This window comes from Lacerta agilis, chromosome 13, assembly GCF_009819535.1.
Source record: "Lacerta agilis isolate rLacAgi1 chromosome 13, rLacAgi1.pri, whole genome shotgun sequence".
Classification (NCBI taxonomy): domain Eukaryota; kingdom Metazoa; phylum Chordata; class Lepidosauria; order Squamata; family Lacertidae; genus Lacerta; species Lacerta agilis.
In genome coordinates, this window is record NC_046324.1 from 15,960,054 (window position 1) to 16,082,596 (window position 122,543).

At 44.8% G+C, this 122,543-nt stretch overlaps 2 protein-coding genes across 8 annotated transcripts; one reads left to right on the top strand and one right to left on the bottom strand.

The window, feature by feature from the left end:
* Positions 1-420: 420 nt before the first annotated feature.
* ZFAND6 (zinc finger AN1-type containing 6) lies at positions 421-83,851 on the bottom strand. Of its 7 annotated transcripts, none has more exons than XM_033166702.1 (7): positions 83,561-83,851; positions 22,803-22,973; positions 18,819-18,930; positions 17,649-17,755; positions 12,000-12,221; positions 2,920-3,033; positions 421-1,678 (listed from the first exon to the last, which is right to left on the bottom strand). In XM_033166702.1, exons 2-7 carry the CDS (start codon positions 22,954-22,956, stop codon positions 1,530-1,532), a joined length of 858 nt encoding a protein of 285 aa, XP_033022593.1. In that variant the 5' UTR covers positions 22,957-22,973; positions 83,561-83,851; the 3' UTR covers positions 421-1,529. The 7 variants fall into 7 exon arrangements, with proteins under 7 accessions (XP_033022593.1, XP_033022595.1, XP_033022589.1 ...); XM_033166704.1 differs by lacking the exon at positions 83,561-83,851 and adding an exon at positions 70,148-70,256 and having other exon boundaries at positions 12,004-12,221; XM_033166698.1 differs by lacking the exon at positions 83,561-83,851 and adding an exon at positions 70,148-70,256.
* A 24,753-nt stretch (positions 83,852-108,604) lies between these two features.
* Positions 108,605-113,448, top strand: BCL2A1 (BCL2 related protein A1). The gene is made up of 2 exons (XM_033167220.1): positions 108,605-109,155; positions 113,192-113,448. The coding sequence occupies exons 1-2, from the start codon at positions 108,631-108,633 to the stop codon at positions 113,297-113,299; spliced, it is 633 nt and encodes a 210-aa protein (XP_033023111.1). The 5' UTR covers positions 108,605-108,630; the 3' UTR covers positions 113,300-113,448.
* The last annotated feature ends 9,095 nt before the right edge of the window (positions 113,449-122,543 follow it).

Consider the following 122,543-nt stretch of genomic DNA (forward strand, 5'->3'; position numbering starts at 1 on the left):
AGCATCCCTAACAAACTGCTGTTCCCAGAATTCTGGGGGGGGCACACACTTTAAATGAGTTTGGCGTGGTGCTGACGAGGGTGGACAGATTCTGTATGGGTGACTGCAGCAAACTGAGCCATAGCTCAGTGTGGGGAGACCATGCTCTGTATGCCGATTCCAGACCCTCTCCGTCCTACCTGGAGGTGCTGGGGATTAAACCTGGGACCTCCTGGTGCAAACCCCGATACTCTACCACTCCATCCATAGAATTGTGGAGTGGGAAGGGTCCCCGAGAGTCATCTTGTCCAGCTCTCTGCAATGCAGGAATCTCACCTGCAGCATTCATGGCCATCCAACCTCTGCTTAAAAATCTCCAAAGGAGAGTCCACCCCCTTCCGAAGGTGTCCTTCCGGGTACAAAGCAACTCGTACCATCGCCTCCAAATCCCAATTTTTTAAAATTTTATTTTAATCAAAGTTAAAGACGTGGATGAACATAAATACAATACAGTTAAAACTTCATCATTCTTCATATTGGTGTACATAAAGGACCCAATAACATAAACCCCAAGAAAACCTGCAGTCGGCAAGGAAGTGCAGACAACCCCCCGCCCTCCCCCCGTCCCAGAACACACACACACACACACACACACAGGGGAGAAGGGTGTGGGAAGAAATATCCTAGAAGTTATCTCTGTAAAGGAAAAACAAAAATCCCACACACAAATCTCAGAATTCTCTCTCTCTCTTTCTCTCTCTCTCTCTCTCTCTCACACACACACACGCTCAGACTCACGCATTACACATGATTCATACATAAATAGGTAGTGGGGGTGCAAACAAGCTATTATGCTAACGTATGTATAAACCTTTGTTAATGGGGGAGGAGAACGGAAAACAAAACTAAAACAAAAACCCAAGCAGCCGCAATGATTAAAATACATTCAGTTACTGATCGCTAGTTGTGCCGTACGAGGCGTTATGGAGGGGGGGGGAGGGAAATCGTGCTGCAGAGAAAAGGAAAGGAAAGCTATATACAAACAAAAGAGGAAAATTCCCCGAAAAACAAAAACGGCCAGGTTAATGCATGCATGTTTGAGTACAACAACAGAAGAGAGAGGAAATACAAACAAAAGCGCTGCTGCCTTCCGATATATCTCTGTGTCGGTATTATAAAAAGCCCTCTGCACTCGACTAAAATTAAAAATTATTTCCAAAGGATAATACTTGAATAGCCATCTATTTATTCAGGGGGCCCCACAGGGACTCCTATAGTGAATCTCACAAGTGTAAAGGTTGCTTAACTCTTCAGCTGTTGTGTTGGTGGTGGGGGCATTGCAATAAAGTTTAGTCAGGTTCTAAAAGGGAGAGGGGGGCTATGCTTTCGGATGACATGCATGATTCGGCATGACTAAAGCAGGAGGGGAGGAAGAATGGGAAGGGGGTGGGCGAGGGGAAGAAGCTCAAGTCAATTTCATCTGCAGATGGTCATAATTTTTTTTTGTTTTTTTGTTTTTTTGTTTAATATTCCAGCTAGAGTGTAGCAGTTCAAATCTTCTGGATCTTTTCCCCGACGACTACAGGATTCTCTTTTCTGATCTTCTCGGCTGCGTCCGCTTTGTAATTGTAAGAGCAACTGTGGACGTCTGAGTAGCGGTGGACGCCGCAGTAAACATGGCCGCATCTGCATTCAAATCCTGCGGAGGAGAGAAGACAGGGAGGCTGTAAGAGGCCTGGGGGTCAGGAGGAAGGCGGGGTGTACTTCCTTTGCTCGAAGCTCCTAGCGGGGCAGGAGAGCTGAATTTAATGTCTATGCATTTCACATCTGGCAATGCAGGGATCTCAACTGCAGCATCCATGGCAGATGGCCACCTATCCAATTTAAAAATCTCCAAGGAAGGAGAGTCAACCCCCTTCCGAGGGAGTCCTTTCAGCCACACACCCATGTACAAAGCAACGCGTACCCCTTTGGTTTCAGATAGTACATGGGTAGCCGAGTCTAAAAAGCCCAGGGCACAAATTTTCACGGACCTCTAGCGGCTATGGTGGCTCATTTGCAAGAAGTAATGTGTTTAGCGTCCGTTCTGGAAGTGTAGACTCGATTCGGGCCAAACCAAGCCTTCTGGGTGTGTATTGTGCTGCAGGGACCCACAAAGTAATTTGCTGCACAAAATTTCAGATCAGACTGGTTGAAAGGCTGCTTGGCAGCTCATCACAAGTTGAAGGGCACAGCGACTTGTGACACCAGTGATGTTAATAATAAATACACCATTTCATTATTACTTATGCTCAGAACCTTCACAACTTGCCCTTCAGCTTGGTGGATTGCCAAGTTACAACTTACATAAAGAAAACACAGGTCTTATAAAACTAGCATTAAAAAAAACACAAGTCTTATAAAAACCCAATTTAACAATTAAGAGCAGTGAAAGCCACAGAGCAGGTTACCTACCGTAATTAGCAGTAACAATAAGATGCATCAAATAGCAGCTGCTATAAAGATACAGTGGTACCTTGGTTTAAGAACAGCTTAGTTTATGAGCAACTTGGATTAAGAATACTGCAAACCCGGAAGTAGGTGTTTTGGCTTGTGAACTTTGCCTTGGAAGCAGAACATATTCAGTGTGTTCCATTTATAAATTGAGTCCTCTGCTGCTATAGGAAAGCACGCCATGGTTTAAGAACGCTTTGCCTTAAGAATGGACTTCCAGAACGGATTACCGGTAAGTTCGTAAACCAAGGTACCACTGTAGTTTAAGAGACACACACAAAATCACCAAATTTTGCACCACCTCCTCTAAACGGGGGAGCAAAAGGCAGGGGCTGGTTTGAGCTCAATGTTAGAGGATCAAGACGTGTCTATTTCAAAGGCAGAAGTAAGCTCTTACTGTTGATCTACAGCTCGCATTTCCAGTTACTGAAATGAAAAGGAACTTACCGGTAAGCCCAACCTTCTTCCGGCACATGAAGCAGCGAGTTTTTTTCTGTTTTGGTTTGTCGAGTGATTTCTCTTGTTCTTCAGAGGATGGCTCTGCGCTATCTGATGCTGAAGCTGCGGGGAAAGAGAGCAAAAAGATGTGAGAGAGATAAAGACAAGGCAAAAATCTGAACTTTGCAGTTTCGGGTCCTGCGCCCTCGGGGTTTAAATTCCTCCCTCGAAGACCCAAATCTGGCCACGTCCAGAACTTTAACCAGATTCCTCCATCGTTTAAATATTCCAGAAGGCTCCATCGTACACTCACCACCTTGTTTAATCTCTCTGCAGGTCACGAGAGGCGGAAATCAAGCTGAAGACTGAGATTTAGCTTCGTATTCAGAGGCAGTTGGAAATTTATTTGCAAAGGGAAATGATGGCTGTATGCTGCTCACATGAAAATCTCCCACACCAAAGGGGTTACTCGACAGGAAGCCTGCACCCCGCTTGCTCCCCTGGATGCACACAGAGCACTTCATGCGCTGGAAACCCAGCAGAGAGGCTCAATACACAGCCTTGTTTGGGGAGTATAAGGGGATGTGTGCAACACTGCCTTGGCCAAGCACAACAGACTTCTGCTCACCCAACAAGCCTTCCTCTTCCTCTCCCTCCCCTGTTCAGCCCCCAGAGGCTCTGCTCTAGAGGGTTTAGGGCTCCTCTGGAGCAGTGGTGTACTGGGCGGGGGTCTGAGGGGTGGTGGCCTCCGGTGCAAAATTATGAGAGGTGCACAACCAGACAACCAACAGTATGGCTGAGCTCCTGCCACCTTCCGGAGCTGCAGGGAGGCAAGATGCACCTGGTCTGAGCCTTCAGGGCTGGGACAGCGCCTCCTCCATGCGGCTGATGCCCCAATGAGGTTGGACCAGCTCGCCCTTTCCTCCCCCAATGCCCACACCCCAGTCCACCAGAGGGATGCAACACTTGCCCTGCCCTGGGCACCAGCAACCCACGCTAAGCCACTGCTTCAGAGCAGATCTTTTTAAAAATAAAATAATAACAATAATCAACAATTCATACACTGATTTAACACCAGGGTGTTTGTTTGTATGTGTGTGTGTTTAACTACGTAAGTTTTATCTTCTCCCAATAACATAAGAAGATCCCTGGTGGATCAGGCCAATGGCTCAACTAGTCCAGCATCCTGTTCTCACAGAGAACAACCAGATGCCCATGGAAAGCCCCAAAGCAGTACCCGAGAGCACAACAGCACTCTCTCCCTCCTGCAGTTTCCAGTAACTGGTATTCAGAAGCATTACTGCCTCTGACCATGGAAGTAGAACGTAGCCTCTCCCTCCTCTGCCATGAATTTGTCCAATCCTCTTTTCAAGCCATCTAGATCAATGGTGGCCATTGCTGAATCCTGTAGGAGGGAGTTCCATCATTTAACTCCTCGCTTACCCTCAATCCAATGTACATTAACATCATGTTTTTCTTTTATTTCTCATACAGAAGAGGAAACAATACAGGTATTGTTTTCCATAGCAAAGAAGCTGGACATTCTAAGGGCAAACAACTTACGTTGTTGTTGTTGTTTTTAAAGAAAAAGGGAAACGAAAAGAGGAACGCCAATTGTTGAAGAATGGATTGTGCAAAGATGGGAAATTGTAATATGGTTAAATAAATGAATATAGCAAGGGTTAGGGGAGGGAAGACAACAGAACAATATTTTTTTTAATGGCAAAATGGGGTATGTTTCTTATGCAGTGGAGCAACAGAGCTCCAGAAAATGTTCAGCCTTATGTATGGTTGTGGGTTTCTTGCAACACAATTCATTTTACGTTGAAATCTTTGATATACAGGGTATGTATTGATAATAACAAAATTAAAAAGCACTATAGTTTCTAAGCAGTATACAATGAGGTACAAAACAGACACAAAAGATAAAGTCAAATTATCCATAAAATCTTGGGGGGGGGGGGGAGGAACCTTACTTAAAAAGCCTGCTGAACTAAAAAGGTCTTCACAAAGCACCCAAAGTTCAAAAGGGAGGGGATCTGTCTGATCTCAGCCAGGAGAGATGTCCACAGAGTCGGCCCCACATTACTGACTGCATGGCTCCTGGTGGATGCAAGCTGTGCATCTACCGGTAAGTCACAAGAGACCAATAGCAGTGACACTCCCCTAAACACCTGTGATCAGCTAAGGATCTGAGGAATAAGGTATCCTGGGCCCAAGCTGTTAAGGGTCTTGTTTTGGGAGCACACTGCAGAGAAGGAGGGGGGAAGTTGGAAGCCCCCTGGAACAGAATTTGGGAGTGTGCAGGGAGCTGCAAAGGAGAGGGTGAGGAAAGGGAGCACCCCAACAGGAATCACAACTAAAGAATCCCCACCGAGCCACAGTTAACTCACAATATACAAAACATTTTCATTTTTTGGGCAAGCCTCACAAAGTGGCTGGCATAAATAATAATTACCATGCCAGTAATTTATGTCTACGCCGCAACTTATCACTGTGCTCCGCAAGAGAGGGACTCCTGCGGACGCAACCTCATTAGGAGATCTGCTCCATGCCATAAAAGCAGAATAATAATCCTGAAATCATCACACACCTTTAAAACAGGGAGAGAAATGTGAACTTCAGTTCAATAAGGCTGGAAGTGTGCACCTTTAGTTTTAGTTGTCTTCATGAATTGGCTTAAATACCACTCCTAGTCTGAAATAAGACTGAAATAATGACATCTGAAGTGGGCCACTAACTGCTGACATAGGGAGTTATATAACACTGAAAACATGTCTTTGCAGACAGCCTTAAAAGTCATTGAAACACAGAACCCTAACACAACTCCTCAATATAATCTTTGAAGATTGCCTAGGTCTTCCAATTGGTGGGTGAGGACTCACTGGTGGTCTGTGGTCTGATCCAAGGTGGGTTGCAACAGGCATATTACCACCATGCAAATGTATGGTGAAAGATTGAGAAATGGGTCCCCAAATGCATGTTTGGGTCTTGGGTCTCTGAAAAGGCTTGAGTTGCCTTGTGTAGAACAAGTTAAGCAGTTGCAGCTCCCAGAGCCAGCAAAGAAGGCAATGCATTTTACTTACAGCCAGTGCTTCCCCCCCCCCCCCCAAGAAAAAATAGGTGCCAGAACTCACCATTAAGTTGTTACAGCAAGTCACCAGGCGACTTGGGGCAGCCCTGAACGGGTGCCGGTTTGACAACAGCTGCATTCAGTGTCCGAGGAGGTGCTAAAAACTATGACAAGCTGTCTCCCTAGCTGGTTTGGGGGTTACCCCTGGTCCTGGTGCAGGTCAAATAATCGCACCTCCGCCGCCCTTGAATAAACACGTGTGCAATGGTAGAGGCCTAGCTTAAAAGCTTAAGGCCCACTGCAACTACATGGGAGATGGATTGAAGAAAAGGAAATCTGAATTGGCTCCGTCCCATAGCTTGAGCAATTGCACCTAGGAGCAGCTAGGAGCTTGGTGGAGTCATAGATCTAAAAGAAAGTGTGGACTCGCACACACTGGCCACCATCCATTTTGACTTGAAATGTTCATTTTCATACTTTCTCAGAAGTATGTAGAGGCAAGAAGCAGGCAGGGGAATTGCCGGTCCTCAATGGCACTCGCCTGAGTAGTGCCAGAAACCAGAGTCTAAAATTACCTAAGCACATCACTATTAAAGCGAGATAAATTCACGTTGCAAGCCATTGGTTGGAACAAGGCAGAGATTAGGTAAAAGGTTTTACAATCATAACCCTGCCCTCCCAACATCTGATGCGTAACAGTAGTTCATGCAATGGTGACTTTGAGATTAGACTACTGCAATGTGCTCTACGTGGGGCTTTCCTTGAGCTTGATCTGGAAGCTGCAGGGAGTGCAGAATGCTGCAGCGTAACTGCTGCCAGGAACGAGACTTTGTCAGCTTATAACACTTTTGCTCAGAGGCCTGTGCTGGTTGCCAATTCGCTAGTGGGACAAGTTCAAGGTAACAACCCTTCACAGTTTGGGACCAGTTGACTCGCATACCCCATATATACCCACTTGACCACTTGCATAAAATGTTTTTATCCGGTGCCGAAAAGTACAGTGAAGGCTCCTGCCTGATATCAAGAGGCAGGGAGTTCCGATGTATAGGTGCGGCAACGCTAAAAAATTTGATTCCTTACAAATGCGGAATGAGTATTATGTGGTCCCTGCAACAAAGCGGTCGAGGGAGAATAAATGGGGTGAACTTAAGAGTAAATAAAGGAGAAAAATCAAACAGAACTCTCAGCCTCTTGCATTGAGGAGCTTACAGCCTTAAATACATTTAATTGCATTGCTATATCCTGCATCACTGGGGATCCCCAAGAGCCAGACCTTGGTTTGCTTGGCTTCAGAAAGGTGGCTACATCGTGTGCCTTTGGACCAAAGCTCCAGGAACATACCATCAATTGTGGGGTGAGACAACAAATGGAGACGTATGGGAAGTGTGTGTGGGGTGTATATCAGCAACAATTAAAATGTCTGCTTAGTTTTGGAACAGGGTGAGGGACCAAGAGATAAAGTCAACACCTTCATGGAAGAGGTGGGTTTTGAGGGGGAGAGTGACCCGGCTCCAAGCAGTACTGTGACTTTTTATGCCCTATTACTCTGCACTCCCCAAAAGATTGGCTTGTCCCTGTGTTGCTCTGAACTTAAAAGATGCTAACGTATCCAGCAACAGCTAGAGGGGGCACTTGTGCAACACCCCAAAAATAAGAGAAAGTTCACTGCCAAAACAACAAAAAGGCACATATTTGCATACACTAATTTAGATGCAAATTTAAAATCAATTAGCTTTTTTTTTTTAAAAAAAGGAGGTAAGAAACACCTCACCCTAGTGGGGGAAGAGTGTGGCCATGTGATCTGCATGCTTGCAGGTGATCATTGTGGATGGGCAACTAACATTTCTGAGAAGTAGTTTCATTTGTGCAGCACCAGCGGCTGGATGTTTTTACCCTTATGTTTTTAATAATCTAAGTTGATTACTGTATTTTATTCTTGTTGCAGACCACTTGTGAGATTTTGTTGTTATGGGAAGCCATTCAAAAATTCAACACACCTCTCCTAAGAGGCAGGAAACTGCTAGGCAGCTTAGTTCATAAAGTACTTTTTTTAGAATTCCCTGCTCTGACCTTTGGACGTCACGAAACAAACTGATTGTCCCCGGCAGAATACGGCCGGAGGACGAATGTACATAAAAGTCAGCTCCAGGACAGACAGACAAATACAGAAAGGGGAGGGGGGAGTGTTGAAAACCTAACTGCAAAGTTAGATGAAATATGGCAACTGGTTGGAGTTACAAGGCTTTGATCGAGGAGTTTTATTATACCAGAGCCCACTAGGAGGAACAGGGAACAGAGTAGCAATTTGGGCAGGACTCAGTTTCCAGAACAGCCAAAAAAAAATTCAAAGACCAAACTCTGTGCCAGGATGCAACAGCGGAGCAAAAGCATCGAACATTAAGGTAACCTGTTGAATGAACAAGGAGCAATATCATACTGGCGGAGGGGAAGTCCATGCATAGCACTGACCTCCCCTCTCTCTGCCAATAATACGGACAAGACTGAGATACAATCCAGCAGGAGGGAATAAGGATGTGTCATTTCCCTGATGCGGCCTTTTGCTAATAGAGGAGGGGAATCCCATGGCTAGACCGTGCCAACCTGTACCTGAGTTACAGACAACTGCACAATGCACAGGGCGAAAGACAGCAGACAGTATCAATGGAGATCCCAAGCCTGCTCAAGGTATCTGGCGAACGATGTGCATCCAGTTTCAACTCAGGGAGGAAATAGTAATTTAAATGTGCTCCAAGTACTAGAAGTTTGGAGCGCATTGCTCAAACAGCAAAGGAGAGATTATTTACAGCAGCCATTGCCAAACAGGTGCCCTCTGGAGATGTTTTTGTCTCACAATTCCCACCACTGTGGTTTCCTCCTGATGGTCTTGGCTAATAAAACTGCACCTGCTCCCCAGTTCCAAAGAGAGCACAGAGGTTCTCTCTGGGTGCTGCTGGACCACAATTCCTCTCACTCCTGGCTATTGACCATGCTGGCAGAAGCTGATGGGAGCTGGAGTCCTTCAACATCTAGAGGGCCACAAGCTACCCACCCCTGCCTTATGCCAGACTTTCACTGTCTACAGACTATATTCTTGAATCAAGCTGCTCTTGGAGGAGGTGACAGATGAAGTCACACAAGAACATTTTACGCACTGGCCAGGATCCAAGGAACCGTGCAATGAGTTCTGTACAGCTGAAAGGAGAATTTAGATGTTCTTTCTTCCCAAATGAGGAGGAAGCAGTGCTCAGTGGAAGAGCATATGTTCTGCATGCAGAAAATCCCAAAGCTCTATCCTTTGCACAGTGGAACCTCGGTTGTCAAACGCTTCGGAAGTTGAACAATTCAAAACCCGAACGCTGACAACCCGGAAGAAGAAGAAGAGGAGTTTGGATTTGATATCCCGCTTTTCACTACCCGAAGGAGTCTCAAAGCGGCTAACATTCTCCTTTCCCTTTCTCCCCCACAACAAACACTCTGTGAGGTGAGTGAGGCTGAGAGACTTCAGAGAAGTGTGACTAGCCCAAGGTCACCCAACAGCTGCATTTGGAGGAGCGGAGACGTGAACCCGGTTCACCAGATTACGAGTCCACCGCTCTTAACCACTACACCACACTGGCTGAACAGCTTAGGGAGGAGTTACCCAGTTTTGAGATCATGACAAGAGAACAAGAAGGGAGGGAGCAGCTAGTGGAGACGTCACTTGAGAGTGTGGGGGACCCCCCCCCTCACCATGGACTGAGACATGAACCCGGTTCCCCAGATTACAAGTCTACCACTCTTAACCACTACACCACACTGGCTCTGAAGTGAACACTTCCTTTTTTGATGACACCTCGAATGGCTTCCGCGGCACGTTTCTCCATTTCCCCCCTCCATTTTTTCAATGGATTTTGCCAACCGGCAATTGCGCCTGGGTTATCAAACGTTTTCGGAAGTCGAATGGTCTTCCGGTATGGATTACATTCGACAACTGAGGTTAATAATAATAATAATAATAATATTTATTATTTGTACCCCGCCCATCTGGCTGGATTTCCCCAGCCACTCTGGGCGGCTTCCAACAAAAATCACTGTACCTCCAGTTAAATCTTCAGTTTAAAGGGAGGAGGTTATATGCTGGGAGCAGTAAAACTTAGGTTAGATGGAGAAGCTGCCTGACCTGGCATACAGCAGCAACTTACACTTCTCTGCTGCACATCAGACTACATCTGGAATGGGGGGGGATTTGAAGCATTCTGAGATATGGCACTGGGTGTGTGGGGTTCCCCTTAGCCACAGAAGGAAAGTCAAAAAGATCTAATACAAGCCACTGGGTGCACATTTCTTTTGGAGCTGGCCACTGATCTCATTGTTCCTTATATGAACAGAAAACAACCTTTTACAAGGAAAGGGGAGGCTGGTGCTTGAATGTGCTGATAGCAAGAGGGGAGGGAGGAATCGTACACACAAACACACAGAGCCACCAGCAAGCACATCAGAGGCAAATGAAAAGCCTGGACATCAGGAAGGGTGCACTTAATGGTTAAAGCTTTTGTTTTTCCAGCTACACCCTTGTTCTTTACAGAACAGCATGAAGTTGAAAGATCTGGAGCTGCAAATGGAAGTATGAATTTAAAAGAGAGAAAGAAAAAGAGAGGTTATTAGAGCAGGATTAGGACACAGAATAAAGATATACAGACATCTGAATGCAGAAACATGCAGAAAAAGGTGGGAAACTGCTAAGGTAAGCCTACTCTTTCTCAAAGGTAGCTTTAAAAGAAGAGCATTTTAAATTAGCAACTATGCCATGCATATAACAAAGTTAGTAGCAGAATCATGTTAAAAGACATTAGCAAATAGAGGACAATGTCTAGACCCAAGATTGGGGGGGAAGGATGGGATAAAAAGTGTTTGAGGTCTGGCTCACTGCCAAGTGCTAAGACTGGGCACAATCTAGAAAGCTTAGCACTTTTGAATTCCCATGCATCCCAGCAGGAGAATTACACACAGGGTCAGATCTCCGCCTTTGAAATGAACAGGTTTAAAAAGAGTACTAGATCGGGCCCATCTACATACTATCAGAACTAGATGCTTATTTCTCTCTATGCTCCATTTTACCTAATCCAGCGTTTCCAAAACTTTTAGAATCTGGGGCACAGTTCCCTCGGACCATTTTTGAGAGTGGAATGGAGAGATGTCTCATTCTTTCGCTGCTTCCTTTTCTCATGCAGCTTTTAGACCAAGTGTGGTCTAAGATGCTGCTGAACTACACCTCCCATCATCCCTGGCTAGGGCTGATTGGAGTTGCAGTTCAGTAACATCTGGAGGGCCAGGGGTTCATCCCACACCTGTTTTAGACGAACAGCGCGGGCCTCCTTTTCGTGGCTGCCAGAGAGCACATCTAAAATTGCACCCAGCGCCCCCTTTCACCCCGGATGCAGGGTTGGGACATTTCTATGATTCACCTGTTGCCTTCTCTGCTGCATTGCAAGGTGCTGTCAGGGAAATTTTGGTGTTTCCTTATACCCTTTCATTCGGATGATATCGCTGCCAATAAGAGTGGCAGAAACAGTGTGTGGGTGTAGATCAGGGGTGAGGAACCTTCTGGGAGTCGCACGCTGACAGTGGGTGAGGCCAGAGGCAAAAGTGGACAGAGCAATGGATGTGATCTTAGTGCAGTAGTGCAGATCCCAGCCATGCAAAAGCAAGGGGTTCCCCTGACACCACCTCTTCTCCATCTAGACAAGCAGAGACACCATCACAGTTCCGGAACACATATCGGCCGGGCAAAAGAACTCAAGGAGGGCAGCGGGCAAGGGGTGCAACCTGGGGCAAGGGCAAAGGTGAGGTTCCCCACCCCTGGTGGAGGTCATTGCTGGGGAAGAGTGCATCCCTACAGAGCGAATGCGCCTGGTTTGGGCACTCGTTTTAACCAAGGTTCATTTTCCAGCCCCTCTCATGGCACACACTTGCTTCCTGGCCCAGCCCAGTTTGGGAATCACTGCTATAACCTACATTAACAAGGAAACTCACTTACCTACTGTGTTTAGTGTTAAATCTGTATCGCGCCTCTTCGTTTTCACTCTCGAGTTCTCATCCGGGAAATCGGGATCATCTATATTAGTTTCTATGCTTGCATCATAATCACACTCTGTTTCTGAGCCCCTGGTAGTGTCAGGTAAATCTGAGTTATCCATCGACAATTCCTCTCCGGTACTGTCTATTGAAATTGTTTCGGCAAGGTCCACTGATGTTGGTTCTATTTATTCAACGGGACATGTATTTTAGGTATGTATTTTTATTCTTTAGAAAACACACACACGCACACAAACATGCTGCGTAGTCAAGTTTGAAAGTGGTTTTCCTTCGTTTATTGTTCAAAACGGACCCACCCACTCCTACAGTTCCTTGCACCCGAGGGCTACAGCAGCGCAGGGCTGATCGACTCTGCGCGCATAGCCATCAAGGGTGATGGTGGCGAGCGAGGACTGCTTAGCAAGGGATGCGATTTTGATCTGCTTGGGAACAGAGGAAAAGTGTTGGGAGTGTAGATGGGAGAAAGTTAAGCAAAGATATGAATGAAGTTTTCCCACCCTGTAGGAAGTGGTCCCCCCTTCCCCCTTTTCTTAGCTACAATAGGACCAATTCCTTTGTGCAAGGATTCAGAAGGACAATTCTTCTAGCAAAGAGGTAATTGCAACTGAGTGAGCACTGGAAAGTGGGGAGAATATCAGAAATGCAATATACATGAATGTCATGAAGCAACATGGGTACCCTCAGGCAAACAGCTCTTGTGGTCTGGAGGTATGCAAAAAGTCCTGCCTACTCTGCTTCATGCATTCAACCCCCTTGATAAATTGCGGCATACAAATATTTTAAATGACACAAAAATTATTTCTCTTCGTCCCCACTACACAGAAAGCTATTTTACATGGCTAAATCTACACGTGGCTTTCAGATTTTCAGCATAAGTGCTGACACACACTGGAAAGTTAGTACAGTGGTACCTCGGAAGTCAAACATAACCTGTTCTGGAAGTCTGTACAAATTCCAAAACGTTCGGAAACCAAGGTGCGGCTTCCGATTGGCTGCAGGAAGTTCCTGCTGACAATCAGAAGCTGCGGAAGCCCCGTCAGATGTTCAGGTTCCAAAGAACGTTCGCAAACCGGAACACTCACTTCCGGGTTTGCGGCATTTGGGAGCCAAAATGTTCGAATTGCAAGTTGTTCGCCAACCAAGGTACGGCTGTAATGGCTTCCCAGTGTATTTATCCAAAGCAAAATGCCCAATATGTGCAGCTCGAAGGTGGGCTGCATGTGAGAAATTGCTTTGTGCCAAATGGGATGGGTGGGGGGGGGGAGGAGACAATAAATTTCCCTTTCTGAAAATCCACATTGGGGCCATAGCCAAGGATATCAATTCACACATATTAAGGATGAGGATTCCTAAGTGCCCACCTTCAGGGATTTTGGGTGGGAGGGGCAGTTGATAAGAGGATGCGTAAGCCCAAGTTCTGATCCTTTCCAACTCCTGCTAAAGGAATTCCAGGTAGGAAGGCAGGCAAATATCTCTGTCTGAGACCTTGGAGAGTGATTACTCACCAGTCATTCAGCACTGGGCTAGAGGGTCCAACTGTGTGAAGGAAGCTGCCTTTTACCAGGTCCAACCATGGTCAACCTAGGCTAGTATTATCTACTTCAATTGCCAGTGGCATGTGGCTAACCATGGTTTAGCAGATATGTGCAGGTTCTCGGAGGGGAGACTGAGGTTGCTTTGCTCCTCCCCCTGGTGGTTCCGCTGCCGCACTAAGTCATGATTTGGCTTAGCATTCTGTCCCCACCAGGTTCATGGTTTAATTCTCCTGGAATTCTCCATGAGCCGTAAGCCACAGGACAAACCCTGATGACGGCTTGTTAGTCTGGAGAGAACTGAACTAACTATGAGCAAAGGCTCAGCTGAGTCACCAAGCCACAGTTTAGCAAGGCACATCAGAACAGAACTGGAAAAGAGCAAAGCAGTCACAACCTCCAAGAGTCCACACATTCATGCTAAACTGTGGTTTGGCTTAGTAGAACATTTTAGCCAGGCCAAGGGTTATTCAGGGTCTCAGGCAGAGAAAGAGATCTTTCTTCCTTGACCCCCTGTTTTTACTGGAGATGCCAGGGATTGAAATTATGACCTTCTGCATGCAAAACATGTGCTCTACCACTGAGCTATGGTTAGGAGGAGGAGCCTTGTACTATCCCAAACTGCAACCGCAGAAAGCTCATAGCAGTAAGTATGGATGGAACCGCAGTCCAAGGTATTTCCCGCATGTTGAATTTTACACAGACTCACACAATCCACATTTCACCGGACCAAACTATGTAGCTTTAGATCCACAGATATATTCAAGCATTATAGGCAAAAAAAATATGTTTTTAAGACTCTGACCTCTCTTTTCTACTTCATAAAAGAGTTGCTCAAATATATGACTCCAACTCATGTGAGCATTTGCTCCCCAAGTGAAATGCATTATCAATACTTTCAGTTCTTGATGCTACGCACAAGTTGTATCTTTAAAATATAATAGGAGAAACCAGCCACTGGGGCAATATATTGTAATGGGAATACACAGATTCATACCCTGTAGTGTCCTTTTGTAGATTGTGGAGAGAACTCCTGGCATACCAAAATTTCATACAGGCGAGCTTTCCACCAACTAAAGAGTTCAGCAGAATTTTGGAATCGCATTACATCTTCAAATCATCTATTTGAGATACAGACCATTTTATGGTTTCTCTGTTCACCAACAGAGACTTGACTAGTCATGACTTGGATTAACACAGGCACCCCCAAACTCGGCCCTCCAGATGTTTTGGGACTAAAATTCCCATCATCCCTGAGCACTGGTCCTGTTAGCTAGGAACGATGGGAGCTGTAGTCCCAAAACATCTGGAGGGCCGAGTTTGGGGATGCCTGGATTAACATATAACCAGGGGTCAGCAACCTAAGGCCAATGGACCGGAAGCGGCCCACGGAGGTTGTTTGACCGGCCCACAAGCCGCCCCCAAACCGAGGTGCCCACTTGCGTGCTGCGCTAAAGCGGTGCAGCGCAGCGCAGGGATTGCTTCTGTGGCGCTGGAAATCACATCTGTGCATGCGTAGATGCTGAAAATCGCAGGCGTGCGCGCGTGATCTGACCCATGGAGAGATCTCCGCGGGACAGATCCAGCCCAGGCAAGATAAACCTTACCAACCCCTGATATAAACAAAGTATATATATATATATATATATGGCACTGCATTTTGGCAACTTCGTTCTATTCTGTTTAGGCTTTGTGCCCCCTTCATTTATATTTCGCATCAGAGTTTATATCCCACCTTCACTCCACAAGAAACTGCGAAGCACACATGAGAGGGTTTGTTGCAGCATCCCTCAATGTGGTGCTTTCCAGATGTAGTCAGACTACAACTTCCATCACCCTTGGCCAGTGGTCATGCTCACAGTGCACCATCCACGGCTAGGAGACCCGGTTCACATTTCTTTTACAGGTGTGGTATCACACAATACAACACCCTAAGAATCAGATGGCTCCAAACAGAAAAGGGGGTTATGCCACGTTCACAGAGACAAATACAGCTGGTTTTAGCAAGGAAGAAAGCTTAGCTGCAGCTAAGGCTCTTTCCCTTCCCCACCCAGAAGTGGCTCAAGCCATTGAGTGGCCACATTTCCATACAGGCAAGAGACCACTGCTCAGTAGTGGAGTACATGCTTTGCATCAAGAAGCTCCCAAGTTCAATCCATGGACTCTTCAGTCAAAAATGAGCAGGTGGTGAGAAAATCCCTGCTTGGGATCCTGGAGTCACTGCCAGTCGGAACAGACAATGGCAGGCTCTTGGGGACAAATCATTAGACCTGGTAGAAGGCCCCTTCCTCTGACCTCAGTGTAGTGTTTTCTTTTAAAACCCCACACCAGTGCTTTGTTTTGAATATGCAGCAAATCAGAGCCCAGGCCACAAAACTAAAAGGCAGGTATTGCTTAGCTAAAAGAACGACAACGAAACAAACAAAAAACCCCCACCAAAGGCAGAAGATGTGATCAGTAGTCCAATGAGCACAAGGGGAGGGGGGGAAGCCCACAAGGGCTTCTCTTAAGAAAGGAAGAAACCCTGCTATGTTATACTGGGAGGGGACCAAAGGAAAATACAGATAAAGCTTTTCCTTACTCTAGTACACACGGCACTCGTCTAATACCCCTTTTCTTATCTCAAGGCCCTAGCTGTCAAGTGTGTGAACAAGACCCAGCTTAACTTGCAAGCCATCTGCAACAGCTCCCCCATGGCAGAAATGAGTACACAGAGATGGGTGTATGAGCTGAGTAAGGCTGCGCTTATGTCATTTCACTGCATCTTTCCAGAATGCGTGAGAGAGACAAAGAGCACTGCTGCTTGTGTTCCTGAATTTTAGGAATACTCAAATAATCTTAAGCACGCTTCACGTGGGGGTAAGTCTCACTGAACACAGTGAGACTCACTTCTGAGTAGGAAGGATCACATTGTTAACTGTATTAATGACATGGTTTAGAGTCACTGTGCAAAAAAAAAAAAACCCTAAAAGATGAAATTGGGCACAATCTGTTTTTAGAAGCACACCTGGAATGCTCAAAGGCAGGTTTGGGGGGCCCAGACTCTCCACTTTTATCTGTGCCCAAAGGACACAAGGATGTCCCAACATCCATCAAGGAAAGCTCAGTTCCACAAACAAAACATATAGCAATTTTAAAGGGGAATCTCCCTGAATGTCACTTTAAAAAACCCACACACATGCAAAGGAGTTCTGTGTTACCATGCTGATTTTAAAAAAATCTATTGTGGCAAGATTTTTATTTTTTTCCTGCATAAGCTCATGTCATAATAAGTCCCAGGACTCTCTTTCAGCAAAAGACTAACACAGGTACTTTTGCATAATTGCATTACTTGCAACACAACTGACAAGAAACTTTAAAGTCTGTTAGGCTTGTTGAAGTGAAATTCAGCTTTACATGTATAGGTGATTATTTTTTGTTTTGGCAAAGCCACAGGGTGCATTCAAATTAAGAGAGGTAAGCAAAGTTTGGATTCTCTTGAAATAAACTGGATGGCTGAAACATTCATGTCCATGGCATTAATCTGGATATTCAGTATATGACTGAATATAGCAAGATAAACAAACACACTCAAGCTTTGGAATGAAAAGGGGATTCAAAAGATGGGATTTACTGGAGTCCGAAACCAGTAAGATTAAATTTCTGGTCATGCAGAGCTGCTCACTCAACTATTTTATTTACCTCTTTCCAAAACGCTTAAACAGTAGTAATTTTTGGGGGGTGGAGAAGGCGAGAAATCCTGGCACATTCATGTGACAAAAATTATTAAGTGCTTAAAGATTCTCTCCACTCTTAAGGAGATGCAATTGTCAGCAAGCTCACTGGGAAATGCCATAAAACAAATCTGTGCAGGCCTGCAATCAAGGTGTACAATTCAAGTCTCCACTTTTCAGCTCTGGCCTCTGCAGTTTTTGACAACTGGCATTGTGGAGTTATTGATAACCAGCAGTAGATCAAGTAGGACAACAATATATGTTTTCTCTTCGTGTTTCAAGGCATTCCAAAAAAAACAAAAAAAACAAAGACAGTGAAGGCATCCAACTGGTTCATATACTAACCTTGGACATCTTCTCTTTCAGGTCCTGCCTTGTCCACTATGTCTGAACTTTCCACTTCACATGTTGCTACAGATTCTGCTAAGAGTGATGATGGGCTTGACACAGGGCTAGAAGCAGGGTGGCGGGGAGAGAATTTCTTTAGAAAGTAGTACAGTCTTTGCCATAACTAACACATGAAATATTCGCTTATAGAAGGCAACTGTTTCAACTGCTTATAAAGGCAACTTGATATTATAGACACCAGGGTTCGAGGCGCTACTGGGCCATGAGGCTTGCTAAGTGACCTGGAGTCAGTTCGTCTCTCTCTCTCTGCTGAGCCTACCTCACAAGATTGGCGTGAGGATAAACAGGGAACGGGAGCCACGGTCGTCGCCTTAAGCTCCTCGAAGGAAAGGCAGGACAGAAACAAAATTACAAAACGAATAAAATAACCCATCAGAAGCAAAGTATTTGTCCAAAGATAAGTACTGCCACCCATTGGACTGGCTGTAATTAAAGATGAGTGGATGAGGGCAGTGTCACATTTACCCCCACGGACTAGCCTCCACTGTGCTTATCTTGTATATTTAGCACAGAGCTCTGAAAATAATATACTTGTCTTTGAAAGACTGTTCAGAAGCTGGGGCCAGGCACTGGGACCAGTGTTGCCAGCACTGAAGCAGATTCACTGGCATGCTTCCAATTCAAAGTGCAAAATGGTTATCTTACAAGCGTTTAGGTCATACTTTGAGGTGAATATTTTGCTGTGCCATTGCCCATACCAACAAGTTTTAAGTGGAGATCTTCCCCAGTCAACATCTGTATGGGACCATCTTCGGGGAGTATCCCCGCAAATCAGGGTACTTTTACAAACCTCAAAGCACATCTGAGTATGGCAATGCCTCCCTCATATTTTCCTCTTCTGTCTAAGTAACCATCAGCACTCAGCACCTGAGTTTTGCTATTCTAGGGAACAGTGTAGAAAGACGGGGTCCTGCTCTGTCCCCAGATACATTAACAAAACTATCACAGACAGCTATAGTGCAGCACTCTCGATCCATAAAAAGGGAGAATGCTCTCATCCATGCAGTTACCATTCTGTCCCCAAAATAGAAAATGCCACAATTAACATTATGGTAACAATTCCACATAGACCTTTGACACACACAAAGACAGGATGGCAACGTTTACCTTGGCTGCATAGGTGGTACAGGTGTAGAATCTAGTGTTGATGAAGTTTCCTGGATGCTGCCTTCAGTGCATTGAACTGGTAAAGACTCAGTTAGGCTACTAACAGAAGTTGCTGAAAGAAGAGGCACTCGTGTTAAGAAAGCAATTGGCCATGCTAGAAGCCAACTGGTCACCATAGGCTTGATGCTGCAATCTTAGGGTTGGGGGAGACTTTGGGCTGTGATTATTTCAGGGCAGCATGATATCTACACCTAAGTTATTAACCACACCTCGGTTGCTTAGAGCAGTGTTTTTCAACCTTTTTTGGGCAAAGGCACACTTGTTTCATGAAAAAAATCACGAGGCACACCACCATTAGAAAATGTTAAAAAAATTAACTCTGTGCCTATATTGACTATATATAAAGTAATTCTCTTTAATAGGAATCAAATAAACACAAAGAAAGTATTTTATAATTCTTGGACTTAAGAGCAGGGGTCCCCAAACTAAGACCCAGGGGCCGGATGTGGCCCAATCACCTTCTAAATGCTGCCCACGGATGGTCCAGGAATCAGCGTGTTTTTACAGAATTGGAACCTGTCCTTTTATTTAAAATGCATCTCTGGGTTATTTGTGGGGCATAGGAATTTGTTCATATTTTTTTCAAAATATAGTCCAGCCCCAAGTAAGGTCTGAGGGACTCTAGTCTTGTACCTGAGTGACTTTTTGTGACAAAGACATGAGTGGAGAAGCTCCTGAGACACCCTGACATGATATAATTAACTGCCATGCCACACTTGAGAGCCCAGCCAATGTGGTGTTTCCCTTTCTTGTGAGGATCTTGTGCTTTGGGAAGTTCAAAGAGGTTGAACCAGCAAGTGCGAAATAAATGCAAAAGGAAACCTACACATCCTAATTATTCATCATTTATTAGCAAAGTGCTCTCACCCAGCTGAAAGGAGCCAGGCTTGTTATTTCCTCCAAACAGCAAAAGAATTCTTAATTAATTTATGTAGGTTGGAGTTGACTGCACTTTGGGAAACATTTCCCTTGAGAGGTTATAGATGCGGTTTTGCATCCGATTTGGTACTGAATCCTCTCTCTCTCTCCCCCCCCCCCGCCTCCACCTCACGCGCGCCATTTCCAAGCCCCCACCCACGTCCACCGCCGGCTCCCTCCTCCTCATCTCCGGCCCGCTCTTTCCACCCCCCTCCCGCTTCTAAGATGCGCGCGCCTACATTGGCCTCGGAACCCCACTCGCGACAAGGCGCGCGTGGCGCGCAGGATCCCTTCAGGACCACGCCGACGGCCGAGGAGGCGGGGAACTCCGGCAGGCCGGAGGGCACTGACGATTGGCCGGCGGGAGGGCGAAGGAGGGAGGGAGGCGCTTTTGAGGCGTCTGGCCCGGCTGCCGCGTTCAGGGCCGTGCAATGCAGTGCAGTGTAGTCTCGGCGCTGCTGGGGCAAGGCGGGCGTCTCTTTTCGGCTCTGTGTACAAACGTGCGGGCTGACCCTGATTGGCTGAAGGAAGGCAACAACAACGGCCGGGACGTTTTTCCCACGGCACACCAGGCAACATCTCGCGGCACACTAGTGTGCCGCGGAACAGTGGTTGAAAAACACTGGCTTAGAGCACGGTGCTGATAATGCCAACGTTGCAGGTTCGATCCCCCTATGCGAGAGCTGCATATTCCTGCATTACAGGGGTTGGACTACAAATTCAATTATATATGCCCAACTACAAGAGATGGGAATTGTGCCTTTGAATTTAATGTGCAGGTTTGTTTGTTTTTAAAATTCAAATAAGATAAAATTTGATATTTTAAAAAACACAAAGAATACCTCTTCGGGGGACGATAATCAATTCACACCACACATAGCTAAACAACGGAATTTACTGCAGCTTTAAAAGAGGATCAGACAAATTCATGGAGGATTGGCTTTACGATACTGCTTTAAGTGAATAGTGCAGATAAGGCCATACTTTTAGGGTTGCTGTTTTAAATAATTCTGACATGGCTTTGCACTAACAAATCATAGCGCTTTAAACAGGTGGTGTGGATGTGGCCTAAGTTAAGAAAGTATTCATGGTCGCTTCCTGGAAAAGTTGCACTACCTTAAATGATGTGCAACATGCAGGAAGGTCAATAGTGTAATGGGAGGTTCTGCAAGTCGCACGTTGCTGTTTTAATTTGGCAGCAGCTGTTTCCAGATCACCTGTTTCCCCCCCCCCTCTCTCCTCAACTTAGCTATCCCTTCCTACATTGGCTGGTTTTGGCTCACAAACAAACCAGTCCCTCAATATGGCAGGGATGGGGAACCTTGGAACCAGAGGCCAAATGCGGCCCCTTAGACCACTGTACCTGGCCCTCAAGACCTCTCTCACCAGCCCCACCTTGCAACCTTCCTGCCAGTCTGGAATGTGTACTTAATACTCTAATAATGCAGTTGGCCTGGATGGAGAACAGAGTGAGAGACTGGTGCAGAAACTAGTTACTTAGGGGTGCCAACTTGAATAAAATATTGGGGGGGGGGAGGTAAGCTCCACATAATCGATCACCAAGACACAGTGCATACACACCAGTTGAATGGCAATGACCGTCAACTGGGGGGGGGGTGGCTGGCTGACCCCCTCAAAAAAAATTTGTGGGGGCTGAAGAAACCTTGGTCCCTAGGAGTTGGTTCCTATGAGCCTACTGTACAAAGGTAAGATTCACACTCAGGTCACTTTTGCCTCTGACTCTGCCCACTACTGGCATGTGGCCCTGGAAGACTGCACAGAAGGGAAAGCGGCCCTCGGGCTGAACGTTCCTGCTCTACAGCTATTTACGGCAGTGTTGGGCAGACTAAGCTTGCAATACTATACCACAAGTAAAATACGAGCTGCAAGAATGACCCCTAGACTGTACTGACAAAAAAAAACCTGTTAAAACTGCGTAGGCCTAATGTTCCATTTGAAGCTGAATCATAATCTGTTTGGTGATACTACAGGCCACACACAATTAGTCACAGTTCTTCTCCTTTTCCTTCTCTCTTTCTCTCTCCCGTTCTACAATTAGCAACTACCTGATGCAAGACAAAGGAAGGCAGTCTGCTTAGCATGGCCCATTCGACATACACAGGCCAAGCAAAAACCCCAGCTGTCTTGGACAGGTCACGAGATCTTTGCAGGAGTGCGGAATCATTTGAGCCTTGGTGGGCCACATCCTGTGGGCCAACTCTGACAAGTTGGTAGGGATCACCCACCTGTCAATTATCTGACCCCTTGGTAAAGGACCCCTGGACGATTAAGTCCAGTCAAAGGCGACTGTGAGGTTGCGGCGCTCATCTCGCTTTCAGGTCGAGGGAGCCAGCGTTTGTCCACAGACAGCGTCTCCACCCCCATTGTTCTGCCTGGACACTGAGGTCCAGTGCCAAGGGCCTTCTGGTAGTTCCCTCCCTGCAAGAAGTGAAGTTACAGGGAGCCAGGCAGAGGGACTTCTCGGTAGTGGCACCCACCCTGTGGAACGCCCTCCCATCAGATGTCAAGGAAATAAACAACTATCTGACTTTTAGAAGACATATGAAGGCAGCCCTGTTTAGGGAAGTTTTTAATGTTTAATTGGGCTTTTAATTCTGTTGGGAGCTGCCCAGAGTGACTGCGGAAACCCAGATGGATGGGATATAAATATATTATTATTATTATTATTATTATTATTATTATTAGGCCAGCATGACCAAACCCCTTCTGGTGCAACAGAACACTGTGATGGAAACCTGAGCGCACAGAAACGCCATCATGTGGCTGAAGTTTTCCTATGTTACCTGCAGCACCTGGCAGGAGTAAACCCCACAACCTGCCCATCACCTGATGTCACCCAGTGACGCCAGCTGATTAGTTTGGGGGAGGGGGGGCAGATGGCTTTATGGGCCAAACTGACCAGCAAACTGGAGGTTCCCTACTGCAGCCACATGGGCTTGTGCATCTAGAAGTCAACCCCGACGCCTTTTGGAGATCTGCACTCACCTGGTGGGCTAATTCTACCATTACTACCATTCTGCCGTTGAAGATGTTCTTTATAGCATACCGAACACATGCCATTTGTACGAGGGTTTCCGTAAAATCCACACCCAGTAGAACAAAGCATAGGCACTTGGCTATGGTTGGTTTCTTGAGCCATACTCTTCTTCTAGTGACCTGGGGAAACAAGAGAGTCGGTTAGTCAAGGAGTTCAGACCTGCCCTTAAGTTCTTGCATCCGAGACATTCCACAAAGACATCATAAAGCCCCTACCAACCTGAGACCAGCATGACCTTTAAGTTCAAGTATACCATCGGGATCTGTACACAGAGTCATAAGAAGTTTGCAGAAAGAGGTGGTCAGTGGCTGCCCCTCTCCATTGAAATTCTCTTCTCTGGAGATTTGCCAAAGCTGCAGCCTATGCATCTTTCACCGGTAAGACATTTTTATTCAAGCTGGCTTACAATAGCAATGCAGAGGATGGTATAATTGCAATATTGTGACATATATTACTCTGGACAAACTATGAGCTGTAGCTAAATTCTTTGACCAGGACTAGCCACTGTAGTGCCTCTCATCACCACAACAATCATTTTATTTGCATGGCCCACTTTCCACAGTTAAAACAATGTTCAAAGCAGCTTACCTGGGGGGGGGGGAGAGATAAAGGTAAAGGTAAAGGTAAAGGGACCCCTAACAATTAGGTCCAGTTGTGGATGACTCTGGGGTTGCGGCGCTCATCTCGTTTTATTGGCCAAGGGAGCCAGTGTACAGCTTCCGGGTCATGTGGCCAGCATGACAAAGCCACTTCTGGCGAACCAGAGCAGCGCACGGAAACGGCGTTTACCTTCCCGCCGGAGCGGTACATATTTATTTACTTGCACTTTTGCCGTGCTTTTGAACTGCTAGGTTGGCAGGAGCTGGGACCGAGCAACGGGAGCTCACCCCGTCGCGGGGATTCGAACCGCTGACCTTCTGATCAGCAAGCCCTAGGCTCTGTGGTTTAACCCACAGCGCCACCCGCGTCCCTGGGGGAGGGAGACACATAATTGCAAAAGCAGCTATAAACAATAAATATAAAAGTAGACAAAACTGAACAATTGCCACATAAATCAAAATAAGAGCTGAAAATATACAAAAAATAATATCACCAGCAGCAGCAACAACAAAAAGAAACCCAACAGCACTCCTCTAAACAATACTGCAGTTTAAGCGTCTGTTCGGCTTTTGCAGTTGGAGTCAGTCAGGGCTCTGCCTTTCTAGGCCAGGAGGGGAAAAGCCAGCAAGGCAGGGGGCAGATCTTCCAGGTCTTAAAACCAAGATGGTCTCTGGCCTCCTCAGTAGCCTCAGCTTTTGTAGCTGGAATCTGTATTTTTACATTTTTACCTAATCATTTGACAATTCTTAACAATTATAAGCAAAACTGCTCCAGAGAAAAATACTTCAGAAATAACTCTACAAGGAAATATTACTTAACATAAAATTACCATTAACAAAAACGAAGCAAAACTCAAAGCCTACTTGAATTTGCATTGCGGGAGGTAATTATTTTCTTGACAAAATTGTACGAGAGGAAACCAGTTTTCCCATAATTTATTTCCATATCACTTGGAATTCTTATACTTAGATAATTTGTTTTTCGGCGTTATAGCCAAATCCCAAACTTTATTAAGCCAATCTTTCTGAGAAGTGAGTAATGAAACTTTACAGTTTTGAGTCATTAATATTTTTGCAGCTGTTAACAAATGAGGTGTGTAAGGTCTGTGGGGTGGTTGCTCGCGAGTAGCCAGGCAAGACTCCAAACCGTCTTTTAACAGGTTTATTGCGCATGCTATTTACAGCGCAGAGCTACAAGTTCATGTCTGTATCAGTCACTTGCAGAATCCGGGAGTGGCCCCTTCTGGCTGTGACTCCAACATAAGAGTTTCGGTATCTCAAATCCCCGCCTCCCCTCCTTACGTTTCATCCCTCTGCGCACTTGGGGCGCCTGGAAATGGCGTGTCTCCCTCGTCGCCTGCTGAGTGAGGGGAGTGCAGGGTCTCTCCAACATCCCCAGAGCCTCTGCTCTCAAGACCCGAAGCTGCCTGCCCCTCCCTGCTGGAGACCTCGCTGCTCCCTCCGCTGGAAGAGGAGGTGCTGCTGGTCAGGTGGGGCCGGGGCTCTCTGTAACATCCCGAGAGCCCTTCCACCACCCTGAGCTGAGCCAGGGACAGTTCCCTGACAGGGTGCAAGTATCAATTTTCAGAGTGGTTTAACACTCAAGTCCTCTTCCCAGGGAACTCTGGGAATTGTAGTTCTGCGAGGGGAATTGTGGTCTCCTAGCAACCTCCAACACCATTAACAAAACTACAGTTCCCAGAGTTCTTTGTGGGAAGTCATGATTATTTAAAGTGGTTAGAGACTAATTTAAATGTATAGAGCAAATGGGGCCTGTGCTTGGACTAGAACAGGGGTCTGCAACCTTTAAGACAAAAAGAGCCACTTGGACCCGTTTCTGAAGAAAAAAAAAGAAACTGGGAGCCGCAAAACCACTGCGACATTTAAAACAAATATAACACTGCATTTTATTTTAAAAAATCTGATTTAAATTTAAAAAATCCAATTTAAATAAAAAAAAATCTGATTTAAATAAAAAAAATCCAATTTTTTTTATTTATTTATTTTAATCATTCATTTTTATCCAACCTGGGGACCACTACCAGGTCACAGCCTGATCCAAGGTGGGTTGCAACAGCATACAAATATTTGATTTGTTGTTTTGTTTTTTTTGTTTTTTAAAAAATGAGTCCTCAACTGCACACTTGTGTTAAATGTTTGTCCCATGTCTAATTGAAGACTGCTGGCTTTTACAATAATCTTAGTGTCTTTTACCCTTAATATTCCAGACCAGAGGCTATGCTCACCTCTTCCAACCTCCTCTCTTGCTAAATAAAGCACAGAATTGCACCAGAGAAGCCTGTGATGTTTGTGCTGACTTGCATACAGGTGGCTGTAGTAGTTCATAGTGTTCAAACCTTTTTAGGGGAGTTCCCTGCCCCCTTAATGACAATGGCGATAGATTTTGCACATGAACACAGATCCAAGTTAGGACTCCTCTCTTCCACGCCAACAAGTACTTTGTCAAGGCTCCCCTAACACACACTCAGGACAGAGGAAAAACTGCAACCTTTTGGGGCGTCATTCTCCTACCCATGTCTCTGTGAGAACCAGCCCTTTATTCTGCCTCCCGTAGTACATCCTCCCCCTTCAAGAAATCATTTCCTTTGGACTTTCGGCCCATCTCCACCCCTATTACTCCTTGCCCTCGCGAAGGAAGCATTTTCACAAGTTTTCTTTTTGGTGGGCTGTCCGTGCTTCCAAACACCTGGAAGTCACGACAGGGGCTTCTCCCCCCACCTAGTAAATTCTGCCTCTGCATAAGTTACTCAGATTTGGTTTTCTTTACCAGCCCACCCACCCACCCACCCCGGCCGAAGCAGAGCAATAAGTCATTTACCTCAGCAGGGGACAAGCTCAGCTCCAATAATGAAACCCTTCCAAGGAGTGGGGGGGGGGTCCAAAACTTGTGACAAGCAGGTAGGTGGTTGGAGAGCAGCATCGGAGGGGGAGGGGGGAAGGAAATGAGAGGGGGAGGGGGGAAGCGAGAGAAAGCTTTCCCAGTTTTTACGCAAGCCGGAGCCTGAAAAGTTGCCAGAGCGCGTGCGGCAAGGAGACTAAAGAAGTGCTATTGTGGGTCGAGTGACCTAGAACTGGGAGAAAAGAAAGCGCGGGAGAACAAGCCCCTCTTTCAGCCGCCGAGGAGGAATCCCCCGGATCTCCTCCAGCCACAGGCTGCCCAACCAAACCGGGGCAAAGCGGCGTTTGGAGAGGCCACTTTGGAGAGGCCACAGCCGGAGGGCGCGGCGCAGGCGGCCAACTTGCGCTCCCGCGCTCCGCCCGGCAGCCTAAGCAACACATCTGAGGAAGCAGCGGCAGAGGACTCCCCCTCCCCAGTCCCAGTCCCCCACCCCAAGGGACTCGTTGGGGGGGTTGCAAAGCCCCCCGCCCACGGCAGGCAGAGAGCTCGACGGTGGTTTCTGCCCAGCCAGCCCAGCTTTGCGCCCTGGAAGGCGGGGGCGACGTGACTAACCTTGCCTGGTGAGGTCCGCCGGCGGCTCCGCTCGACGCTGCTGTGGAAGAACGCACAACTGCCTTTTCCTCCATGCAGCCTTTTTAAGCAGCCACGTCCCTGCTGTGCGTGCTCGGGCTCCTAGGAGCCTCCAAGCCCCCTCGCGACACATGCACCCATTGGCTCCTGAGACGCGGGTCCCGGGCAAGGGCGAGTCCCGGCCTTGCTCCGGGGCGGAGAGAGACGCGCGCCCGCGAGAGCGCGGTCTGAGGCTGCGAGCGGAACCAGGAGTGAAGGAGGCAGCAGCAGGGAAACAGGCGCAGATTCCTCAACCATTTTTAAAAGGAGGGCTTCCCCCCTCGCCCTCGCCCACCACCCGCCGCCCCTGGCCCAGCCCACAGCTGCCTACCTCGTCGTCGCCTCGATGCAGCAGCCAGCAGCAGCTCCACACCAGCAGCAGCAGTCACACCTCTGGAGGGAAACTGCTGCTGTCTGCTGCTGCGCCTGCGCTGGCAGAAACGAGGCACGATGCATGAGCAGAGCAGCACAGCAGCAGCACCCTCAGCCTCCGGAGGGCGGGCCGCCGGCCAGCTGGAGGGCGGCCGCTGCCACTGGCCAGCTGGAGGAGTGGACAGGCGTATCCGCCCCGGAGCCGCGGCAAAGGTGTAAAAGAGCCGCATGCGGCTCCGGAGCCGCAGGTTGCAGACCCCCGGACTAGAACATACACCAGAATAGAGGTGGAAGGAGGAAAGTCCATGGCAGCTCAGTGCATGCAGAAACAATTCCCTGAAATCCGAAAGTTTGATTTGGGTGAATTTATTAAAATCATGAGTGGCAGTGTAGGAAGGCTGGGGGAGGGGGGAAACCAAAACTGTCAAATAGACAAAAACAGGAAGTAGTATAGGAGGATGAGTAAACCTTTGAAGAACAACAAGAAAAACCAGATCCAGTTCTAGCTGAGCCAGCTCCCCATTTTTGTAGCTAGAGGATGAAGGCAGGAGACAGCATCTAGGATAAGGACTCTTGAAAAAGCATTCTGCACACTGTCAACACTTTTAAAATATTGAAGATGTAAATAAACCTGAGTTCCTCAAGAATCCGGGGGGGGGGAGCCCAGATGCTAGAAGGTTTCTGTCTTGAGGGAGCTTTTTTAAAATGAAAAAAAAATTAATCTGGACTTAAAAAGCCATTCAAGAAACAGAACAAGGTTTCACCATGTTAGTGAGAGCAGAACAGGACATTATGCAGCAAGCTTATCAACTAAGTGTACTGGGTTCCCTTCCTGACCTCTGACAAAAAGCAGCTGTGGAGGGAGGGGGTGAGAAAGATGTTTTAACCCTTTCTCTTCCTGCTATTTGTCTCCTCAAAGATTGCTTTTCCATGGGAGTTGGGGGAAGAGTGATGTATGGTCCCCCTATGCTCCTCGGAGGACAAGTTGGACAGAGATGTAGTTTGGTCCTGAAATCAACAATGCAGGTGGAAAATGCTCTATTAACAATACAAAGAACTTCATACCAGTTTTAATGTAGCCCTTTGACATACAGGGCTGCTTTGTAGTAGTAGTAACAGGGTGCTGTGCCAAAGAGTGCACAATCTAGATCTGCTAGTGGTGGCTGGAGAGGTTGGGTTTCAGGTGGTGATTAAGACTTTTGGGTAAGGCGAGGCTTTAGGGAAGAACAGACTTCGAAAGAGAGGAGGAGGCATATGGAGAAACAAGGGGAAAGGTAAGAACCTATGACGAGCCCTGCTGTATTCAGGTCAAAGGCCCCTCTAGTCCAGCATCCAAGTTCACACAGTGGCCGACCTGATGCAACGACACCCCCTCCACTTGTGACCCTGCGCAACTATCATTCAGAGACTCAATGTCTCCAACAGTGGAGATAATCTCAGCCGTCATGAGTTGCAGTTATTGATAGCCTTCTTCTCAATCACCGCCCTACTGGATTAAACCAAAAGCCCATCTAGTCCAACAATGGTAGACGAGTCTGAAGAGCACAGACGGTGGATGAATAAATATTGGGATGTGAGAGCTGTGCTGTGATGAGCTTTAAAAATTAAGAGGGCAAGGCAGCAGCTAGTGAAAGGTTTGAAGGCATCACATGGTCTTGAGCTGTCTTCTCCGCTGCCCTCCAGATGCTTCAAGACTACAATTCCCATCAGCCCCAGCCAACAGATGATGGAAGTTGTAGTCCAACAACATCTGGAAGAGCATCAAGCTGGTCTTAAGCAGTGAGGGAAATGAATGATCACTTCCAACAGGGTTAAGAGGCGAGAGAATGTGAGATACAATAAACCTACCAAGGCACAAGTGATCTCATTCAGCCTAACACTACCAAGAAATAACAGCTGAACGATTGCAGATGCAAGAAAGCATAGCCAGGAGTTGTTATTTAATATTACTACTCCAGCCTCAAAACCTTGCATACCTGTTAGCATTCCCAGGCTACAGAAGCCAATTAATAGGATCAGTGACAGCTGCATTTAGTAGGATTAGCCCCCAAATCTCAGGCTTTTAATCCTCCTATACAAAGAGCCAATTTCAACTGGGGTGAGTGGGGAGGAATCAGGATCTTGAGTCACAGCTTAACCAACTGTTTGTTACAGCATAAACATAGAAATCATAAAATCAAGAGTTGGAAGGGACTCTGAAAATCATCTAATCTAACCCACTGCAATGCAGGAATATGCAGCTTTCCCATACAGGGATCAAACCTGCAACCTTGGAGTTACCAGCACCATATCCTAACCAACTGAGCTATCCAGGGACATGCTGTGCCCCAACCCATGTGGTGTCTTCAATGGCCGCTATGGCCCCACTCAACTCCTAAGCAATCTGGTTCAGAAAGACTGCAACTTTCAAATAACTTTGATCAAGAAAACAAGGGTGCCCATCAAACACAGCTATGAGAGCAAAGTGCTAAACTGCAGAAAGAAATTCCCAGTGGCAGTCTGCTAATACTGTAAATCACAAGAAAGCAAGAGCAGAAGTCAACAGGTATATCCTGAGCCAGGGTGGACAGCAATGGGCCAGCATAATGTTGTTGCACTCCAACTCCCATCAGCCCCAGCCAGTACGGCCAATGGTCATGGATGATGGGATTTGTAGTCCAGCAACTTCTGGAGGGCACCATGTTGACTGCAAGATAACCAATGTTTACATGCCAAGCTTTGATGAGGAAGGATTTCGCTCCAATCAAGTGTGCTCATATTGAACATGACTAACTCATTCATTTCAGTGTGTCCTCTCCGAGTAGGACTTAGTGGGATAGAACACAATATTTATATGTATGGCCACCAAAATGTTACATCATTTTCAACCCCCACCTCCCCAAAATCAAGATTTACTACAGGTATCACAAGGATAGGCAATCTAAGGCCCGGGGGCCAAATCCGGCCCCATAGCCTTCCTTATCCAGCCCACGGATGGTCCAGGAATCAGGGTGTTTTTACATGAGTAGAATGTGTCCTTTTATTTAAAATGCACCTCTGGGTTATTTGTGGGGCATAGGAATTTGTTCATTCCACCCCCCCAAAAAAATAGTCTGCCCCCCCCCACAAAGTCTGAGGGACAGTGGACCGACCCCTTGCTGAAAAAGTTTGCTGTTAGCACCACCTTTGGGGAGGCGGATTGCAACAACATTTGAAATGCCTTCAACCAATGTCTTACCAGGCCACATTTAACATGTTAATCCTAGCATAAAAAGGTAAAGGTAAAGGACCCCTGACAGTTAAGTCCAGTCACGAACGGCTCTGGGGTTGCAGCGCTCATCTCGCTTAACTGGCCGAGGGAGCCGACGTTTGTCCGCAGACAGTTTTTCTGGGTTATGTGGCCAGCATGACTAAGCTGCTTCTGTCGAAACCAGAGCAGCGCACGGAAATGCCGTTTACCTTCCCGCCAGAGTGGTACCTATTTATCTGCTTGTACTTTGACGTGCTTTCAAACTGCTAGGTTAGCAGGAGCTGGGACCAAGCAACGGGAGCTTACCCCATTGCGGGGATTTGAACTGCCCACCTTCTGATCGGCAAGCCCTAGGCTCAGTGGTTTAGACCACAGTGCCACCCGCGTCCCAATCCTAGAATATAAAGCCGCAAATGGCTTGGGACCCAAGTACCTAATAGAGTACCTTCCTCTATGCCAACCGTCATGGACTCTATGATCAGCAGGTGAGGCCTGGGATAGCTCAGCTGGTAGAGCATGAGACTCACAGTCTCAGGACTGTGGGTTTGAGTCCCCCTATGGGTGAAAGATTCCTGCATTGCAGGGGATTGGACAAGAATGATCCTTGTGGTCCCTCCCAACTCTACAGTTCTGTGATGTGGGGTCACCAGAGGCTGCCTGGTTGGAACTGACCCACGACAGGGCCTTTTCATTGGTGGCCCTATGGTCATGGAATGCCTTCCCTAGTGAGGTGTGCCAGCCTCCATCATTATTAAGTTTCAGGAGGAATTTGAAAACATTCTTGTTTACATTCTGTTTTTATATTGTGATTTTACCCTATTGTGATTTTATAGCCCTGAGCCGGGTGATATAAAAATTTAATAATTATTTTTCTTTTAAAAAATGGGGGGGGGGGCATTTGGTGGTTGAAGACTACTATTCCTGGGAATCTTGAAATCATTTGCTGGAAGTCTGTTTTTAATTGCAACTGCTTTCAGGTGTTTTTAGAGCATTTTTGGTTTGTTTGCTGCCTTGGGCTCCTTTGGGAGGAAGAACGGGAAACAAATTCAATCAATAATTTTAGGAAGTTTCTTCTTCAGAGCAGGCCCTCAAGTCTATAGTACGGCATGAATAGCTTAGTAAAGTTACACGGAAACAGTAATTACTACTTACAAGAAAGGCTGAGTGCAGCTGCGATATGGATTAGTGGAACACCGGCTTGAGGATCAAAGATTATAATGGGCTATAAAGTGGAACACGCCAATAACTCTGGTTAATCTCAGGGAGAAGAGGATGCAAACAGCAGGAAAAACTTCGTTTACACTAAACATTCCTGACAAACAGCAAGTGGAGAGGAGGGGAAAAGTCACCCTTTCCCACGAAAAAAGCTTTCACAGCATCCTACTGCGTGGGTCCTCAAATTCTATCACAGTGATTATCAGAAATATGCCACTCTGAACATGATTTATAAAGATGTGTCGTGACATCAGCTTTTATTTTACAGCACACCATTTCAATATTGACTTAAGAAAAGGAGCTGTAAACAAAGCTCAGACTCGCTTAATGTGGATTGAAAGGAGAGCGTTTCACAGAAGTGTCAATTCCAGAAGCAAAGTGGTTTATTAAGAAGCTGTCAATTGGTTTTTTTATTGTTTTGAATGCACCACTTTACGCCAAAGTGTCTTAACGTGCCTGTGAGGGCAGAAAAGACTAAATGAAACAGCCCGACAAAAAAATTCATTAGATGGCCGTCAAATGACAACGCTTCTTCCTTTGAGAAGATTAGAAATTATCTCTTTAAAAACGGACCACAGTCATTCATGAGCGAGGAAAAGTTTTTAAAAAACTTCTGACTGGAGAATAATTATGTTTAGTGTTACAGACTGGGCAGTATATAACAACAGAAGGGAATCATTCTCATATGCTGATCTTTCAGCGAACTCCAAGAATAAAATACAGTATGGACAGTTGTTTTATATAGCCCTAATAAGCCTCACTTAAGAACATAAGAAGAGCTTGCTGGATCAGGCCAATGGCCAATGGAGTCCACCATCCTTTTTTTGCAGTGGCCAACCAGATGCCTATGGGAAGGCTACAAGCAGGACCCAGGTGCAAGAGAACCCTGTGGTTTCCAGCAAATGGTATTCAGAAGCAAATTACCATGAGGGGTAGCAGCTACTGAGAGCCTTCTCCTCCATGACTTTGTCTAATCCTTAAAAAAAAAAAGCCATCTGGGCTGGTGCCTGTCACTGCCTCTTGTGGGAGAGAATTCCTTGGTTTAACCAAGAGCTGTGTGAATAATGACTTTCATTTGTCTGTCCTGAATCTCTGTTGGATCTCCCCGACTTCTAGTGTTACGAGTAGAGCTGAGTCATGTATCGATTCATCGTCCAAAACTGGTCTAAAGTTCAGATCGCGATAGCGATGTTTTGGGGCAGGCAATGTATCGCGAATCCCCGCTCTCCCTCCCCCGGGTGCAGCCAGCATTGCACACTTCACTCCCAGGCGCCATGCAAGGCTGCCCAATGATCGCCAACTCCTCCCTCAGCCCAGCCGCCAGAGCCCAAAGCCCGAGTAGGGCTTGCCTGCCAGCCAGCGCCTTTGCTTCTTTCTCTGGTCTTGCAAGTGGCTGCCTCATCACACCCTTTCTCCTCGTGCCAGGTGCTGAGCTGCACCCAGGTGGAACAGAGCTGCGTCCCGTGCCTTTGCATGACATTCCAGAGGGCAGCTCCTGGTAGCCGCTGCTTGCACGATGAGAGCTCCAGGGAGGCTGGCGGCGCTCCAGGGCTCCGTGTTTGTGTTGCCATGATGCGCCCTTGCTGATGTGCTCTGCCCGGGGCTGTGCAGCCCGTCCTCACCATGAAGCGGCAGAAGCTGCGCATGATGGTGCTGATTGTCTGCGTGGCCGGCTGCCAAGGGCGGGGGGCAACCGCCTTCTTCCTTCCATCTTTCCGACACCGTGATATATTGGGATATATCGTGAGGTTTAGCTTCCGGACAAAAAAGGTTTCCTTGTGTCTGTCTTTTGTATGGTAAGCCAAGGCATTAATTCCTTTCATTCACTCTGATCAAAGACGAAACACACAAAATGTGAGTGTAGCCTGCTTGTTGGTATGCAGTTTGGGGCATCCAGAAGCAAAAGGGACCATGGTTAATATTTAATTTCCACTCTATGATTTCAGCACTGGCCATTCAAGAATAAATTTCTGGCTCAATCCAAGTCGTTGCCCTTGAAAATTAATTTCCGCAAACTCAGTTCTACAGCAAAAAACCACAAAACTCCACAACACAACCCGCTCTCTCTTATCCTGTGCCAGATCATTGATCCACTAGCTAGTACTGTACTATCTTTGACCGTCAGCAGCTTTCAATCGCCTCAGGTCAGAAGATGTCTTTCCCAGCTCTTCTGCCTTTCTGTGGAGAGGTCAGGAAGCAAGTCTGGAATTGCCTACCCACAGAGCATGTGTTTTATCAGAGTTCTCTATCCCCAGGTAGAACACTTCGTCTGAAGTTACTCTGATACTTCTGCTTTCTATTTGTTCAAACTATGCACGTAAACAGCAAAGAACGAAAAAACATTTCTGCCCAGAGGATATGAAAAACATTTTCTTCTTTAAAAGGGGGACATTGCCACATTTGTCTCAGCAAATAGCAGGTTTTACTATTTTTAGACCCAAGCCTCAGATGTTTCGTAAAGAGCTCTTTAAAAAGGGGGGGGGAGGAGAATCAATAGATTTTGGATTTCACATCGAAGAATCAGGTTTTTGTTTTTTAAAATGAGATTTCCCAGTTGCACAAATTCCCTGTTGGACATCCCAAACTAAAAGCGTAGAAAGCCAAATGAACACAAGGTGTGCTTTGCTCCTTGCTTATGGTATTATTGCTTGGGTGTTTGTGAGCTCAGGGGTGAGGGGTGTATATGTATATGATCACACACACACACACACACACACAGGGTCAAACCTCAGTTCCCAAACAGCTCCATTTTGGAATGTTTCAGCTCCCGAATGCTGAAAACCCGTATGTTAAATGCTCCCATTTTCGAACATTTTTCGGAAGCCAAACATCCAACACAGCTTCTGCTGAGTACAGGAAGCTCTTGAAACCAACTGGAAGCCGCACCTTGGTTGTCGAACATTTTTGAAGCCGAACGGGCTTCCGGAACGGATTACGTTCAACAACCGGTTTGACGAGAGAGAGAGAGAGAGAGAGAGAAAGAAAGAAAGAGACAACCACCTGCTGGTTCTTCATCTTTTCTGCTCCAGCCCTTCTCCTCTCAGTTTATATATAGCAGCTGCAGCGCAAGCTTAAAGAGACTCCCGAACTGACAGCTACTAGGCCCCACAGACCAAATTGGTAGGCTAATGCACACCACACCTCTAGAGAAACTGAAGGCCAATGAGATACAAGTTTGTGGCCTGGGCCTCTTCCGATACTACCATGCCTGCTAAAATCTCAACAGATTTTCTGAACTATAGCCTGATCTATCTACTGATGGTCCAAAAAAAATACTTTAAAATGATATTTGGTCTCATGTGAATTTAAAGACAAACAAGCCCACACCAAAGCAGGAATAAACTCTTCACAAGTTGCTCCTTCAGCCAGGCGACTCAGTGGAATCAAAACAGAGCCAGAATCAGATTGGTCGTTGTCTTCAGTGTGCTCTGAAAACAGAAGGCCTTATTTATTTTATTTAAGACATGCTGCTTAATTATTCCTATTTCTAAGGATGCTCTGCTCAGTTCCCCCTACCAGAGTATGTTGTATGGTCTGCAGAATCAAGTTGTCAATAAATGAAGCTTTTTCCAGAGGGTTTCTAGATGGTCTATTTCAGACCCACCTGGGCAATCTGAAAAACCTGACCAGAAGACAGAGGAGTTAATTGAGCAAACGCAAAGGGAATTAAAATATATTAGTAGTGGCTGTCCGGATCTCCTCTGCCCCTCATAGCAAGCTGAAGTTCTCTCCCTGTCTCTCATGGAGTTTGGGGGAGAAGGGGGGACATTAAAAAAAAATGGTGACTGTAACACTCCTTCAAGAAAGCAAATGACAACAACTGTTTTCATTGATCAAATTCTGGGCACTGAGTGTATTGAGAGTGTGTCCACCATGACTGTGAGGACAAGGTCAAATTCTTTTCAGGGTTGCCAAATTACATGAACACTGACCAGGTCCTTGGCTGCGTGTTTGCTGCCAAACCCCCATAGTGCCAACATCATAAGTGCAAGTGTTGTATTAAAAAATAAAAGCAGGGCCCAACTACTTGCAGAAATAGGAAACTTCTTTCTTTGCACCTATTATAATATGCCACCACTGGCTGAGTGGGACCCCAGACAGTGTTTGAAACAAACTTGGCACCTGGCACATTTTGCACCTGGCTTTCAACCACTTGAGACCAAGGATGGCACCTGGTGCCAGGATGGCACCTGACATCTCCACCATCTGGGGATCATTGGATTGGATTGGATTTCAAACACTAATACCCCATCCTGTAGAATACTATCAGTTATATTTTATTTGCACAATCAGATGAATTTCTGGAACCATGTTGTTTTTTCTGTGCAGCCTGAGCAGGAGGAGTCACCATTAAGACAGAGAGGTTGGATTTTGCCAATATACATGTGGACTATCCCTGGATCAAGTGACTTTTCTTTAAGTTCTCAAAGCTCTTAACCTAGCTCAAGGTTGTCATCTGAACTCGGCAACTGAGAATCAATCACAGTCAGTCTATCATTTGAAAAATAAGACTTTAGAGCCGTCTTGCCCAAGACATTCCATTTTGGCGACTGCAACCTTGGTTTAAGGAGCCATTTGCCACCTAGCTTATATATCTGAGTTTGTAACAACTGCCCCAGACCAGCTACTTGGCTGCCAAAGAAGGAACGGGGTGCAAGACAGGTCCAAGGTTAACTTTAAAGGTTATTTGCAAGGATGCAACAAAGTGTAGCCTGCTTGAAGATTAAGAAGAAGTGGTTCTGCCGAAAAAAGGAAGGCATTTTAATATGGTTTGGGCAGTTTAAGTATGGAAACTGAGTGCACTCTACCAAATAATGTGTATATGCTCTCCCTGGCATTGCTTGTTGCTTAAGGGGTTAATGAGCACATATATCTGATGTGCCCAGCTATACACCCCCTTTTCCAAGTGCACATAATCAGGTTTCCAACTGCACATTTCCCTCCCAGTTGTACATTCTGTGTCCAACTTCACACTAGAAAAAACAAACAAATCGTGGAAATAATCCGTATACAGGAAGCAAGACAGATACTCCTGACAACTGCATTCACACCCTCTTTCCAACCAAAGAAAGAGCACAATGATTTATACACACTATGTGGCAGGATGCCAATTTCCTATTGTGTCATCTTGTCACAAAATCAAGCTGCCTGGATGAATACGGATTGAACAGGAGTGTGCGCACGCGTTAGCAAGGACGATTTAATATTGCAAGGAGAGAAGAATCACTGGCTTTGCAGCAGGAAGGCGAGATTAGACGCTAGCCAACACGTGGCGTCTATCTTACTTTTAACCCCAAGGAAGTACCCGTGGCTGCTTCCCTACTTGACCGCTACTTCCTGCTTTGACTCTCTGAACTTAATGCACCGTCTAAGAATAGGGAGGGAGAAAGGGGGTGCTATTTTTAGAAGGGAAGGCTGGCTGAGAGACAGATGGGGAACTTAGCTGAGTTTACACAACTCTTCATTTGGAGATCACCACCCTATGGATTCTGACCACGCTATTTTGAAAGAGAAAAACAGGCAAAGAACAGCACAGCTATTTCTGTAGGTCAAAGGGAGTCTTTGGCTTTATGAATGTTTGTATTTATTTATGTATTTGGACCAGGACCAGCCTCGTTACAACACATGGCAAACCACTTTTGCAGCCTAGGAATTTGTTTTACAAAAGCAGTTTGTGGCACAGCATGCTTTAAAGCAGGCTTTCCCGAACTTGGGTCTCCAGATGTTTTGGGACTACAACTCCCATCATCCCTACCTAGCAGGGGTCAGGGATGATGGGACTTGTAGTCCAAACACAGCTGGTGACCCAAGTTTGGGAAACATTGCTTTAGAGGGCCAACAATTCCACTGAGCGTGCCCAAGACATAATAAGCATGACTGAAGTAGCTGTTTGAACCCCAAGCATCACAGTCTCCAACCAGGGTTTGTAAGATAGTTCAAAAGAACAACAATCAACATTTCTCTGTCAGCGTGTTGACATTTTCCAAACACAAAATACACAAATCAACATTTAAATATACCGTTTTCAACATGTTTGCTCTCGAGGTAAATATTTCTCATCAATTCATGTTAATATATTTTTGAAACGAGGAACCATGTTGGCAGTTTTGGGAAGCCTGAAAGCCAGTGTATAACTAAATTACAATCTGCACATCTGTGCAGGAGATGCAGATCAGTTTAGTTTAATTTCCTCAAGCGTTCCTACTCAAAGAAGGAATCAGTCGGTCAAAATAAGACGTACTTAAAACACACACACCAGGTCCATTCTTACTGAAGAAGTGGAGCCATGCATGCTCAGGTTACTAGTCCACAACAGTTTCAGAAATCTACACTAGTTATTCCCTCCTAATATTGAAAGAAAGAGAAATCCAGTCAGTAATGCTCCCGTTTACTGAAACTCTTCTGCCTGGTGTAATGTGAATCCTTGAAGCAAGTGACAAGACATGTACCAATTCACAAGTCTAAGATGTCGTTAGTATGAGAACATCATAGCATATCATTCGCTTAGCTTTCCAGAGTCATTGTTATCCAACTGAAGAAATCCCCTAAATAGCAGAGTACACACAAAGTGTTGGCCAAAGACAGTATCATGAATGAATAAACTAGATATCGTAATCTCATTATTATCATTAGTATTGTTTACCCGCCCTTCACCCTAAGGCCCCTAGGGTGGGTCAATTAAAGTACAACATTAAAAAGCAATTAAAACAAATTGCAATCACAGGAATAGGGTGGGCCCTAAAAATATACATCTCAAACATCCAGGGTAAAGAGCTGCATCATCAGCATTTCGTACATTTATATATTGTCCTTCTCCTGCCATATGCTCAAGGCAGTGTTTGTGGGGTTGCCATGTGTCTCCCCATCCAGACTTTAAGCTGCTTTGCTTCAGCAGTTGAATGGCCTAAGATATGTGCCATGGCAAATTACCAGGAGATCCATACCCTCCAACATTTCTCAGATGAAAATAGGGACATCCTATTCCATAATAATAATTTTACTATTTATACCCCACCCATATGACTGGGTTGGCCCAGCCACTCTGGGTGGCTTTCAACATACCGTATATAAAAACAAAATAAAACATTAAATGTTTTAAAACTTCCCTATACAGGGCTGCCTTCAGATGGCTCAGGGGTCGGATAATTCCATACCCTCCAACATTAAAGGTAAAGGGACCCCTGACCATTAGGTCCAGTTGTGTCCGACTCTGAGGTTGCGGCGCTCATCTCGCATTACTGGCCGAGGGAGCCGGCGTACAGCTTCCGGGTCATGTGGCCAGCATGACTAAGCCGCTTCTGGCGAACCAGAGCAGCGCACGGAAACGCCTCCAACATTAGCTAATCCGCTGAAAATAGGGACTTCTGGGATGGCTTCTGTAAATCCAGGACTGTTTCTGGAAAATAGGGACACAGAGGGTCTGGGACATCTATTCAGTCTATTTTTTAAAAAGGAATTGTTGCCCAATTAATCTGGGACATCTTTTTAGTTGACTGAAAGTTTTAAATTGATGAATCTAACCAATCTCCTGGATGAGGAGGAGGAGAAAGTTCTGCATGAGCTGGAGACTGACCTAAGCACATTCCCATACTGATCAACGTTTTTGCGATAATGCTGCTGAGCGATCAAAGCACTTTATAAATGCCAAGCATGAATAATGCAAGTAAGGCAATGCAGTTTTATTCCAAGTTGCACCATCTGATAAACAGGGTTCAATCAATTCTTAATTGCAGGATGGATAGCTTTAGCAGTGTGACAGAGATAGATGGAGGGAGGCTTCTCAATGATGAGGGTAAAGGTAAAGGGACCCCTTACCATTAGGTCCAGTTGCGGACAACTCTCGGGTTGCGGCGCTCATCTCACTTTACTGGCCGAGGGAGCCGGCATACAGCTTCCGGGTCATGTGGCTAGCATGACTAAGCTGCTTCTGGCGAACCAGAGCACCACACGGAAACGCTGTTTACCTTCCCGCTGGAGCGGTACCTATTTATCTACTTGCACTTTGACATGCTTTCGAACAGGGACTGAGCAATGGGAGCTCACCCTGTCACGGGGATTCAATCCGCCGACCTTCTGATTGGCAAGCCCTAGGCTCTGTGGTTTAACCCACAGCGCCACCCGTGTCCCTAATGATGAGGGTAGGTGGGGAAAATAATCTTAAGCAGAGAATGAGTGGCATCCTGCAAGAACTTGCTAACACTGACTAACACAACCCACAAATAGGTCAAAAGTTGCACATGACTCTGCAGCTTTTCAAATTAGTCACCATCTGAAAAATCAAAGCGCCACGTCAGATAATGAAAGAGGCAGAGAGGACTTGCTTCAGTACTGAAACCATACCAAAAAAAAGAAAGAAGTTGCTTTTTCAATATAACAAGCACTGAGGCACAATAAAACCTGTCAACTAGCCTGTTGTCTTTAAGGGGTCATGAACGGGCCAGAATTCCTGAAGCTGTGAAACAAAATTATGTCCTACAGTTGATTCATATGCTGGCCTCCTAGGTGGTAAAATCCTTGTGCAATTTAGCACTTCAGTTTCATGTGATAAGCCTTTCGATTCTAATCCACCCAATAGTGAAATTACCAGGATTTTCATAACAGAGAGAGAAGTTTATAGAGGCAGTGGGACGTAATAGCTAGAGTGTTGGACTAAGACCAGGGAGACCTGGATTCAAATCTTTACCATGAAGCTCATTCAGGGACTCTAGGACAGCTAGCCATTTTCACCCTGACCTACCTCACAGGGCTGTTTTGAGCATACAATGGGGAGGGGGGGTTGTACCAAAATGACTCAAGGAGGTTGTTGTTGTTTTCCAGAAGAAAACCTATGAATCTGTCATTATTGTATCTCTTTTGCTCAAAAGGAAGCCAAAAGTGTGTGCCAAATAAAGCAGGTGCTCTCAAATATTTGCATGACGCTAGCTGGCAATAGGACTCTGAAGCAATATATCAAGCTTGCGTGTGTTCTGCAGCCCCATGCATGTTTAGTTGGAAGCAAGTCCCACTGTGTTGGGCTTACTCTCAAGGAAAGCAATTCAGCACTGCAGTCTAGTTTTACTTCAAAGTACCTTAAAAACCGACAGAAACCTATCTTCGCCAACTCAGCTTTTCCTTCACCTGTCACAAAAAAATCAAGATTTGTATTGCTTATAGCCAATGTCCATCACAATAAAAACCACTAAACAAACTGTAAGTAAAGTGGAATGATGATGATGATGATGATAATCCAGGAGGACATTAACATAAAATATCAGAAATACAAATAGTAAAAACCTAAAACGATTAAAAAAAAATACCCTATATCATTTAAGTTAACAAGTCTGCATGGCAGCCTACATTGTTTTGGGCCTTAAAAAAGTAGAATCATAGAATTGTAAAGCTGGAAGGGACCACAAGGGTCATCCAGCCCAACCCCCAGCAATGCAGGAATACTTTGCCCAATGTGGGAATCAAATCCACAACTCTGAGATTAAGAGTCTCATGTTATACCTAAAACAAAATAAAAAATTCCTTCCAGTAGCACCTTAGAGACCAACTACCAGTAAGTTTGTTCTTGGTATTAGCTTTCGTGTGCATGCACACTTCTTGCTCATACCAAGAACAAACTTAGTTGGTCTCTAAGGTGCTACTGGAAGGAATTTTTTATTTTATTTTGTTTTGACTACGGCAGACCAACACGGCTACCTACCTGTAACTGGAACTATGTTATACCTACTGAGCTATCCCTGTAATCTGTATGTTCTGCACTGCTAGCAGCATATAAATGAAGCTACCCTTTTGGTAACAAACTTGTCCATGTCAACCAGCAGACATCTAATTTTAAAATCATATGATTGGCCTCCTGGAACAAGGTGGCTATCCTGTAGCCACCCAGATATTCTTACAATTTGCATTGTGCCTTACCATTGGTCATTGCTGACTGGGGCTGCTGGGAGTCAGAGTCCAACAGCATTTGGAGGGCAATGAATTATCCAAACCCATCTACTAAATATTTTGAAAAATTGTTGCTCTGTTTGCTAGACATTTGGACACCTCTTCAGGTATCATAACCAAATATTGCATGACGGTTCCTGAGATTTAGAAGCAGGTTTCTGTCTATGTTGGATACAGTTGGCTGCCATTTGACTCGAGACGGCAGACTGAACTTTTCAAAACTGCACTGATTTATTTGTTAGATATCCTGAGCAACGCTGGATACAAGGCTGCTAGTACCGGATAACTCTAAGAAAGAGAAATGAATATATATCCTAGTAAGTTTATAGAAGGTGAAACAGGATATAATGCCTTCCTGTGACGCCTGATTCCTCCACCCCAAGAGATGGTAATTTCTTAACTTTTTAGAGAGGAGAGATTTTAGTGCAGCCAACTGACACGTTTTCCCTCTTAAACTTTACAATAGTGGCAAATTACACCCTATAGAGGACACAGAGTAGCTGCTAAATGTCTCCTTATGTCACCTTCTCCCCTATAATTAATGGTTCATTTGCCTATGATGTTGCATTTTGAGTTTCCCTGTTCTGCCCCCACATACACCCCTAAAGGCGAATGCTGTGAATTGGGAAAAGTCAGGGTGGGTGCCACCAAGGGTTGCAGTGGAGTATTCTGCAACAAGAAACTGACACTGCAGTAGTACATTTGTGCTGGGTTTACACTGGACCATCCACATATAATTCTGCTTCATTAGTTGCTCTGCAATGCACCCCCCCCCCAAATGCTAACACAATATTGCCGTCTGGAGGGGCACTCTGGCACTACAGTGCAACTGAAGTGGGGAAACCCCCCCCCCCCCCGCCACCATGTCCAGAACATTTGTGGTATTAAAAAAGTTGCAGGATCTCAGCAGGAAGCTACAGGATGGGCGCAGACTGAAAATGAAGCAGCACAAACACCCTGAAACTTTCACAGCTGCAAACAGGATTGAAAGGGGGGGTCACATACACCTGTCCCCAATACCACTATGAGCACAAATTATCATGAATGCACAATAAAAATCTGATTTTAAAATTTTGGCCAAAAAAAGGACATCCGGAAGGGCCCAATCATGTCACAGGTAAGTGAGGTTATGTGTAACATGGAGAAAGAAAGAAAACACAGCACTGGGAATCTGTCCCACGACCTGCCATAATAAGTCATCTGACCCTTAGCTAAAAGTTTGAACAGAAGATTCAAATGCAGTTGCTGAAAAGGCTGAACCCGATCAACAAACATCACAGAACATCCCTAGCTAGCTAACAGAGCCTTGGGAGAGTACTTGCTTCAATTAAAAACAACAACAACAGTACAAACTTTTTGTACTAATGACAAAAGCCATCACACAAACTGTTTACCTGATTTGATATTAAGATTTTATTTTAATTTATTACTAGCCCGTCCCCTAAGGCTCTATGGGGAGGGTTGCCACCATTTAAAAATGCAACATTAAAAATTTAAAAACCGAACAAAGTCACAAAAACTAGGGTGGGTTTGAAAAATACGCAGCTCAGGTGTCAAGAGGCTGGGGTGAAAGAGGAAGAAGAAAAGCAGGCCTTTTACTGCTCATTTTGCCTTTTCACCAGCAGAGACAGTGATACGTAAAAAAAAGCTTTCATTAATGAAAAGAAGTGCCCCCAGTATGTTTTCCATTCTGTCCAGCTTAAGCTGCTTTGAATAGTATGACAGATAATACGACGATAAGACTATGAGATTGTGCTAGGAAGAATTTTTTTTGTTTTGGCTGCTTCTGCTCCACACACACACAGCTGAAAAGACATTTTGTGCTGTCTGGTATCAAACCTTCTATCTCTTGGCGCTAAACAGACCTATGATAATAAGTTAACACAATATGGATTGTTTAAAAAGGTAATTTTATACATTACAGTGAATGACAAGCTTGGTGAACTTGTGCAAATTTTTGGTTATTCCAAACACCAAAACAGGTAATTTTATTATTTAAGGCACTTTTGAGCCACCTTGCAAAGTATACATATTTTCCAAAAGTACCATACAAATGTAAAATAAAAACATTTCGAAACAGACAACAAAATTCACAATCACGATATACTTTTAACAGAGGAGCAACATAGCCACTTGAACTCAAGCCAGCAAGCTGTTACCTTGCAGCAGCTGTTAAATATGCTTGTGTTTTTGCTCCTCATTCCAGCACTGGGCTAGGAAGAACGCCTCTTCCTATGGCAGCACTGCAGTTGGGAGGAAAGACCTTCCCAAAACTGGGCACCTCTTCTGTCTGAACCAGCCAAGAGACAGGTTTACAACTTCAGTGAGAGAGAATTAGGCCAGTGTGAGAACATTGAACGGGATATTCCTACCCTGACTTCAGACACCATATCAAACCGTATTTTGTTGTGACAAACCAACATCTGACAAACCATGGTTTTGAGTGGCCAAATCAAACTAGGAACTGAAACTACAGTCTTAAGCTGGTTTGCAAACCACAGTTTGAGGAATCTGTGGTTTGGCCTTGCACCCAAAGTGGCAAACCATGCTTGGCCTTATAGGATCCAGGGCAAACCACTGCACATATCATTGTCCGCCTGCATGTCTGCAATTTGCGTCATGGTTTGGAGCCTCAACTGTGGTTTGCGCAACCAGGGATCAGGTGTTACCTCTGAATCAACCCAATACATTCCAAAGACCCACTCATAAAATGCATAATAATGTTTTAGGTATTAGGCCTGGATTTGGGCCACTGAATAAAAGTGTTGAGATTCCCAGGAAGCAGCTGATCATTCCCACTAGCACCTTCTCCAACCTTGAACTACATGCTACAAATGTATCATTATATAAAATGAATAACCTTTAATGATCAAAAGTCCCAATTCCAGGTTCTGCGAATTCAGAGGCTGCCTGCCCAGTCTCCTGCTTCTGCCCGAAATTATTTTGTGCCAATTCAAACCCAATTCATGCAGCAGCAAGGAAGCTGCTGCACTATGGCCCTTCATGCAAGGATACAGTCATACCTTGGTTCTCGAACCGTTCCGGAAGTCCGTTCGACTTCTGAAAATGTTCAAAAACCAAGGCGCACTCAATCGGAAGCCGCAGAAGTCGTGTCGGATGTTCGGGTTCCAAAGAATGTTCAAAAACCGGAACACTTACTTCCGGATTTTCGGCGCTCGGGAGCCAAAACGTACGAGTACCAAGGCGTTCAAGGACCAAAGTACGACTGTATTCATTTTGTTCAATCAATAAATGAACAAGTAGCTATTGGTAACACACACACACAATTGAGACTCTAACACAACCAATTCCCTGAGAATGGCTGTGGTTTAAGTAAGCGTCAGTCTTCCCTCAATTACGATTGCTTTCCCTTGACACACTAGCCCTCCAGGGACAAGGAGTCGTCATTTCAAAACACAAGGGAACACCCAAACACTTATTCCCTCCGTTTACAACCCCCCAAAAGCTCAGTCTTGGAAGGACTGTACCACATCATGAAGTTAATTCCCTATGTCTCTGAACCAGTTCCAAGCCACAGGAGACAAGTCATCATCCCTTAAACTGAAAATGAGTGGTGGAGGACAACCTTGCATTATCATGGTTCCTACCAAGTGCAGACCCGATTGCCAAAACAAGCAGGCACTGAAGGCCCTATTTATATTGCAAGTTTAAGGTGCATTGGCAAAGCTTTTATCCTGGTGTTTCCCAAGCTTCTGATACCCAAAGCACCAACACAGACTCCCAGACTGAAATTGGACACACTTCACACAATGAACAAGCATTCTTCTTAGGAACACAGGAAGCTGCCGGACGATTTGGCCCATCTACCTCCGTACTGCCTACAATGAGTGGAAGTGGCTCTCCAGGGTTTTCAGGCAGAGAATCTTCAGCAAAGGCAAATACTCTACCACTAAGTGATGGTCCCAACTTTCCTTGTTATTGCAGCATAGTTAATATTAATTATGGGGGCCCCACCCTGTGACCCACCCCTCAAGGCAACGATGGTGCTTCTGGGATTCTCCTATGTCCATCAGCCGTGGTGGTAAAGGTAAAGGTAAAGGTAAAGGGACCCCTAACCATTAGGTCTAGTCATGTCCGACTCTGGGGTTGCGGCGCTCATCTCGCGTTACTGGCCCAGGGAGATGGCGTACAGCTTCCGGGTCATGTGGCCAGCATGACAAAGCCGCTTCTGGTGAACCAGAGCAGCGCACGGAAACGCCGTTTACCTTCCCCCACTGGAGCGGTACATATTTATCTACTTGCACTTTTGACGTGCTTTCGAGCTGCTAGGTGGGCAGGAGCTGGGACCGAGCAATGGGAGCTCACCCCGTCGCGGGGATTCGAACCGCCGCCCTTCTGATCAGCAAGCCCTAGGCTCTGTGGTTTAACCGTGGCGGTAGACCCTCTTAAATTAATGAACATGACTCGAATTAGGTCCATTAATTTCAACAGGTTTGCTCTGAGTAAAACTTGGTTGCATACCACATGAACCTATGGTCTGACCCTGCAGGGCTCCTCTTATGTTCTCAGGGTTTTTCTAGTCCACGGATGATGACATTCATTTTTCAAGGGCAGTTCAGCCCCATTCACATCACCCAGGCAGCCCCCATATAGGTCCTATCTGCACTATACATTCAAAGCAGCATCACACCACTTTAAACAGTCATGGCTTCCCCACAAGGAATGCTAGGAAGTGTGGTTTGTTACAGGTGCTGAGAGTTGTTAGGAGACTCCCCCCCCCCCAAATTCTCTTCAAAGGGCTACAATTCTCAGAGTGGTTTAACTATTGATCCCTCTTTTTATTATTTCATTTATTTATTCAATTTGTACACTGCCCTATGCCCTCAGGTTTCGGGGTGGTCCGCAATATAAAAACAAAAAATACGTAATCAAAACAAAAACAAAAAAACCCAATAACCCACCAACACATTTTAAAAGGGCACTGGATGTACATCAGCCAAAGGCCTGGTTGAAGAGAAATGTTTTTGCCTGGTACCTAACAGTGTATATTATTTATTATTATTACTACTACTACTACAGTATTATATTACATTATATTACTACTACTACTACTACTACTTTTAGTAGAGGTGGCACACAAAGAAGGGCCTCAGAAGATGATCTCAGGGTCCAGGTAGGTTCATATGGAAAGAAGCAGTCCTTGAGGTATTGTAGTCCAGAACCGTTTAAGGCTTTATAGGTCAAAAGGTAAAGGTAAAAAGTAAAGGAACCCTGGACTGTTAAGTCCAGTCAAAGTCAACTATGGGGTTGCGGCGCTCATCTCACATTTCAGGCCAAGGGAGCCGGCGTCTGTCCACAGGCAGCTTTCTGGGTCATGTTGCCACCATGACTAAACCGCTTCTGATGCAACGGAACACCATGAAAGAAGCCAGAGCGCATGGAAATGCCATTTACCTTCCCACCACAGCGGTACCTATTTATCTACTTGCACTGTGCTGCTTTTGAACTGCAAGGTTGGCAGGAGATGGGACAGAGCAAGGGGAGCTCACCCCATCACACAGATTCGAACTTCCGACCTTCTGATCGGCAAGCCCAAGAGGCATGGTGGTTTGGACCACAGTGCCACCCACGTATAGTGAAGGTGCCAGACAAACCTCCCTCTTCCCTGGGAACTGTAGCTCTGTGAGAGAACTAGGGTTTCCTAACCACTCTCAGTACCCTTAACAAATCACACTTCCCAGAATGCTTTGGAGAAAACGGTGACTTTGAAGTGGCACGATACTGCTTTCAATGTATAATGTCTGTGTGGCCAGAGTTTGAGGATAGCTGTTTTAAGCCATTCAGACATGGCTTTGTGCTAGCAAAGGAACTCCTTTTGTTCTAGGTGTTTGTTTTGGCAAAGCAGAACACACTCCAAAGGGCTTGGCTGCCCCCCACCCCTCTCCTAGCAACACAGAGGATTCCAGTCCCTACACTTTGATCCGAACACAAAGTTCAAGATTTCAATTGTTTGTGGACACAAGAGAACAGACTCACAGAGCCGCTTTGGAGGAGAGCTAAAGGGAGTGGAGGAAGGAGGAGGTTTTTCACTTCTCTGCAATAAGCGACTAATAGACCTTTGCTTCTCCATTTCTAAACAATCGAAATTCAGGAAAAACAAGGCAAGCAAGGTCAGCAGATACAAGCAGCAAGGAAAACCTGATTCCTACTCTCCTCCGTCTATTCATTTAAAGAGCTTCCAGAGGGGTTGTTGCGATTCTTGGTTTTGTTGCAACAGACTAAGTGCCCTGTGCAGTGTTAGAAACTCAGATATATAAACTATGCACCAAATGGCTTCTTTAACCAAGGTTACAGTCGCCAAAACAGAATGTCTAGTTGTCATTTTTTGACAAGACGGCTCTAAAGTCTTATGGACTGTCTATGATTGATTATCTGTTAAACATCTGGCTAGTTCGGATGACAACCTTAAGCTAGGTTAAGAGCCTTGAGAACTTAAAAAAGAGAAGTCACTTGATCCAGGGACAGCCCACATATATATTGGCCTATTCCAATCTCTTTTTCATAACGGTGACACGGACCATTCATAAAGTAAGAATATTTTTCACAACTGTGAGCAGGGCAGTGGGGTTGGGTAAGTGAAGGCAAGTGACAACAATTAACTATAATTATGGCTCCTGCTCAAGCCGCACAGAAAAAGCATTTTGGTTCCTGAAATTCATTCTGATTGTGCAGCTAAATTATCATGGATAGAATTCTACAGGATGAAGTATTAGTTAGGGTTGCCATATTTCCAAAAGTAAAAACCAGGACACCACGAAAGTTGTTCAGCCTTTTTCAGGAAGACCCCAGAATTGTCTTTTTTTAAGGAAACCCCCCAAATTGCTGAGGTTTCTTTACAAAAACCCCAAAGTTGTTGAGCTTTTAATAAATAAAACTTGTTTATAATTTGTCATAATAAACTTGGTGGTGTTTTAGATGACCTCCCGATGCTGCAGGACTACAAATCCCATCATCCTTGACTATTGCCCAGGCTGGCTGAGGCTGGTGCAAGTTGGATTCCGACAGCATCTGATGGGAACCCTGTTGGTCTACCCCTACTTTAAGGTGTGTTTAAAGTTACAAGGAAGGTGATTGGTTTTTGTTTCACTAGTACTTTTGAAGTCCATAAAAAAATGCAGTTTTGTGAGTTTCAAAATTCAAGCCATGTTTTTAGAGCGTTCATTCAGATAGGTGATGGCAACGCAAGGAACAAACACCACCATCATCTAAGAGACTTTTAAAATAACATGGTGCCCATACTGAAAATTTTGTTTTCTAGCAGGAGTGCTTAACCTCCAGTCCTCCAGATGTTGCTGAACTCCCTTTGTCCATTACTATGGGCTATGCTGGGTTGGAGATGATAGGAGTTGCAGTCCAACAGCATCTACAGGGCCACAATTTAGCCCTAAATTATACGCAGCTCTTAAACTATATCACTCAGTTACAGTTTTAACACATGTAGTGCTTCACAGTCCTTTCACTTGTTCTGTCGTCCTCTGGTGCAAACAATGGTTATTCCCATTTCACAGATGGGAGCTGAAACATGAAAAAAGGATGTGCACAGGATCCTAGAAAGTTCACAGGGCAATTGGGAGTTAAATTTGGCTTCCCGCAGACAGGACTTTTTCTAGTGGTCATCAGTGACAGCTGATACTGGAGGGGCAAGGGCATTTCAGGGTTTGTGCGTGAAGATATATGTACCTACAGAAAAAACTTCACTACCCCATTTGGAACTGAACTTGGCTCCTCATCTAACCCAGCTCACTCTGCAGTTGTCTGGGAGTATTCCTAGATTCCCGTCGGGCACTGGAGTCTGAAGCAGCTCCTGCAGCTAGGAGTGTGACAGCCTAATGCAGTGTTTCTCAAACTTGGGTATCCAGCTGTTGTTGGACTACAACTCCCATCATCCCTAGCTAGTAGGACCAGTGGTCAGGAATGGTGGGAGTTGGAGTCCCAACAACATGGAGACCCAAATTTGAGAAACACTGGCCTAATGGGATCATGTGCCTCCTGTCTTGAAAGTGCTGTACTGGTCACCAGTGAGCTACCAGGCCCAATTCAATGTGTTAGTACTGTAAGTGTTGCTCTGTACGTGAAGGCTGATGACCCTTATGTAGAAGAAATTTAAACACAGATTAGGCATGAGAGAAGCCCATCAGAAATCTAAGGCCTTGGTTGCCTAAGGGTCTAATCCCCAGGTTCATGTGAACAGGAAAACATCAAGCACTCCTTCAATGTTCAAAATGCGGCCATCTTGGAACTTTCTACCATATGTGGTGGTTATGTGACTCTGCAACCGTTTTTTGGAAGACAAAAAAATCATGGGGAGAACAAGAGACTTGCTGCAAAAATATAATGATTTCATTAAGATTTGGTGCATATTTATTGCTTAGTGAAAAATATTAAGTAGATATACAACTGCTGGAAACGCAAGATAATCTTTGGCAAAATGTTCTTAGTTAACTCTTGCAGTTTTGATTTCAGTGTGTTGTGGGCAGCTAGAGACCTGGAGTGTTACTTTTGTTTCCATAATGACTGTTACTGTATGTCTTTACTTGTAATAATCATTAAAACATTTGCTTGAAATGAAAAGAACACATTACAAATACAAAATCCTAAATGGCTTGGGACTCAGGTATCTAAAAGATCGCCTTTCCCCAATATCAACCATCTAAAGTCTATGGACAACAGTCTCACAATTACGCACAAATTCAGTACATGGAACCCAGGTGCATAGTGAATAAATAGATCTAGAAACAGTTGCTGGACAAATTTCAAACTCCTAAGCAACTTGCTGCTTGTAGTTTTTTCCAGCTCTGGATGTCACCCTCTTTAAAAAAACCGTTCCAAGAGAGTACCCACACGTATATTAGATATGCGCCTAAGATATATTTCAAGATATGCCCAAGCTATTGTGCTCCCCCCACCTTTAAACAGCAGCCCCTCATGCATGGCATCTCACAAACTGTTTTTGAAAAGCTCCATTTCTTTGGTAAGTGATTTCCCATGTGACAATTTAAAAACTACGTTTATATCCTAACTTTCCTGCAGTATGCATACACAGTTCTTACCCTCTCCTCTTTGCAGGGTTGTAGTGTGAGACTGCAGCCTAAAGGAGTTTTACTGTATTTATTTATGAAAGTTATCTATATACAGCCCCCCCCTTTACCTGGGGGTTACATTACGGGCCCTCGTGCACACAAGTGCGTAAATTGGGAAGCACTCCCTAAAAAGTTTCCAAAAACTACTTTTTTCCTGCACTCAGCTCTCTCTTCGAGAGAGTTCTGGGGTTGGCTGGAGGATGCACAGGACAGTGGCTTTCGCTGCGCTACTGCATGCATCAGCTGCTAGGCGAGGAGGCTGAGCACCCTAAACTAAGCCCCACTGCTCCTCTGGTCTCTTTGTAACTTTCTCCACCCTCACTGACATCCTCTTCGGGCTCCAGGAAGGGTCTCCTCACAAGTCACTGATTACTATCCAGTTCTCTTCCACCATTTCCTGGTATGATTCTATTTATTCATTAGTTTATTTTCTAGCGCCACATGTATATACAGTCGCGTATTAGTAAAATGTATGTAAGGGGGGGGGGGAATTGCCTGTACAGCTAGTTATTAAAAAACAAACCCCAGAGTGGTTTACAACCATTGTACATAGAACCAAACAATAAAAATCATGTTAAAAAGTTAAAAATAAAAATAAAAAATCAGCTAACTGTTATGGACGGATGTATTCTTAATTGCTTGTACAAGCCTGAAGGAATGAAAAGTTTTCAGCAGGCTTTTGAAAGTTGAAACAGAAGGCGCTGCTGTTACACTTTATGGGCAGTAATCCTACGTGTTCAAACCTGGGAAGTAAGCTCCAACAAACTGAATGGATATTTTTTTCAAGTCAAACTAGGTCTGCTCTATTTTCATGACTGCCAAATAGTACAATTTTATATGCCAACTAAATTATATACGTGCTGTTAAAGTGGTTAAATAGAGTTTAGATTAGATAGGGAAGCAACAATTTTCCACAAAACGTTCAACTCCCTTAAAAAAAAAATTGTTGTTGTTTTTCCGCTGCTTCACAATTTCCAGAAATCATACATCTTTAGTGGCAACCTGAACCTGGATCTGTCCAGTCCAGTTCTGACACTACACACCACATCTACACAAAACCAGAGCTCGTTCGCCCAAGAAAACAGATGAGTTTGTCTAAGCTGCACCATATCAGACTGCACAGGACGCAGGGTGGGGACTCCTATGGCTGAATGTTCCTCCGTTTAAGAAAATTTGATAGCACACAATTCTCTGCACACAGAAAACCAGCAAATCCTTCTCCTGGACAAAGTTGTTTTGGGTCTCCTTGCAGGAAGCTGGAGTTTTGGAGGGATGAACATTCAGCCATGTGAGCCTCCCCCAACCACTGAATCTTTTGCCTAACCCGGGGGTCAGCAACCTGCGGCTCCAGAGCCGCATGCGGCTCTTTGACAGGTCTCCCGCGGCTCCGGCATGCCCCCTTTCAATGCCCTTTCAATAATAATTAAATGGTTATCGGCAAAAAAAGGGGGGGCCAAAAAAACCATGAATAATCCGCATCAACGTTGAACAGCTGGGCGGTCTTTCTCAGCCCTCTCGGGGTTCCCGAGGACAGACCCAAGATTGATGTCCACCTTGACCACTCCCAGAGAGAGGAAGCGACTTCTTCACACCAATAAGCGTGTGGGGAGGGCTGAGCTTTTACCACCTCGGCATGCCGATTGGCAGGACAGATCGCCTGCCTTGGCGCATAGGCTCGGAGCCGGGGCCTTACCACCGAGGTAGCCACTGAGGATGAAGGCGGGAGGCGGGCACGGGAGAGCGACGCTTCGTCCGGCCAATGAGCCGCCGGGATGCCTGTTCCTGTTTGAGGGGAACGTGCCAATGAGGGTGGCGTTAGGGCGGGGAGAAGAAGGAGCTGGGCTTTGCGAGTTATCGAGAGAGAGAAGAGTCGGGATAATTAAGGCGGCGGGAGGTGGCGGCGGCGATTGGAGCGGCCCCTGTTCTGAGCGGCCCCTGTCGGGCGGAATCCTTTTCAAAGCGGGCCAGGTGTCGCCGTGACGGGAGGGCGGTGATGGTCGCCGACAGGATGAAGTAGAGCTGCTTTGGGGCGGCGGCGGCGAAAACGTCCGGGCTGCTTCTGAAACCTCCGCCAGCCGGTGCTTCGCCAGCGCTCGCTGCGGGCGGTGTACATGCTCAACGACGGCCCCAAGGGCGGCTCGGGAGCCCGGAGCCCCGAGGCCGGCGCGCTGCAGTGCCTGGCGCAATTCCCCCCCCTCAAACCTGTTTTTTTGCTTTTTGGCTTTTTGCCTTGCTCTCCCACCCCCCCTCTTTTTCTTCCTTCCCTCCTTTTTTAATCCAAGGGGAGAAATCCCATTTTTAAAACAAACAAACAAACGAAAAAACAAACAAACACCCCCCACAGCTGCTGCAGCCACTCTATTTGAATTTTTATTATTACCCTTTTCTCCCTCTATCCCCCCTTTTTCTTCTCTTCCCCTTTTGTTTTTGTTTTCAAAAAAAGGAAAAAGAAGAAAAAGATTTCCCCCCTTTATTTTTATTTTTTAAACTACTACATATTTTTAATAGATATTCTCCCCACCCCACCCCACCCCACCCCCAATTTATATTTTTCCACCCCACTTTTCCATTCCCACCCCCCTTTTTCTTTCTTTATTAGTTCGCTTGCCAACCTATCTTAGAGGGGGAAGCCCTCTCTCCCACCCACCACCACCCCCAAAACAACTTTGAGCTGAACCCCAAAAAACGGGGGTAGATCACTGCTGAAAGTAGATCACAGTTTCTTGGGAGTTGGCCACCCCTGGTATAAGACATGTAACTAGAATAAAAATTTTAAAAAACCAAGCAAATAATTGTAATAACTACTGTAATAAAGCACTGCTATAATTATATACAATTTCCCTAAAATTTTGGTTTCATTCGCCTTTCCGTGCTGAAATGTCACAACCTGAACGACCATGGCTTGCCCCCCCCCCCAGTTTTGATCCTGGGTACGCCCCTGAGTCAATGCAAAAAAGTAAGAACTTATTCTTGTTGTTTTTACTAATTATACTTTGCATTGGCTCCTATACGTTATTTATTATTATTGCATTAAGGTAAGAAACACTATATGCAGCGTTATATTTGTTTTAAATGTCGCAATGGTTTTGCGGCTCCCAGTTGTTGTTTTTTCCTTTGGAAACGGGTCCAAGTGGCTCTTTGTGTCTTAAAGGTTGCAGACCCCTGGCCTAACCCAACCAGGATTTTCTTATGTTCTTATATGGCCCAAACCAAGGCTTACCATCTCATTTTCTATTTCTAACAAGAGATCCTTAGTTGTGTGGATCCCACCACAGAACACCCACCCCTCCCCAGAGACTCCTTGCGGAGGCAAACCCAAACTGCATGCTCCTTGGGGGCAATTCCTTCCACCACTTGCGTTCTCCACTAATGGTTGGGAAATGGATTAAAATTATGTTCACCAATTTGGACCCGCATTTAAAGAAAGGTTCAAGATTCCATTCATTTCAAAGTCCGCCTGCCCCACAGAAGCACGATTTCTCAAAACAACATATATGGAGATTCCTTCTCAAAATATCCCCAATGCACTGAAAATGTAAAGGAAGAGTGTATGTTTCTGTCCAAAGTATCTGGGGGGCACCAGGTTTGTAAACAGTGTTGTAGCGCATCCCTCTGGGACTACTGGTATATTGCCATGGTGCAGTAATAGTAGCTCTGTGCGAAGAGTGGCAGGAAGGCTGGCGCTATCTCAGAGAGATGCTCTCCAACCATTCCAGCAGACTAACATGTTTATTTTTCAGGGCAGATTTTGCTTCCACAAGTAGTTTGAGCTTGAACTCTATCCATGCATAGGAAGATTCCAGCAGCACCAAGTGAATAGAGAGGAAAAGTCTGAGTTTCAAGGCTAACAGTTGCATGTTTAGTCTAACTCAATCAGCTGCTTACAATGCACACAGGTACAAGTTGGCTCTATGCATGTACAAGTGTTGGTGTGAGAAGGCACACACTTGTTGATTTGCACAGTTCAACTATTGTGCACACAGGTCCACACGATGCACAGTGTTTGAATGAAATCTGTGAACGTCCCTAAGATTATGGTGACAGCTACTAACTTTATGGGAATGCCTTTTTGAGGAGGGATAGAGTGTAGCAAGCCAAAACCCTCTCTACTTGACTCAAGCGGACTGCCAAAAAGACCCTTTGCTACAATAACAACAACCCCCCTTCCAAAACTCTGGAGGACGACAGGCACTTCCAAGGAACATCCAAACACTGATCCTAAATACTGTACAGAAATGTCTGCTCCAAGTGGGTGAGAATGGCCTATTTCAGCTTTCCCTTCAGTTTTAAGTCATATCTGGTTTAAAATAAAATAAAAAGTTTTATGCTGCTTAGGGCAGGCAAAAGGTCAGATATTTGCCTAATCTGTCCTGGTCACACTACAGAAGCACAAATATCCTGTTGTCTTTGGGGCACTAATCATGCAGGCCGGCCAAGGAAGAGACATTTAACACCCACTCTTCAAGTCAAAACCAACTGGTAAAAATACAAAACAAAACACAGGCACACATTACACAGCACACACAGAGAGAACCTGAATATGTAGAACAACTGTGTTTCTGAGGTTTATGTGCAGCTGATACTGCACATAAGAGAAACTGCTTGCGAGAAATTCTATTCTTACACTGAAAAGGTAGGATGATAACTTGGGTAAGCCTCATTCTGGGAAATCAGCATTAAGAGGCACACACTCAGGAATGTCAACTTTGAACACACACCCGTCCCAAACTCCGCAAAAAAATGCACAGGGACCTACATATTTTAACTAATTTCTCCTCCATCCTCTTGTAAATAAACAAACCAAAATAATATATTTATCTGTATAAATACGATCTTGAAGATGCAGGTGAAAAGGGGAAAGCATGTAAAAGCAGATGGTTTTATTTTATAAGGAAAAAATGTCATTATCTCTCCTCCCCTCCCTGAGCAATAACAATAATCATCAGTTCAAAAGAAATTAAGAGGTTAAACACAGACCAATGAGATTTAAGAGCTGCAGTGCCACAGAAAAAATACAGACCCAACAGCCCACAACACCGTAGGAATAGCCACATACACAGAAAAATCACTTTTCTGTATAAAGAAGGCGGTTTAAATTGGAGATCGGTGAAAAAATAAACTCAAGTCAAGTTTGTGTCTCGACACCTGATTTCCTGTCCAAAGACCCCTTTTGTTCTGCTTCCCTGCATAAATTTTAATATCCTGCCAGCACCACAAAACGAACAATGGCAAAATCAGCTGAAAGCACGCTGACTAAACAGTCTTGGAGTCAAAGTGGAAAAAACACAGACACTCTCAGAGCAACAAAAGAAGACCTACCAACAAGATCTGCACAATTTTCTGTTTGCTTCACCCCAGATTAACTTCACTTGAAGCTGTGCTCCCGTGCAACCTACCCTGAACATTACGCCCCACCTTCTCCAAATGTGACTGGCTGAACTGGGGAAACTCCACCCTGTTTGTGAAGCTTATAATCCTAATTGGTAAAAGCTAATATCCATTATTTAAAGAACTTTTTCCTTGCTAGCAGGGTAGGTTAAGCAGGTTAAGACACCCTGAGCAAGCTGGTTTCTTAAAGGAACAACGCACAGATTTCGTAGAGAGGCAAAAGGCAGCTTTCAATGAAACTAGGTGCCAAAACAGCACAGACAAACAGATCAGGCAGCCTTTGCAGAAAAACTATGCAAATGAAACCGCGATCATCACTGGGGAACCTGAATGTAGTAATTATACTCAAGAAGCACAACACTTAAGCAAGGAACGTGAAGAAGCCTTACAAAACAGTGGTGTGAAAAATGAGGTCAGTCTATTATTAGAGAAAGAGAGAGAGGTTATGTGAAACTTTGCCAAGCGAAAACCACCGTAAGTGCATCTGTTCCTGCTTATTTTAAGTTACAGGGTCAATTTTGTTTTATTTGCTTAAAGCATTTTTACCCAGCTCTTCAGCAGAAAAGATCAATAAAAGACAGGGCATTCCCGGTGCCAAGGATTAAAATCTAAAAGGCAAAAAAGATATGTCACAAAAGGAAAAATGGGGTGGGGAGGAAAGAGGAAAACAAGCAAACTCAAGCACCAGTTGTGATATCACTGGACTTCCTCTAAGCTGTCTTCAGCGGTTGGTATGCCATGTTCAGCTAGATGGGGAGGGGGGGGGAGAGAGAGACACTGTGGCCTTTGTGACTTCCAGAGGCTGAAGTGACAGCAAACCCTTTCACCATGCTGGCTGTGGCTGATGAGAGTTGGAGTCCTGAACATCTGGAGGGCATCACAGTGGCTGCCCTGCCAAGTCGTACATATCAGAGTCAGATACCCACAGTTGCCTGTCCCAACTCAATGCAGTCCAGAGTGCAAATCCTGATTGACAGGCAGTATGGGACAATGGTTAGAGTGTTTTGTCTCAGGGCTGGGGAGACCCCTGTTAAAATCCTAGCCATAAAGACTCACTGAGTGATCTTGGAGCAGCCTTTCTCTCAGCCTAGCCTACCTTATAGAGCTGTTGTGAGGATCACACTGGGGGAACCATGCAAGGCACCTTGAGCTCCTTGGAGAAAGGTGGAATATAAATAAAGAAAAAGCAGCAGTGGCCCCCATGGTGCACTTCAGCTGTCTTGATCCATAGCAGTGAGTGACATAAGACTCTTTATTCCCCCTTCTCCAATGTGCTAGGGCCTCTGGTGCTCTTCAGAATCCTCCCCTTATTAACTGCAGCTGCTCAATTCCATTTGCCTTTGCTCATGGATGAGAAGAGGCAGCTGAGGGGCATTACAAGGAACCCCCCCTGCGTAGTTTTTACAGCTGTACGCAGTGGGGGGGGCTTTTTTCAGTCCTAGGGATGCCTCCCCTTCTGGGCAACCTCCCAGGGACCACATGCCCGTGCTGAGTAAGCCAGGGGTAAAAGTAAGAACTGAGTAAGCCAGGGGTAAAAGTAAGAACAGCAGAGGATGTAACCTTTACCTCTGTACAGTAGGCTAGTTTCTGCACATAGGGGCAAATGGGGCTCGTTGATCTGGGAAGGAAGCCCACCTAGGACAAGGAAAACTCTGCTCCTAAACCTCTGCTATCTGGTGGGATGTTTTCAGGAGAAGAGAAGGCTAAGGAGTAAACCCTACACAAATCTGGAGTGGAATCCCTAAGAAAATTGGATGGTGCCTTGTATGCCTCCTTCTGTGCAACCCCTGCAGCCAGGCTGGGGCTAAGTGTCTTGTTCTGCTTTCCTTTGGACCACATCAGCGAGGTCAAGAGGAGGGTCTTGCCATCTGGGCAGCCCACAACCGCTGAACACACTGCCCAGGCTTACGCCCTGGGGAGGTCACTTTGGTGCTGTTAACACTTCATCCCTGGAGATGCACTCCATTGTCTCTTGAGACAGAGAGATGGATGCCAGCAAAATACCTCTATGTCCTCCTTGAAAGCCCAGTGGCCTATCCCAACTCAAATTAAGTAAATGATAACCTGGGCATAGCACAGGGCTAACTTTGACAAATAAGCACCTTAAACTGGTGCTCTGTATAAAAAGAACTGCAGAAAGGCATGCTGGATTTTATATATTGCCAATTTAAAGCTGCTGCTTTTTTATTTCGAAGTGACCGTTCGGTCGCCTGGGTGACTTGATGGGCAGTATAGGTAAAGGTAAAGGGACCCCTGACCATTAGGTCCAGTCGTGTCTGACTCTGGGGTTGCGACGCTCATCTCACGTTACTGGCCGAGGGAGCCGGCATACAGCTTCCGGGTCATGTGGCCAGCATGACAAATCCACTTCTGGCGAACCAGAGCAGCGCACGGAAATGCCGTTTACCTTCCTGCCAGAGTGGTACCTATTTATCTACTTGCACTTTGACGTGCTTTGGAACTGCTAGGTGGGCAAGAGCTGGGACCGAGCAATGGGAGCTCACCCCGTTGCGGGGATTCGAATCACTGACCTTCTGATCAGCAAGCCCTAGGCCCTGTGGTTTAACCCAAAGTGCCACCCTATACAGCGCAGTATAGAAATGCTTTAAATAAATCAATATAATAAAATGCAAAATGGGCTCCTTTGGAAGGAAGGGCAGGATATACATTTAAATAAATTAGTTTTTAAAAGAATCATACTCCAAAATCAGATTGGCTCTGTGAAGTCCTTTCCCAAAGACACAGCACTAGAAATGTAGCTGCTTCGTTGCTGCAAACGAACTGCAACATATGGACGCGCAACTGGCATAAAGCACAAGGTCAAGAGGATTGGGGGGGGGGGAGAGGAAGCTATCCAATCACGCTGTAATTTTAGGCTATTGCAAAGATTAACTGGTCTTGTGGTGCAATCTGAAGATAGAGAGGGCCCTGAATTAGGGAGGTGGGAATTAGATTCCAAGCCAGTTTACAGCTGCTCCCTATCATTATAATGATCAGATGAAGTATACACACGAGGACCACACAATGCACAGACTGGATTTCTATTTTTTATTGGCTATCTGGTCTTCTGCCCAGTCTCAGAGACCAGCAAGAACATAAAAGTCATTTTATCTCAACTCACAAAGCGAAGAACAAAACAAAAAAACCCTTCAGCCCTGAATTACCCTTGTGGGGCCCATAGCTCAATGAGGCCCTATAGCACATGTTTTACATATTAAAAGAGGGTCCCAAATTCAATCTTCAGGTAAGGATGGGAACGCCCCTGCCTGAAATCCTGGAGAGCCATTGTCAGACGATGTAGATCTGGGGTTCCCAACTGTGCTCCAAAAGTGGCCCATGAAGTTTACTCAGGTGGTCTGTGGCATTTCTGTGGTTGAAGATGAGAGGAAGCACCTCCATCCCATTAAATAATCATATTTATTTTTAATTGCATTCTGTTGCTTCTTTTCTTTCGTAAATGTTATTTTGTGGTAACACCATTTGAACACAATGCAGCATATAAGAAATAAAAGCAGCAATTAAAATGCAATTAAAAAGCATACAGCACCTAGCACGACACACTGCATTACTATTGCTACAACGAGCAGAAAAATCATTATGTGGTCTGCCCAGACCCTCAGCAATTTTCAAGTGGTCCGTGGGGAAAAAATGGTTTAGGAACTGCGGATATAGACAATGCTGAAACAGAATGACCAACAATCTGATTCAGCGTAGAGCAGCTTCCTCAACTTCTTAGGATTTTAGGCAAAGTTTGTGTGGCGTTAAGCTCATAGCCTCTCAGAAGCTTTCAGGAATTCTTATACAACCACTAAGTGAAACTAAAATGCACAAACGAAATGAAGTGAGCGGTGAGCCTGCAACCCCATGATCTGTGGAAAGTGCTTTGGGAAAACCAAGAGAGAAAAATAAATCTATTCTCTGCTACTGCTGCTGACATTGCCAGTCAAAGAAGAGGGGGAAAAGCGTAGTTCTGCTCTCTCATTTGACAACTGTGTGGAAGCCAAAACTTTCCCGAAGCAGGAACAAATATGCCTTTCTGGGGGCACCTAAGGCAAGGCTGAACAAAGTTGGCAGTGCATGCTCTCATCTTCAGCCCGTAATTTAGCAGCAAAGGGAGACCGCCTGACCACAGGGTCCTGTGGCAAGGTCCACAGAGGCCTTGAACATGGAAGGAAAGCAGCTGTGTGTGGTGAGGTGTGTGTGTGGGGGGGGGGGGAGAATCATGAGCTGTGCAGGGTGCCAGACTGAGCCTTCAGATGCAGGTCCCTCCTATTTTAAGTAATCAACAGCCCAAGTGCACAACAAGACAAGCTTCAGACTAGGCAGCAGATCCCCACACAAACAAGAACAATAGCGGCCGGTGGGGGGGGGGGGTAGGAATCCCAGCAAGCTGCTCCATTACTTGTGAGCTCTGAAATTAACCCAACAGGCACAAAGTTTCTTGGCACACTGCACTGTGGCCCAGTCAAGCCAAAACAGAAACTGGGCTTGAGGGTAATGGCAGAGAATGTTTGGCCTCTCCCTTGGCAACCCCAGGTGCCCTACCTAGCAAGTTTTGCTTCATATTTCAGAATCCCACATGCACAGTGAACCTGCATCAGAATAACCAGAAATGACAAATCCATGAAGGCAGCTTTGCACAGTTTTTGCCACCCTAGGAATTACAGTGGTACTTCGGGTTAAGAACTTAATTTGTTCCGGAGGTCCGTTCTTAACCTGAAACTGTTCTTAACCTCAAGCACCACTTTAGCCAATGGGACCTCCCACTGCTGCTGCGCCGCCAGAGCACGATTTCTGTTCTTATCCTGAAGCAAAGTTCTTAACCTGAAGCGTTATTTCTGGGTTAGCGGAGTCTGTAACCTGAAGCATCTGTAACCCGAGGTACCACTGTAATGGTAACAAGAGCAGGATAAAAAATATTTATATGCATAATAAGTAAATACACACGCAGCGACACTAGAAGCCAGGAGGACACATTATTTATAACCAAGCTCAGATAAATGACATTATCAATCTGTAGCCTTAAGTGAGGGGAGAGGGGAGACCTGCGACTCTCAGATATTGTTGGGACTCCCACTCCCATCAGCCTTAGCAAGCATGGCCAATGGGTAGAGATGGTGGGAGGAACAAAAATGTCACATCCCATACCCACACCTTAACAGCTGCATATAGGCTAGGACTGGCTATACAGGATGCAGAAAAATCCAGCTGCAGTTCAGATCTTATTCTGATCTACAAAATCGGACAGTCCTGTTCGCAGAGCTGAATTTCTACAGGTACATTCAAACTTGATCCTCAACTTCATCTTCTGTGCTGATGATGTTTATTACATGTACATCCTTATTAAGGATTCACATTCCCGAGGTTAAGACAATCTTTCAGATAGCCTACGTCCTACCCATTCTTCAGAATAGGGACTGAATTGTTCCAACAGGACAAAGACGCAGCAAATGAAGTATCGGATGAGATGGCATTTGTTTACCACTATTAGAAGTCACAACTCTGAAGAATTTGGATCACTACTTTTCCAGCCAAGCTGGTTCCAAACAAATTGCTCTGCTTTCCTCTGGACCACATCAGCGAGGCTTGACTTCACACACACACAGCGGCTTGACTTCACACACACACACACACACACACACACACACTCCATTGTCTCTTGAGACATAAGGATGCCAAGAACTTTTCCTGAGGTTCACAAGCCAAATACAACAATGGCAGATCTAAATATTTCCTCCACATTTCCATCTCTTAAGGTGCCTTCAATTACATCAACCAATATACATCTTTAACCAACATTTCCTTATGCATTAAGAGTTTCCCTGAACCAGGAAGTTACAAAAGGGGCTGCTCATCAGTACCTTTCAAATGCAATATTTGAAGAATTCAAAACATTTTGGAGCACCCCTTGACCCTTGTGATCTTTGACAGGTGACATAATACACCCTATTGTACACCAGGCATATAAATAAATGTTCAAGGTTCAAGGAGATGTGCAGGTCTCTCACAACTACAATGAAAAGAGAAGTTTTGGAGATCTATGTCTCCACTTTGGCATGGAATATGGTGTCCAATTTTTAAAGAGCATTTTCTAGATGTCTAGAGCTAGACACCTGCCAAGGGTTTCAAAAGCAATGCATTTACTCTTTAAAAAAAATACCATTAGGAAAAGACTTTAAGAAACACAAACTAGAGGGTATATGTTCAAATGGGGTAGGTAAGTAACAACACTAGAAGTGACAAGAAAATGCATGACTGTAGTCTACTTCTTATTTGTTTGGGTTTTTTGTACCATGGTGTGGAGGGAGGGGTTTTAAGCTTCCCTCCCTGCCACTTTCCTTGGGGTTTTGTTGGTAACTGAAAAAACAAACCCTGTATTTATTAAATACAAATGTAAAAAGCAATTCATGCATTAATAAAAAATAAAAAGCAAAAATTCATAGATGCTTCATTCTCTGACCTAAATTCAATGGAACAGAAACAATAAAATGACTTTTAAAAATTTATTCATATCTAACATTATCAGATATCTTAGGAGTTTCATTCCACACTGGGAAAACCCAGCCAGATGGGTGGGGTATAAATAATAAATTTGTTGTTGTTGTTGTTGTTGCTGCTGCCGCTGCTGCTGCTGCTGTTGTTAAACACTGCCCTGCCCTGTAATTAAGCTTTTTCTTAATAAAAAAATACTTTGCCTCCAAGAATTTTAACTGTTGCCTGATCAACTGGGCAATTGCTTTAACAGCCAGAGAGATTAAGAATTCTTCAGTTCTTTGGTTTACCGGTAAATCCACAATACTACTGTCCTGTTGATAACCAGCCATGCCCTCTTTAAAATCTCTTTAATTGGAATAATGTGCTTTAAAAACAGCTAAGCCCCACCTGCACTATAAATTCAAAGCAGTATCATATCAGTCATGGTTTCTTCCACAGAAACCATAGTTTAAGGGTGCTGAGAGTTGTTAGGAGACCCGCCCCCCATTCCTTTAAAGCAACACTGCCCAAAATTCCATGTGAAGATGGAATGAGTGCTAAACCAATCAGGGAACTGTAGCTCTGTAAGGGAAATAGGGCCCTCCTAACAACCCTCATCACACTTAATGAGCTACAGTTCCCAGGATTCTTTAGGGGAAGCCATGGCCATTTAAAGCACTATGATACAGCTTTAAATGTATAGTGCAGATGGGGTCCTAGATTTCGTTTAAGGAACATTTCAAATGGGATGACTTTTTCAGTTATCAATATGAATGGATATGATGCAACATATCAACCACCTTGTCCGCAATTCTGTGAGCAAGATCTAATACAGGGCGGAGGGACCTCAGATTCCAGCCTCTCAATCTAGCCCCCAGGACACTCTTTGGGCCATGCCCCTGATGGACTGGATCTGCTCAACTGCTTTCGTCTGGTGGGCTGTGTCCTTAGACTGTGATAATTAACCTTTCTTGTTTGGATGGTCTGTGAAGATAAGTTGTTGTTGGTTAGTCGTTTAGTCATGACCGACTCTTCGTGACCCCATGGACCAGAGCACGCCAGGCACTCCTGTCTTCGTGAAGATAAGTAGGTACATGCATAAACCTCTGACTTCGGCGCAGATGGAATAGAGCCTACTGCACAAGGGTAACAGTCACACCCATTGTGGAGTAATGGTCAGAGTGTTGGACTACGAACTGGGAGACCAGGGTTCAAATCCCCATTCAGCCACAAACCTCGCTGGGCAACCTTGTGCTAGTCACCATCTCTCAGCCTAACCTACCTCACAGGGTTGTTGTGAGGAAAACATGGGAAAGGGAGGAAAGGTAGGCACCACCTTGAGCTCCTTGGAGGAGGCAAAGTGGGGTGTAAATGTATTAAAATAATAATAATTCATTGCTCCAACCACTTTTGTTCCTGGCCTGCTCAGCATTCGGCATGCAGCTCCCAGAATGTTGATCATGAGGGAATACCACACTCAGGCTGAAAAACATTCCCCACCCCTGATCTAATAACACCATCCAGGTCAGGGCACCATCCAAGTAAAAATGGCTTCTAACAACATGCTTTCACCACCCCCCTGGCCCCCTTTCATACAAAAAGTCACTCAATTAAAAGGGGGGGGGAGACCCCAAATTTATACTGTACAGCAAGTGGCCTTAATACAAAGTGTTGCCTATTTTCAAAGACATACAAGATGTTTTGTGGCAACTTGCATACAGTACTAAAAATTTTTAGGAAGAGGTAATGAAAGGAATTAGTGAAGATGTTAAGGTTGAAATTCACGTCTGTGGGATCTGTGAAAGATTTGTTTCTGCTGCAATCAAATGGTGAAGCAAACAGTTGAGAAATAATAGTTCTTTGGAAGGAAAGGACGGAGTAGCAACAGAGGCCCGAGAGAACATCTTTTGCACAGAGATAAGCCACTGAGTTGAGGCAGCAAGAAACCCAAATCACTTATTCTAGAAAAACTTCTGACACTACAGTCTCATGAGCATGACTGAACGACATGTAAATAAACCAGGTATTTTGTAAAGTGTCAAAATTCTCCATTTTTGTTTCAAGGCTGCTGCCTTAAGCAAAACTTTCAAGGTGATAAGCACCAAGCTCTCTAGACTTAGAACTTTTGCATTATTTAACAAAATGTATACATTTACTCAAAAAGAAAGTCTCTGAATGGTTTACAAAGGGCAATCTAAAATATTCCTTAAAACACCAATGAAAGCAAACATTAAAAACAAATTGACATGAAATTGTTTCAAAAACTAAACAAAACCAGCAATTTACAAACTATTATAAAGGGGGACGGGAATACATGCCTGTGCAGGCTTGTTGAAACAAGTTTCTTTTTAGCAGGTACCAAACACAATACAGCAAAACTGCCTGCCTGATATCGATAGGTAGAGAGTTCCAGGTGCTGCCATAATGAATGAAAGATATCCCCACCACCACCTCTATGGCTGATATTTTGTATCCTAGAAGCATTTTTACATTTCTGGGTGTCTCCTCAACCGAAATACATTGTCAAATGAGAGAAAATTCAAAGAGCACCAATAAAAGTCATCAATGAGTTGAAAGCCAAAAGATAGTGAGGAATTAATTATAAAGCCTAAAAATAAAGCACATTTTTAAAAAGTACCTAAGGTTCAATAAGCATCTACAATTCAAGAAAGGAACTAAGTTATTTAAATGCAGTTTCTTAGAGGGATTACACAAGGAGTTTTACTGTTCTGCTTAAGGCTTCCGAGCAAAAGTTACGAAGTCTGATTATGTACCAGCCTTAAACCACAGCAGTCACCTACTAACATTAAATGGGAGTCAGCAACGGCACAATACCACAATGATTCTTTACAGGAAGCAAATCACCCTCGGCTCTGGGGTGTCTTCTCGGCTCTCATATCTCGTGGGCAAGGTTGCAGTCAGAAACAAGTCCAGGCACAGATTTTTTTTTTTTTAAGAAAGCTATGCATGGCACACTTGTAAACTTTGGATACGGTTGCCAGCCACCCGTTCTTTTCTCAATGAAACAATAAACAGCACACTGTACGCACGTGTCAGAATATCATTAAGAACAGCTAAAGGGTTCTCCGGGTCCAAATTCAAGGCACAAATCTATGGCACGCATTCACAAACAGCAATCAAAACAGGAGTGAAAAAACACACAAACCCAATTATGACTGAGTTCTTGTGGAGGTGGAAACGAGGTCAACATCAGGCTTGCGATTGTAGACACCCACAACCCTGCAGGGGGCCCCACTCCTAGTCCCCCAGGCAAACCATGAACCCTAACCATGAACTCTGGAAGAGGCAAACCATGGTTTCGGAGGATACTATGCCAAACCATGGCTTAGCTCCCAGCAGTACAGCATCAGCAGGACCAAAAGAGTTCCAGCTAAGCAGACATGTTATTCTCCTTGGGAGCTCACACACTCATGCTAAGCCATAGGGTAGCTTAGTGCAATGTGCACACCGAACCAATGTGAAAAAAGTGAGGAGTAGTGTACTCTTCTGCCCACCTGGGCAGAAACAGCTGGCTGGAGTGTCCTTTTGAGAGGCACAATTCTCCATCCACTCTAATCCCAATGCAATACAAAAGACTAATACTATACAAGTCACTATTTTTCCTCTCAGCCTGAAGGCAAAGACGAAGGAACAAGATAAGCATACATCCCATAACAAAAGTGGTAGTGCTAACAGTGCAAAAATGGCAAAAATGAAGAACTTTACTGCTTGAAATAAACTGCAGCTGTCTGGAAAAGTAGACACAAATGTGTTCTCATTGGATAGACTTTGCTTGGTGCTGGGCGGGGGGGGGGGGTCAATTCATTGCCATATTTAGGTCTAAGACAAGAGGGAACAGTAACCTGCAGAAATTCACTTTTAAAAAATGTCCCAGTCAACAGCTCCAGGCAAGTTAAATCACTTTTGACCTCCTTCTGATCTTTCCTGTAATAGGCTAAACATTAATAAAATTAAATCACATTGTCTAGCATTGCCATGAGTTAAATAACCACCTGGACAAAAAGGGGAATTTGTAGCCAAAGACAAAGCTCCCAATTCTAACAAGATTAAACATATAATGCAGAACATGATACACCTCATGAAAGGCATTAAGGAAGGCTATACAATCCAAAGCAGACTCACCTAGAATCGAATTCTCTTGAGATCAAATGAAAAGTTTAGAACCAGGGTGCAGGTTAACAGAAGAAAAATCAGCCCACAACGAACAGTGACCGCAAACAAACCCTACAGGTGGTCTCTTTGACAAATGTCTGTGGGCCCCCCAGGCCAGCTCAGAGCCCCACAGCTCTAACCAAAGCACCCCAAACCACAGGCACTTCTAACTGGTCTATTTATTTCCTGGATATCCCGTCACCTGATTGACTCATACTCCACAGGGCAAGGCAGCTGGGGACAAAAACAACAGCTGCTTGAGGTTAAACTCACATCCCTCAGCATGTTTACATGTTGGGGGCAGTGAGGCTGCACATCAGCCCACATCACCTCCCCTCTTCCCAAATCACATACCAACTATTCCCCATTGGGGAAAGCCCCTGCCTTCCAGAACCTGCTGGAGGCAGGAGCTGCTATTTCCTGTTTCTACTAAAACTCTACCAAGCCTCCCACATGCCACGATAAGGTCTCTGTATTCCTTTGCTACTTCCTTCCAGGGCTCTAACAGGTCCCTTGGTGTGCTGATAACCACCACTGCCACCCGGTCTCAACACACACACACACACACATATCCAACCATGAATCTAGTCCACCCCTGTTTTGTAAGATTCTTCTATACATCCAGTAGGCAGGCCTAAGAAAGGACAATTTTGTCCCCAACCGATTTCCAAGAAAATACCAATCTCCTAGCACCCTTGCCCTTCTGTCAGTGTTTTTGTTTGTTTCTGCCTGTCCCAAATGTCGAGCAGAGCTCTCTGCCTGCTCAGAAGCTACTGAAGAGTGTCACATCACTTCACATTTCATTCCCCATCCTAATGTCTTCTTCCTCAGTTCCTTGGGACAGGCATGGGGAACCTTCCAACCTCCAGGTGCTGCTTAACTACAATTCCCATCATCCCTGGCCATTGGTCTTGCTAGCTGGGATTGAAGGGAATTGTAGTTCAGCAACATCTGGAGGGCCAAAGTGCCAAAGGTTCCCCATAGCAGTTTTAGGATGACTGAAGGCCCCATGTTAGAACAAGTGTCTCCATCTCACACTCAGAGAATTCCAATGGGTAAAAGGGCCACCCTTACCAAGAAGTGAATGTATCCTATATAGTAGAAGGATGGGGAACCTGTGGTTCTCAAGATGTCGCTGCACAATTCCCATTAGCCCTGGTCATTGGTCATGCTGGCTGGGGCTGGTGGGAGTTGCAGTTCAACAGCATAAGGAGGACCACAGGCTATAGGACAGGCATAGGCAACCTCGGCCCGCCAGATGTTTTGGGACTACAACTCCCACGATGCCTAGCTAACAGGACTAGTGGTCAGGGATGGTGGGAATTGTAGTCCTAAAATATCTGGCGGGCCGAGGTTGCCTATGCCTGTCCTATAGCCTGTGGTCCTCCTTATGCTGTTGAACTGCAACTCCCACCAGCCCCAGCCAGCATGACCAATGTCTCCATTCTACTTCCTTAAGGTTTGCATAAGGACTTCCCAGACTTGAAGCTCACTGGCAGACTGTTGAAGCAGTCATGCTCTCTGGCAGCCTAAATGCCCTTACAGGGCTGTTGTGAAGCTTTTGTTTTTTTGTAAAAGAAAAGACTCCACCAGCTGAGATCTCTAAACACAGGCACAAATAATAAACAGGGAATTACCCTCCCTGATACAACGAGGATCCCATTTTCTTCCTTACTAGATATTTAATATAATCTAGAAGGCAAAGAAAGATGTCTCTTCTTCATGCCCCTGCTGCAATTTCTCTTAATCTATCACAGGGGTATAATCTTCTGAAAATGAGGAAGGGGTAAACATTCTCCAACATATAGGTTAAGTTGGCTTTAGCCTTTCATAGCATACTTTGTTGTTGTTTTTTTACTAGAAACCCTACCTTTCCATGATGTGTTCTAAGTTGAAGAACAAAAGTGCACTTTCAGGATCTCTGAAGGGTTAAGGCACAACTAACCAGTTGTCCCAAGTCTGCGCTCTTCATTTTAAGAGGCTAAAAAGAGTTTTGCCAGATGATATCAAGGCCCATCTAGCCTGGACTCCTTAGTGTAGCAACTAGCAGGCAAGTTAAAATAACAAATAAGGGGCCCACCAGAAATTGCCCTGTGGTCTTTCCGATACCACCCTTGCCTTTAAGCAGAGGTTTCCCAGTGAACCCCCTGCCTCTCATTACCCCATGAGTGTGTGAACTGGGGGTAGTCCCTATTTGAGAGAGAGAGGAGGTTCTTGGTCTTCCCTTTTCCTCTTACCCAGCCAAAAACCTTACGGTTTTAAGTGGCAGCTGTCCATATAATCCCTAACCCTTACTTTAGCTGTGGGGGTGTGTGTCAAAGAATTAAAAGAAGGCACCCCTAAGACCTTTCCCCTCTCCCAATACTCTTTCCCTCTTATCTTCCCTGAAGTCCTCCCCTCCCAGCATAAAACTTTACGGGGGGGGGGGGGGTTAAGAAGAGGAAGCATTCCCCAAACACCCTCCTCCTCCTCCAGTGCTCTGAAGGGAACTATAAGTATTTAAGCAAAAGCTTCCCTTGTCATTCTTTCACCCTCCTTTCCTGTGTGTGGAGGGGGAAAAGATAAACAAGCAATTTTAGTGCCCTGTGCCCTCCATAGGGCAAAGTCCTCTGAAGGGGATTATACCCCCCAAAAAACATTTCACCTTCCCCACATATTCCTCTAACTCTCCTTCTGGGTGAAGTAAAGGGAAGAGGGGGCTTTCTAAAACCCCTACCCCCCAACCCAAAAAAGTAAGGTCCCCTAGTGGGGGGAAGAAACACATGCACCCTTCCCTAGAGCCTTTTACATCCCCATAGAACCTTTTTCGGGGTGGGGGAGAGCTCGCCCCCAACTCTTTCCTAAGGTGGGGCTGTAGGCAAAAAGAGGGGATGGTCTCCCATATTATTTCTCCCCCCCTTTCGTAGCCCCTCTCCCAGGTTATGTAAGTGGGGAACGGGGAGGGGGGGGAGGCAGTGAGAAGAGTAATGTGAAGAGACACCCCCCCCGCCCCTCCCTCGTCTACACGACCCTAACCAAGCCTCCTCGGGAGTAAGCCCCACTGAATTCGCCCCCAGGGAAAGTGGAGCAGCTTAAGTAAATATGTGGGGGGGGGGGGTAATTTGGAGAGGGGAGAGGAGAGTTGGGGGGCAGAGAGAAGAGCGCCACCCCATGTATTTGGGGTAGGGAGGAGATAAGAGAAAAGGGGGGGAACCCACTCCCTCCCCCCAACCCACAGAAGGGGGGGAGTGAGGAGAAAGGACGGCCAATAGCCCACGGGCCCGCGCACGCGCTCTCTCACCTGACTCCGCGGGAGGGGAGGGGGGCGCGCGAGGGTCCTCGCGCCGCAGAGTTCCAGCCGCCGCTTGGCTCCTCCGAGTCTTTAATAAACTTTTTTTTTTTTTCCCCTTTCCTCCTTTCCCTTCCTCTCCTCCCCGGCCCCGCCCTGTCCGACAGAAACCTACGCGGGCGGGCGCTGATTGGCGGAAGCCGGGCGGGCGGGCGGGCGGAAAAGAAAAGGAGGGGGCGGGGACGGGGTAAAGAAAACCTAGGAGGGAGGGAGGGGGAAGGCGGCGCTGTCGCTGCTTTCTGACACCGCTGCTGCCTCCGCCTCCTCTTCCTTCCTAGTGACTGGCGGCGATTGCCGGGGACGGCGCGCGACGCGAACCAAACTAATAATAGCCAGGGGGGCGGGGCGGGAATGGGGAGGGATTAAAGCCAGTTTAGTGCCTTCCAGATGCTCGTTGGACTACAACTCCCATCAGCCCTGAGTAGCGGCCGCGCTGGCGGGAGGCTGATGGGACTTGGAGTCCAACGGAACCTGGGCGGCGCTAGCTTGATTGAAGCAGCGTTTTCTGGTTTTTTCGTTTTTGTTTTTTTAAGGGACTTAAATGTCTCTTGAAACCAAGCGAGCTGCAAGCAACTAGGCTCCCGATTCAAATCCCGACATCTCCCGCTTAAACTGGGGTTGCACTCTTGCCTGGAACCGAAGCTAAAAGTCACGGCTTCCTGCCAATAATCCTGGGGGAACTGTAGTTTGGTGGAGGGTGCTGGGAATTGTAGTTCTGCGACAAACTACAGTTCCCAGCCTTCTTTGGGGGGGGGGAAGGATGAGGGATGGTCGTTTGATGTATGGTGTGGAGGTGATCTTTGTGCTTTGCCTGAGATCTTTTTTCATACCAGAGATTGATCTTGGCTGACTATGCAAAATAATAATGAAATCTTTTTATCTCTGAGTATTTGCAAAATGTATTTCCCCCCACCCCCTTGAGATGCTACAGCCTACCCTTAATAGAAGTGCCAACAGTCTTCCTCTGACCCTGCATTGCTTTCCTGTGTATTTATCACCTGTGTGGTATTCTGGCAGCTATTTTAATAGGTGGGGTTTTTCCTGCCACTTAATCTCCATTCTGGAGAAGGGTGAGGTCTCATTAACACCCGTTGGGCAAAAGGTTCTTGAATTGCAGGAGGTTGGACTAGACCCTAATGGTCCCATCCAACTCTACAATTCTATAATTCTGTATTCATACGTTTACAGCACATTTATACCACTTTAACAATCATGGCTCCCTCTTCCCCCACCAAAGAAGCCTGGGAACTGTAGTTTGTTAAGGGCACTGATAGTTGTTAAAAGAACCACTATTCCCCACACAGAGCTACAATTCTCAGAGTGGTTTAACAACCAATTCTTCATAGAGAAGTCTGAATCCAAACTTGGGGAAGAAATATATTCAATAAACAAAGCAAGCTCTCTCTATAAGGGAAATTGGAGTCTCCCACTAATGACTAACCCATCATGTCCACATTCAAAAGCATACAGCTTTAAAGCACATGAGTTCCCTGAAATGAAATGTAGTTTAAGGGTGCTCAGGAAGATTGTGAGTGGTAAACTACAGCTCCCAGGGGAAATCCATAAATGTACTTTAAATATATCCTATTGTATGGAGCTTCTAAAAGGTGTGTGTGTGTGTTGATTTCTAACTCAAATCTATATTCACACAGATTTCAGAGAGGGACAAGATGGCAGCATACTTAACAAAAGCTCGTGCCATTCATTTTTCCAGTGCCACAAGATTCAGTGAGGTTTTTTTTTAGACACGAAGCATGAGAAAATAAGGTTGCCACATGACGAAAGAAACATTAGTCATTCATCATATGATTTTTAATTGATTCATTGATGAATTAATTGGTTTAAATAGCAAGCCTTCACAAAGGAATAAAAACAATCATTCAGAAGTGGGGAAACATAAGATGACACGGGCAAATTAATCATCAGAGGCTGTGTGGCATAGTGGTTACAGTGTTCTGCTAAGACCTGAGAGGCCTAGGTTCAGCTCCCCACTTGGCAATGAAGCTCATTGCGTGAGTCACACCCAGTGTCACACAGGATGAAATTACGAGGGAAGAAGAGCCGCACTGAGCTCCTTGGAGGAAAACGGGGATCCAAATATAATACCAAAACAAAACAAAAAAATTGCAAGAGAAATTCTGTCTTGTGTGTCAGAGTCCAACAAAAGAATCTGCCATCCCAAGTGCAATTGTATTGGAGTTATAGTTCATTTTTTAAATTAACTGCTAACCAATTAACTGGGTCACTTTTTATGAGTCAAAAAGGCTTCAGTCCTAGATCCATTTACTTGGGTGTACGCCCCATTGCACATCACTGGGCTTCCTTAATTGCCTAACAGTGCAATCCTATACAATCTACTGCAAATAGAAGTCAAGTCCTATGTTGTTCAGTAGCACTTACTCCATTTTACATTGCTGTCCTAATAGAAGACATTTCATTGACCTACCTAGTGACACATGCACACAGCCCTGTCCAGCCGAATGACTACCTAGCTGACTTCATCGTTCATTAGAGCAGTAGCTATTAGAGAAGAGCTAATCCACAGCCTAACAACAACGCCATAGCATAGAAGAGCCAGTGTGGTGTAGTGGTTAGAGTGTCAGACTATGACCTGGGAGAACAGGGTTCGATTCCCCACTCAGCCGTGAAGCTCACTAGGTGACATTGGGCCAGTCCCAGCCTCTCTGCTTCGTTTAGGAAGCCGCCATATACTGAATCAGCCCACTGGCCCATCAGGTTCAATATTGTCTACACTGGCCAGCAGCTGCTTTTCAGGCATTTTAAGCAAGAGTCTTTTTCTGGAGATGCTGGGGATCGAACCTGGAACTTCTCGGGGTTGTTGTGAAGATTTAATAAGGAGGGGGAGAACCACCTTGAGGAAAATTGCTGGGATATAAATGCAATCACCCAATCAATAAGATATGTTTACCTATATTTCTCTTTCCTATTTATTGCCCAATATCCTTTCCAACCCTGGCCTCCAAACTCCTGGGACCTGCTGCTTATTATGGGATAAGGCCATAGTGGCAGAGCATCTGGGTTTGCCTGCCCTAAACAAGTAAACAAAAAGGATATGGCCAAAGAGAGTTTAGAGAAATGTAGTCCCCTTTTACAGTTTATTGTCAAATGAATTTTTCTCCCAAAAGCTCAGTATGGTTTTGAAATGTTTCAAGTTTATAAACTCTTACTCTTAAGTAGAGATTACTTATATTTGTTTTCTCCTCCCCCCCTTTTTTGTACGTGGTAAGATATCAGTATGTTTAAAATATATACATATATTTTATTATTGCAATGGTATTAATTTTTACAATTCACTATTGTCTTGCGTGCTTTTGACGTAAAAACGGAAAGGCTCGTCAAGTTGTTAATCAGTAATTGATAGGTAACCCTGTAATTATTCGAATGCAATAGTGTTTCACTGAACATAATAAATGATATGTGTTTGGAGGTGTCAAAAACAGCACAGCAGTCTGCCTAATAATAATAATAATAATAATAATAATTTATTTATACCCCACCCTTCCCCACCAAACCGGGCTCAGGGCGGCTAACACCAATAAAATCACAACAAAAACATAAAACAATTCATTAAAATACAGATTAAAATACAATTTAAAATTAAATCTAAACTGCAGCCTCATTTTTAAGTAGCCCACCAATCAGACCAAAATAATGAAACATCAGGGTTAAACTGAAACCAACCCAAAGGCTAGGTGGAACAGCTCCGTCTTGCAGGCCCTGCGGAAAGATACCAAATCCCGCAGGGCCCTGGTCTCTTGTGCTAGACTGTTCCACCAAGTCGGGGCCAGTACTGAGAAGGCCCTGGCCCTAGTTGAAGCCAACCTAGCATCCTTGTGGCTCGGGACCTCCAACAAATTATTATTTGAGGACCTTAAGGTCCTACCCGGGACATACCAGGAGAGGCGGTCCCTTAGGTATGAGGTCCAAAGCTGCATAGGGCTTTAAAGGTCAAAACCAGCACCTTAAACCTGACCCTGTACTCCACCAGGAGCCAGTGCAGCTGGTAGAGCACTGGATGAATGTGGTCCCGCGGCTAAGACCCCGCGAGGAGCCTCACTGCGGCATTCTGCACCCGCTGGAGTTTCTGGGTCAGCTTCAGGGCCAGCCCCACGTAGAGCAAGTTACAATAATCAAGTCTGGAGGTGACTGTCGCATGGATCACTGTGGCCAGATCAGGGCGAGAGAGGTAATCAGCTTGCATTTTTACAAGGAACATTTTGGATCCCCAGATTGATTAATTAAAGTTACCAACCCTTCTCCAAAAAGAAGGGTACAGCTGCGTTTACAAAGCATTCGGCAAAATAAAGTAAGAAATGGTCTCGCAGCAGCCAGTAATGCCTTTCCAGTCAGCGTGTGTGACTCACCTTCCCTTTCCGGTCAGTGGTGTGAGAACTATTTTATGATGTTCTCAGCAATATGGATATTCCTCAACAAAGGTGGCTTGTTATCAGAATGAGGATTCACACCAAAGAGTTAAAGCAATACCACTTTAAACAGTCATACATTCCCCCAAAGAATCCTGGGATTTGTTAAGGGTGCTGAGAGTTTTTAGGAGACCTTCTTCTTCCCCAGAGATGCAATTCTCAGAGCTCCCTGTTGAATAGGGATTGATTGTCAATCTACACTGGGACTTGCAGGTCTGGGAAAGAAGAGCGAGTTTCCTAACAATTCTCATGATTCTGGGCTGTTTAAAGTGGTATTATAGTGCTTTAAATATTTGGTGTGAATGTGGCCTAAGGCTGGGCATGGCATACCCTCCAGTGCAACACGAAGGGAAACTGGGGCACCATCTTCTGGGGTTGCATTCCCGTGTTGGGTCACATGACCCAAGCGAGATGGCATCCCGCCCCCCCCCAAAAAAAACCAAGATTGCGTCCCAAAATTGCATGAGACCCCAGTGCCCAAAATGGCCACTGTGCTCTTGCAGGAAAACATGGGATGTTCCGGTTTTGTTGGGACAGTTGTGGATATGGCACTGTAGTTTGTTGCATGGTATAGTAAATCTGCAAGGGGTAAACAACATTGCCCAGAATCCTTTGAGTGGAAGAATGTGCTTCAGATGTGATTTAAAAGAATAGCTTCAATAACTGCATCTGGTTTCAGGGCTGGCTGTAGGTTTCATTGAGTGGGCCATCAAGCAAATTACCCTTCCTCTTGGCGCTCTTCCTGAAACTCTGTCCTCAGCAGTATCCTGAGAAGTCTCTCTCTCAGCATCGATTCTCCTTCACACACACACACAGATAACTGAGAGCAGTTAAAAACGACAGTGATTTGGAAAAATGGGAAAGACTTTGGAAAGAAGCATGGAAGTTTACAGCAGCGGAGGGGATTAAGGAAAACATGATTAAGATGTTCTACAGGTGGTATATGACTCCAAGTAAAATACACAAGATGTACAAAACAAAAAGCAACTCCTGCTGGAAATGTCAAAAGGAAGAGGGGACCTTCTTACACATGTGGTGGCATTGCAGGGTGATTCAAAATTTCTGGAGCCAGGTTTTAGAAGAAATTAAAAAAATGATGAAATATAACATAAAGTAAAAGCCGGAATTATTTTTGCTGGGAATTTTGGATGGGGAAATAAATAAACAAGATGAGAAACTTTTTCATTACGCCACGGCAGCGGCGAGAATGTTGATCGCCCAATATTGGAAAAAGAAAGAAGTACCGGCAATTAAGGATTGGCAAGAAAAAATTATTTAATTATATAGACCTGGCTAAATTCACTGATAAAATTAGAGGAAGTAGTGACCAAAAATTCCAACAAGATTGGGGGAAATTTGGAGACTACCTGAAAAAGCAATGCCCCACTGTGAAATGCTGGCTCCATTTCTAAGCACTCTTTATTGGGAGCTAAAGTTAGCAAGGAAAATACAAGAAAATAAAATAAGGATTACACAAGAGTACCAAAGTAGTAAACTAGAAGAGATAGACTGACAACCTGGGATGAAGACAAGTGGAAGCCGTAAGGGAAGGGGAAGTAACAGATAGTAGAAATAGACAAGTATGGACAGAAGAAATGAAGAAAGAAGTATTACTAAAGGTTAATAGAATTGATTTATATGAAATATGGAATTAGATGTTATGTTTTGCTTTGTATTATTTACAACTGAATTAATGGGAATATAGGAAGGCATTAATTGAATGCATTTTGTGGTTTTTTAGGAAGAATTTAACATGTAATTTTTTAACACTGTTATTCTTTGGTTATTGTTTGTTTGTTTTTTATTCAATGTTCTTTTTTCTTTTGTATAGATGTAATAAAGTAAATAAAAAAATAAAAAATAAAAACGACAGTGACTCGAATAATAGTCACAACAGAATGGAATGCCTCTCTCATGTGACTCACAGTTAGCCAATCAGATGAGAGCTATTGCTAAAAGAAATACCCCATGCTAAAAATACACAACCATTCAACACAAGCAAACATTTCCATTTCAGGAAATTAAACCATTATCCTTAATGTTGCTGGTTGTCAGAGCAACACACCCTCCAACGTCTTGAGTCCCCAAACTGGGACATGCATCTTCCTCCCGTGCTCTCCCACATGAGATCACGGAGCTCAAAAGATTGGGGGAGCTGTGCCCCAAAAGAGAATATTTGGGGGCACTGCATGAGATCACGGTGCTGAAAAAATGCTTTTGGGGGGAGAGTTTGGTGTGAAATCAGGTGAGATCATGGCACCAAAAATGGCTGCTGTGCTCTCGGGCAAGAAATGGGATGTCTCTTTTTTTTTTTTCCAGGACACTTGTGGGGTATAGAGCAGACAGTGCTGAGCTGGGTGGACAAATAGCCTGAAATCATGTCAAGGTGTTACTTATCTTCTCTGCGAATCAAGATACCTAAGCGTTACCTGGTTGTTGTCAGTAGAGGAGACCAGATTCCTCTAGCATCACCTCTGAAGTCCCTCAGAGTAAAAAAGAAATGATTGCTCATTTCACATCAGTATGCTCTGTTTTCCCTTTTACACCCATAATTTATAGAAGAGCAGCTCCATAGATTTTTATATCGTTCTGGACTTTCAGCTTTTCACTCCGCACGCTTCTGTCTAGGAAGACATTGGCATTTACCAGAAACAAAGATAATTGTGTCTTATTAAAATGAGAGGCAACTCTCTATTTGTTCTTTATTGTGTTTTGGACATTAAAAATGTGCAGTTAACTTTAGTTGGGTTCATAAAATATCCACGCATGATATCAGAGTCATTTTTATGAGTTTATCTACTTCGTTATTTCATTTGTTCTTTGTTTTTGTAATCATCTTCTCCAGTGTTATTATTTATCATTCAAACAGCACTTTAATAGACTCAAATGTTTTACAGCCTTGTAACCAAACTGGTGGTTACTTGCTTTTATTCTAATCTTTCACATCCTGGCAGCAGGGGGAGCGAGGCTGAGATTGAGGCTATGATCTGGCCAGTTCCAGCTGTGCTATCTAAAAAATGCACCAAAAAAACAAAATGATCCGAGGGCTGGAGTGCCTTTGCTATGTGCAAAATTTAGGGCTTCTTTGTTTGTTTTGTTTGTTTTTTAAATGGGGAGTTGTGGTAGAGATTTGCAAACAATATTGAGACAATCAGCAATGGCCAAGAGTGATGTGCTGTAGTCCAGCAATATTCGGAGGGTGACAGATTCCCCATTCCTGATTTAAGGAGACTGTAGAGTGTTTGAGGACTGGGACATTCGCAGGGAAACCAAAATGCTTGCTTACAAAGCTATTGTACTGCCAACCTTACTGTATGCTTGTGAAACACGGGCAACTTATAAACATCATCTCCAACTCCTCGAAAGATTCCATCAACGGTGTCTCTGAAAAATTGTACTTATCACTTGGGAAGACAGAGGAACTAACGTCAGTGAACTGGAAGAAGCAAAGGTCACCAGTGTCAAAGCAACGATTCTTCAACATCAACTTCGTTGGACTGGTCATGTTGTGCGGATGCCTGATTATCGTCTCCCAAAGCAACTACTCTATTCCAAACTTTAAAATGGAAAGCGTAATGCTGGTGGTCAACAAAAGAGGTTCAAAGGCAAATCTAAGAAAATGTAGTATGAACACCGATAACTGGGAAACACTGGCCTGCGAGCGCTCCAATCGGAGAACAGCCTTTACCAAAGGGGTCATGGACTTTGAAGACACGAACACTCAGGTTGAAAGGGAGAAACGAGCTAAGAGGAAGGCACCCTCACCATGATCAACTCCCACCCAGAAAGCTATGTCCCTACTATGTAAGGACGTGTGGATCCAGAATTGGCCTCCACAGTCAGCTACGGAGTTAAGACCATGTTCATGGAAGACAATCTTACTCAGCTTTGGGTGAACGCCAAAGAAGAAGACACCACCCAGAAGTGGTTGAAACCTCATACCCTGGGAAGATGCCTTATCCCAACGGAGCTTCAGTTTTCTAGTCCTCACTCAGTCCATTACTGATTTTAAGCAGACGTGATCTGCAATTATTAGTAGGTAAACATGCTCCACCTACTGATTTGTGTAGATCAAGCTGCTATTTAAAAAACACAGGAGCAGGACAGACTGGTTTGGTTTGCCTGGTCAGTTGACACCTTCAGAGGCATCTGCAGCTGAAAACAGAATGCCAGTCCATTTGACCTTGGTGTGGTCCAGCAAGGAGGCTATGTTAACCTTCGTATGGTCTTAATATTTAAATTGGCTCTGTGTAGGAATGCAAAGGAACAATTTCCCAATTGCACAGGCCATCTCCTCCAATTCTATTTTGCCTTTGTTTTCTTATCATCAGCTGCTAGATTCCTGTCTGAATGCCCTGGAGCACAGCTGTATTGCCGATTTGTTACGCTCTGTGCTGGCCATTTTCTGGTTCTGATCCAGGGAATGTCCCTCCCTGCTTCATTTGTCTGCTCAACTCATTTGCAGTTTTCCATTTTCATGCCAGCCTGCTACTACCTCTCTCTCCCGAAAAAGTAAAATAAAAATCCACCGTTAGCTGCAAACCTAGTGTGAGGGGAAACATAAAATTGCATCTGATGTTAGCAGGCTCAAACAAATAACCTTTGAAGAACTGAGCTTGCTCCCTTTCCCTTTTCCCCTTTCACGTCTAAACGACTGAGCCTGTTGGGCTTGCCAATCAGAAGGCTGGCAGTTCGAATCATGCGTGTGCTGTCATGCGCACGACGAACCCTCCTCCAAGTTGGGTGGAAGCCAGCAACAATGTCGTTATGGATCCTATGGAGGCCATAGGTAACAGGTTAAGGGACCCCTGACAATTAAGTCCAGTCGCAAACGACTCTGGGGTTGTGGCACTCATCTCGCTTTAAAGGCCGACAGTTTTTCCGGGTGATGTGGCTAGCATGACTAAGCTGCTTCTGGCAAAACCAGAGCCGCACACGGAAACACTGTTTACCTTCCTGCCGGAGCGGTACCTATTTATCTACTTGCACTGTGTGCTTTCGAACTGCTAGGTTGGCAGGAATGCAAGCTATAGGGATAGGCAAATAGAACAAGTTTCTCATTTTGCCAATCTTAAATTCAGTTCCCTACATTTCCACATCTTTTAAAGGTGAGCGTACCTGATTTGCACTCTCTGAAATTATCAGCAAACTGAAACATAGCATAGCATAACACAGAAGATGTTTTGATACTAAGTCAGACTATTGGTCCATCTACCTCAGTATTGTCTACACTAGTTGGCAGCCGCTCTCTGGAGTTTTGGGCAGGGGAACATTCCATCTCTACCTGGAGATGCCAGGGATCAAACCTGGGACCTTCTGCATGCAAAGCAGATGCTGAGTCACAGAACTCTTCCCCAAACACAGCCATCTTTAAAATTTTGAATTCTCTGAATTTTGCAATGAAGTTCTCCAGCCAAGCAATGTGCACAAAAATGCACATAGGAGGTACAGTCTACATGAAAATGCATATATTAGTGAAAACAGAATATGAAAATGTGATATATCAGGGGAAATTGCTCTGCAAATATATTTATACAGATATTTATACAAACTCTGCTGAACAGAGTTTGGAGCTGATGTAAATTTACTCTGGCTTAACTCTATCTAGGGTTGGCATGTTTCAAAATTCAAAAAGTGAAAATCTGGACACAAAAGTTGTTGAGATTCCCCCCCCCCTTTTTTGTTCAAAGTTTTTGAGCTTATTAAAGTTTTGCCCAAAGTCGTTGACATGGGTTGCCATACATCTGGATTTCAGCAATTTCCATCTGGACACTGTTTCCGATGGCTGAATTCTGGCTATGTGCAGAAAATTCCAGACTTATGGCAACCCTAGCTTATACCAGCTTGCTTTCCTCCAGATTCTTATGCATAGCATTGCTCCCCCAAAATGCTGACAAACACCAATGGGGACTTTTTTGCTTAAATTGCAAACAAATCCAGAAATGTGACAAACTGAATTTAAGATGGTTTGTCCCACTCTAACATAGCATAACAGTTCCATTTCAGACTAGTTTGGAGCCAGGAAGGCTAAATTCTGCAGCACTGAAAGTCTAGCTCTTGGATACATTCAAGGTTGAGAGTGCACATTTTAAGAACATTTGTTGCAAATTTTTCTTTTATTAGACTTTGCAATCAAACTGTAGCAACATTGCTGACACACAATTGTTCTTTTTAAAGCAATTTGTCTCCCTAAGGAAAACTATTCCTGCCTTTGCTCATACCTAGCATATTTTGTATTGTTTACATAGGCACCAGGGGGTTCACCTGTGAGCTGCTCAGAGATATAGATGCTGTCAGGGAAAACAACATCTGGCCTGAAATACAATGATGGGGGTCAGCATCACCTCCCCGATAGGACCCCTATTAACATAACTCTCAGAAGGGTGTGCCCAGAAGGCTGTATCATTTATTGCTTCTTCTGTGCTGAACCAGCACATCATATCCTTGTAAGGCGAGGATCAGCAACTGGAAGTCCCAGGGCCAAATCCAACCCTCTAGAGACACACCAGCTACCTCCCCTCCTCCAGCTGCCAACTTAGAAGCAAAATAATTTTTTTAAAAAAAAATTCATTCCAGTAGCACCTTAGAGACCAACTAAGTTTGTTATTGGTATGAGCTTTCGTGTGCATGCACACTTCTTCAGGTGCTAAGGAGCTACTGGAAGGAATTTTTTAATTTTTTATTTTGTTTTGACTACGGCAGACCGACACGGCTACCTAGCTGTAACGAGAACTTAGAAGCAGGAGAATATGTGGAAGGGATAGTGGTTGTGTCATTGGGACATGGTTGCAATCTGTTTTGGGGTTGACCATTATTACTAGTTGCCGAATCCCAAACTAGAATCCCAAACCGGATGAATCCCAAACCGGAATTAAGATTGCCGGAAAAAATATCAACAACCTCAGATATGCTGATGATACTACCTTGATGGCAGAAAGTGAGGAGGAATTGAAGAACCTTTTAATGAGGGTGAAAGAGGAGAGCGCAAAATATGGTCTGAAGCTCAACATAAAAAAAAATAAGATCATGGCCACTGGTCCCATCACCTCCTGGCAAATAGAAGGGGAAGAAATGGAGGCAGTGAGAGAGTTCACTTTCTTGGGTTCCATGATCACTGCAGATGGTGACAGCAGTCACGAAATTAGAAGACGCCTGCTTCTTGGGAGAAAAGCAATGACAAACCTAGACAGCATCTTAAAAAGCAAAGACATCACCTTGCTGACAAAGGTCTGTATCGTTAAAGCTATGGTTTTCCCAGTAGTAATGTACGGAAGTGAGAGCTGGACCATAAAGAAGGCTGATCACTGAAGAATTGATGCTTTTGAATTATGGTGCTGGAGGAGACTCTTGAGAGTCCCATGGACTGCAAGAAGATCAAACCTATCCATTCTCAAGGAAATTGGCCCTGAGTGCTCACTAGAAGGACAGATTCTGAAGTTGAGGCTCCAGTACTTTGGCCACCTCATGAGAAGAGAAGACTCCCTGGAAAAGACCCTGATGTTGGGAAAGATGGAGGGCACAAGGAGAAGGGGACTGCGGGAGGCAGTGAAGGATAGGCGTGCCTGGCGTGCTCTGGTCCATGGGGTCACGAAGAGTCGGACACGACTGAATGACTGAACAACAACAACTAGTTGCCGAAAGCTGATAGCTGAAGTTATTTCATGCAGAATAATGCTGTTAGTTCACATAACCCACTACTTTCCCAATCCTGGTACCTTAATTTCCTTATCTGGAGGTAGCAGGATTTGAACCTGGGCACTTAGGTACAAAAGGCAGATGCTGCAAAATAAAGCCCTGGCTGCCCCAGAAGCATAATTAAGCTGTCATCTTTAATAATAGTAGTAGTAATCCTCTTCATCTCTTGCCAGCTATGTGCATAAACTCAGTTCAAAGGCTAATTTAAAGACCCACCAACGGAGCATACCGTTTGTTCTGCCTGAGAGTCCTCTGGCTCTCTTCAGGTCGGCAACTGAGACACAGATACCACCATGCAGGGGTACCTTGGTTCTCAAACTTAATCCGTTCCGGAAGTCTGTCCCAAAACCAAAGCATTCCAAAACCAAGGCGCGCTTTCCCATAGAAATTAATGCAAAATGGATTAATCCGTTCCAGGCTTTTAAAAACAACCCCTAAAACAGCAATTTAACCTGAATTCTACTATCTAACGAGACCACTGATCCATAAAATAAAAGCAATAATCAATGTACTATAAAATAAATAAGACAGTATTGTAGATGATAAAAATAAAAAATAATCCCCCCCCTTACCTGCACTGTTGATAGTCATTGTTTGGATGGGGGGCTTTTATCCATTTCCACAGTCACACAATCAATCAATCAGTAGCTGAACTGGGTTCCACACAGTCGCAAAAACAAATTAACCGAAAAAGCCTCAAAAACCAAAATGCAAAAGAAATAGCAAATACGAAGTGCCAAATACAGTGGTACCATGGTTCTCAAACTTAATCCATTCCGGAAGTCCGTTTGACTTCCAAAATGTTCGAAAACCAAGGCGCGGCTTCTGATTGGTGCAGGCGCCCTGGAAACAATAACCGACAGCTGCATTGGATGTTTGGCTTCCAAAAAACGTTCCAAAACCAGAACACCTACATCCAGGTTTTCGGCATTTGAGAAGCAAGGTGCTTGAGAACCAAGGTACCACAGTACAGGCAGGGCCTAAGCTTTGGAGCCTTTCCAAATGGTATGATCTCTAGAGAGTAGGATTCAAACCCATAACAGCTGGGCTAAAATACCACAGAAGATGTTCCAAGCATTCCAAGCCTATTGCATACTTCCAGGCTACAGACCATTGGCCTTTGGGTGGCCTTTGCAGGTCTGCTTCAGAACTCTCTGTTCAGTCTTTGAACACCCCATGCTATCTTACAATAGAACAGCCGATCTATGAAGCAGGGAACACTTACCGTTCTCACATCAACCGTCCGCAATACATGCCAGCCTGGACTTTGCATGTAAATGTGCAGGAAGCGTAGAGGAGAGGAATTCGATGGGTGGAGATGGTACCGCTTGTCCTTAACATCACACTTGCTGAAACATTTAAGAGCCACGAGGAAAACTGCACAGCTATCAGCTGAAGGTGTGTGTCAGGCATCTGAGAGCATCAGATCTTTAGAGCGTCTCCTCTCTTCTTCTCCATGCCCCTTCCCGCTCTTCATCTTTCTTCCCTCTCTGCTTCTCACGTTCTTTTCCTTCTTTCTGCTGACTGGCAAATGACTTCCTTTTAAGCGGCAGGGCTGTGATGTCAGCAGACGTATTATGACATCAGAGTGGTGTAACCCCTCTCTATCCTATCCCTGCTCCCCTTCTCCTTCCTTCTCCCTTCCTGGCAAAGAGGAGCCACAATTGCAGGAGAAAACCAGGGGGTGTGGGCTTGCTTGACCCCCAGAAATAGTTTGGTGTCGTCAGGCTCAATAGTCCTGCAAATGCACGCCCAAGGCATGTGTTCCACAAGCAGATTTATGGACACGTTCACATGCAGAAATGCGCACAGTAGCATAGGTTTATATGACACACTGCTAAAGGAAGAACACAAAGCAGTTTACAATCCTGGTGTTCATGCGCATTGTTGTGTTGTATTATTTATTGCATTTATATCCCACTTTTTCCTCCAAGGAGCTGAAGATGACATCCATGGTTCTCCTCATCTGCAGGATTGTGCCTTGCCATTAATAGTCCTTGCAGTATCCTGGGCGGAGAAGGGATTTCATTGTACGCAGTTCATGCTTGAGGTCTTCCCCATGTCACCTGGTTGGTCACATGATGCTGGACCAGGTGGCCACTGGCATGATCCTGCGCTTAGCACTTCCACCCAACACAAACTTTGCTTTCACATCTTTTGTGACTAGGGTTGGGCAATATATTGATATATCATCCAAAACCAGTTTGGAAGTCCATATTGTGATATCATCGATTTCATAGTTTTAAACCTGACAATATATTGCAAATCATGGTATGTGTTAGGGCTGGGCGATATATCATCCAAAACCAGTTTCCAGTCCATATTATGGTATTGGCCTCATAATTTTTGACCTGCCAATATATTGTGAATCGTGATGTTTGTGTGCGCTATGCGAAAGTCATAATGTGGGGGAAACCATGAAGCCAGCCGGTGAATGTTAGCCGCTTTGAGACTCCTTCGGGTAGTGATAAAGTGGGGTATCAAATCCAAAACTACTCCTCCTCCTCCTCTACATAGCTCCATCCTTATTTCAGACATTGTGATATATCAGTATATCGCAATGTTTAGCTGGTGACGTATAACAACGTTGAAAACCAGATATTGCCCAACCCTACTGTTCACCTCTACACTGTTCCATCCTTATTTCAGACATTGTGATATACAGTAGACCCTTGAGTTATGTTGCTCTCGAGTAACGTAAACATTGGGTTGTGAAAGTGGCAAACCCGGAAGTATTTTTCCGGGTTTCACTGCTCGCACATGCACAGAAGCGCCCTATCGTGCCATGCATGTGCACAGAAGTGGAGCTTCTGGATATGGATTTTTTGGGGTGCACACGGACCCCCAGAACAAATTAAATTCATATCCAGAGGGTCCACTGTATCAATATATCACAATGTTTAGCTGGTGGTATATCACAAATTTGAAAACCAAATATCGCCTAGCCCCATATATTGCCCTTTGCAAAAGTGACCCATCTTTGGACCCATCCTCAACCCCAACCCTAACCTCATCCCCACATCCTCTTCCCTTTACCCGACTTTAAAGTTATAAACAGCAGACTTTAAATGCATGAGAATAAAGTCCCTACACACACCTGCAGGCTACAGCTTCTGTTTTCTTAGCTGGCGGAACTCCAGTTTTCACAAGAGCAGCATCTGTTACCAGAAGCCAAGTTGGTGTACTAAATGAGGCAATCCCACATTGCTGGGTGTTTTGCTTGTCCTGCAAAGGTTCATACGAGGACATCAAGTTCTCTGGAAGTCCTGGAGCTCTGGCCTTGCTTCATAAAGCACACTGTCCGTTGTGCATTGTTTTTGTGAATAGTACGGAGTGAAACTCACACAAGACCAAGAGTAAACTTCATTGGTGTTGGTTTGCTTTTTAAAATCACCTCCAGGCTCTCGTGGAAATTTCTCTGCGAGTTCAACGACATCGATATCATGTTACAAAAATTAACTGTATGAAATTACTTGGTGCAGAATTAATTTGATATCTAAAGGTAAAGGTATCCCTGACCATTAGGTCCAGTCATGGACGACTCTGGGCTTGCGGCGTTCATCTCGCTATATAGGACGAGGGAGCCGGCATTTGTCCGCAGACAGCTTCTGGGTCATGTGGCCAGCATGACTAAGCCGCTTCTGGCGAACCAGAGCAGCACACGGAAACGCCATTTACCTTCCCGATGGAGTGGTACCTATTTATCTATTTGCACTTTGGCGTGCTTTCGAACTGCTAGGTTGGCAGGAGCTGGGACAGAACAACGGAAGCTCACCCCGTCGCGGGGATTCGAACCGCCGATGTTCTGATCGGCAAGCCCTAGGCTCTGTGGTTTAGACCACGGCGCCACCCGAACCCCAATTTGATATCTGCTAACCACCAAAATAACCCGTTCAGGAGAACACCAGATATTCCAGCGGTGGGGAGCTCACAGGACTGTTTAGTTGCTCCAGGCCTCCCTATTTGGCCTGTGGGGTCATTCTGGGCAAGCCATGCCCACTTGTACCACCCCTGACACTATCGATTATGCCGTATGTGGGGCAGGTAGAAACACAGCTGGACCGAAAGGGTGTGGTTTGCATGCGCTGCTGAACAGGCACCTGCAATGGCAACCGCCTCAGGCGGCAGGATCCACAGGTGCAGCAGATCTGACCTCCAAGGAAATGTGGTAACAGTGATGGCGACAGCATGCTCTTTAGAGGTTGCCTTCTTGACAGCACTTCCACGCCGCCACGAACTACAGCAGCCTCTTGGCAAATAGTAGGCACTGCTTGTGTCCTCCCACCCTTATTCCTGATCCAGATCTTTATTGTTCCTGACGTAGGTCTTCACTCACCCCTTCTTTCCTGGTCTGGGCAGAAAAAACCCCATTGTGTGGTTCGCCTCAGGTGGTGAAATGTCTTGGGCCAGCCCTGATCACAGGTTGCCAGGAACAGTATTCTTCAGTCAACAAAGGCCTGGGTAAACAGGAATGTTTTAAAATTCCTCCTGAAAGTTAATGGTGATGATGATAGTAGTAGTAGTAGTAGTAATAGTAGTAGTAGTAGTAGTAATAACAATAACAATAACAATAACAATTTATTTATTTATACCCTGCCTATCTGGCTGGGTTTCCTCAGCCACTCTAGGCGGCTCCCAACAGAATATTAAAAACATGATAAAACATCCAACATTAAAAACTTCCCGAAACAGGGCTGCCTTCAGAAGTCTTCTAAAAGTCAGGTAGTTGTTTATTTCCTTGACATCTAATGGGAGGACGTTCCCAAAGGGTGGGTGCCACTACCGAGAAGGCCCTCCACCTGGTTCCCTGTAACCTCACTTCTCACAGGGAGGGAACCGCCAGAAGGCCCTCGGAGCTGGACCTCAGTGTCCGGCTGAATGATGGGGGTGGAGAAAGCCACACCCTGCAAGGGAGGGCATTCCACAACCAGGGAGCCACTACTGAAAAGGTCCTGTCAGGGTCAATTGGGCAGCACCCAGTGTGGGGCCAGGTCCATCCATGAGGCAAGGTGAGGCAATCACTACAGATGGCAGAAACCACAGGGACAGCAGATCTGGATGTAGATCTATATTTCACCCTTGTTCCTGATGGAGAACTTCACTCACTCCTTCTTCCCTGGCGGGGAGGGGATGCCATTTTGTGGTTCGCCTCAGGGGCTGAAATGTCTTAGGGTCAGCCCTGCCCCGGTGACACCACACCAGGAAACCCTCAGCGACAATCGTAGGGCCCAATATGGTTATAGTAATAATAATAATTTATTATTTATACCCCGCCCATCTGGCTGGGTTTCCCCAGTCACTCTGGGCGGCTCCCACCAGAATACAGTCATACCTCAGGTTACTGCCACTTCAGGTTGTGTTTTTTCAAGTTAAGAACATGGCAAACCCGGAAGTGTTTACTTCCGGGTTTTGCCGCGAGTGTATGCGCAGAAGTGTCCTGCGCACTTCGCGCATGCGCAGAAGCACTCAATCACGCCACGCACATGAGCAGAAGAGGCACTGTAGTTCTGGACTTTTCGGGGTGCGAACGGCATCCCGAAACGGATTAAGTCCGCAACTAGAGGTACCACTGTATTAAAAACACAATAAAACATCAAACATTTAAAAATTCCCTAATTGATATTAGCCTAGCTGTCTGTTGATCAGTGTAACTAAAAATATTCCAAACTCCTTGCCATTGTACACCCCTATACAGATGGCTTCCATTCAATATGTGTGCTGCTAGTAATACATCCAAGAAATAGATTCAGTATTTTAGGTGCAAATCTGCAGCCCAAGGCTGTACCTGAAATTTGCAAGTTCAATCTCTCTGAAAACTGATCCCGCCCCCTTAATACTTCGTTCTGCCAAAGCACAAACAAAACTGGTGATGTGCTCCTTTTTGTTTAGAGTATCCTCAGTCACCAGGGTAGCTCCCTCCTGTGGATCCTTACATTCATCCCAAAAGAGCAAGCTGAATATTGGCTGAACCTAAATTGGCTGAACCTTTATTGATGAAATTCAAGAAAATGTGTTGTATCTTTCAGATACAAATCTATATATCCCATGAAAGGTTTTAGGAAGGGATCCATATTGTATACAACAACAACAACAACAACAACAACAACAACAATATTTATACCCCGCCCATCTGGCTGAGTTTCCCAGCCACTGCTATGTGTCACCTGGCACTGGGAAAACCCCTTTATGAATAATAGGAAGTAAATAAAATTGGGGGATTCTCTCCTTCTGTGTCAGTAAAAGAAACCCTGACCATGAAACCTTGACCATGAAAATCTAGCTGACAAAGAATTATCAAAACATGACCTTGTCCTGGAATTTATTTCAACTGGAATTTGTTTCAATATTATAATAATAAAACTGTTAGAAGACTTAAAAACGGATCTCCCGCCTGGCCAGAGTTCTCGGCCTTTTTAATTTTGACTTCTGGATATCACCAAGAATTCCAATTTCTATAGCAGTAAAAAAAAACCCGTCATAAGTGGATTTTGAAATATACCCCTGAATAATTGCTTCATCTATTAAATATTTGTTGTCTTTTTTTATTCTCCACACGGGGTTATTTTCACAATGAATACAATGGGCCATATTGCCTAGCTATCCCAATGCTTCCTTAATGTCATTCTTTCTGTCCCAGATAACTAAATCTCCATCTTCATCTGCTGGTCTGATGATAACAGTCTCTCTGTTCTTCAACTTCCGCAAGGTCAATTGCTCAAGTTATGCCAAAGAGGTGTGGCCTGCTAGCCTGCGTCTATATTGCTCACCTCTTTGATGACCTGATCCTGAAAGACCTTAATATAGTTAATATTGGAAGAGGGATTAAAAGCGGATTTTCATCTTAAAATATCCTTTTCAGGTAAACAACCATTGCTGGACCAGAAGAGCCGCTGGAACAACATCAAGCTCTGCCCAGGCCAACCCTGGCCTTGGACGGCTCTGATGTCCCATCTCACCTGACCATTGTTGTGTACTCTGCTTACTTAGACTTTGATCTTGGACCGCTCCCAGATGCTGTTTTAGTTGCTCACCCATCGGCGTTGTTGCTGGCAAGCCTGCTTGCAATTTGGGAGCCCAGTGAGAACACGAGAATCGCAATATGAAAATGGCTGCTGTGAAACTGAGATTTTCTTATTTCATAGAATCATAGAATCATAGAGTTGGAAGAGACCACAAGGGCCATCCAGTCCAGCCCCCTGCCAAGCAGGAAACACCATCAAAGCATTCCTGACAGATGGCTGTCAAGCCTCCGCTTAAAGACCTCCAAAGAAGGAGACTCCACCACACTCCTTGGCAGCAAATTCCACTGTCGAACAGCTCTTACTGTCAGGAAGTTCTTCCTAATGTTTAGGTGGAATCTTCTTTCTTGTAGTTTGAATCCATAGTCACTTAGCACGCAGATACTCCCCAACAACTTCTGACATACTTAGACACAGAAACACATTACGATATCAGTACATTCCTACAGAAACACATTGTCAGGAGTGCGTGCAGGAGCCAGGCCCTGTGACCAGTAGGGCTTCATAGGACTGGGGCTTTCCTAAGTTTGTTCTGAAGAGGCAAGGCGCGGCCGCACAGGTGAGGCCGATTGGTAACGCATAGCACCTGGTGGCAAGAGCCGGGAAGGGATATAAGGTCAGCATTTCCTTTTGGCTCTTTGCCACAGCAACACGCTTCCTGCCTTGGGCTTCTTGACTCCTGGTTCCTGATCCTTGGCTCCTTGACTCCCAGCTCTCTGACCCTCGGCTTCCTGACTCCTGGCTTCCGGACTCCTGTTCCTGCTCCCACCCCGCTGTCTTGCCTCTGGTCCCAACGTCCTCAGCTGGGACTTCAACCCCCTGTGAACCGGGCCGTGACACCCATGCAATTCATAACAATATGTAAAGCACACCCACCCCACCCCACCCCACAATAGTTGCAGGAAGCTTTGGCAGAGCACACTGACAGCAAAAAGCATAATCTTATAAGTCCATCCAAAGATGGCACAAGGTGGACCCCACTGGGTGAAGCCACAACTGACAGTTTTACAGACTCAAAACCAATGAGACATCATTCCTCTCCCTTAGTAAAACTTCATTATATGATTGAAATAAGGTATCTGGACACCATGTTGAACTAAAGAATAATGGTTGTTTGGTTGAAAATGTATTGACAAATGACTGCTCTGTAAGCAGCTTTCTCTCCTTCTTGCACCATCTGACCTCGGAAAAGGTAGGTCACATGTTTCCTTACCTTCTGAAATGCAGAAAATGCTATTGACAGTTTCAGAGTCTTGCTAAATCCCAAAGGATGGTGATTCAGAACTAAACTTCCTTCCAGGCATCTTCCCTCTTCATCACTCTTGACACGTGTTGGGTTATATTTTTTGCCCATCCACCTTTCACACTGTTTGTGGGAAACAGGGTAGGAAGCATTATTGCCTCATTCAAAGAAGGCGAGGTCTAACCTCACTTGCATCATGTCTAGGTCAGGCTTGAGGACCAGGGAAGATGGCTATCGAAGAGGTTTTTGCTTGATGGAATCTATTCACGCTGTGCGTTGTTGTCCCTTCAGCACCTCCCCACTGTAGTAATTAGGGTTAGAGTTAAATGTTGTCTACAGTTATTATGGGTTGGAGCACTCTTTAGTTTGTTCTTGTGATTACTTTCATTTCCCCATGTAGCTGTGTGTTAGCTTGTCTCAATCAACAGTCTCTTGTTCTGGGCTTGCAAAGCAGGAACCTTGCTGTATATCTCTCCTAATACATATATTCACAAGGATGTCGTTACGATGCAGTTCACGTGGCTGCCAAAAGGTGGTGCTGCAAACTGCAGCATCATGACAAATTGGACTCTTAGAGGTGCTGTGTCATCACAGTAGCAGCAAAGGGAGAGGAAGAGCCAGATGGGAATCCTAGACCAATGAGCAAAGATTTAGTGAGGTCTAAGGAGAGTGGAGAGTGGTAGCTCTGGCAAGGACAGTGAGTAGGTAGGGTTGTTGAACAAAGTGAGCAGAGGCACAGCACCTAGTTAAATAAACAAGAACTGAACATCCAACCCTCATTGAGTTCTGGAAACCTGAAGTCCATTGTGGGCATTTGTTTACCTGCGTGCACAGTTGTTTTTTTATTATTTAATTGAAATACGAATTTTCTGATATACCAGACTTGCACAATTCAGCTGGTTGAAAATGATGATGATGATGATGATGATTATTATTATTATACTTTTATTATTTATATGCAGTCCTTCTGACTGGGTTTCCACAGCCACTCTGGGCAGCCCCAAGCTAAAGAGATACTAACAACAACAACAAACAACAACAACAACAACAACTTATTTTTACCCCGCTCATCTGGCTGGGTTTCCCCAGCCACTCTGGGCAGCTCCCAAAAGAATATTAAAAACACAATAAAACATCAAACATTAAAATAAGGTTACCAGGTTTTTTTTCCAATGAATCCGGGGACACTTTTCAACTTCAATGGATTTTGTATGGGGACTGATTTGTAAATCCGGGGATTGTCCACAGGAAACAGGGACGTCTGGTAACCTTACATTAAAAACTTCTCCTGACAGGGCTGCCTTCAGATGTCTTCTAATGCTTATTTCCTAGACGTCTGATGGGAGGGCGTTTCACAGGGCAGGCGCCACTACCGAGAAGGCCCTCTGCCTGGTTGCCTATAACCTCACTTCTTGCAGGAAGGGAACTGCCAGAAGGCCATCAGAGCTGGACCTCAGTGTCCGGGCTGGACAATGGGGGTGGAGATGCTTCTTCAGATATACTGGGCAGAGGCCGTTCTCATATAATGGCAACTGTGCCCACCTGAGAGATGCCGGAAGTGAGTTGTGGTTAGTTGTTCTGCCTTCCTGCACTGGCAGCTAACTAAGGAGGACCTTATCAACAGAACTAGGAGGTTTGGTAAGGGATGGCAGCCAGAAAAAACACTACCATACATGTGCAAATCCACCTGCCCACACACAATGCACTTCAGCATGTCCACAGTTTGATAACATGTGATTTCATGTTGGATCCCACCCTCCTTTACCATATTATCCGTGGGTTGGGGAAATACAACGTAAGTGAGGGAAAATTCACCTTAGACTGCTGAGCACACATAGCCCCAGTCAATTGCTGGAATATTAGCCATATAACCATCAACATGCTTTTATTGTTTATTTATATTTTCTCTCCTTTTACCTTGTTGTACACAATTTTAGCAGCTTCTGGCTTATAAATCTGCCCGGGAAAGTAATTAAATGATAAGAGGAGCATCTTAAATGCCAAACGAGACCATGCTTTATCCAAGTTCAAGAGGAGTGGTGAGGGGTTGTGGTGGTGGTGGTGGTGGGGGGGGACACAGCACACAATCTAGGCTGAAGTGGATACTCAAGCATGCTAAGAACTAATTAATTGGACATGGGCTCCTAATAGCAGAAACAACCCTACTGTGTTTATGCCTCTCTATTAATATTGATTTCAAACTGCACAGACACAGGTTGTTAAGCTTATAAATTGGGAAGCGGAGCATTATAAGGCTTCCGACAGCTCTCATCAAGATGCGCCGGCACACCCGCCGTTCAAACAAAATACGCTGAAAATGGAGCTCCTTTAGGCAGAACAGGGTTCTTATTGTTGTTCTTATTGTTCTCATTACTTAGGTGATTTATATCCCGCTTTGCATCCTGGGCAAAATCTCTAAGTGGCCTACAAGAATCTGAAAGCGTTAAATATCAAAATAGAGTAAAAACCTACCAATAGAAACCGGGAAATTCATCACAAAAATCCCACCATTCACAGCTGCACAGCCAGCAACAAAGGAGGATAAAGACTCCTAATCCTAAACATAGGCCTGAGCAAAGCAAGTGAATATTTAAGAGATGCTTAAAACTTCCAGGACTTCCTGTTTGCCATGAGGGGAGAAGGAAGGCAGCGCCGCAGTGAACTGGCTGCTGGTTTTGGAGTTTTGGGGCAGCTCATAGGCAAGAAGCGCCCCAAAGAAGGTCCTGAGGACGACTGGGACATCAATGGGTCCTGGGGCAACCCAAAGTTTGTAAAGTATTTATTTTGAAATGGAAAATTGAAAACTTAATAAAAATTATTATTTTTTACACACACACACACACACACACACACAACACACAAACACATATTAATAAATATAACTTCCAACCAATGGGGCTTCTTATGGAACTGCTGGAACTGAAAAAGGTTCGTTTCCATGACGTTTTCAGGTGGCAAACTGTGGTGATACTGGTGCAAAGCACATTTCACACAGCAATGAATGTGGCTCTCAGTAATATTCCCACCACTAGCTACAAGAAGAGGAGGAGTTTGGATTTGATATCCTGCTTTATTGCTACCTGAAGGAGTCTCAAAGCGGCTAACATTCTCCTTTCCCTTCCTCCCCCACAACAAGCACTCTGTGTAGTGAGTGGGGCTGAGAGACTTCAAAGAAGTGTGACTAGCCCAAGGTCACCCAGCAGCTGCATGTGGAGGAGCGGAGACGCGAACCTGGTTCCCCAAATTATGAGTCTACCACTCTTAACCACTACACCACACAAGATATTCATCCCAATCCAGATAGGAGCACCTCTGAACACACACAGTTCCCTATCCTGATTCAGCAATTGGGACTTACAGGGCCAATAAATGCACCCAGAAAAGTGCAACAATGGCTTATACGTTACCTGGTTGGCAGTTCTGAACAAGTCATAGCCATTTCCCACTGTTTTGTGAATCCCGTGCATTTAAAATGCTATTTCATAGTGAAATATACTCTGAGTCCTGCATTCTAGGATCCTACCTGCCTATTCTTCTGGGATCCAAGCTTAGAATATAACACGTAGGTCCCTTAAAGGGTGTCACAGGCACCAACATGAACAAAACACAGTGGTACCTTGGTTCCCGAACGGCTCGGCTCCCAAATGCTGCAAACCCGGAAGTAAGTGTTCCGGTTTGCGAACATTTTCTGGAAGCCACATGTCCGCTTTGGCTGTCGGCATTGTTTCTGGAGCCAATCCGCCAATCAGAATCCGTGCCTTGATTTGAGAACGTTTTGGAAGTCGAACGGACTTCCAGAACGGATTCAGTACCCCACCCCACCTCCACTTCTCCCCCCATCCCCGCACTTCTGCGGAGCGCGCCACCCCCCACTGCGTACCACTGGGCGTAGGCCTCCCCCCCTTCGCCTGCTCACCCACAGTCAGTTACTGCCTGCCTTGCCCCCACCCACCCATTCACCCCTCCTACCTACCCTCTCCCCAGCTGCCCTGGCCCAGACACACTTGGGAATGGTGCCAAAACCAGGAAAAGAGAGAGGTGCCCAACTGGAGGGAGGTGGCTGCCCAAGGGAAGGAGGGAGGGAGGCACCAACTTGCAGAAAATATTGCCCCCCTAAATATTTTATTAGAGGCCCCCGCAAGAACCAGGGCTCCATGGAGTTGGCACCTATGAAGGGTGACCATTTTCCCCCCCTATCCAGTACGAGGGAGAATCAGTTCCGATATCTTTCTTTTTGAAATGCCCAATTCCCCATCTCTCTCCCCCCCCCCGCCCACAACAAAGCAAACCTAATATACAGAGATATCGTAACAGGCTCATTCTGCTGGACCAGGGCTTTTTGCGTGAGTAGCACGCTTGGAATTCAATCAAGGGTTTAAAAATAACAATAATCTGAGAGTCTTTTTCGAGTCTCTTGCCACTGCGATATTTTAGGTGATTGTGTTAGATTTTTATTCCAAGAGCCTCAGAGGTACTAGCTCACTGTCAAGATAATTAGGTAAACGCTGTACCAAGATGTAACTATTTAGGAAACAAAAGAGAAAGTCTCAGCAATATTTAATGTTTCATTCGTTGCTGTGCTTCTGTGCTTTGTTTCTTACAGTATGACAGCCTCAGGGAAGTGAGGCATTATGTAGGACTAAGACTTCCAAGTGTCCCTATTTTCCAGGGACAGTCCCGGATTTACAGAAGCTGTCACTGTTTCTGATTTGACCCTGGAATGTCCCACCTTTCCTGAGGATGTCCCTATTTTCATTGGAAAAATGTTGGAGGGTATGGAGTTATGAGACCCAGTTAGATGGTCAGGGAATAATAATAATAATAATAATAATAATAATAATAATAATAATAATAGAATGAGACATCCCCATTTTCATCAGAGAAGTGTTGTAGGGTATGTAAGAATCCTTTCCCCTATCAAATGGACTACTAAGGTTCTTTGCAAATTCTGACCTCTTCACCTTTATGCTTCTGGATTTTGTGATGCTCAAAAAACTTTCTGAAATGTGTACAAAAAGATGGGGTTGTATTCAGCTTAGTCATAACCAGGGTAGACTCATTTAATTCAATGGACCAAGTTGACTTAAATCTGTGGATTTCAATCTTGAAAGATTTTTGGCAGAAGGTAGCTGAAACCATCAACAGAACAGTACAGAACAACCTTACATTTACAGAGCAAAATATCCTCTTGAATTATATACCCAGCACATGGAACCTTACAAAAGAACAATACGAGTGAACTCTCCGTGCCCTTACAACAGCAAAAAGACTGATCCTGATGAATTGGAAAAATAAAAATGTGCCTCCCCTTTTACGATTGGATTAAAGACTTTATACAAACTCGCAACATATGAACAACTTGCATATAAACGCAGACTTGCCATGGACAAATTCAGTGATATTTGTGGTTTTTGCACATGTTTTCCAAACATAACATCCCATCTTATACAATATAACAAACCTTTGGCTATCACAGCCTAGCACTTCCGTCAACCTCGACTAATGGTTTTCTAACTTTATTTCTGATTTTGCATTTTATTTTAATAGTTATTGATATAAAGTCCAAATCCTTCTTAGTTCTTTTTCGCAATAATTCATATAGTTCCCCTTACAAAACTTCTTGCAACCCTACAAGCGATGTCAATTGATTACAATTGTCTTTCAAATATACAATAAAATAAAATCAAAGTTTATTGCGTTAGCGATTTGGCCGTAGCACATAGAAAGGAATCCAGGCAGTAACCTGCCACAATTATACAGAGAATATGTTAGATACATTTGCAAAGCGACAGATATAAAAACATGATAAATAAAATAATTACATTTCTTCCAGTCTTCCAGGAAAGTCTGGTTTTGCTGGTTCCGAAGTTTCCCAGTTTATTTCACCAACTCGGAATAGTCCATCAGTTTCATCCATTCTTACAAATACTGTAATAGGTTAAGATCTGGTGAAGTATAATAATAACCTTGTAAAATATACAGTTTTGGGTCCCCCCCTCCTTTATTTTCCCTTCTACACGGGTTCTGTTTCTCTTTTTCATTTTCGTCTCACCATGTTTAGTGCACATATAATTATTAACTTTTTGAACTTTCAATAAAGATTTTTTTTTTAAAAAAAGTGTTGATTTCAATAAGCCTACGTCGACTATGAAAGCAGAATAGAACCCATGTCTTATAAAGATAAGATACGTTTAGATACAAGCACTTTGAAAAAATGCACATTGGAAAATGTGTGCTTTGTGAGAAAATGCATCCAAAAATGTGCATTCAGATATGAAATTTCCATACAGGTTTCATTTTAATTCCAGAGTAATGCCAAGGAACACAAGCAAAACTGACACAAACAAAAACGAGGCACAAAGGATGGGATTTACGAATGAACATAGTGAAATTGACGTGGACCAAAATGGGACACAAGGGTTGGAACTTATCAATGAACACAAATGAGGCTTTTTATGAATGAACACATATGAAACTTAAATGGACCAAGTAGGACTCAGGAAAGTCTCCAGAGGGCACTACGTCGGCCACCATAGCCCCTTTCATTAAAAAAGAAAAGAAAAACACCTCACAACATTTTCTGTACTTCTGCAAACCTTGGGGTTTTCCTCAAGCGTGCTGACATCCTCTTCTGTGTGGGTGGTGGTGTTTTCGCTGTGCTAGTTTTGGTACTCACAGAATGAGTTTCCCATTAGTGTAGAAGATGAAAATGAAATAAATCACGAGGGCCCCCCCCACCTGCTATGGTACAGTCCAGAAATTCCATTGTAACCTTGCCACAACCCTGCAAAATAGAGTGTGCCGAGGGGGGAACAACTGGCCTAGGGTCTTCCAGTGAGCTTCATGGGCAGTGCCGGATTTACATATAAGCTAAACAACTATAGCTTAGGGCCCCACTCTCTTGGGAGTCCCCCCAAAAAATTAAAGGAAAAAAACAACTGCATGTACATTTCCAAAATATAAGATAAAAAACCAATAGAATAAAATCTACATACAGCAACAGTGTTTGGTGTTTTGTAGGTTCTTATGATGTAAGTAATGGGCCCCCAATCATTTTAAGTTAGAGCTTAATAATTATTTCACTATTAATATACTTCTTAATTGTATTTCAGTTCAACAATTACTTTGATAAAATACATATTTTGTTATATTTTGTTATGATACCTATTAGGTCCATAAATTACCATATGGCATATATTCAACATAAAATACAACGACAATTTGTTGTTGATAAAGGACAGCTGGACATATATTACCTTCAGTAGCTTAGGGCAGTGTTTTTCAACCTTTTTGGGGCAAAGGCACACTTGTTTCATGAAAAAAATCACGAGGCACACCACCATTAGAAAATGTTAAAAAAATTAACTCTGTGCCTATATTGACTATATATAAAGTAATTTTTCAATTTTTCCCACGGCACACCAAGCAACATCTCGCGGCACACTAGTGTGCCACGGAACAGTGGTTGAAAAACACTGGCTTAGGGCCTCATAAAACCTAAATCTGGCCCTGACCGCAATCCAGCCCAAGTTGGGCACATGAAGACTGTCATCGCCTTATGCACCTTTTTGGGGTGGGGGGGGCGGTGGCAGCAGGGGGAATGAGCCCAATTGAATTTTCAGTTCCACTTCTGGGTAATTATGCATAGGATCAGGCTGCATGCCCCATTGCATTTCAGTGGATCCCAGAAATATAATATACTCCCTTCCTCAGAATCTACACACACAAACACACACAGAGAAAGTGTGTGTGTGTGTGTGTGTGTGTGTGTGTGTGGTTTAGATGTTAATATTGGAAAATGCCCCCCATGTAGCTTGCCAGATAATTAAATGAGGGAGACCCAAGAACAGAATCAGCTTTAACTTGCAAATGTTCGCAAGCGTTTGTTTTTAGACTCAAGCAGGATCATTAGGCAAAAGCATTTAGCACTCGATGCACAGGGATTTAGCGGTGGGACACCCATTAACATTGCCAGGAGATACGTAGCTCAATCCCAGACATACAAATGTTAACTTAATAGAATCCTCCTGCATAGATTAAAGGCACTATTAAGAGGACGGAGGAAAAAGAGCAATCTATGCCGAAACAATTCCATCAGATTGAATCGGAAGCTTCCTAAACTTAATGGCCGTTGAAGTTAGTGTGCTGATGTCCATAGCTGGTGTTCCAATGCTGGGCATTTGATACCTGCAGAGGAATATCTTGGCTCCTTTGAGCCATTGGCAAGGAGATGTATCTTCGCCTCTGAAGCCAAGGAGAGACCATGGACCAGAAACTCAAAAAGAAGTCCGCCAGTGATTTCTTCTGCAGCCATCGGAGTTGGGTCTGCTCTGCTCTGCCTCCCCTCCTCCTCCTCCATTGGTCCATCTGTCTGACCAGTGCTGGGTTACTAAATAAATTGTTCCTTGGACGTTCCTTGCTGCACTAACTGTTGAATAGTTTGTTTAAAGGTAGGGTTCATAAAGGTAGGGTGTGTGCCACTTTAAGGGCCAGGGTGCATATCCTGACCTACTTTTTGCAGCAGTGAGGGGGTGTAACAGATGCTCATAGGCCACAGTGATTAGCTCTGTCAGCAATTGTGTTTGCTCTATAATGTGCTTTACTCTGTACCTTACCCCACTGGTGGGTGGATGGGTGATGATTATAACCACTATGTAAGATGTATGTTTGGGGAGTTTTTGTTATTAAACCTTGTAAAGATCTCTTTGCATTTCTTTAGTGATTCCATCTGTGGCATGTTTCAAATGCCCAATACTAACAAGTACAAAATAATCCCTCTGCAGCGCCACAAATCCAACACAATGGTGTAACGTTGGAAAATGTCGATCACTTCTCCTACCTGGGCAGTTATTTTTCCACAAGGGCCGACACTGATACCGAAATCCAGCACTGCCTGAGCTCTGCGAGTGCGACTTTCTCCTGATAAAGCAATGATTCTTCAACATCTACTTTGTTGGACTGGTCATGTTGTGTGGGTGCCTGATTATCGTCTTCCAAAGGACCTACTCTACACCCAAATTAAAAATGGAAAGCGTAATGCTGGTGGTCAACAAAAGAGGTTCAAAGACTCTCTCAAGGCAAATCTTAAAAAATGTAGTATAAACACCGACAACTGGGAAACACTTGCCTGCAAGCTCTCCAATAGGAGAACAGCCTTTACGAAAGGTGTCATGGGCTTTGAAGACACTCAAACTCAGGACACAAGGGAGAAACATGCGGGGATTCTTTGCTGGAGCCTCCCGCGTGCAGGACTAGGTCAACTGCACACGGGATTCCAGTTGCCTGGGATCTGCGGCCAGCGCCTCACATGCGTTCCCGCACGGGCACCGGCCAAGCCTGCGAACGGGACGGCCGATAATTCCGGAGCTAAAACTCACACCGGCCGTTGTCCACCAGGCTAAATCTGAAGGTGCGTGAGTAGTCAGACGAAAAAGAGTGCCTCGTAAAAGTACCTGCGAGCACTTGCTACCTCCTAAGTTGTTCCATTAATTTAAACCTCTGGAACCAAAAAGTCTAGGCGGAGGGATCTCAGTGGCGAGACGCCTACTGAGCCCTACTTTCGCTTTCACTCCTAAACGGAAGGATACATAAAATAGTGCATAACATTAACATTAACTTAAAGCAAATAATCGCGGGTTCAAAGGAACCCACGAAGTGTATTCCCACAGAAACATGCTAAGAGGAAGGCAGGCTTGGCAAATCCACACCATGATCAACTCCTGCCCAGAAACCAATGTCCCCACCGTAGAAGGACATGTGGATCCAGAATTGACCTCTACAGTCTCTTACAGACTCACTGTTAAAACCATGTTTATGGAAGACAATCTTACTTGGCTACGAGTGATCGCCAAAGAAGAAGACTAAATAGAGTAGGCCCTGTCCTATAGGCTTTTACGGGCCTGGAGACAACCAATCAAAATAATATTGATTTGATCTTGAAATAAAATTACAATAAAGCTTTCAATGCGAGCCTCCCCCTCCCCAGATTTTGACTGCCTAAGGGCCTCCACAAGGTTTTCAGTAAAAATACAAAAAGCAGTAGATATAAAAACCAGTTAAAACCCTGGGCAATCTTTTTTTTTTTTTGTGAGACCTCAGGAGTTGCGGGTGGGGGCCCCTGCAGTGTGGGTGCTCAGGCACCCAGAGCCCCTTATAGTATTTAGCGCTCCTGGTTACTTACAGACTCACCGTTAAGACTGTGTTCATGGAAGAGAATCTTACTCGGCTGCAAGTGATCACCAAAGAAGATGCCCCTGGATACCTGAGTGCCAGCAGGGTCCGGTTTTGGTGCCTAGAAAAGCTACAGGTATCTAGGAGAAGGTGTGGTTGGCTTGTATGGTGCTGGAAGCCCTGAGAGGAAGCCAAAGGCTACACCTCCCATTTGTAAGACTGAAGGGCACAACAGGATGCCATCGGTGGCACTGCAAGGTTTGGAAGGAAGGCTGCACAGGACGGCTTCTGCGTCCCGACCACTGCCATGCTTTCTTGGGGAGGGCCTTCTCAGTGGTGGCACCTGCCCCATCGAATGCCCTCCCACCAGATGTCAAGGAAATAAACAACTATCTGACTTTTAGAAGACATCTGAAGGCAGCCCTGTTTTTAATGTCTGATGTTTTATTGTGTTTTTAATACCGTGTTGGAAGCCTCCCAGAGTGGCTGGGGAGGACCGGCCAGATGGGCAGTGTATAAGTAATAAATTGTTGTTGTTGTTGTTGTTGTTGTTAGTGCTTTTTTCAAAAAAAATGTTTAGGGGTATTCTCATTTTGACTCAAGAAAATCACCATTTTATAGTTCAAATTGGGAAAAATAAATACAGTAAATGGACAAAAGTACAAAGATTCACAAAGCGTTTAGGGGTATGTGTACCCCTGTATGTGCTGGAGGAGACTCTTGAGAGTCCCATGGACTGCAAAAAGATCAAACTCATCCATCCTTAGAGAAATCAGCGCTGAGTGCTCACTGGAAGGACAGATCCTGAAATTGAGGCTCCAGTACTTTGGCCACCCTGGAAAAGACCCTGGCGTTGGGAAAGATGGAGGGCACAAGGAGAAGGGGACGACAGAGGATGAGATGGTTGGACAGTGTTCTCGAAGCGACTAGCATGAGTTTGGCCAAACTGCGAGAGGCAGTGGAGGATAGGGGTGCCTGGCGTGCTCTGGTCCATGGGGTCAGGAAGAGACAGACATGACTGAACAACAACAACATTACCCCTGCATCCCCCCAGAAAAAGAACTGATTGTTATTATTTGTTCTCCAGGAATGCCTACCCTGGTCATTCCCTCTTCCTCTTCATCTACCACTTACCAGGTGATGGGAAGGGAACAGACTGGTTCTTTTTTTCTTTTCTTTTTTGCATTCCCCCAATGAAAAGGAAAAACAAAGGGAACACTCAAATGGTAGAGCAGGGGACGTGGAGAGCATGGATTTATTAATCTAATGCATATACTGCCTTTCTCCGAGTACAGGACCCAAGGCGGCTCACAGCTTAAATGGAAACAGATGCAAGTAAATATGCACATTAGAAAACAATTAAATTAGTAACCCCATTAAAAATAGCATACCAGAACTCAGTTCTGGCACCTCTCAGGTGGGCACCATTGCCATTATAAGAGGTGTTCATGGTGATTTCTGGCACCTCTTTTTCTAGAAGAGCAGCACTGTTTAAAATCATATAAAAGCGCGCGCGCACGCACACACACACACACACAACATGCAACACTAACCCTCAGAAGACCCTGCCATAGCAGCCCAATGCTTGTTGGAACCAAAAAGTCTTTGCCTGCTAGGAAAAGGAAAACAGAGGGTGGATCTGGGGGGGGGGGGATGCTATAAATGAGTCAGAAATTAGATCGTTATAACAAAAGAAAGAAATCCCTATGGAAAACAACGTATAAAATTGTCTTGCTCGCTGGTGCCATCTGGTGTTGCATGATTATAGCGCGTCCAAATTGCTGTTTCTTTACTAAGGTAGCTGAGTCCAGAGAGGGGGCTAGCCAAGAATCTGGTTCAGATGACATACAAGACCCTCTCCTGCTCTAGCAGTCTATGATTCTAAATCATATGACAGTGTGAGATGGTGGTCTGCACAACTCTGTTCCTGATTTTCCCAATCTGTCGCTACACAGAATCTTATAAAAGATTTTTTTTTTTTAAATGCATTTTCTTCTGCTTCTGAGAGCCGGTGTTTGACCTGCTAACTTGTGAGTTGCTGCCAGGTGGCAGTGCTACACAGAGCAAGCCAACACAGAACTTGCAATGTGAACACCCTCTTTAAAAGTGCTAAGCAACTACCTACTGATCACATATCCTATCCATGAGACTCTGGGCCCCTCCAGGCAGGCACAATTTTTTTTGCAAGTAACATGCCATCGAAACCATAATAGTTCACAAGTGGCAAATTTAGGCTGAACCATCCAGCCACCATTTGGGTTTATGAATCATTCTGTAGCGCTTCCCAAACATGATCACATTATTTCCATCTGGAGGGGCACTCCTGCACTGTAGCACCAATAAATAAATAAATTGGTGGTATCAGGCAAATGGTGGTAAATAAATTGCCTCAACATTGCTGGATCAGGCAGGCTAAGTATGTGCTTAGGGCAGCAGCAGAGCAGGGCCTCCCCCTTGCAAAATGAGATTTCTTGTTCTCTCCCCCCCCCCCCAAAAGAATTTGACAATAGATTTATTTATTTTTAAAGGCATGGAAGGAGGCGGTGAAATAATGCGAGGAAATCAGATCCTGTCCTGTGTTGCAATAAATCTATGTTTTATTACTTTTACGTGCTTCTGAGTTATACATACTGGGGTTGTTTTTAACACACAATATTATATTATTATTCATCTGAAGATCTCAGGGCGGTTTGCAGCATAAAAGCACAAAATAAAAGCACAAAATAAACAAGAACAAAGCAAACCAATAACACAAACACACTCCCTATATGTGTATATATAAATTAGTGTGCATTGTGTAATTTGGATTATTATTTTTTTGAAAAAAACACCACCACCAGATAACTGAGATAAGAGGCAGGATAAAATGTAACCAGTAAAATGTCATTTTGCGGTTTAGTATTGCTTTGGCTTTGAACTAAACATGTGAATTACATAAAGGTGTTGTGCAGATGTGGCCTGACTCAGGTCCATTAATTTCAGTGGGTCTACCTTCAGTAAAATTTGGCTGAGTTCTACCTTGGGTAGAACCAGGCCTATGTTTCCTGGTTCATAGGAAGCTGCCTTTTACAGAGTCAGACCACTGGTCCAATGAACTCGCAATTGTTTCCACTGACTGGCAGTCGATTTCCAGGGCTTCAGAGCCCTACTTGGAGATGCTGAGGATTGAACCCAGGTCTTTCTGCATGCAAAGCCGATGCTCTACTGCTCAGCTGCAGCAGTAGCTGCCTTGTCCCGGCTTGCTCCTCTGCCATTTGCCGCTCCTCTTAGGGCTCCTGGTTCCCGGCTTCCATTTCCCTTGGGACTGTTGCCTATGGATCAGCCTTGACCCCGGGTCCAGTAATGCGAGACTTCTTCTTTTTATTTAATAAAGAATTTATTAATATTTCAACACAAAGCAAACAAAGCAAAAACATACAACAACAAATACATACAAACTACAAAATACAAAAAACAAGCAATAAACAAAATACATACCTACCACCCCACCTAACACAAAACACACCAATTTAATTGATATCACCTTATTTCGAATCTTAATTAGGGGACTTCCTCACGCCCTCTCTTCTGCGTTCAATTCAAATTTACTGTAGTAACTTTATAACTACTTTAACTCCTATTTTACAATCATTGTTAATCCTAATCTAACCTCTTATCTCTATCAACTTCTTAATAACCATAATATATAACCTAAAAATAAATCACAATCTAGTAATGCGAGACTTCTCCGCAAAGCAGACACTTTTGTGTCGAACCATCACGAGCCCCACCCACACAGCTGATGCCTTTGTGAGACAGCAGCAAACACCTTGCCGTTCACATAAATTATTTTTCGGATGCGTTGGGAACAGGAGCCGAGTTCATCAATCTGCAAAGTTGCACAAATTAGATCATCTAAGCAAGGGGAGCCCAGCGAGGCGAGGCGTAATCAGCACTATTGGCTGTTTATGGAATGATTTATTTGAAAAGGGAACAACGGGAAATTCCGGCTTTGTGTTATCTCAACGCTTTCCCAGCTCGGCACATGATAGACTTATCTAGTGAAGTCTGAGCCAATGCAATAAATTCATTATAGCACACTGACATGCTGGAGCTTCCCCAGTCGCAACAAATCAATTCATTATGTAGACGAAGAGGTGTATTTCAACTTAGTAGCATCAACATCAGAGAATATTCTATAACCTTGGTCAGATACTCACTTTGTTAGGTAGGGTCTATTTTGAGGAGTCAGGCTGGGGTGGTGGTCTTAAAGTATGGCTCCATTTTAAAACAGTTTTGAAGCACTTTTGGCAGGTTTAAAAACATTTAAAAGCATTTGCGGCAGCGGCCTTGCGCTCAAGGGTTGAGTTGCTCGTCTTAGAGGTCCACCTATCCTTTTTGAAGGGAAAAATTTGTTACCTATGAAAATCTCTGTAAGGGACGCGGGCCTGGCCAGGACACATACTTGTGGCGTTCTAACATTTTTGGAGAAGCCTTGTCTCCCCTTTCCCTTTAAAAATGAGGGTCTATGCTTTACACTCAGCAGGAAGGTCCATTCAAAATAAAATACGTCGTTGTTTTGCTTCTGCTTTTTGGTGTTCACAGGTGTCAAAGTTAGCCTCCTGGCCCTGCTCCTCCAGTATACCACAGCCATGGTATAGCCAGTATGAATCCCTGGTTGGTCTTTCATTGACCATAAGCAATATCCCATGTAGTTGGTGGCGACACTCCCTGGAGAGAAATGCCCCACCTTCAGCGGTGGAACATATGCCGAAGGCAGGTGTTCTCCCGAGGGGGCAGGGGGCTCGGAGGGCCCCCTACCAAGTGTGAAATAGCCGCTTGGGTACACAGAGCGGTGTGCACGCCTTGCAGCAGGGACGGAGCAAGACACCCATGGGGACAGAGCGAGCCATCAATGGCGGACATTCGGCGCACCGTCGCCTGTGACTCCCAAGCCTCCCCCGTGCTGTCAAAATGAAGGAGGAAGGGGGCTATGCCACTGGCAAAGCGGCACAGCTCCCCCCTTCCCACGATGGCTCAGGGTAGGCTTGGGAGTCGTGGGAGTCGTGGGCGGGCGGCATGCCAAATGTCACCCCCCTCAGCTAAGGCACCCAGGGTGGACCGCCCCCACCGCACCCCTGCCCACCTTGCCCATCTTTGGGGTTTTACTTTGGCTTTTGTTTTGCGATCAAGGGGTGAGTTGCTGTTTGTAGAGGTTAACCTAATCTGTTTGAAGGGAAACATTTGTTTCCTATGAAAATCGCAGGCCTGGCCAGGGCTCAGGATACAGGAAGTGCCACCCTGCTCTGCCAACACCACAGTTTCTCAATCTACCAGATTTGCACAAAACAGCAGACGTGTGTGTGTGTTGTTCCAAGCCAGGAAAGCTGAGATCCATGGGTAGTTCTTTACATGTGCACATACACCTTTTGTGATCTACCATGCTTGCACAAAAGAGCAATCCAAAAATAAAAATAAGCGATGCCTCACTTGATGTAAAAATTGGGGTTTGGCTTTTGCTGCCCAACTTCCCAATGGGACGCCGAGTCCCTTAAGTCCATGATCGGTCAGAGAAAAATGGATGGAGACTGGATCCAGTGGAAAGCAAGGCAGATATTTATTTTTCTGTTGCAACAGAGCTCCCTCCCCTCCTTCCAAGGAGGGAGAGACCCTGAACAAAAGTGTGCAAGAACCTTTAAAGACTTTTGACGTTGCCCAACCCCCCTTAACCAAAGACCACCCCAAAATCATCATACACGCATCATAGGAGGCCGTCTACAGCAGAAATCCTGTCTGCCACGATACCTGATAATGGTCGCTGATTGCATTACCTGGGCAACCTGGCCATTCTTTTGCGATAGTTAATACTTAAGTTCCTGAATCCATTCATTCACAAATATGCCCTTAAGACAGGATTTTTAAGTGAAAAGACCATGGGAAGGTTTTCCCCATTTGCCACCCTTACTGCAGAGGAATATTTGAGGTCCTTGGGAAAGTAAAAATGGTTTCAGGATTGCTCTCCTGTACTATTTCAGAAGAAGGACTATGCTCACTAGAAGGACAGATCCTGAAGTTGAGGCTCCAGTACTTTGGCCACCTCATGAGAAGAGAAGACTCCCTAGAAAAGACCCTGATGTTGGGAAAGATGGAGGGCACAAGGAGAAGGGGACGACAGAAGATGAGATGGTTGGACAGTGTTCTCGAAGCTACTAACATGAGTTTGGCCAAACTGCGAGAGGCAGTGAAGGATAGGCGTGCCTGGCGTGCTCTGGTCCATGGGGTCACGAAGAGTCGGACACGACTGAACGACTGAACAACAACAACAACTATTTCAGAGACATGGTTTATATATTTTGTTATGTGTGCATTTATGAATATTTATTCTATATTTGAGAGCTTAAAATTCTTATAACAGAAGTCAGCGAGGTCCTACTCATCTGTTAACTGAACCTGACATAGCTTGCTTTCCATAGCACATTTATTTAATCAGCTACATTCATAAGAACATGGGAAACTGCCTTGTTCCACATCAGCCTATTGGTCCATCTATCTCAGTAGGCTCTCTAGGGTTCAGACTGAGGTCCTTCCCAGCCTCTCCTGGAGATGTCAGGGGCGGAACCTTGGACTTTCTGTTTGCAAAGCAGATGCTCTACCCCTGAATATCCAGTATTCATTCCCCAAATATCCAGTATTTTCCTCCAAGGAACTTAAGGCAATGCACAGGGGTCCTTACCCTTACTGACTGCATCTTCACAGCAACCCTGCGAGGTCACCTAAATGACTGAGCAGAGAATTTCCAGCCCAAATCGAAGACTCTGATCCAATCATTACACCGCTCTGGTTCTTTACTCCAAAGTACTTATAAGCAGAGACATCACCTTGCTGACAAAGGTCCGTATAGCTTTGGTTTTCCCAGTAGTAGTAATGTATGGAAGTGAGAGCTGGACCATAAAGAAGACTGATCACCGAAGAATTGATGCTTTTGAATTATGGTGCTGGAGGAGACTCTTGAGAGTCCCATGGACTGCAAGAAGATCAGGCTCCAGTACTTTGGCCACCTCATGAGAATAGAAGACTCCCTGGAAAAGACCCTGATGTTGGGAAAGATTGAGGGCACAAGGAGAAGGGGACAACACAGGACGAGATGGTTGGACAGTGTTCTCAAAGCTACCAACATGAGTCTGACCAAACTGCAGGAGGCAGTGGAAGACAGGAGTGCCTGGGGTGCTCTGGTCCATGGGGTCACGAAGAGTTGGACACAACTAAATGACTAAACAACAACAACTATTATTGAGATTGGCATTAGGTCTTGGCAAAATCAGGATGCTAACATTTCTATGAACCCTTGTGCTGGTACATCAGCTTGCAGTAATGCTTATCTGTGTCTACACACACACACACACACACACACACACACACACACATGAGTGATTGTCTTGTACACAGATTTGATCCTGTGTAAAACCACTTGATCTAGTAACATTAATATGCCAGGTTGCAGCTGCTGATTACTTGGGTTTTTAATATGCAGTGACACCTCGGTTGTCAAACACTTTGGAAGTCGAATGTTTCAGCTTCAAAACACTGACAACTCAAAAGTGAATGCTTCGCCTCGGTTGTCGAACGTTTCGAAAGTCAAACAGTCTTCCGAAATGGATTACTTTTGACAACCGAGGTTCCACTGTGTTGTAACTTTTGACGGTTCCTCTATCTGCATTTAGAGAACTCATCAATCATTTTAGGGGAAGTCTAAGCTACAAACCTGGTTTTTTTCTTTCCCACACTGGAAACTTCCATTTCCTAGTCACAAGCTGCATGTAAATGGTCTTTCCTGAAAGCGTGGCAAAAAAATTCCACCCCCACCCCCATTGATGAAACCATTACATGAAAAGGCTGAAGTTACTAAGTTCAGCTCTCAAGCAGCCTGCAAATCATTTGAAGCTGCATTGCCGAGGTCAAAGCTTGCATTTTGCTCTCTGTGCTCGTTTCTCAATGGAAAGCAACCAGCTGCAGTCTGTTTACACTTCGGTCCAAGACTACTTGAAACACGTTTGTGGGGATGCCGAGCTGGAAGCTGCCCCGAGTCGAGTTGCCCAAGTCTTGGCAAGAGTAGCACCTTCGCTTCAGGAAGACGTGGAAGAGAAGATAAAGCCACTTTGGCGCTCCATCGAGATCAGTTCTGTCGATGAGGCCAGCAGCATCTTCAACCGGGTGATGGCACAGGAATTTGCCGACGGGACCACCAACTGGGGGCGGATTTTGACAATATTCGTCTTCGCAGGAATTATCACAAAGAAATTGCAACAGCACGGAGTTCCTTTGACAAGAGAAAACGTGGAACCGATTTGCCACTGTGTCACTGACTTTATAAACACCAAAGCTACGTGGATCAGTGAAAATGGAGGCTGGGTAAGTTTGCTGCTCGGTTTTCGATTACTAGCTCTCATCCTCAGTTGGGCATGGTTTAAAACCCTAAATGACTTGGGTCCCTATAGTACTGGATTAAACCCGGCGGAGGCCCCTAGGCAGTCAAAATCTCACCCACCCCCTCGGATTGAACTAAGAAAGCTCGTTTGTCATTTTCTTTCAATATCAAATATTAGTTTGCTCTGTTGTTGTGGGGCTCCTAAAAGGTGCCTACTCAGTTTGCTAATCTGGCACTGGGACCCAAATACCTGAAAGACCCCCTCCTTCTCCCTCAGACACTCTTGATGGTTAAGATCAGCAGGGGGGACTCTCTTGGTGGTTTGATCAGCCTCCGAATCTCTTTTTATGGCGGGGGACAGGGAGAGATGTCCCAGGAGAAGGCAATGTCTGTGGCAGTTGAGAAGTGGTGGATTGCCCTCCACAAAGAGGTGCTTTTGGCTCTTTTCTAATATAGACACATGCAGAACACTCACTTCTTTTCCTGGGCCTTTGACACCTGAGAGGTGCGTTTTCAGGACCCATCCTATTCCTGTGAGTGCAATTTCTTTTAAACTGTTTTTGGGATAGAATTTTGGGTCCTCAGGGTAAAGAAGAGCAGATACAGTGGTACCTCGGGTTAAGAACTTAATTCGTTCTGGAGGTCCGTTCTTAATCTGAAACTGTTCTTAACCTGAGGTAACACTTCAGCTAATGGGGCCTCCTGTTCCCACCACACCGCCGTCGCGCGATTTCTGTTCTCATCCTGAAGCAAAGTTCTTAACCCGAGGTACTATTTCTGTACATAGCTGTCAACTTTCCCTTTTTTGTGGGAAATTCCCTTATTCCAGCGCTGTTTCCCATTGCAAAAAAGGGAAAGTTGACAGCTATGGCTGTTCCCCAATGCAAAAATAAAGGAAGGTTGACAGCTCTGTTTCTGTAACCTGGAGCGTCTGTAACCCGAGGTACCACTGTAATACATTTAAAATACTAACGCTAATGCTATTTTCCTCATACGGCACCCTGATAGCTGTACTGAATCTTTTTATTCATCAATCCATCTACTTGTGGGGTGTAATGGAAAACTCCACTTGCGTCAGGTATGAAGATGGATGAGGCCCAAGGTAAACCATATGTAATTCTGCGCACACTTACCTGGGAGTAAGCACCATTAAACTAGGAGGGACCTGCATCTGGGAACAGAGGCATAACGTTATATTGTGTGTGGCATTAATTAATTAAAATGTTTATCCCCTGCCTTGTTTTCCCCAGTGGGACATAAAAGGTGACTAAGCAGTCAACACATTTCCCAAAAAAGTCTGTATTAAGCTGAACATTACGGCTTTGTCATCACACACACACACAGAGTATCTGAAGAGCAACGTGCAAACTTGCAACAGCAGAACACACTGCTGATAAAGACACAATTATTTTATTTATTTCATAAAATGTATACACTTCTGGATGGGGGGTGGTTGTGGTGGAAATGAAAGCTGTTTACAAAAGAGATAAAACAATAAGATTATCAATAAAAAGAATTAGCAATAACAATTTAAAGCATTCAAAAAACTGAAACCAACTGTAAGCTAAAAACAAACTAAAACGCAACCAACATTATAATTATCTGGGACGCAGGATTGCCTAAACAAAAATGTTTTTAGCAGGTGCTGAATCCAGAAGCACATACCGGTAACTCAGTCCGTAGAGAACGAGACTTTTAAGCAGAGAGGCCTCAGGTTTTTTGGCAATTACCAATTTGCTGCAGATAATGCATTATAAAGGGATTGAGGCTTGTTGAGCTCAATATTCCTAAGATCTTATTTTATACCAGTATTTATGTATTTATTACATGTATATACTACCTTTGTGTCTGAGGAGCTCAAGGTGGCATGCATGATTCTCCTCCTCCCTATTTCGTCCACACAACAACCTTCACACTTCATCTGAAGAAGTGTGCATGCACACAAAAGCTCATACCAAGAACAAACTTAGTTGGTCTCTAAGGTGCTACTGGAAAGAATTTTTTATTTTATTTTGTTTTGACTTTTGAGGTAGGTTAGGCTATGAGATGGTGAAGACTGGCAAAATAAATTGCTGAACTATGCAGGACAAATTTTTACAAAAAAGGGCAACTGTTTAATGCATTATTTTAAGCTTTGTGCATAGATTTTTACATTAATATAACTTTTAAAAGTCACTTGTAACAAGATGAAGGAGGTTTTAAAATTGGATTGTTAAATATATAAGGTTTTAGGGCGTGCATCAACAAGTATTTTATAATGGAACCAAGATGGGGAGTGGAGGGAAGTTGACTAAAAAAAATTATGGTTTAATTTGGTTGTGTTCTCCCGCCCTGTTTCCCCCCCCCCCCCCCCGTTTTGTTATTTTTGGAAAATTAATAAAATGTTATATATTAAAAAAGGCTATGAGATGGTGACTGGCCTTAGGTCACCCAGGGAAGTAAGGATTTGGTAAGGATTTGAACCCTGGTCTCCCAGGTCATAGTCCAATGCTCTAACCATTACACCACCCTGTCTCTCTGAGGCAAATGGTATTTGGAGGTATAAATATAAATTATGGCTTATTATTATGTGAATGTGACCCAGGTTCATGAACTCCCTGCTGCCCCTTACACTTTCTCTTCTCCTTCATCCTGGTCACAAGAAGGAGATCAGAACCTTTTTCACTTCTGTTTTCAATTTAACAGCATGACGTCCAGCTTCCAAACTGGTTAATTTTCATAGTTAACTAAAATGAACCAGCTTCATCAACCAGAGCTTGATATTGTGGACCATGATTAAGACTAGCCCCAGTTTGCCCAGGTTTGGATGTAACACTAAACTGCAGTTAGTTACAACGGGAAGCGAAAGCTTTCGACCTACTTGTAGTCTGCTCCTCACAGAACTACAGTTCCCAATATTATTTGGGGGAAGCCGGGTGCTGCAATTGTTCTCTAAATGTATGGCATGGATGTGACTCTCTCCCCGAATGACTCTACTGCTGAACATCCTCGTCAAGTTAAAATTCCCTTAATAATTTGAGGGAAGCCATGATCATTAATTTCACCATCAAAACTGATAATGATACAGTTGTGCCTTGGAAGCCGAACGGAATCTGTTCTGGAAGGCCGTTCGACTTCAAAACATTCAAAAAACAAATCACGGCTTCTGATTGGCTGCAGGAAGTTCCTGCAGCCAATCAGAAGCCACGGAAGCCCCGTCAGATGCAAAACAACAGGGGAAGGCTGTTCTTTTCCTGCCGAAGGCAAACATATTATCTAACGCAGGATCAATGAACTCACTCAGCAGTATGGTTTTCCCACTGGCGAAATGTTTTGTACCAGCAGAATGTCCCTATCCAGGAGAGTCTATAAGCAGGTCCCTGGTAACTTTCTTGCACAATTGATTGTGCATTCCGTTGCACATTGAGTTAGCACGACTATCGCATTGGATTCCTCTGCCCTGCAATGTTAAAACGTGCCTGTCTACTAGTGGAGGACCCCTTGTGCTAGCAGATAGAGGATGGTGGGTGTTGTGTATTGATTCAAGGGTTATCATATCTGTATTACTATTGTCTGTGTTCACATTAGGGGAAAGTAACTGCCTTCCTGTTCCAGAAGGAACAGCTACTATTGGTTCATTCAAGTTGCTGTATTTGGATCCTCAGTCTTATTGGTTCCCACCAAAAGGCAGCTTTGTGATTGCCTGAGTTTGTTCCCTCCAAAATGTATCCTTTCTAGCCAGTCTACTGTCCCTATAAATGTATCTCCCTCTCCTCAGTTCCCCAGTCTTATTTGTCTGAATAAAGAGTGTTACATGAAGAAGCTGTCTCCTGCCTGCTATGTCAGGGCTGAAATCACTTGCTGAATCATGATCCCCACGTTACAACAGTGGGTATGCTGCAATCTTCTTTGCTTAAAAAGAAAGATAATATGAGCACCTTCCTTCAAACCAATTTGCCCTCTTGGTACGGTGAAGCAAACAACACTTTGTCATAAGAAATTGACCCCTAACGAGAATGTTGTTCTTCTACCCTGCTGCAGGACGGCTTCCTTACAAAATTGGGTGAAGATAAGAGTCCCTGGCTGGCCTTGCACTACATCAAGACAAAACTCATCTCCGCTTTCTCGTTCTTCAGTCGATATTACTGACAAACTTGGTTCCTTGGTGACCACCAGATACTTTTATCGCCATGCCTTCCGGGAAGGATTCCTGCTATTAGAAAACCGAGACTGCCTTATTGAGCCAAAGGGAGCACTTCTTCCTTCCCATTTCCAAACTTATTTATCTGTTATTTATTTATGTTTTTGTATCAAATCAAATCAAATTTTATTAAACGGTCACAGACCAAATCGTCCTCTTCAGCTGATCAACGTAGCACACACAAGACAAACACACGAAAAAACAGCATTTCGAAATTAAGATCTTAAATAAAATTAAACGTTTGCCTTTGCCTGCACATTGTCAATGGATAGCTTATATTTCCTGCGTCTAGTAGCAGAAACGCAGAATTTGGCAACATTAATCGTAGTCTCGGAGACCCTGTCTTCTACTAGGGCTCTCAAGCGTTGGGATTCTGATTCATTTTTAAACTTGTGAAGAACTGGGGTAATAAAAGTCTGTCGTAAATCCTCGTAGAAACTGCAATGCAGCAGTATATGCAGGTTTGTTTCCACCTCCAGGGAGCCACATGGGCAAACACGTGACTCATACGGTTTGCCTTCATACCTACCTAGCAACAGGGCAGAGGGCAACACATTGAATCTGACCAAAGTGAAGGCATGTCTATACTTGGGTATTTGTAGTTTGGTCAGATAGTCTGCGGGTGAAAACCCTCTCCCGAAGTCTCTTATTGAGGTATGTTTTTCCATTTTGCTCATGTGACACTGCAGCTCTGTGTCCCTAATGCGTTGGAACACTTGACTTTTGGCTCTCTCGTAACCTGCTGCTATCAGAATCTGCGGGGAAAGTCCCAGGCTTCTTATCTTGCCAAAAAGGGAAGCTTTCCAGTTGGAATGAAAGGTGTCTACTAGTGTTAAAGGTGCCAACCCAGCCGGGAAAAAGATGAGTTTTAACCAATAGTGTATCCTCATGATCCACATCCGCGCATCAATAGGTAATTGTCCGACTTCAAGGCGGACAGCTGTGTTAGATACACAGGGAGGGACTCCCAACAAGGAACGATAAAATTTTGTTTGGAATGCCTCCATAGGCGCGAGATTTTTGAAACTGCAGATCTGGGAGCCATAAGTAAGTTGTGGCAGTATTTTTATGGCAAAAACCTGAGAGGCTGCTGGAACGTATTGGCCCCCTTTCCCGTAGTAAAATCTTATTAGGGCTTTGTTAGTCCTACCTGCGTTGGCAATGGCATTATTCATCTGGTGAAGCCATGAGCCCCTTTCCTGAAAAGTTATTCCCAAATATTTGAAAGTTGTTACTTGATCAATAGGTTGGTTGTCAAGTCTCCATTTGTGTTTTCTTCTCTTTTTTGAAAACACCAAGATTTTGGATTTGCTGTGATTTAATACTAGTTGTTCGGCTTGACAGTAATTGGAAAGTGATCTCAAAAGTTTCCTTAGGCCGACGCAGGAGAAAGAGAGTAGAACGGCATCGTCTGCATATAAAAGCACCGGGAGGGACACATCTGCCAATTTAGGTGGATGAGCATTTTCTTTCACCATATTTTCTACTAGAGAGTTAATGTAGAAATTAAATAAAGTTGGCGCGAGAACGCATCCTTGTTTGACTCCATTGCAAATATGAATTTCTTTGGTTAGATGACCTAGTCTATCGCATCTTACCCTGGCCCTAGTGTTTTCATATAGGCCACGAATAAGAAGCAATAATTTTTTATCTATATTTGTAGCGTTAAGCTTTTCCCAGAGTCTTTCCCTTGGTATTAGGTCAAAAGCAGATTTGAAATCTATGAACGCTGCATATAAAGATCCTCCTTTTCTTGAGTATTTGTCCGCCAGATGTTGGAGTATCAGAGCCTGGTCTATGGTTGATCGGTTTGCTCTAAAACCAGCTTGTGCTTCTGACAGGATGCGTTCTCGACTCATCCACTCAACCAGTTTAAATGTTTTTGTATGCCTGTGTTTGAAACATTGCATCTGATACAATTCACGGTAAATCAGAACTGTTATCACATGATGCACGGACAGCTTCCTTCAGATTACATTAAATAATCAAGTAGAAAGGGTCTCTCTCTCTCTCTCTCTCTCTCTGTGTGTGTGTGTGTGTGTGTGTGTGTGTATCTGAGGAGAGCAGAAATAAATTAAGACTGCTGGTTGAAAGAATAACGAAAGGTTTCTTACTCCTGGCAAACAAGGCCATTCTGAGAACCAACTTACAAAAGGAAAGCCCAACACTTAACACTGAAGAAGAAGCAGGAAGGAAGGAAAGCCTGAGAGAAGATCTAGTTAGTTACTCAGGAAGGGATCAGCGAGAGAAAAAGATGTCTTTCTGCCAACTGCCTCTCAGTGGTCCAGGTAGGGCTGCCATACACCTGGAATTTTCTGGACGTAGCCAGAATACAGCAGTCTAAAGCAATGGCTGGGAGGAAATCACTTAACGATCAGTAGATTTTGATGAATTTCCTTAAAAATAGTTCCAAAACTTCATTTTTCTTTGAGAATCTGCGAGCTTTTGTGTCTGGATTTTCACTTTATGAAATATGGCAACCCTGTTTATAACAAGCGTTGTTACTTCACTCCCAACATTCCCAAAGGTTGCATGCAACTCATTTTTACTCAGAGTTAGACCCACTGAGATTCAACAACCCCCAGATGCTTAAGTTGCTTATTTCAATGGCACACCTACGCACAAGAAGAAGATATCAGCAGGCTTAGGGGAACAGGAGTTTGCAGAAGCACAATGTGTGTAGAAGTATGAAAATCTATAAGGGGGGAAACCCTTAGTGAGGGGAATCCCGAAAACAATCCGCTGAGGGCTGAGCCTGCTCAGGTGGTTACAGAAAACTGGCTTGCTGGAGGGTGGGGTAACATGTAAAAGAGGATGAAACAGAATGGCTGAAACCATGAATTTCAGTGGCTGAAAGTTTTAAGTGGCTGAAAACTTGGAACTTCGTAGGTCCCGACAAGGCAGATATGGAACTAAAATTCCCATCATCTCATGACACTGGCTATGCTTGCTGGGGCTGATGGGAGCTGTAGTTCAGCAACGTTTGCAGGGCCAAATGACCTCACCCACAGGGTCTCTCTTTCTACGGCTGTCAACCCAGGCAGTGGGGGGCAGCCTCTATTCTGACCATGTAACAGAAGACTAACCCTCCCCTACCCACATGCTTCTTCTATGGGGAGAATCCGACTCCCCCTAGCCTTGCCATTAGTTAAGGGGAAACAATAAATGCACCTGCCTGCAATGTTTTGTAGTGAATAATAATAATAATAATAATAATAATAATAATAATAATAATAATTTATTACTTATACCCCACTCATCTGGCCGGGGCTCCCCACAGCTCCCAACAGAACATTAAAAACATGATAAAACATCAAACATTAAAAACTTCCCTAAACAGGGCTGCCTTCAGATGTCTTCTAAAAGTCAGATAGTTGTTTATTTCCTTGACATCAGGTGGGAGGGCGTTCCACAGGGCAGGCGCCACTACCGAGAAGGCCCTCTGCCTGGTTCCCTGTAACCTTTCTCGCAGTGAGGGAACAGCCAGAAGGCCCTCAGAGCTGGACCTCAGAATGATGGGGGACATGGAGATGCTCCTTCGGGTATATACAACTAAAGCCATTTAAAGGTCCAACACTTTGAATTGTGCTCAGAACCGTACTGGGAGCCAATGTAGGTCTTTCAGGACCGGTGTTATGTGGTCTTGGTGGCCACTCCCAGTCACTTCTAGCAGCCGCATTCCGGATTAGTTGTAGTTTCCGGGTCAACAAAAGAATGAAACCACAAACTGGCTTGTAAGTATAAAAACCAATTTTACTAGAATAATAGCTAGAATGGAGATAGGCTTGTAACCATTCAGACAACAAACATGCTAAGGTGCCATGTGCAAGGCAAAGCCTGGAGATACTGTAAACATGGAGTGGATAAATGTACAACTCTATGTTAGCAAGTTACATATACAATAAACGTTATACAAACTGGATTAATGAACCGTTCAACATGTAGCGTAATTCCAACTACAAGGTCCAATTTAGACAAAGGGCTACCTTTGAAGGTGACCCGGAAACTACAAAATATATACACAAAGTATCAAATGTGGTGACAGTAATAATAGTACAGTATACTGTGCATAGTTAAACCACGGAACTCCCTCCCACAATAATGTAGTGATGGTGTGCTGGTGCCGTGGGTTACCTGATAGGCAAGGTCCAAGTCCGGTCCGTGGTCAAAGGTGCAACGTAGAGGCAGTCCATAGTAGCTGAAACTGGGTGCAGGGCAGGGAGTCGGGTGAATTCAGGAACAGGTATGCAGGCAGGGAACCAGGGCGGGTCAGGAGCTCAGGCAGGAAAGCAGGACACGATTCAAGCAGGAACTGGTCACCAACAATGTTGCTCCGATCCTCTGGTGGCTTGCCTCTCCTGGCCTGGAGGAGGCGAGCACTCCTCCTGCGGGAACTTAGTTCCCTTCGCCTCTCTGCCCTGAGGACCCTTCAGCAGACTCAAGCCCTAGCCCCGGCTCTGCTGGTTCTGGAGGCGGGGAATCCTGTGCAGGCTGGAAACTCTCAGGTTCAGCGTCTGAGTCTGAATCCCAGGCCATCACAGATGGCCACCAAATTGGATGGCTTTAAAAGAGAATGTGTCAAATTCGTGGAGGAGAAGGCTCTCAATGGCTACTAGCCATTATGGCTATGCTCTGCCTCCATGGTTGGAGGGGGAAATGCTTCTGCAATGCCAGTCGCTGGAAACCACAAGAGGGGAAAGTGCCATAGCTGCCAGCTTTTCCCTTTTCCTGCGAGGAATCCTATTCAGAATAACAGGACGAAGGACTAGACGGGTCCTTGGCCTGATCCAGCAGCCTCTTCCTGTGTTCTTATGATGGTCCAGGAGAAATCCACCTCTCAGGCACTATTATCGCATGGATGACATGTTGCAAAATACAAATCACGAAGTGAAAAACGTAAAGAAGAACTCCAGTCTGCAGGGGCAGGATGATACAAGCAATTACCCTTCCTTATACCACACATGCTTTCAGTTCTACCTGTGGTGAGAACAGTGCCGGATTTATGTATAAATTAAACAAGTTATAGCTTGGGGCCCCGCTCTCTTGCCCCCCCCCCCCCAATAAATTAAAGGGGGAAAATGGATGTACATTTCTGCTTAGCTTATAAAGTCTGGTTTCACTAAATTTTTCAAGTGCTTGCTTGAAGATGGACTGGTTACATGGCAACATGTGCAAATGGCTTTAGATATCTATTAAAAAGTAAAGGTAAAGGGACCCCTGACCATTAGGTGCAGTCGCGGACGACTCTGGGGTTGCGGCGCTCATCTCACTTTACTGGCCGAGGGAGCCGGCATACAGCTTCCGGGTCATGTGGCCAGCATGACAAAGCCGCTTCTGGCGAACCAGAGCACCACACGGAAATGCTGTTTACCTTCCCGCCGGAGCGGTACCTATTTATCTACTTGCACGCACGCACACACAGCGCCACCCGCGTCCTAGATACCTATTAGGTCCATAAATTACCACATAAAATATATTCAACACAAAAAACAGTGACAATTTGTTGTTGACAAAGGAAAGCTGGACATATAAAGGGCCCCATTACCTTCAGTAGCTTAGGGCCTCATCAAACCTAAATCCGGCCCTGGGTGAGAAGCATTGTGACATAGCATAACCTCATTGAGACAGTTGCTGTTCCACTTTGCAAACGGTCCCCGTAAAATATTAAACTGGAGGAATTGCAACAGGAGGAAGCGTTTGGAAGCCAAGTCCATCCAGTTCTGCCAATCTAAATTCTGTACTTTTCAGCTTGACCTTTAACCAATAGACTAGAAAACAACATAACTCAGCCTTAGGTTGAGATTAAGCAACTCTAATCCTTTTTTTCCATGTTATGATGCTATGCTATTGCATTTCCCTACATTTTGAATTGCCAAACGTTGTTTGAAAAGTGAGGCAAAGGTTTCACATTGGAAATTTTCTAAGACAAAATACTTGTTGATATGTCTGTTTCTCATTTTTCCAGCCACATTTCTCCAGCAGTTTACAACTTTGAGGAGTGGGATCCTCATTAAAAAATTCCAGCGATATACAGACAATTAGAAGCCAATTTTTAATCGTTATTTATAATTCTTTGCTTTTTTCCATGTGTTTTGTTTTTTCATATATTATTTTTTGTGGATTACTATGTCTAGATTATATGCTTTTTTGTTTACTTGTTTCTATTGGTTGATTTGATATGGTTGTATTTTATAAGTTTGAAATTAAATAAAGCTATTTTAAAATCTTAAAAAAATAAAAAAATCCAGCATTTCAGAGTCTCCCCCCCAACATACAATTTTTGTACACATTTTCTGTTTACAGAACTGCGCCACACGATTCAGAGAAGCGTGAATTTTGAAGGGCAGTTGTGTCTTGTTTTGTGTATTGGTTCAAAAAGTGTGACTTAGGTAGCTTCTAATTAAATGCAAACAAAATGCAAATTCCTCCCGCACCAATTTTTTAGACCAGCATTATGTATTCACTTGGCTAGGTCTTCAATAGGAAAATACTGGAACAACTTGAGTCAGGACTGTATGTGTGCTCATGAGGCACAATCTCTTTTCAAGTTACAATCATATCACATTTTTGGAAATTTGTATGATCAAGTATACTGGGGTACAAGCCTTCAATCTGCATGGGGGAAATTCCATCAACTTTAAGAAACAAATAACTGTGGGCAGCTTAATGTGTAATTAACATTTTAAGACCCTGTGGATTCAAAATAGAACACAAGACTTTGTCTCCAGCCTTTAAACAAGAAATATACAGCTAAAGCATATATAAACTTTAACTTTCATCTATAAGACCTGGACTTAAATACAGAAAGTCTAGCTAATCAGTAAAATGATCCATTAAGACCACAATCAAGGTTCTCGTGGATTAAAATCAAAGGAATAGTGTTATCTTTTACCAAACTGATGTCTTGTTCAAACTAGGTCTGCACAACTTATTATTTATATCCACCAGGTTTTCAAGAAGGTTTACTGTGGGAATACGTTTTTGGGACTTCCCGCGCTTTGCCGCTTCACAAAAACCTTCCACGCAATGCACGGAAGAAAAGAAGATCCGGCTAGTAACTGCTGCCTGGATCCCTCCGCGCTTGCTAGAAAGCGCGCCAGGAAGCCTTACAGCAGTGGTGGCGAACCTATGGCACGCGTGCCACATCTGGCACGCAGAGCCCTCACTGCTGGCACGCGCACCATCGGCTCAGGGCCGTCTCTCTGCGCGCCCTTCCAGTGCTTCCGGGATGCCTTGGGCGAAGGGGCGGAGTCGACGTTGGCAGCCGGAGGTCGTCGCCTTATGCAAGGGCTGAGTGAGTGAGGGGGAAGACGACGAAGGAGGCGCGTGTGCAACAGCCTCTCCACGCCTTCGCCGGCGGCGCTTTCCTGGGACGGCCGGGAGAAGTCGCTGCCGCTGCCTCAAGTCCGCTGAGGGAACGAGGACCCTCCGCTTCTTTAGGGGCAGCAGCAGGTGCGGGGCCGAAGCCCCTTCAAAAGGAGAGCCACTGCTGCGTCTTCATCTCCTTCGAGCGGCGTCTGCCCGCGCCCTCCCTCCGCTCCCGGCTCCTTTACGAGGCTTCCTGGGTGCCTCGGGTGACTGGCTCCTCCCCACTCCCTTGGCAAGGCGGAGGCGGGCGGCGGGCGTTTGTTTGTCCGCCTGTTTGGTCTCCCGAAAAAAAGGCTTTCCAATCAGCGCACCGTTGTTGTTGTTGGTTTTTTTTTTTGCCCCGGCCGCTGTGCTCATGTTTCCCTCTTGGGTGACGGGAGTGGCGGCCGGTCTCGTCTCCTTGCACTTCCTCCAGAAGCTCCCCCCAAAAAGCTCAACAAGTTTGGGCACTTTGTGATAAATAAGCGGGTTTTGGTTTACAGTTTGGGCACGCGGTCTCTAAAAGGTTCGCCACCACTGCCTTACAGTAATGCCCGAAAGCTGTTTCCCGCCCAGAAACACAGCCCAATGCAATGCTCTGACTGGTTTATGTTTATGCTATGACGTTGTTCAGTTTATCGATAAATGGCCCCTGCTCTCTGTAGCGTTGTGTAGAGTGCGCGAGACAAGCAAAGAGAGAACAAGTGATGCGAGACAAGCAAGAGAGAAAGCGAAAGAGAAACCAACGCACAGAGTAGTAGTCGGGAGAGCACAACTCCACCATTGACTGCAGTCTCTTATTTCTTATTTTTATTTGGCCGCTTCCTTTTGCTCTGCCTATCCTTTCCTCTTCGGAACCTTCAGAAACCTTCAGACCTTCGTAACGAACTCCAAACAACTTCTCACGACCTTCAGCTAAACCTCATAACCAGCGGACCCATCATAACCAGTGGGAGCAGGCACTCCAGGATTACTGGTTATCCCAGAAGTTGGTTATCCCCACAGTTTACATTTTAAAAAACAATTCCAACTGCTTTCCAAATACCTTAATCCCTTACCACGAAACATAGTTCTGCTGTAGCCCATTCCTCTTCCACCATTTTGTAACTGAGGCTGTGTAAACACTAAACACTCTACATTTAAATCACACATTCCCCCCAACTGAAAAAAATCATGGGAACTGTAGTTTAAGAAGGGTGCTCTGTGATGGGTAAACCACAGTTCCCAAGATCCTTTGGGTCCTTGTGGGGAAATGTGCCTTAAATGTATGGTACCTTCACAGCCTTATCCAAGAAAACTCAAACCATAATTCCCTCAGAGAATGGTCCCAGTGGCCATACTCCTTTTATCAGGGTGAGCCAGGTTTTCCCCCCTGTTAAGGACCACATTCTTTTTGGAACAGCTCGTTCTGATGAGCTGGACCCTAGACTTCTGCTGCAAAGCTCCACCCCAGTGCCACAATTACATTGCAACTTGAATTATTTAAACAGGATTCTAGAAAATTCGCTACCCCAATAAAGTAGAAGCACCAGGGCAACTTTTGCATTTGACAACCCAGTTGGTCAACGCTTATGTTAAGAGACATCTATGCTTATGATATAATAATTATTTTATTACATAGATATATTAGACCCTTTATTCTACTGTGTCCTTTTATTTTTAAAGTTGAAGTAAAGTTGTGCTCTTAATCCAGTTCAGATTGAAAATTTAAGCTGCTAGTTTTGCAGAGCAGTGTGTGCTAACCGAGAGATAACAGTGCTGCCAAGACGCATAAATTCTCAGAGCTGAGAAATATCCAGGCAGCTGCTCAGCAGGCAACATTACTTTTAGTTAAATGTGTGAATG

Excerpts from the sequence above, each read along its gene's own strand:
- BCL2A1 (XM_033167220.1), top strand. The coding sequence starts at position 108,631 with ATGAAAAGGCTGAAGTTACTAAGTTCAGCTCTCAAGCAGCCTGCAAAT. Across the intron at positions 109,156-113,191 it reads TCAGTGAAAATGGAGGCTGG|GACGGCTTCCTTACAAAATT; the intron begins GTAAGTTTGCTG and ends ACCCTGCTGCAG.
- ZFAND6 (XM_033166702.1), bottom strand. The coding sequence starts at position 22,956 with ATGGCTCAAGAAACCAACCATAGCCAAGTGCCTATGCTTTGTTCTACT. Across the intron at positions 3,034-11,999 it reads TTTAACACTAAACACAGTAG|CTTCAGCATCAGATAGCGCA; the intron begins GTAAGTGAGTTT and ends CTTTCCCCGCAG. Across the intron at positions 1,679-2,919 it reads GAAGAAGGTTGGGCTTACCG|GATTTGAATGCAGATGCGGC; the intron begins GTAAGTTCCTTT and ends TCTCCTCCGCAG.